Below are 142,581 nucleotides of genomic sequence, written 5' to 3'. Positions count from 1 at the left end.
AGGTTTAGTTTTCTCCCGGCCGCTTTTCCCAGAGCGTTTCTGTTTAGAACCGTGGCTTCTGAGCCGCGGATTCGACAATGGCGCCTAAAGATAGTGGCATTCTGAAGCCTGACCGTGTTAAGAAAATCATAGAGGTATCCTGAGTACTGATCCGTGTTAAGAAATAATATGAGTTAATGTTATGAGCATTCTCTCCATCCGTAATGACTGGCTAGTTGGTTGTGTGTTGGGGTTGTGTATCTGCAATTGCTCCTCCTCACTTCACTGTCCTAACATGACACGTTCCCTCATTCCCTTTTCTGACAAAGAGGGGCCAATATGGTCGTACAAATCCCTACAGCGACAGCGAGACGCAGATTCGTTAAATGACACCCTGATGGCTCGACGGGAAGTAATTTACGTAACCCAAGCAGCACGCCAATAATGGCCGGAACTTGTCGAATACCGTAGAAAATTGGCTCCAATAACATCCTATAACGGAGACTGACTGAGGCGCTCCTTAATCCAGTATTCGTGACAACGCACTCGATAGGCTTTCAATTCAGCAAGCAGTGATGGCATTCAAGCTTATTGATTGGCTTCATTGGCATTCCTTGGCTCTTCAGTATTAGGTCATCTAGGATTCCTAATTTTCTCATCCGTCACAGGCAGCCTACCCACCTCGCCGGTTATCCCATATTTCCCGCCAAAGCTTATTCACTGCTTGTTTATCATATTTATCCAGCCACATTCACTACCTTCCCAGTATTGTCCGTCCAAGCTAATCCACTGGTGATTCGCCACCGGCGTCCAGCCACTCTCACTGGAGAGCGAATACTTCGCAACAAAGCTTACCCGCTGGTTGTTCACCGCATGCATCCGGGCACACTGGATGCATGCGGTGAACTTAGCAGTCCAGCACACTCAGCAGTTGTATTACTCGTTCCCCAACATTCTGTGTTCATTATGCATTGAGTGCACTGTGCTGCCAAATCCATCTGTGGAAAATGCTTAATTTTGGCAACCATTTTCCATATAACGAGTTTGTAAATGCAACATTGTACAGTCACATGCACTGAAAAGGAGTAAACAAGGAAATGCATTGTTAGAACATTTATTGAAAATATAAAAAAGAGCCGCAGGTCTAGGCGGGCGTGTGGAGGCTGCGCAGAGGCGATTAATTAGTCCTGTCGGGTCTCATCAGGGCTCGACCGCTTCGCCGAATAGTCCGCTGCTGGAGGGAGGGCCTTGGTTCGAGGCAGCGGCTGCTGCATGGAGGGCAGGCCGTGTGCTGTCCCACCCAGCACCTCAGCCGTGCGCCTTTGCCGGCTTTTTCATCCCCCCCCCCCCGGTCACAAGCATTGCCTGCCCATGCATGCCTGAAAAATTTGCACTGCTGTCTTCTCCTTTCCTGTGAAGGTGTCTGCACATACAAACAGCAAAAGGAGACGTAATGTAGCAGAATAGCAGCTAGGATAGCTAGTACACGCACTAAGGATCAGAAATAAAAATATCACCGGTAGCTCCTCTGCCGAGCCTTCTGAAAGCATAGGCTCCTGGATGAACGTCAGCTGGAAGGGAAGGCCCATAATAGCGTTCGTAACACTGGCCGCAACCTCTGGCAGCTTGCGGCCCCCTAGCTGGACGAGATGCCGGCACTAAATCAAGACGCAAGTAATATTGAATGGTAATTTAAAAAACAAAACAAAAATAGAATGTCTTCTGTGACAGAACAAACTGCTTGGCTAGTTGGACCTGCATTTTGAGTCTTACAGTACAACGAGCAAAAAGAGTAAGCTTGATGAAGCACGGCGATCTCTGTCCTTCCTTGCGAAAGCTTCATATCTGCACATCTCACCAACCAGTTTCAATGAGCAGCCACTTTCTACCATGACCCAAAGACTACGTCCCCACAGAGAAACGCCCGGATGGAATTTTAAAAAAAATGTCATGCTCAATTAGCTAGGACTCAGTCATACGAGGCGTAGACTTGGTTAGAGAATCAGGCAACACAAGACAAACATGTTGTTAATGAATTCTAAAGATAATACCCATACCCTTAGTGGGCGCATCAACCCCAGAATTGGCGTCGGAAATCAGCATGTTGTAATATCCGACTCACAAAGGCGACTTTGAACAGGACTGTAGGAGAGCTCCGCTCCGTGTACACTAATGCAATTTGACACGTGTTCACGGAATGAAAGCGAAGGCCGATCCCTGCTGCTATGGGTCGCATTTTACCCACCTATCAAGAGGGGACCGATTTTGTCTCGAAATGTTCAGTTGAAAAAGAAAATTATTGATTGTGTCAGTCCATTCGTTTTTTTTTTTCATTCAAAATTCTACTGTGACTCTACGACCATTTCGGAAAGTGTCTCGCTCAAGGCATGCTCTGCTCCAACTTCGAGAAAATTGCGGGAAGGCCGCACAACGACCGCCGGTGCTCAATGAATCATCGGTTGGCTGCATTAAACAAAATCATGTGCAAAGTCAGGGATAAAATATAGAGATGAAAAATTCATATATACAGAATGTTTCACTTGAGTTTCTGCACTTTCTGCCCCTTTTTCAGTTTTAAGCGCTTTTCTCGGCATAGCATTGACTGTGTTGTAATGCATCACAGTACAGTTAAGGCATGCCAATTGGGAGGCTGGTTAACTAATATCGAGTACTTAAGTTTTTAGCTGTTACTGCTGTCTGCATAATTACTAAGAGGCATGCAGCACACTGTAATTGACCTACATATCAGTTTTCAAAATTTAGAATACCTTGTCACCCTCTGCGCTCTAGCCTAAAAAATTTGGCTACAGAGCGTTAACATATATGCGCTTTCGAGAAACTTGCAGGTAAACCAACATGTCCAGTCAAAATAGTAAAAATAACGAAAATTTGTTTGACCACAGTGCTGAGAGCAACTACTTTTTCGAAGCTCTTAAAACTTTTTGGATTATACTTAGAGTTGGTTACGCGTCTCTCAACAATTTAAGAGCCTAATAGTAAGATGTAAAAAGTTAATTATTCGATACTAGTTAACCAGCCTGCTGGTTAGCACATCTTAGCTATGTTCTGATGAGCTACATCAATGATAATGCTATGCCGGATAAAGCGCTCTTCTAACCCGAAAAGCCTTTTTGAAATAATTCCTGAAAGTGCCATGCAAAATCCTCTTTTTGATAACACATTTGTTAACTACCCTTGAGTGTTCCACTTCGTTCGTATCGATCTACACAATCTGCTAAACCTTGTCACACGGAAATTAAATAAACAGAAAGGCTAACTTATAACGACGTTTATTCCACACACTGCGTGTCGCTAGTTATATGTACGTGCGAATCAATACCTTCGACCATCTTGACGAGCACGGCGCGATAAAAGAACCCTCGCTTAAGCACCCCCGCCATTCACAGTGGCGCCACGCGACTTTTCTTCCCCAAAGGCGCGTACGTTTCCGGCTTTTCGGTTCTTGTGGGTGCGTACACATGTGTGCGCGTCTACGGCCCCATGTGCGTCTAGTTAAATTCCACTGTGCCCGCCTTGACTCATCGTGCCGAAGGAGTTACACGTGGCTGAAGTCTTCCTCCCTTTCTACATTTGTTTAGCTGTATTTTGTTCGCTCGTCTACGTCCACAACACGCGCATGCATCTCAAATCTCCATACACTTTACTCGCTGCTGCTGCCCTTGCGCTGCGACTGAAACCGCCGTCTCTTCTCTCCCGCCTCTCTATCTCTCTCCTTTTTCCCCAGTCTCTCTTTTCTCCCCACGATCGCAAATGTGGGTAGCGGGCGACAACGCCTCTTCTCCCCCTTCCAGTTCCGTTATTTTTTTCACTTTCAGTTTTATTGTATTTTTATTTTTTATATTGTTTTTTAGCCGTTCTCTCCCGCATCGTTTACTTGTTGTTTTGGTTCGTGGGTTCGACACCTGTACAGATGCCAACCCCTTACGAAGAGAAGCAAGAACCCTGTATCCTCAGTCTTGAAAAAGGACAGGCTCTGTCCGAAATTATCGACTAGCAATAAATATTTACTAAATAAACCGTTTTTCAATTTTGCATTTTACCTCTAGCAACCAAGTACGTTTATCTTTTTGTGCCATATATATATATATATATATATATATATATATATATATATATATGTATATATATAAATATATAGAGGTACAACATTATAACAAACGCGACTGTTCTTTTAAAGGGCAACTCCGGCGATTTTTCGATGTTCTTCGATCGAAATGAAATTTTAAGTCTGTATTCTTTATGGTATTCTGATGTCTCATGTTAAATTTCGCACCTGAAGGCGGCGTAGTTTTGTCGCAAGCGAATTTTTAAGACAAGTGCTCCTCGACGCGAGCTGACGCGAGCGGCACCCATTGATCGAGCAACTTTTACAGGCCACCCTGTACTGTGACGTCACTGGCGTGCTGGCGTGTCAAGCTGGTCGGGCGCGCGCTGGCACTGACAGTGCAGAGGAAAACTGAAAATTGGGTTTGAGGAAAGTAAGTGACGCAGTAACCGAACCGCGACGTAAGGGAGGAGTGAAAGAAGGAAGGAAGGAAGTGGTGCCGTAGGGGAGGTTTCCGGAATTATTTCGACCACCTGTGCAATTTCGCGCCATCTCAACGTGCCTGATGTGATGTGTACGCCTTAGTGATGGGTCACGGCAACTTCGGTGGTGCTGTGGGGTGCACATATTCTTCATCTGTGACAACGGGTGTGATCTACCATAGGTTTCCTAGCGATAAGAACCTTCTCGAGAAGTTGGTGAGAGCTGTCCGCCGTGTCAACTGGTCTTCGAGGAAGCATTCCCGCTTGTGCTCAGAACATTTCGCGCCAGATTGCTATGAAGACAGCGTGTGCTTCAAGGAGAGCTTTGGACTCGCTAAGGCTTCGTTCATCCAGCGCTTGAAGGCATATTCTGTGCCAACGTTATTCGAGTACAGCCGCCTACCACAGAGGCCATCTGAACGAAGCGCGGCCGTCAAGAGGAAGCGGTATGTTGGATTGTAGAACTGTAGCTGGCTTGAACTCACTTCCAAAAGCTCGCCGTCGAGACAAAGCTTCGTCGCAGAGAGGACTGTTGGTGATGCACGCCCCTGTAAGGACCTTGTGCACCGCGGCAACGTTCCGGCAGCAGATTCTTTCATCAGGCTGGGTTGGCCGGCACTGGCCACACGAACCCACGAACACATTAACTTTTGTTCTGACGACTGTGTCACAAATGCATGCACGAGAAATGACTCAAGTAATTAATTCTCCGAGTTCTCCATGCTACAGGTGACGCGGCCTGTGGTGTCACTCGGCTGGCTCGCGCGGCGGTGGATCATACCTGAAACGCGGCTCCTCCAGTTGAAAATCGTCCAATGAGTCGTCTTCTAAAGACTCGCTGGTCTCGGAAAAGCTGTTCTCCGCGCTTTCAGTCATGTCGACAGCGCAGCTCAGGGTAGTTGTGATATCTTCGGGAACTTCACAGCGCGGCGAACACGCTAGAGATGTCACATTCAATACCGCACGAAGGCACCTCCCAGGTTTCGGTTTCGCGGTTTCGAGTTTTGCGTTTTTTGCTGTTTGAAATTTATTTTACGGTTGCTTTTGAAAACCTTGTATCGTACACATTACAGGAGGTTCTTAGGAACACAAGACAGCCATTAACTTATAATGGCTGAAAAATCGTCGGAGTTGCCCTTTAAGGTTTATTTTGTCAACAGTTTTGGGAATGGTATTCCCTTTGTCACGCAGTCTTACAATGAATCGGTTTCGTCAATATAAGGACACAGAACAAGCGAGGACGTATAATGCCCGTCCTCGAAACAAACATGAGAATGAGGGCAAGGGACTGTACAGTAGACAGTACGACAGCTCTCACATCGGCCGCGGCTGAACAAGAACAACCAGAAAAACAAACGGGAAAGTGGAAATGGTAAAGTAGTAGCAAAGAACGAGTTTGAACAGCGATAGAAGGGGCATAAGAGTGTTAAGCCCGGCTCTCTGTGCTCACAGAGGCTGCAACCCCCCTCCCCACCCCCCACCCCGAACACTCGCACACACCCCCGCAGGACGCCGCCGAGTCCTAGCGGGCGTCCCGTTTCAGTTTCCTGAGAAGCTTGCGGGAAATGAGTCCGAGAGGCGGCCAATACTCAACCGCCGCAACGGCAACCTGCGAATGTGCCATCTGCGCATTTTGCCTCATTTCTCTGCTTCGCTATCCGGTCGGGCTTTTCTACCAGACATCCTGGCACCCTTCTTCCCATAAATATACTAGGCTCTCTCAGCCCATGTCCTGCTGTGCGCTTCCCGTGAAAAAGCAGCACCCGTCGCGTAAAATACTGAGCTAGTCCGAGCGCGTAATGGGAAGGCAAATATGAATTTGGGGGAATCACCTGGTAATATTTAACGTGCATTGACAACGCACAGTACGCGGGTCTCTGGAATATCGCCTCCATCGAAATTTCACCGCGTTGGCCGGGCTGTCCTTATATAGGCAAGCTCCGAGTCTGTTCGTCATACTCGCCAAGGCTGTCACGCACACAGCATCAGCTGCGCGATTGCCTTCTTCTCGCGCTGGGTGCGCGTCCCCATTGGTCAGGAGGCGAGGCTGGCTTCAAGATGCTCAGAGATCTTTCTTGTGCCACCGGCTCGTGACTGAAGAGAGAGAGAGCATCAGTTAACACACTCAAGGCTACGCCCTGTCTGTCAGCATTGAGTAGAAACAGCTCCGACATTCTGGAAGAATCGACCACATGCGCCAACGTAACCCCCCTTAACGACGCCTCAGAGAGTGATGGTTGAGAGGGCAGCAACACACACAAGACTAGGCGCCGTCCAGATTTTCTTTCTCTCCTGCTCTAAAGGCACGCGCTGGCGAGAAGGCTTCTGCGCGGCCGTGGTCTTTTCAGAAATGTGCTGAATTTTGTGACACCGAGTCAACGAATTCATGCGACAGAGCATTCGATTGAAGTGGTCTTCATTCGAACGCGCCGTACATGCGTCGAACGCGTCTCCTTGTCGCAACCTCTCTCCTGCGAATCAACTCAACCAGCAGGCCATTCTCCGCTCCCGCAGATGTTTACTTTGCACAGGTGAGGCAACGACCCCGCGACATCCAGGAAACTCGCGGGTGATGCTCCGAGTACTCTGCAACCGGTAGGGCCGCGTTTCGGGACAGCAAGGAGACGAGGGGTCGCTCGGCGTCATGTAGAGTGTTTGGGCCGCCGTGCACATGGCGCTCGTTTTGTTCGAGCTTGGGGGCGGCTCAACCAAACTGAACCCTGCGCACGACGATCGAGAGAACAAGAATTGAAGATTCTGTTCTGCGGAAATGCCACCACCGACGAAGCTGACTCAGAGCGGAGTGACTGGGGAAAGAGCGCAACCTCTAAAATAGTTAGTACTGAAAGACCCAAGTACATACGAAAAAGCGGCCTTATACCTGCCTAAAAGCTCGGCTGTACTAGGCACTGTTTACTTTGATAGCTCGCACAGTGTATGACTCTCGCTGATATTTCGACCGAACTGAAAGGTGCATTTCCAGCTGCTTTTTCTCTATCTCGGTTGATGAAACCGAAACCGCATGGAAGAATAAATTCTTTTCTAAATTATTTAGCGGCAGTAGCCGAATACCACACGGTGATTCATGCATTCTAATATCTATGGCGCCATTTGAAAGGAGAAAACACGCAATAAAACTGGGTGTATATAGGCATTTTAGTACCGATTGAGAATGCCTTCCTTTTCTTTGCGTCATTTCCCACAAATAGGCGAAATATTAGCGCGAGGACCCAACAATGTTGTGATGGTGGTTTTTGAGAAAAGGAAATGGCGCAGTCTGTCTCACTTCTTGATGGACCCCTGAACCGCGCCGTAAGAGAGGGAGGACGGTGGGGAAGAAAGAAAAAAGAGAAACAGGCGCAGTTGGGATGGGCTCCGGAATAATGTCTGGCAGCTGCTAATCCTCAAAGGGCAACTGCATAGGTTTTAGAAATCGACGAGCTGAAAAGGGTCAATTTTTGCAACTTCCAGGTAAAGTATGCGAAGTCCTTTTGGCCTAGCATTTGAAACGGTGACGTAATCACCAATTAAAATTGCGACGACCTTCAAGCTTCTCCGCAGCGCACAGCGCTAAGGGGGGACGCATGATGACGTCGTCGAAAGTATCCGCGCATTTGCAACGCATAAACACCTTTGAAAGAAAAAAAACCAACGCCACCGGAGTCAAAGCCCGCCGAACGTTTGGCAGCGTCCAACGAGGCACGGCAGGGCGTGGCTGACAGCAGCAGTAATTTGAAATCATACCTTCCGTGACATCACACTGAACTTCGCCGCACTCCACTGCTGCTTTGAGGAGAAGTGCAAAGTTTAATCGATGATTTAACAGAAGTTAAAGAGTGCATTGATGAAAGCGGCGCTCTCTCTTTCCAAAATGCTGCTTGTATCACGGTAGACAATTTTTTAGCCCTTTTACAATTTTATCTTAGTAGCACTTTTATCTCTTTTGACGAGCAACCTTACATGCAAAATAAAGGCATCTGCATCGGCTCTTGCATAGCCCCTGTACTTTGCAACATGTTTTTATCATTTGTCGATCGCTCTTTACACGATCGTTTTAACCATAATAACAATGACAAGGTCCTTAAAGTTTTTCGTTATGTGGACGACTTTTTATTGTTTTAAACAAGCAACCGACTCAGTCCACTGAGACAACGATGAATAGTATTTTAGATGATTCTAGAAAACTCGGTAAAGGGCTAACTTTTACTTTTGAACTACCTAATAACGGCATGTTTCAGTTTTTAGATTTACAGCTAAAGTTTTTAGATGGACACATTTGCTGGACTTATTCCCCTCGTGCTCAAAAGGGCCTCTTGACTTATAATTCTGCCCACTCAAAGATTGTGAAGAGAGGTATCGCAACCCTCTGCTTAGAGTCCTCACTCCGGAAATCGTGCGTTCATGAGATGCAAGCTATTTTTAATAATCAATTGGACAGGCTTGTTGAAGCCGGCTTCCCTGAGTCGGTCCTGCTCTCTGTGGCGGAAACGCTCCTGAAGAAGATGAAGGCTGGCGCTTGCAGAAATGAACCAGCGGGTAATGAGAGGCCTCTTGTGGTACCTTACATCCACAAAGTCACTCACGGCATGAATAAAGTGGCAAACCGGTTTAAAGTAGCGGTTGCATTCTCTGCCCCCCGCAAGCTTGCACAGCTGAGCCGTCGCATAACTTGGGAAAGCCAAAAGATCGGCTGCCAGAAGAGGCATGGCCAGCGTTTCGTGAAGTGTGCCACCAACGTTGTCTACGAAATTGCGTTGTCCTGCGGAAAATCCTATATTGGACAGACGCGGCGATACGTGAATGACCGACTTAGGGAACACGAAAAAGATATTGAAAATAATGAAGGCCAGCGACTTGTTGAGCACTGTAGGGCTTGCAACAATTGCAAACCACGGTTCTGCGGGGTGAGGATTTTGGGCAGAGGTAGACATCAGACGGCTCGTGAAATTCTGGAAGCCTTTCATATAAAAAATGCGGGTCTGAGCTGTGTTAGTGACACTTCTGTTTTTCTATATCAAGCTGAGCAAAAATTTTGTCGCGCCTACTGTGATAAGATTGATGCATGGTGTAGCTGGGTGCCTTGTACGCGTGCGCATGCGATGGGAGGGCTATATATTTCGTATGCTGTCGCCTGATTAAACAGTTGGAGTAAGCGCCCGTGTTGTCGTCTTTCTTGTGTTGTGTTTCCTTGTTGCGCTAAAAAGCCTTTATTATGTCTGAAAACCAACTAGCTCAGCATGTTAACCCTCTTAAAATATTTGCTGTTCTTAGTGTCTGGCACGACAGGCTTATGCTTTTTTAGCGTTTTTTTCGTAGAACGCTTGGGCGACTGAATACGTTGGGCCTTCACAACAATCTGCCTCGGCTATATCGGGTACAGGTGGGTGATGAGGGGTGGAGAGATGGGTGAAAGTTTTTGAATGTGCATTTTACCAGTGAATGCTCTGATGTACGCCCACCGGAGTGTGAATCAAGGATGGAGGCTGCACGCACGCAACGAAGTTATTTTTGGGAAAGCAGGCTATACTGCTAACGCAGTAAAATGAATAACTAAAAGAGTATGCATAGTCTGACCTCTGACTCCGAGCGCGATTCGTACTAATGGCGGCGCAACAGGAAACTTTGTTTACAGATGCTTAAGCTATTCGGCTATCTTGTAGGCTTTTTATGCGAAGCATGTTACTAGAGCTACACTACAGCCCGTCGAGCGCGGCGGCGGAGCTACCATTGACCTTGAGCGTGACCATGTGACACCACGTGACAACATGACGTCACAGCAGAGGAGAGATGGGCTGCCGGCTCGCGCGGTCGGCCGCGGCGGTGGAGGCTCCACATCAGAGGCGCTGCAGCTGACCACGTGACGCTACAGCAGCGGTATAAAGCTTAGCTTGCCTCGCTCTCCGGGCACATACGAGGCGGCCAGGTGTTGGGATGCCGCCCAGAAGCAGGGCTGATTTGAACGAGAAGCGAAAGCTTCAGCGTGTCACAGAGACCGATGAAGAGCGGGATGAACGTCTGGCTAAGCGGCGTGCTCAATATGCGGCTCGGCGACAACGCTCTACAACAACTGAAGAACAAAGCGAGGAACTTTACCAAGCCTAGCCATCAATATGCTTCGCATCTGACTAGGCTTAACCTTAGCTAAGCCTCAGCCATTTTTTTTTATGGTTGTTGCATGGAATATTTGGAACCTCTCTGACCGTCCTCGTGCCGTACTTGACCGCGTCCATTTCAGCGATCTCTGCATAAGGCATGCCACCATAACTCCCTGCCTCCGCCCGCACATGCTATGCATATGCGTACCACGCGACTAGCATGGCCAGCAAAGATTTCAGAATTATCTAATCGCTGTTGTCAGTTGATACGCGACCATGGTCAGTAGCTTCGCTTTTGACGATGCCCCCTCCTCCCCTCCCCCCCCTTTCTCACGCGCACCGCGCTTCTTCCATTCGGGATGCTTTGCCGAGGCGGCGAACGCGTAGGCAATGATTTCCATCGTTGGCCATCGACGCTGGTTTGGCCGGCGGTTACTTACTATTTGAATAGAAAATTACAGCATATCGTTACCGTGCCTTTTTTAGCGTTTACAGTGTCATCGGACGCCGGACTTAAAGGTTAGCCTGCGCACAGCAGTGCCGCCTTTTAATTCCATTTCTGGGTTGACATGTTCTTTCCGGGCCGGCGTCGTGAAGGTTGAGGGGCGGTATTTCTTTTGCGTCCTTAGCGGAAGGATGACCTCTACAACCTCGGGGTAGTTCACCACCTCCTCGTTCGCTATAACCGAGTGGTGTGGCCAGAGTTGTTCGCTGTATCTGCGACGAATTTCCGTTGCCCTTATGCCTATTTTCACAGTAGCACCACACCCGCTCGCAATAAGCGAACGTTCGTTATACCTGCGGCCATTAAAGTGGGCTCCACTGTACATCCACTGACTGCTTTAATACACCAGTATTAAGAAAATCTAGGTAAGGCTATGTGTATGGGTAGAGGAAGTAATGCCCGATCGCAACATTTGTCATCTGCCTTGTGGAGAGGCCGTGCAGGTAAGTAAAAGCGAAGAGTGAGAAAACCAAATGAATCAGCACTCGCGAGCATGTCCAGAAAAGACGGGCGAGCACTTAGTCACCTATTAAGCACAGCTGCCAGAAAGCGGTTGTTTGAGTTTTGAAAATAAATAGCTGAAACAAATTGGTGGGCAAATGGTGCACGCCAGATTAACCACTCTTTAACACTCTATCAAGTGCGCAAAAAATTCTGTTGAAGAAAAGGTTGCCTTTCATTGCGCCCCCAAAAAAGTCCCAAAAATTCTGACACAAACAAATTTCCTACTTTACTATAGTGAGAAACCCCGATTAGCTGAGGTTTTGAACCTACTGAGCTATAGGGGCTTGGGATATATAGCGTGAGTCAGAAAGGCGATGTCGAATAGGTTATTTAAATAAATTATGTTTGGTAAGTTCTGCATGTTAGGGAGAGCCAGTGCTCCCACGAGGCTCTCGTTGGGTGGGGGACGGTCGGTTTCGGGGTGACGGAGAGGTATCTGCCTGTATATGTATACGTGCCAACACATGAGAGTTTCGTTTCTCAGTAGTGCGCGGGAACGTAGAGGGCACGTACGGCGAAAATTTTGGTGCCCTGTAAGTACACTGCGTACGAGAAAGTACCAACTCACTAAAGCTTTAAGGAAGACCTATTACTCGCGCTACGGGGTCTCCCAAACTGCTCAAGCAGGACGGTCTTGTAGATGCAAAATCCATCGGCTTTTCGTCCTACACCTCAGAAGGTGGATTATAGCGTGTATGCATAGCCGATTTTGATTAATTTCGAGTTCATTTCTGTTTGCGGCTCTTGCCATAAAATTCGTCTTTTTGCTGCGGACAATAAATAAAATAGGTAAAGTGAGAACATCTCACATTAAACAATTTTTTCATGCTCAAGTAACGCAGTAAACACGCAAAAGGAAGACGGGAGACGACACGAGCGCAGAGTAACAACTGGTTATTTTATTCTGGGAAAAGTGTATAAAGGCGCAGGGCACAGGAAACAACCCCAAAAAGCAGAACAAAGGTTAAAACTAAAAAACCATGCTGCGCATGCACATCACATCCTGACGTCTTTTTAACGAAATTCGAAAAGTATCTTCCACAGCAGACGGCACTCCCATATATCCTGGACAACACCAAGAAAGCCTGACTCCTTATCGACCAAATTGATAGATGGTGAAGCAACACACTCATTGGCTTCCTTCCAGATCCCATTGGCCTCGACCAACTCCCGACATGTGCAAAGAGGGTTATTAAACAGGACACTTGCCTTATCTACTAGGGGAAGCAATCGTTGCACTCGCTGCAATGCAAAGCCAAATTGTACGACACCGCTACTTTTTTCACGCATCTGTGATGTTCGAACAATTGCTCATTGCTTCCCCAATTAGAAAGACAAGTCTCCTGTTTAATCACACTGGTGGAATTTGTAGGAAGATGGTTGTAAGGGTTCGGTAGCGTTCGCGGGGGTCATCGGGACGCGGCTGGGGGTGCTCAAAGCGAAGCGTCTCCTTTCATGGAACGCGGCCGCTCGCGAACGCGCCGGCAGGTATACGGGTGTCCCCCCACCCGCGGTACTGATTCGCACACGTGCTGGCACGAACGTCTATTTGTGTTTGTTTTTATTTTGTGGTGGAGAGGGTGGTTTTACCTTGTTGAAGCCGGAGGGCTGGCCATGCCCTTGAGAACCAATCATGTTGAGAGCACAACATGATTGGAAGCTACGAAATGTGGGCCGGGCCTTTAGGGCTTTAAAACCGGGCCCCGGAGCTGGAAGCGGGGTTCTGCGCTAAGGTGAGATGCTACGCATCTTCGGCAACGCCGAGTAGGGGCCTCCCCTAGTATTAGCCAGATCCACCCTTTTTGTTGTTTGGTTTGTCCTTTTTGGCGTTTAATTTGTCTCGAGTGCCTTAACTTGTATTTATTGTAAATACTGTACATAAAATTTGAAGTGTTCGCCTTACCCCTGCGTCTCAACTGAACACAAGACCGTCTCTGACGGGCACCCCTGGTGCGAAGAGCTTCAGTCTTCGAGTTGAAACCAACCCGTCTCTGCAGTACGCCAGATCAAGTGTAGTAAAACCGGCCTCACTGGTACGGTTAGATTGAGGAGAGGATATGCCCCTTGCGCAGGGCGCGGCCCGTGCTGGCGCGCCGGAGAGAGCGTGCCCTCGGGGGCGTCGTGTGGTCAGGGATTTGGACCCATCGAGGGCCGGCATGTGTTTGATCCTGGAGGGCACCAGCTGTTGAGTTCTTGCCCTGCTGTGGCACCAGCCTAATGAGTCGAGTGGCAGTTAGGCGTTAATTGTGTTGAGACGCGTAGTGGCTCGAACGCACACAAGGACGCTCGGTGCGACTAAGGAGGCTCACGTGGCCACTTACGGACGTCGTGCGAGTGCTACTGAACGCTCTAGTTGCGAGTGCCGGTGTGTGTGTCGAGCAGGACGCGGGTGTGCATGCTGGTGAACTGGGTGCAACGCACCAACTTGGACGCTGTGTTACGGCGCACGGCAGGCATGCCACTGTGTGTATTTAAGTGTGCATTTTGCGTGATGTTGTGTTGGTGCCCGTGTGCATTTTGTTGTTTTTGGTTTTGTTCGTGCCAGTGTTTGTGTAGCTGCGGTATGTCACCCACAGGGTGGTTTTGTGACCCGTACCGATCCCTTTGTTAGAATTCTAAAAGTGGCATTTGAGCCCTTTGTAGAATCTTGGGAAGGGCGTGTAAGGGTTCGGTAGCGTTCGCGGGGGTCATCGGGACGCGGCTGGGGGTGCTCAAAGCGAAGCGTCTCCTTTCATGGAACGCGGCCGCTCGCGAACGCGCCGGCAGGTATACGGGTGTTCCCCCACCCGCGGTACTGATTCGCACACGTGCTGGCACGAACGTCTATTTGTGTTTGTTTTTATTTTGTGGTGGAGAGGGTGGTTTTACCTTGTTGAAGCCGGAGGGCTGGCCATGCCTTTGAGAACCAATCATGTTGAGAGCACAACATGATTGGAAGCTACGAAATGTGGGCCGGGCCTTTAGGGCTTTAAAACCGGGCCCCGGAGCTGGAAGCGGGGTTCTGCGCTAAGGTGAGATGCTACGCATCTTCGGCAACGCCGAGTAGGGGCCTCCCCTAGTATTAGCCAGATCCACCGTTTTTGTTGTTTGGTTTGTCCTTTTTGGCGTTTAATTTGTCTCGAGTGCCTTAACTTGTATTTATTGTAAATACTGTACATAAAATTTGAAGTGTTCGCCTTACCCCTGCGTCTCAACTGAACACAAGACCGTCTCTGACGGGCACCCCTGGTGCGAAGAGCTTCAGTCTTCGAGTTGAAACCAACCCGTCTCTGGCGGGGCACCTCTGGTGCAAACAAGAAGAAGAAGAAGAACCTGATCTTTACTATGGTCTAGGCCTTTATGATCAGGAAGGAAGCAGATGAGCGTGTTGCTTCACCATACATCACTTTCGTTGATAAGGAGCCAGTGTCACCCAGACTTCGCGCACTTTTACGTGGGAAGCACCCAGACACCTTTAGAGCGTGTGGGGGTAGCGGTCTCGGACACGAAGGAGATGCCCTCGACTCAGCGTGGCAAACTCAGCGAAGACCAGCTACCAAGTGACAAGAGGTTTTTGAGCGTTCGGTGCCCAGCTTTCGCTGGTCGCAAGCCAGAGAATGGGTCGGAGCCAAAGGTTCACAAACAATAACAAAGTTTACACAGCAATTGAGACGATACAGAGGGTTTCACAACACTAGTACAAACACATACAAAGTGATTAACAGAACAATGCCACTCGTGCAATGTTAAACTCGAGAGAAGATTCAATACAAAGGCAATATTGCACCTAAAGTGCTCTAACACAAGAGAGAGAGAGATAAACAAACAAAACACAATTTGTTCACCGGGCACTGCGGCAGTCCGACGACCAGAGTTCCACGACGATGCCGTCCCGCAGACTGGCGAACGTTGCCTCGTTGGTCCGTGGCTGGCAGAGTGGTGTTTTCCCCGGGAGTCGAACGGGCGCGCTTCTCCGAAGCTTAAACGGCGGTCCGGACTGACTGATAGCTGTCAGCGTCCTTCTTTTATAGGCTCGCTCTCACGTCTGTTTGTTCTACGCGCGAAAGTAGGCGCGCACATACACGCAGCATCTCCAGTGCAGTTTCCCTTTCTCTCTCTCGCCGGCCGCGCGTCCCCATTGGTCAGAGTCAGGAGTCGTTTCGCGAAGGTTCCAGCGTGTTGTAGCGTGGCGCCGTCGTGGCGGCGTCGCCGACGTCCGAGTGCAGTGGAGGGGGACGTGACTTAGTGCACGCAAGGCTACGCCCTTTTCCTCCGGGCAGCAGAAGAACCGACTCGCATGTTCGAGAATCTTCGGCGTGGATGACTCATTCCTTCGGCGCACGCCGTGGCGATGGAGAGAGAGGCACGCGCTCGGCGGGGCTTTCCCTCTCTCCCGTTGGGCTCGCGCCGGCGAGACGCCGTGCGCGCGGCGGTTTTTCTTTGTTTGTTTCTAAAATGCGCCGAAGTTTGTGACACTGCCCCTTCCTTTAAGAATATTGTGTAACAATATTCACAAATCACAAAATTCGCGCGCACATGCATGCGCTCACAAAGTCAGTGGCGAATGCCAAAATACATACATCAATACCTTGATGCTTTCACATACATAACACAGTACACTAGACAGATTGCACTCCAAAACACGCCGCAGTTCGGCGGTACAATTCGCGCACACATGCATGCGCTCACAAACTATATGTGAAAATATATACATCAACACCATGATGTTTTCACATACACAACTCAATGCAGGGTTCACAATGCACATAAAAACACGCCGAGATTGGGCATTACATTAACATTGCAAACAGGAAGCACACAAGTATGAGGCATACTTTCGCCTATACTTCCAGGTTTGGCCTACAAAGTTGGTTCGGCGTAGGAATGTTTCGCTCAAGCTTTCGGCCGCACTCGTGGTTCTCTTACGCACGCGACTCTGACTTTTCTTCCTGTCGTGCGTTCTAGTCTTCTTCCGCCTCATGCTGAGGCTTCTCTTGCGAACGCTGTTGTAGCCCAGCTTCCTATTCGTGCTGCTCTCCGTGCATCGGTTCATGCTTCGAGCTCTTCCTCTTTTCCTGTGGCTAGCGCGTCTGTTGCGAACAAATTTTACGCCAGTTCGCTCATGACGGCTCCACTTCTCGTGCTTTCCTTCTTGGCGTGCGCCCGTTTCTTTGCGCTTTCGCCTCCAGACGGTGTCGTTGCTGAACGCTGGGCTTGCTCGTCTCAGCTTCTTTTTCACTTTGCTGCGATGTTCGCGCAGCTCATTTTGACTCGATTCAGCTGTCTTCAGCTTGGTTCTGTTTCTTCCCGTTTTCTTCCTGAATTTTCTATAGGGCATCTGCTTTTCGGCTTCACCTGCTTTGGTGGTGTCCGATTCATACCTTTTTCTTTTTTCCTTCTTCCAAGCTCTGCTATGGAGCACACCCAGTTCATTTTCACTTGCATCATCCAAGACGGCCTCTGAAACCGTTGGTTCAGTCCCTTTCTGTTCTTCATGGGCTGAAGTTTCTTCTCGGTTACGCGTTTTCTTCTTTTTCCTCTTCCTGACCTTGCTTCGTGCACAGTGCTCGAAACTCGGCTTAGGATTCTTTGGAGAGTTATTCTCCTCACTGATTCCTTCCATCAGTTGGTCACTTACTGTGCAGCCGTATAAAGGCTTTCCTTCGACTGCACCCACTCCTTCCTCATAGGCAAAAATTTCCTCGCCTTCCTCTTCGGGAAAGCCCTCCTCGCTGCTCGAGGGTTGACTCGGAACGGCTTCCGGGTCTTCACTGAGTGCGCTCTCCTCAGGTATTACTACGTATTGTGCGGAGGGACACATTTGGCAGAGCATTGTGCGAACTGCAGAGCGTGCGAGCCGCGGCTGAAAGAGATGAAGATACTTGGCAGAGGCGGTGATAAGACGGCACGTGAACTATTAGAAGCCTTTCACATCAGGAAGAGGGGGCATGACTGTGTGAGTGACACGTCTGTTAATCTTTTGCACGCAGAGTACAGGTATCTCGAGCACGCATTGTGAACTGACGATGTGTTTCTTTACTGCGCATGTCTACATTTATGTATATAATCTGCTCTCTTACCTGCGAATAAATCAGATGAAGTTAGCGCCTGTCCTGTGTCTTTCCTCTCTTGTGTGCGTGTTCTTGTGCGCTTGAATTCGTTTCAAAATAAGCTACGTATGAGCTTTCACACTCAGTGCCATTTAACCACTCTTTCTCGTGGTCATCACTGCCGGACTCAGAGGTGTTGCACTCGGACTCCTCCATAGAGACCCGAACTGCTTCATCGTCCTCAGGCGGCTGCCCTAGGATTCCCTCTGACTGAAGCGTCAGGTTGGCCTTTACTTCAGTGCCTACTACCTCAGCAGTAGCTACACAATCAGTTTCCTGAGGAAGGGACACTGGTCTGTTCTTCACTCTCTGAGGTTTCAGTTGCAGGAACAGGCTGTTCCACAACCACACTCTCACTAGTGGAGCTAGTTACAACCTCTTCCGTGGTTGTCAACAAATTAGACTCGTTAGTCTTCCACCCGGCCTCTACGGGGGTAAGCTCCACAGGCTTCCTGACGTCGTTCAAACGCCGAATTTCAGCAATCTTCCTCTGAATGATTGCCATTTCTATTTCAAAAGCCCTTTCGGCCTCTTCCTCTCTCCTTTTACGTTCTCTCTGTTCTTCTTCTCGTTTCTTTTGCCTCTCTTTCTCTCTCTCTACTCGAGCTCTCTCTCTTTCCTGGTCCACCCATTCTCGCAGTTCGGCTCCGGTCATCCCCATCTGGAGACCGGCCTCTACTAGCTCCTTTAGCTCCTTGAAGCTCATGTTTGGAGACCGAACTCTACATTCAAGGCAATGAATACCTCTCCTCGGTGAACCTCACTAACCGCTTGGGAGCGGCACCTCACTATATCGCTCTGCTGCTAAACACTCGTTTACGACTCATAAACTCCTTCCGACTCTTTCTCCGTTCTCTGTGCTTGCAAACACCAAACGTCCTGTCGCGGACGCCAGAATATATTGTCACCCAGACTTCGCGCACTTTTACGTGGGAAGCTCCCAGACACCCTTAGAGCGTGTGGGGGTAGCGGTCTCGGACTCAAAGGAGATGCCCTCGACTCAGCGTGGCAAACTCAGCGGAGACCAGCTACCAAGTGACAAGAGGTTTTTGGGCGTTCGGTGCCCAGCTTTCGCCGGTCGCAAGCCAGAGAATGGGTCGGAGCCAAAGGTTCACAAACAATAACAAAGTTTACACAGCAATTGAGAGGATAAAGAGGGTTTCACAACACTAGTACAAACACATACAAAGTGATTAACAGAACAATGCCACTCGTGCAATGTTAAACTCGAGAGAAGATGCAATACAAAGGCAATATTGCACCTAAAGTGCTCTAACACAAGAGAGAGAGGTAAACAAACAAAACACAATTTGTTCACCGGGCACTGCGGCAGTCCGACGACCAGAGTTCCACGACGATGCCGTCCCGCAGACTGGCGAACGTTGCCTCGTTGGTCCGTGGCTGGCCGAGTGGTGTTTTCCCTGGGAGTCGAACGGGCGCGCTTCTCCGAAGCTTAAACGGCGGTCCGGACTGACTGATAGCTGTCAGCGTCCTTCTTTTATAGGCTCGCTCTCACGTCTGTTCGTTCTACGCGCGAAAGTTGGCGCGCACATACACGCAGCATCTCCAGTGCAGTTTCCCTTTCTCTCTCTCGCCGGCCGCGCGTCCCCATTGGTCAGAGTCAGGAGTCGTTTCGCGAAGGTTCCAGCGTGTTCTAGCGTGGCGCCGTCGTGGCGGCGTCGCCGACGTCCGAGTGCAGTGGAGGGGGACGTGACTTAGTGCACGCAAGGCTACGCCCTTTTCCTCCGGTCAGCAGAAGAACCGACTCCCATGTTCGAGAATCTTCGGCGTGGATGACTCATTCCTTCGGCGCACGCCGTGGCGATGGAGAGAGAGGTACGCGCTCGGCGGGGCTTTCCCTCTCTCCCGTTGGGCTCGCGCCGGCGAGACGCCGTGCGCGCGGCGGTTTTTCTTTGTTTCTAAAATGCGCCGAAGTTTGTGACAGCCAGGCTTTCTTGGCAACTGTGTGAGCTCCAGGAGATAGGGGAGCGCCGTCTACTATAGAATATAGTCTTCGAATTTCGTTGAAAAAGTTGTCATTACTCGACTATGATCTGCATGTGCAGTATGTTTTTTTTTAGTTTTAATCTTTGCTCTTCTGTTTTTTGGATTGTTCACGGTGTCCTGCGCCTTCATATACTTTTCTGAGAATGTAATAACCAGTTGTTAGTCAGCGTCTGTGTAGTCTCCAGACTTCCTTTTGTCCTTTTTCATGAACCCTTACCAACTAGCCCAGTTTTATGTTCTTGTAAAAAAATCTTTGGATTTTTTATTTTGTACCGTGATGTGCAAGAAAAAAGAAAACGCATAGCAAGGTTGACTGAAACCCCTCGGCGTTATATTTTTTTTTTGTCCTGAGCCCGTTTGAACCGGTTCGAGACGGTCCGAACCGGTTCGAACCGGAACGGAATGGCCCTCTGGAGCCGAACCCGGAATTGAACCCGAAAGGCGTGAACCTGAACCCGAACCGAACCCGAAAAAATGCCGGTTCGACAACCTGGGAAAGACGTTTTTCTTCAAGTTGCACCCTGATACGTTGCCGGTGAAAACATGGATGGAGAAGGAATTGTTTGTACCAAGAAGTGCTGAGTGCTTGTTGTGTCACAAACCAGAGTCAGTAGAGCACGTCTTGATTAATTTCGGGGATACGCTTCTTTTTTGAGACGTGCTCCAGCGTACTTGACGCCGTATGGGACACAATTCCTGGACGTTGAGGCGGATCTTTATAAATGCGATTTAATTTACCTTCTTGGCCTGCACAGTATTAGGGGAAGCAGGATGGCTTTATGACATTGCGATGAAGATGCGCGGTCTGTCCGAGATTACTTTAAAGAAAGCATATTTAACGTGCGTGAAGTGCACAAGGAGCTATGTTTTGGAGATGAAGTTGTCGAGCTGATGTGAGAGAGTTGTGTTCCTTTTAACAGTTTTGATTTTATCCCGTGCGTTAAACACCAGTCCGTTCTTGATGTTCGAGAGTGCAGTGCAGAAGATATGTTCTCGACCTGCTGTAACCTGTCAAAGTAAGCAAGAAAGACAAAAAAAAGCACAAATTTTCGTTGCACAGTGGCAGCGTCCCTGTCTCCCACGCCGGCGGCCCGGGTTCGGTTTCCGCCCAGACTTCTGTTTTCTGTTCTTTTATGATTGAAAGTCCCAGCGGCCCCATGGTTGGTATGGTAGCAGTGGCCTTGCCATGCACCGCGAAATGCGCTTCTGCTAGCCTAATGCAGCTTTGGCTCCAAAAGTTTCCTTAAAATGTATACAGCGCCTACAGTCGCTAATTGCTCAAATACCGTGTTCGTGAATTAGTATGGTGCGAAGAAATTCGTTGCAGCGGAAGCATAGACCAAACAGCTTGCGTGCACGAGCACCGTGCTTGGAATCCTAGTACTGCCACAATTATCCACTTGATAAAAAATTCCACTCGATAAAATTGTCCACTCAATAAAATACAAACTTAGGACCACCCATGTATGAGAATACCAAATAGTTTCTCTTCGTGGCCGCATCTGTAATTGTATTTTGAATGCAATCATGTTTTCGTGTAAATGAAATGTACGGATGTTTTTGAGGATCCAGACCGCCGATTATGGGGAATTCTTCTGCAAAGTGACGCAAGTTGCCTAGTGCGCATGGCCTAATAGGAAGATGCAGTCTGTTTTGTTTGGACCTTTCATGTGTTCTTGATTCAAGCAATGCGTACGTCAACGTCGATGTGGAGATGGTTGCCAACGATGTCTTAGTGGTATACATATCTTCATTACTTGGGTAGCAGTCGGGGAGAAGTCGTCGCGAGAGAGTGGACAAGTGGGAGGCGGAAGAAAGGGAAGGGATCGAGAGAGATTATCATCGCCTTGTTATATGTGAAGTAGGTAGACACATACTTGACGCATTTTAAGGGGTAGTTATTATGTAACGCCAAATCTGTGCACGTACTGCGGGATTTCGTGAAGCCTGTGTATGAGCTTGCAAGGGAACGGCTGATACATTTTTGCAATGTGTCCAGGAATGTCGTTTGGTGGCAAGCGTCTTGGTTGAATTCGCCTACAAGAATGAATGGACGTTGGCGCAGTTCTGAAGGAAAGTTCCCAAGAACAAATTATGCCGCCTGAAACTCTTGTACGCTGAGGGCGATTTTTAAACACACCACAATGAGACAAAGCACACATTTTTCTGTGATCGCACCTTTTGAAGAGCTGTAATGGTTTTACTTAGTAATAAATCGTAGGGTACATTGCTACACAAGTAGCCAAATTGTTTGTTCTGCGAGCACCACACAGAAAAGTGTACCTGTTCATTTCTCAGCTGTCAGAAGGACCCATCCAAGTTTCCGTGAGCCAAAGCGGTGCGGCCTGGTTCATGTTCATGAAGGCTTCTGGCGGAATGACATTACTCTTCGTCTAGACAGCACGTTCAGCAGACTCGCGAAAGTTTGTCTCATCGATGGTTTAACAATTTTTGTACAATTCCTGAACGTCTGTATTGTGTTTGTACTTCTCGTGCAAAGTTGCCGTGTCGTTTTCTTTAAAGGTATTCATGAACTCTGTTCGCGTTTGAAGTTCGATTCATCATCTTCTGGGAAAAAGCGATATCGAAGTGCGGTGGTTCGCCTTCGTAGCGTCCCGTTCAGCGGCCTGTGTATTGCCAGGTATTCAGCAGACGTGATGTGCCGAAGGCTCTCGTCCCTCTCCTCACACCGCTCCAAGGTACACTGCTTGCACGGGTCGGTGCTGGCCTCGTGAATCACCTGAGCCATCATTGCATAGACTCGACCTTGCCCACGCTGCTCAGGCTACTGAGCGTTAGAAATGACATCAAGGCCCGTGTTGGACATTGAAAGCTCAAGCCGGAACCACGCAGCTTCCTGCGCCGACGTCTACATGGCGTTTATCATTTCAAAGACTATCTGGCGAAGACCTTCGTTGTAGTTACTTCAGACTGTTGGGATACCTGAATAATGTTTTAAATTTCTTTCTGAAAGTTTCACATTCCTCTGTTGGCCTCGTTCACATATTCGACGACATAATGCGCACACGCGTACAAGTCGAATACAAATTGAATATTCTTGCTTGAGTCCAAAATGGATTCAATCCATGGATTCAACTACTTCACTTTCGTCTGCATTGTGTGTCGTTTCAGCATAACGGACTCTCGCGGTAATCCTGGTCAAACTAGAGAGACGTATTCACCTTGACTATCGATGATATGATGAGCCGAGAATTCGTTAGTGTCTTCGTACACCGTTTCATCAAGCGCCTTGTGAATGACATCGTAGAGTGCTTTCAACTCTTTGTTACACTGAATGCTTGCTTTGGATGTGGATTGCGCCTGCAGAATAATTACAATTTCTTTCATCGGCCAGACGGACTCATTGAAGCGACATTTCCTGCTGCCATTTCTGCAGTATATGGGGATGTGAGCGTGCAGCTGGCATCGCGTTCTTTGCAGCAGCCTGATATCGACAGAGGCAACGTGTTAGGCCATCTTTGGCGCCTGGGGCATGTGTTCGCCTAAGGGATCGACGGGCCCCCGCTTAGCCAGAGCAGAATGTGAACGTGCGTGCTTCCGTGATGTCAAAAGTCCATTCCCTTGAAACGCTGCACAGCGTGGTAGGGCGGAAACTGCGACAGTATTATTGGCCAGAATGAACATGATGTTTTCAATGTGATCGAAGCACAGCACACATGTGATTGGGTCTTCACTGACAAGTTTGGCACGGCCATACAATACCAACTGCTCAAATGTGTTAATATTTGCGCGGTTGATATCGACGTTTAGTCTCTACAGCAACGTTATGAGTCCTTCGCAGTGCAATCGCAGAGAAAGGGATTCATAAATAGCGGACACTCCGAAGGGGCCCAGTGGCCCAATGGACTGCAGTGCACCAAGCGGCTGGGTGAGAGACTTCCTGTTTCGGTTTCAGGCACACGCAATTTGAATGCTTGCATGCGCTGCAGCCTACAGCGCCCTCGTAGCGCGTTATTACGTGACGGCGTATACAGCTCCTTTGGTCGAAAAACCGTCGGTGTGGTAGTTGTCGGCACCGCGCGACGGGAAAAAAATTGTATCATGCCAACCGTATCTGCAGAATTTTCCAGATGTTGTCATATGATTTAGCGTTTTGAGCACCATAGACCTGCTAGTTAGCTGAGGTAACTGATGGTACTGATTCCAACCGGCGACCTTTAAAGGGGGAAGAGGCGATCTAATCAGGAGCTGCGTTTCATGCGCAGTTCGGTTCTCCACCAAGACAAGTGAAAATGTTACTCCCCTATTTCCTTTCCTAAAAGAAAATTGCCCAGGTTTAACTCTTCCAACCGTAGTTAGACAAAGCAAGAGCTTTGGTTACACTTGGTGTTGCCTTTTGTTAGGCTCTTGTGCGTAGCATATTTTCACTCACCGTCGTTACGTCTTTGGCATGTCGCAGTCGTTCACATACCGAACATACGTTGCCAAACCGGTTGCCAGTAAATCCCTAGGAAATCAGCCAGTCGCCGATTCACACGGGGCTAACCTAATGGCGTGGTCGGTCAACCGTTCATTTGACGGCGGCTCCACTTCAACATGTAATGTGGTTGACGTTACAGCGGCTTCAGCCAGTCTTCTTCTGTCGCCGTTCCTGTTCGTTGCGTCGTCGTTTTGCGAGCCGTCCGGCCAGCTCTCCTTCGGTCCCAGACGCAAGCCTGTCGCGATCAGCATTCTGCTTCCTCTCCCAGTACGCGGCCCGCCGGGTGATATCAACGGGTTGGTCTGATGTCGCTCCCCGACGGTGTTGCAATGACCTCTGTGTGAGGTTGTGAGACGGCTTAGTATCGATGGGATCCATGGCGAAGCGCGCACTGCCTACACGAGTAACTTTCGATGAAAGCGCGCGCCATCTGGCAGCGCCCAGCGCACGGCCAACTATGTCGGTGAGGGGCGCGCGGCGGCGGTGGAACTACCGGGGCGAAGCGACGTTGTTAGTCCCGGGGTGGAGGGCAGGGTGGAGCTGCGGAGCGGCTCAAGGCCGTTGCCGCGCAGTCGGCTACACTTGCGGTGACCTGCTGTAGTAAAGCTCGGAAGTGTCTCCTGCGACCCGGTCGCAATAACGCAAGCGTTATTTTCACCCGTGACGTCGCATCCGGTTTGAAAAATGACGCCACGTCCGGCCATTTTTTTTGTTGTTTTGTCATGTTTGAGCCGAGCTACAGCCGAGCCGAGCATTGCTTGCAGTAGGAGAATGGCCGGACGGTGGGAGCTACGCGCGCTCGTGTTGCCCGTGAGCAATTTCTCTGTTCTTCCTGTCTTTTGGTATGTATGTACAGTATGTATTGAGTGATTGCCCGTTATATGGCATTCGGCATTTCATTTTGAACTTCCTTGCGCCCGAATATTTTGTGTTTGCAGATCACCCAGAGCTAGCACTGAGCCCGCTTGCCCGGCAGTGGACACAAAGGCCCTAAAGGTGAGACTCGTCTGTTTTATCCTGAGTTCTGCTCAAAAGCTCAGTGCAGTTCGACAGAAGAGAATATGCGCTGAGTATGTTTTTGTACCTTTTGTCAGCCCGGCCCAACGTAACTTTTGGTCATGTAAAACAGGCATGGTTAGCGTGCGCCCGAAAAAAAGGCGGGAAACTTTTGACAACAGTCCAGTTGAACTAACCGTTTATGCGGTGAGTTTTGTGCGCGGTCCGATTTTTTGTGCCCCCGCTAATAGGAAAGTGTATAGATTACTGATTTAATAGTTCATTTTACAATTGTGTTGCTGTGAATCCATACGAGCCGCTTTCAGAAACAGGGGCACTAATTGCGGCGAGATAAGCGATTACGCTTTGGTGTCTGCAGCGCGTAAACATGTTCTTTTAAATTTATTTTCATTTCAGAAAACGGCACTTGAAAACCCGATTCCTGCATCGAGTCCGGCATTCTCTTGCTGGCGCAGAGGCTGAACAAAATGGGACGATAGAATGCGGAAGCAGCAAAGGCTTTAAGGCGCCACTAGGTGAGCTCTCCACCTCCTGTGAATTTTAAAACTAGTGCTGTGCCACCTGCACTGAGCTTCGGTATTACACGGGGAAGGTGCTTGGACCCACGTAGCTAACTAGCATGGAGCGCATGAGGCAACTGGAAAAGCAAGCTTTCTTTCAAGGCCTCTAAGCTTAATACCTTATTACGGGTGATATTGCAAAGAGGCCTTAAGAAGGGGAACATTGTGGACAAAGTGCTTGATGTCCTTTTCATATTTTGGAAGCTTGTGAGGTGCATAAAGCTCACAAGGCACTGTTACAGTGTTTGACAGGTCATTGTGGTAATGATGATTATGTGGCCATTTGCTTTGCACGGGTGAGTGGCAGTTTTTCGCCCTGGCTGCCACATGGAAAGAAGAAACAAAAAGAAAGCTTGGAAACATTCACTTTTTAGATGGCTTTCACCTGCAGTTCACCCCAAGTGAACAAAGCCTGCCTGTATAAGTAACAAAGCAACTAGGCTCTTACGGATCTATCAAATTATAATTTTGAAAGTGGGCCTCCTGGTCTGAAACCGGGAACGTTTGTGCCCCTACAGACAAACAGAGGCGAGAAGCCATAGACGAAGGTAGGTAGGACAGGTAGCTGAAAGAGGGAGTAGTTCCCATATTTGAAGAACACATGGAAAGACAAGGACGAAGCGTTGTTTGTGTTGTTCCTTCTATGTTTGTCTCTTTTTCTTTTTTTTCCACAAGTTAAAAGTAGATATTTGTTGTAGTTTCACTTTTTGAGGCAGCTTAAAGATGGAGCAGAGGGATGACTCACTCAGCATTAGTGTTTGTGTTTCGTTCCTACTGTTTTGTGTACTTGCACCTCTTGACCCCAAATGGGGCATTAACATGATCTTATGGGGTGCTATGCTGATAAAAGGTGTGTGCGGCACACCTATGGGTGTGTGGCATTAAGATTCAAGCACCAACATAGGGCTTTCAGTGCAGTAGGAATTATGAGAGGGAAAAAAAGCCTCAAGGATGGGGATGGGCAGTTTAGCTCTTCAGTTTGCTTTTTGTGAAAAATTCTGTGGCAGGAGGTTACATGTCAGCCCACCCCTTATGTAATGCTGCCTTTGGGCCTTCGAGGTACAGATAAACTAATAAATAAAACAACAAAAAGTAGTGCCCGTTCAAACAGCATAATTTGCAGCATTGGTGGAAGATTTTCTGTGGCCCCTTCAGGGAGTGTTTATCCAGAAATTGTAGTTATTGCTTAATGCCTCTTGGTGCCAAGAACCAAACAGTTAATCAATTGCCCTCATGCCTCTTGATGAGGGAATCTGAGAGGTCGAAATGGTAATTTACCGTAGCTGTGAACAGTAATGGCTGGGTGTATCGCTGGAGAGAACCGAGGTCATCTACTGGACTGAGTGGTAAAAATTTCAGGTCGGTTAAAGCACAGATGGCTTAACATCGTCTTTCCAGATCTTGATTGATTGTTGCGGTGTGTGTGGCTAGTGAGCTGTCAACTTGGGGTGGGACAAAAGTTGTAAGCTCAGCCAGAAATGCCTGTGTTGTTTGAGCTCTGAACAAGAGCTTTGAGCGAGGCCACTGCACTATGTCCTTCTTGTACATTTGGCTTTCGTGGTGTTCCAACTTCCTTCTTGCCCCTCCTTTGCTGGGAATGTCGCCATGGGACTGAAAGTGGTGTGATGTAATTAGAGCAGTGGCATGGCCAAAAGATCCATCCGCACAGTACCACGTAAAAGTTCTTTGCTGGATTGGGCACTTCATTGGCACTGCGGTCAGAATTGAGGTGAGTTGTGAGTGGGTCACTGTGGAAAATGACATAGAGCAGCAGCAAACATGGCACCAATGGTGGAGACCTATAGTTCGAAGGGTAACTTTGATGTCTGTGTTGTCATTGTTGTCAAAGTTATCTGTGAGGCTATCAAGGGCAGCACCTGTTCTGAATGCATAGTAGATCAGAACTTCAGTTTTATGGTTTTGGTCATGGGCCTCACTTCTGGAGGTGCATGAATCGGTTCAGATTTCACATTGAGACGCATCAAATTCAGCAACCTTACTACTCTTGAGTACAGTGAAACCTCGTTAAGGCGTACCTCGTGGCACTGCGGAAAAACTATGATCAAGGCGGCAATATGCCCACACTGAAAGCAGCCGAAATATATCCACTTACCTGGTAAAAGATGATACCTGATGCATTATAAAAAATGTACACACGAAACCTTTTAACTGCATAGCGACCGTTCAGCCTCGAACGCAGCTTGGGCAGGGTATGTAATCCGAAGGCAAAATAACCGCTGCTCTTTAAGGGTTAACCCTTAAAGGCCGAGTCACACTGCGGGAACAGTTGGCGATCCTGTCACATCGCGTCAACACGTACAGTGGGTAAACACGTCGCTCTCTCCGGCCAGCCTGTGTTGGCCTCATGTGCGCCACTTGTTCAAAAGCACTCTGTCACACCAGAAAAACCACTTCAATCGCGTTCCCCGGCGCTTGCTCGCGCGCTCTCCTCCGTGCGTGTGCACAACCGCGAAAAGTGGAGACACCTTGCGCTGCCGTAGCTACTGGCGGTTTTGCAGAATATCGGACGAACTATGATCGTTCGCGGCGGCTGAGGTGCAGCCTTGCTCGATTCTGACTCGGACGACGAGCCGCCACCGCAGAGAAACCGCGCTGGATGATGGACTAGCTGCGAAAGGCGCCTGAGCGTTTGCGAAAGCGAGAGAATTAAACATGGGCTGCAGGCGTGTAGATTCTGTGCCCTATGTCTACTTCTACGCATTTTGTATTTTGCGCTGCTGTCCCACTATGCATTATCGACCCGGCCGGTCACTACAAATCACGACACAATCTTGGCAGATTCATCCAGTTTGTTCTACGCTGCCAAAGTACTAAAAAAAGTACAATGATACGCATCATTCCTCCAATGAAATGGAACCCAGTAAAGTTATTATGATTGCTATCTCAAAGAAAAAAAATGCAGCACTGCTTTCTTCTTCATCTCAAGTTCAAAAATAGCAGGACAGGTAACTGGTAACTTGCGCTCACCTGTGAAATACGGTCCCAACTAGTGATCAATTGAAACACAGATTCCTTCAAATCACACCGTTGATAGTTTGGGTCTGTTATATCCCATGGAAAACGCCTCTCTTCAATCATCGCGGTTAGGTCACTTTCCTGGCAGCACGAGAACGATGACGGCATGTTTACGCGAGCAACTGGCACGCTCGTATGCCAGCTCCTCCTTGGGTGGTTCTCGCGCACAAACCCGTCAAGAAACTGCTGGAGCTCGCGGCCGAGGCAGTCCCTGGAACAAGACATTCCCTTTGGCTCCCTACAGAGCCACGTTCGTCAGAAGTGTACGCTCACAAGAATGCGACGGGGATCGAACGTGCTTCTCCACGGCAGCCTTCCCGTCTCTATCACATGCCTGCAAGACGCCGTACCGCAGCAGAAAGCATTACCACGAAAGGAAATGCTCTTTTTTGCACTTTGCAAACGACGTTTCCGAGCACGAAAGGCACAAAAGCGGTGAATCACCGCAAAGTGCTTGGTTTGGTTGGTGCGGTGTCTCCAGGAAATTCGCCCATCCGGCGAACAGCGCCAACCGGGTCCACGAAGGCTGTTTATTTATTGTTCCGGTTCCCAGAAGCTGTCATACCGATGCAACACCCCAGCAACCTGTCTCATTTCTCTGCCGTTCGTGCAGTGTGACAAGAAGTTGTAGGACGAGTTGGTCAGGGGACTTGTTGACGGCTCGCTTGTGAACGTGCTTGGTCCATGTCGTCGTGTTTCCGCAGTGTGACTCGGGCTTAAGAGAAGGCAAGCATAGCAGGGGGCGGCAGAAAGTTAGGTGGGGAATCAGTTTGTGGGGATACAGCGGCCACAGCTGGCGAAGGACAGGGTTAATTGGAGAGACATGGGAAAGGCTTTTGCCCTGCAGGGGACGTAGTCAGGCTGATGATGGTGATGACAATGCCATCGTGCTGCAGAACATCTGCAAAGAGCCCTTCACAGGCAGTGTGGCTGTCAATACTAGAGCTTCGCCCTGGTGTGAGACACACTGCAGCTTATTTCATTTGGGAAGCATGCTATCCATGAAAACATTGCTAATATGGCAACACAGTGAGGTGGGGCTGGACCACAGCTGCACAGAGGTGCAGATCAGCCAGCAACGCAGCAGTGGTAGGTGCGGCACATGCAGGAAAACTGAAATCTGCTGCAGAGAGGCCAAGTCATGCGACAGCGATAAGCAGTAGCTATAGCAATGGGCACATCTGCATGGCTAGGGGCTGTGACTGCTCGTACACCAGCACCTGCAAACAGGTTGGTGACAGGGCCCGGGTGTGGTGGGGAGAGGCTGGCACCCCCCTTTCCTTGATGATGGGAGCGGAGAGTGCTCTCTTTCCATACGCATCAAGCAGCTGCAAGTAGGCTAGGCATGTCGGCAACATGTCTTATGTCAGTGTGGCGTATGCATTAAGAGCCCTCGTGAGCTTTCCTTTTAAATAATATGCATTAAAAAAAACGCTGCACTGTTAGTCTTGGTGCAGCCAGTAGTTTTTTAAACCTTGGCACAGTTAGCTTAACACGCTGCACATCCGTATCTTTACCTTCTCTCAGTGTTGGTCACCTGCTACAAATCTGGAAAACTGCTCCTAATGGAATTTTGGCTTGCGACAAAGACTGCTCCAAAATGTTCTTGGCCATTCCCTCTTCTGCACATGCTGTGTGGTGTGTAATATTCCTTTTTCTTGGGCATTGTCACATGTGGAAAACTGGGTGGTGTATCATCGTTTGCGTAAGAACTTAAGGACACTGAGAAGTTCCCTAGGCAGCCACTTGGCCACCCACTGATTTCAAGGTGATTGCACTCTGCTTTTCAATGAATGCAAAATCCTGACGCGAAAGTGTCTGCAAATGTTTTTGCCACATTCCCCCCCCCCCACCCTTTATTTTGTCTCCTTTTATTTTATTTCTTTTTTTCGTGGATGTTAAGAGTGCTGTGTTTTATGCAAGAAGCTCAAATTAGGAGCTTCGAAAAATTTGATTGCTGGTCTGCACACAATTTTCTCCTTGTCCAGGTTTTGCGCCATTTGCTAATCCCTGGCATTTATCGGCACTTTCACTTCATTAAAACATTTGTGTGTATGCGCTAATACAAATTTTGGAAAGTTCCTTTTCTAGCGCTTGGAAGTTCTTTCCAAGTTTTCCTTTTTCATGGGGCTGGAGCCTCATGGCACATCCAGTCCAACTATTCCTTGGCATTTTCAGATACTTTGTCCCGTTGCACTTGTGTAGTGTGGATGAGCCGCCGCTGCTCTTAAGATGCTTTGTCTCCTTGCTTTTGTGCATAGCCCTCTCCGCAGTGCTCAGGTGCATTTGGGCAAACTATCGAAAAATGACGACTAGCTTGGCTGGCATTTCCTCTTGGTCTCTGAATACATCATACCGTCAGAATTTGACGAAATTATGGACATGTACACCAGGGAATCATTTCAGGAAGTTATCCAGGATTTATATTGTAAAGAAAAATAGCGTAACACACATAATTTTTGGGTTTGTTATACGGCACATTACACGAACCAGGAACGGAACAGTAAGGTTCTACTGTATTCCTCTGAAGGGCTGTGATGGCTTTACAGGGTGTGTAGCAACCTTGAATCATCAGGGGAATTTTGTTTACCCGGAAAAATCAGGGTATTGTGAGGGATACGGTCAAGAAAGTGGCCAAGTTGGAAAAAAGGACTGACTGAAATTAACGCAGTCGTCTGCCGCAAGTTTTAACGGTACTTGCGGTCTGTTCACATTGGCGTGCCATATTTTTGCTTCTACGTGTATAAGGCATGGCAGCCTGTCTGTTTTGGGTGTCCTTTTCTTGTCATCTATGATGTGAGCATTGCATGTACTCGTTTGTTCTGTACAGGTTGCCACACTGCTCACTAAATTTGTGCTGCTGCATATGAATAGACATAGCTGCATTCAAAAATATTTTCTGTGGAATAAGCCATAGTCATAGTAATGTGCAGAATTCATGCACTTTCAGTGTACTCATGCGAAGTGCCGCGCCACCCTAGCGTGGCATCAAAATCAATCTGGAAATCTTGCTCTCGGGCCTCGTCAGTCTTGTAGGCCATTGCAGAAACAAAGAGAGGCTAGTTTCTTTGAGGTTCGAGCTGTGCTGGTGAGGTTATAAAAAGCTGTTACTTGTGGAAATCGCTTGGTCCTTGTCCCATGGCATTGCTGCTGTCAAAAGGGATGCCAGGTGAGCAAAGGGTGCCTTCATTGGAAAAGCAGGAAAAGACAGTGCATTTCACCAATCAACGAACCAACCTTTGAAATCCTGAAACAATCTCTGGCAGTACAAAGAGCGGTTTATGAATCCCCTGAATCATACGGAGTGGTTCGTTTAGATAATTTTCCAGCATTTCCTTAAAGTGGAGCTCATTGTTTCTTCTGTGAAAGCAGTTCTAATGTTGGCACATATGACCACCACTGTCATGACCCATTAAAAAGTGCAAAAAAATCTCTGCTTCTCCTGTAACAGAGAGTGGACTAAGCATGAAATGTTTACGGGCATAACACATTGGTTGTACTACAGATGGTACTAGTCGAAATCTTGAAATGAGTCTAGTGTTCACCACACCACACATACTGTGCACTGGTCCGTGTGGACGCAGTCGTTTCCTGTGAGTGTCTGGGGAATCTCTTCCGCCCTGCCTCGTCAGCTGTATCCGGTTTCTGTTTGCCTTTCATCTTTGTGATCATTGTTTTCATTCCTCGGTTATTTGTGAAATAGCAATTACGCGTCATCTCCATTGCTCGGCTTAAGCAGCTGTGACGGTGGCGGCATTGAAATGCAGGACGATGCAGAAGCGTATGCAGCGTGTTCGAATACTCCGCGAGCGTGTGTACGTCTGCCTGCCAAAGGGGGAAATGTCATGAGCTGAAGGCCCAGCGGCCGGTCTTTTACATGCGTGAGTGTGGGACCGCGGCGCCATCCTTGGGGACGGCGCGGAAGCAGTTTTTCCGCCCAAAGCCCTTCTCGCCCTGGAGCTCCCCTCTTGCTCTAAGCGGCCCTCTCTCAAAGCCCCTAGCAGATCACGTATGATAACGAAGTGTATCGTGGCATGTATGTGCTTTTTGATTGCGTTATCCGAAATTATAATTCGGCGCATTATCAAATGCACAGCTCGAGTGATATCTCGAACGCAAAACTAGAACCCCCCCATAGGACGTCTAGCCGCTTGAACCACAATCATAGCATCGCTCGCATGAACTGTCGCACGTTAGCACTCAGTTCTTCCTTTTTCCCGCACGCAATAGCTCTATGGAATGCCCTGCCAAACACCATTGTATCATGCACTAATCGCAAATCATTCCGTGAAATACTAAAGGACCATTTTTCGTAAGTGAAATCTTTTCAATTATATGTTGTGCTTGAGACAGACAAGTGTCCTTGCTTTTTTTCATTCCTTAGCCTTTGTTTACTCATGTGTTAAATTTTTTTTTACTTGTTACATATTGTATAACCTTTTCGACGCCCCTTACCTGTTGTACATCTCTATTCCTTTTCAATGTTATTTTTTTTTTCTTTCTTTGTAGTGTTCTTGTCTTGTTCGTACAAATCTTGAGTTTGCTCCCCCCTTATGTAATGCCCTCGGGCCTTTAAGGGAAAAATAAATGAAATGAAATGAAATGAAATTAAGAAGACATTGGAAGCAGTTATTTTTTGTAACTTGTTTGGAGAGCTACCGGCGCTTGTATGCCGGTCCTGTAGGAGGGCTTAGAGAGTCTGGTTAAATCTTTTTCAGTGCCCGGATGTTGGCTCTCGGTCTCGGCGTGACGTCACCACACTGCCGACAACGGGAGCTAAAAGCATTTCATGCTTAAAACTTGTGAGCATAATTTTAACAAACTTCCAAATCTAAGATCACCTGGCCACTTTTCGTCTTGTGAGAAGAAAAACACCTGCTGAAATTGTTGCACAGATTCCTAATTGAAATGTGCCAGCATCTGTGGGCCCGTTATGGCCGGGGATTCCAGTGTCGTGAGACCCATACGCAAAACTTAAGCTGGCCATGTCCAATCAAGAATGCTGCATCTGGGACAGCATTGCACGGTTCGAGCAGCCTCTAGGTGTCCCGAGGGAGTGTGGAAGAGGTAGTCTTGCGAAAGCTGTCACTCGTGTTGTAGTTTACGCTGCTGTTCATTCATTTTGTGTGTTGTCTTTTGTTCCTTGGCAATGTGCCACATCATGTTATACACCTTCTCAGTGTCTGAACTGTGACAAGAGCATATCCACTTGCCGAAATTGTTTGGCAGTTTCAAATTCAAGCTGTCACGTTTTTCTCTGAACACAGCTTTATATTGTACCACTCTACATGATCTCCCCTCATTCAGTGAGATGCTCAAAAAGCATTAGGATGTGATAAACCAAGAGGAGTAAAATATTTGAGTGGAATATTTCTTTTCATTGCTGCATTTTGTGGAAATAAGTTTTAATTGTAATTTTAACTATCTGTTTTATATTTGAACTACTCGAGAGTATTCAGTCGTATTTGCTGCGAACTTTGCTTACTATTATCTGCTTCAAAATGAAAATTTTTCATGTTGACACGCCTTTAGCAGAGAACAACACATGCTTGAAAGAAAAAAGAAAAGGATAGCCACCTATAATAAAGAGCTGGACTCCGTGAAAGCAGCTTTCTCGAACAGGCAAAGCATATCTGTTTTCTGTGCAGCTTTTGCAGCTTCATTAATTTGTTCTGTCAATAGATCATGTATGCTGTCGATTATTATCACCACTATGTTTCTCACTTCGGCCTTCCGAAATTCGAAATGAGTAGCTTGCCAGACACCCCGTTTTAATTGTCTTTGTTGAATACTTCAGCTCCCCTAGATAGCATATTTAATGGCTACGTTTTCGGCTCTTTTTGTCCGCAGATGTTTGTTATTCTGTCCACGCCGCAAGAAAACTCGACTATGTAAAGCACGCGGAAAGGTATTGGTTTGAGTGGGATTGGATTTGCCTTTTATGTGCAGTACGGGTAGCAGCAGTGCACCGCACTGAGAGTATTTCATCCAATGCAAGCAGATGCTGCTCCTTTGAGTTGGCATCCAAATCGCGAGGGCTTATGCAAAGTGCAACGTGAACAACAGCGTTGCTAAGAACTAGCTCTAATTTCGGACACATAGCAAAGCACAAGGAAAGCAAAGATTTGTTTTAAAAAAGCATTGTGCAAAACAAATTTTATCTGCTTATCTGCACAATATACTCGCGAGATCACCAAAAAGAGACTCCTGGAAAATGTTCCATCTTTCTATCCTTTTGGAATGGGCGAAGTGTTCCAAACCTAAAAACCAAAGCTAAATACAATAAAGAAATTGTGTATACCAACTGAAATCGTCCCAAGTGAGCTGCTTGGTTTCAGAACTTGATGTTGCCCCTTGCCCACTTATCTTTGCTCGGCATATCGCAGTACTGGAGCCCGTGTGACCAGGGTTGCTGCTCTTCCTTGAGAGTGACGTCATAGCACACCCTGGCACTCAGAAACTGCAACCGAAATCGTTCAGTATAAATAACGCGGTAATAAATTATTTATTGTGCATATATGAATTGTGCAGCATGTATCACGTGCCCTGGGGCAATCCGCAATGTTTGAAACAAAGACTGCAGCCGAAAATTTGGTGTCCCCCCCCATTTAAGGTTTTGAGTTTAGCATATTGAGCTTGTGACCCTTTGTGTGCCAGCGCTGGAAGCCGCTAAAGCGGCAATGTTGTGGGTTGATCAAGCTTAACTGCCAAGATTTGAAACTTGATAATTTCTCTTAATTAGTACTGGTCTGACTCAATGAAACCTTTTCATTGTTTGTCTTGACTATTTTTTATTAATTCTTGAGCTTGTCCTTGTATACACTTCTTTTTCTGTGGGGTTCTTCCGGCACATCTTGAACAATGTTGCTTTTATCCTTTTTTGAGGATCTTTCTAATTTTCATGCGCAACGCCACTGCAGGAGTGCGTAGGCTGCTGCGTTAGTCTGTTGGGAGATGTCGTTATCTTTTTTCTCTCTTGCATGCATTCCGTTTCTTTGTGGGTTTCTCTTAGTAGTTTATTAGTTGCATTTTATTGTTCTGAGCTTGCATACTTTTGTTTCTTCTTTCCATGATATCCGACCCTGCATACGACTGACAGTAGTGGAGGGAGACTGCAGCAACCCACTGTTGAGAACGGGCCACAACCCACCGCTGTAACCAGTGTTGGGAACGGGGCCACAAGCCCACCGCTGGAACCAGTGTTAAAGATGGGGCTTCTATCCCACCGCTGCCACCAGTGTTGAGAACGGGGCCACACAACCCACCGCTGGAACCAGTGTTAAAGATGGGGCTTCTATCCCACCGCTGGAACCAGAGTAGAAGACGGAGGGGTCCTGGAGATGACTAACTCGTTTAGCCTCGCAGGTACCGGCTCCGAATGACGATGTCGGACTGCGTTATCGAGGAAACTGTACAGAAGGGTTTATTCTACATATTTACAGATGAGAATCGAACCGAATGCAATGCAATGCAATGCTCCGATCACACAACATCCCGTTAAATACGGTTCGCGTTCCCCAAATCCCTGACTAGGGAACTTAGGTCGAATAACGTTGTCCAATCGGATGGGCCATTGATGACGTTGGCGGTACCACCCACGGCACGGGGCGGTGCCGAAGCTCTCGCTCTCTCACAGCTTGGGGGATGAGAAGGGGAAGACAGTCATCAAACACAGATGCGTCACCTTGACCACTGCCGCAAGTGTTCTGTGCGTTGCCTCCGTGGGAAAGCAGAATCCCGCAGTCTCCTCGCAGGTGGTTGAACCTTCTCGAACTCCCCCGCCGGATGGCCGAAGCACGAGACCCCTTCGACACAGCGTCTTTCAATTAGCAGCCTCGCTCAGCGTGACCTTGCGTAGCACCATCCAGTCCGGTGACCCGAAGGCCGACTCGGCCAACGTATACCGGTGCTTCTGCCGTGCTGCTGCTGTCGCAAGCTCCTCGCCGCATCTTTGCCTAACGACGACACTCGTCTGACAGTAATTCCTCCCAGGTCCGTGGGAGACAGCGTCCTTCGATCGGTTAGGAGGTTCGGTGATTTGGAGAGCAACAACCCCCGTCCGTCGTCGTCTATGCTTCTGCCGCCGGCGCCAGGTCTCGTTGTCCACTCTTAACACCACCTTGCATGGCGCGGCATTCTCTGGTCCAAGGCACCTATTCACCGTTCCAGGCTACTGGCTCAAGAACGTGGTCACAAGTCCGCACCTTGGCCTGCAAACGGAGTAGCAACAGAACTTCCGTGCCAAATAAAGTATTCCTACCCACATGGCTTGTCATTCATTAATAAAGCAAATTAATAATTAGTAACAACTTCATTTGCCCTATAGAAAAGCCAGGTTAGAAAACATTTTTTTTTGTTCTTTAAGGCAAGTGTTTGCCATTTGTCACATCATAGCCTGAAGCATTGCCTTAGAACCACATATCACTGTCTTGCTTATTCCATTGCCACAGAAAATACTCCAAAAAGGCACTGAACAAAGGAAATTACCAGTATGCTGCTATGAGACTACTGCTGGAAGGGTATTGAAGCCAATCATAATACTTGGAACTGCAGGCCAAACCAGGTAGTGAACAAGACAAGTGGGCACTGCGTGTCTACTTTTTAATGCACTGGAGGGGCCAATTTCAAGTACCTGCAGGTGGGCAGCACCTCTGGGACAATTCTATCCATACTGCCACTTCATCACCTTAGCACTGATAGTGCTAGGGAAGCACAGCCTGAATATTCTCGAATGGTGTTTGTAGGTATTTGAGGGCAAGACAACCATCCTAGTACTATTAGGATTCCAATCCCATGCCCATCGTGTGGCTAGTTTATCAATTGCCTTTAGGTTCAAGTTGTCTGCCAATTTCTATAGGGTAGCTTCAGCCTGCTGCCCTGGCAAAAATACATTTCTTTTGAAAGCACTTTTTTAGCAGCAACTGTGTTTACCTTAATTTTCATGAAGTATCCTTTGGGTGCACAAACCGGGTAAAGTCTGGGTTTACCTGTTCACAAAAGGCCCTAAATGATATTAGCTAGCATTTCTGATCAAGGAAATTTGATTTGTAGTCTTCTCTTGCTGTTTTTGACTTATCTATCCTCATGCAGGACAGTTGCCAGACATAGCTGGATGAATTAAAATCACATTACCGCAACGGTTAACGTGTGGTTAATTTTTGCGGGCACCATATCCCCACAAGCTTCTTAATCCCATCCGCCCACTAAACTTTCTGCCGCCCCCAACTATGCTTGCCTTCTCTTGGGATCCACTCCGTTACCTTTAAGGACCATCCTGCCTTCGCATTACATGCCCTGCCCGAGCCCATTTCTTCCTCTTGATTTCGACTAGGATGTCATTCACCAGCGTTTGTTCCCTCACCCACTAGGCCTGCTTCCGATCTCTTAACGTTACACCTATCATTTTTCTTTCCATAGCTCGCTGCGTTGTCCTTAACTTAAGCTGAACCCTCTTTGTTAGCCTCCACGTTTCTGCCCCATAGGTGAGTACCGGTAAGAGAGGCATGTAGGGTGTCTGTTGTATACACACTGGAATCTCACTTAATTCAAATCTGCGATACTTACAAACCGGTGCTTTGGTCCCATCAAAATCGCGTATTCAAAAGCTATCGGCAATATAAGCGTACGCAACCCCCCTGCAGTTTACCTGTTATAACCAATGAAGCATACGACAATGCCCCATGCTGCATACTGCCACTGTCTCCTAATACTCGCGAATGCGCCTGTCACACGGGCGTTTCGAAGGCACTCGAACCGATAGTTCATATTAACTCAAAGGCCATTATATGCACTATGCGCGCGTTGCCTAGCGTGGGTTGTGGCATTTGTGGCTGTTTCAATGCGTTTTTTACCCTCGCGACGTACGTGGGACCGGTGGAATCTATGAAGCGCCTCTCAAAATGCTGTAAGTGCCGAGCAGTTGCATAAGAGCGAAAATACCCATGAATGTGTCAATACCTTTCGAGGGGCTCCATTATTCCGAACTCATGAACCATTTTTCGGTCCCTTTTTCAAATCAAATTTCAAATCGGCATAATTTGAATAAATTTTTGGTCACTTCAGTATGAATTATTGAGATATCGAGATATGCCGGACTCTAATTGCTTGGCGCGTGGCCATGCTACGATATATCTCTTCCATGGCGCTCGCGCAATTTGTCCCTAAACCTAATGGCTGTTGCATATACTGCAATAAATCTTCCAAAGTCTTGTTGCAGATATCAAAAGTTTACTAGCAATTGGCATAAATATAAGACTGCACAAAAGAACACGGCTACAAAACCATGCACTACCACATGAAGATATGCGCGCGCCCACTGGTTTAAGACCAAAAGTTTGAACTATAAGCGAGCTCGAAGCAACCAGTTCACTCTGTGCGCATGTGTCTGAGACGGGTCATGCATAATATGTAAGAAACTACTAGCATATGCTGTACAGTGAAACGGTGAAATCCAGGTATACGAGGCTATGCGATACAAGTATGCGTTATATGCCTTCCCACACGTAGCACTTTTAGCCCTCGCAATGAAAAGTGGTAGGATTAAGTTCTCTCTGCAAAACAAACGTCGAGTGGGACCCCGCTGCTATGTTACCTTGAACTGCGTTTTCCCGATGCTACGTTTTCATGAGCCAGTCCAGAAGCGCATATACACAACTGAATCTCGATCGCCTACCTGTTGCATACTGCAATTGCGGTATCGTTCATCGTACGTCGCGAAAGTCACCTCGCGATGGTAGTTCACACCCTTCCGGCATGTGTTCAATGTGCGCGTGATGTCGACGGCGGCCAAACAAGGAGAAAAAAAAACGAGATATACTCTATCATTGACCTCCGGCGACCGTGTTAGTCGACTTCCGACAGGGAGCATCCACGCCAACGCCAGTACGCATATACTATGCGATTTTTTTATGTGGATGTGGGTGGAGGCACAGCTCACCGCTGTGATGCGAGCGCGAAATCTAAACTATGCTCCCACAGACGGCACACGAGCACAGCTGTACGAAAAGCGGTTGCATGGTTTGTCTCCGACGATTTTGTTTCTGCCATCCGCTTTTTTCTTGTCTCTTGCAGCTTAAAAAACACAATTTATAGATTCCTATATAGGCGATGACTATTTACGATTAATGCGGCCACAGCGAAGAAGCGCACGCGTATTGAAACTTCGCCCGCTCTAGTCATGATCCCTTTTCGCTGCTAAATCCCTTCCACAGACAGCTCCTCAGGCTAACCGAGACTCATCCCAGTGCCTTTATGACGTTTTGCGCATGCAGGACGGTCGCGAGATCCAGTGTAGCTAATTCCAGAGAAGCATACGGTTCATATGCCATAATAATGGAAAAAGTGCTGACAACGGAGCACAACTTTTTCATAGTTAACGTTCGGCTACTATGTTTTCTGCCTCTTACGCTTCTTTTTTTTTTTTGCGCTCCCATGAAAAGCGATTTTCTATTGCGTTCGACGCCGTGAGAGAGAGAGAGACTCTTTAATGAAGAGCAGAGAATTTAGCCGGCGTTTAAAAATCGCTGGCATGCTACTCGACGCCGTGCGGCATTTCATAACTAATATGAACACATGGTTTCGCATTGAATCCGACCATTGCGCAAAAAAAAAATTCAGCATATGAACCAACAAAAGTGCTCAGTGTCACTTTCATCTTCAAGAAGCACGCGGAGCAACAAACTTTTTACTTTGTCTACTCGCGCTAGAAAATGAAATCAACGAGGTGGTGTTATAGAAGCAAACTAGATGGCGCAGCTTGTCCATGAGGAGCACTGACGAATTTTAGAAGCGAACTAGATGGCGCAGCTTGTCCATGAGGAGCACTGACGAATTTTAGAAGCGAACTAGATGGCGCAGCTTGTCCATGAGGAGCACTGACGAATTTTAGAACTAAGTCAAGTGTGATGATTTTCAACAATGCAACTGTTCACGTACTTACAATACAAGGCCATGGGAAGTACACGGAGTGGCCGAATACAAATATCTCGGGGTATGGGTAAACGAACGCCTGAGACTGAACGATAACACGTAGGCAGCTAAGGTATTTAAATACTCATACCGAAACAACGTCGACTCAAAATGGCGGGAAAGAAGTAGGAAACTCACCACTAAGTATGCAGACCACCACGACGGAGGAAGAAAGAGCGTTTAATGAGGTAAAAAACGCGGAAGGTAAAAACTGGACTAATTCAATGCAAAAGAAGCATAGCGTTTAACTATATCGAAAGGAAAACTGAGGTTAGCTTTGTGGGACTCAGATCCGAGCCCATAGTACTGGGGGCAGAAGGGCGCCCCGGGGATCTGTCCTCTCCCCCGTACTTTTCAGTTAGTTTTGCAATGAAAGATCTCTCGACCCAGCTGAATACGATAGAAGGCATCAAAAATTTAGAGGGCACTTTGGCTCTCTAAGTGCTGCAAGGCGAAAGCGTTTCCTGACGCACTGTTTCTTTGTTTTTTTAATTTCTTTCAATTTTTGTATTCTTGTTTCTTTTCTTATTTTTGTTTCGTTTTAATTCATTTATGAAACCCATGCATTCACTAGACGCGCCTTTATTCATGCTCAAACCCTGAGCCTTCGTGGCGGAGTGGTATAGCGTCTCTACTTCAAATGCCAAAGCCCCTGGTTCGATTTCCAGCCTACACGCCGAAACGCGGACACATTTGCTAACATTCCTTGGTCACGACAGCATGAGGCATTAAAGGCTTTCGCCTTAACATAGCATCTATGCAGACATCACAATCTGGACCGAAGGAGGCTCCCGCGCCGATATTTCGCACAGGCTGCAGGATATATAGTTGAGAACTACGCCCTAAATAGAGGAGTATCTTGCTCTCCCCAGAAATATGAACTGTTTTTAATGTGCAGCAAAGCACAACTAACCCAAGAATCCCACCTACCGCACCTACACTAACCAGTGGAGGCATACGTGGGAGGGAGAAGGTTTGGTTTATTGGAGTTTAACGTCCCGAAGCAACTCAGGCTATGAGGGTCGACGTAGTGAAGGGCTCCGGAAATTTCGACCACCTGGGGTTCTTTAACGTGCACTGACATCGCACAGTACACGGGCCTCTAGAATTATCCCCACCCGCGTAAAGGTCTCTGAAAGCCGGAGGAGCGGCTTCTGCTTCGCCTGTACACTAATACTTTGCTGTGCCCGGCAGCTCTCAAACACTTCGACCCTTCTTTCTCGGGCAGCTGTCCGCACTGTGCGGAGAAGTCTTCGGACATTTACCACATGGTGTGGGCCTGCCCCTCAAACCCTGCTATCCCCCCTCACCCCAACCCAACCCGGGAGGACTGGCAGGCGATCCTGCTCTGCCGCTCTGACCTGCAGGCCCAACGGGCCTTGGTCGCGCGAGCCCGGGCGGCGGCCGACGCCACTGGGGTCCGAGCTAGGGACCTCCACCTAGTACTCGTAAGGGCTGGCCCCCTGTGGGTCAGCTCATACATAACCTCCGGAAGTGTATGTGTACATAAATGTTTTCCACCACCATCTAGAATTTCGCCTTCATCGAAATTCAGCCGCCGCGGCCGGGATCGAACCCGCGTCGTTCGGGTCAGCAGCCGAGCGCCGTAACCACTGAGCCACCGCTGCGGGGCGGGAGGGAGAAGGTATCGAGAGTCAGCACCATTAGGATCCTGGGCTATTTCCTACAGCAGAATAGAAAAATGCACCACCATCCTTAAATAGCTTCAGACTTACATCGACCAGCTGGTAACGGGGATATTCAGGCGAATATCCCTCAGTAACAAGGCCTCAGAGAACACTGCCCAATAAGGCTGGTTCGCGTCTTCAAATCAGCAGGATAGCTTATGCCATCCCCTTCCTCAATCCCAATCCTGCCGAAGCGGAGAAGTTCGAGATAATGATCTGAACGTCATAAAGAAGGGTTTTAGGCATCCCCCTCCCCCCCAAGCTTCTCTCTATGACAATGCTTAATACCTGGGAAGAGATTGCCAAAGCGGTCAGGGGGGCACAGATCTGGCGGCCCAACTCCACTGTGGCGGGCCGAAAAATACTACAAGGACGGCTTCCGTCAGGAGAGCCACCCTATGTCGCTGAACCCCTGGAGCTTGAGACGAGGAAACTATTCAAAATTGCACCGATTCCTAAGAATATGCACCCGATCCATGACAAGGAACGAAGGGGGCATAATGCAAAATTTATTCAAAGCAAACTAATGAAGGACCCTCCTGAGGAATCGGCCTAATGCTATGCTGCCTGCACTGTTAGCAAAAAAACACCCAAAAGGGAGTAAATGGCTTGTCCTCTAACGGACACCCAAAAGGAGGTTTTTTTGCTCCATATGTATAGTTTTTTATTTACTCCCTTATATAAGGGAGTTATTTTGGAGTATAAATGGAGTTATTGTGGAGTGAAAAGGGAGTAAACTTTTTTTTAGTACCTACAGAGATGGAGCCAAAAATGGCGTCATGTTTATTTATCCTCATTCAGGCTCATTCTTACCGCAGTGACAGCAGCGGAAACGGGCAGTAGCTCTGCGGGCCGCCGGCAACCCAACTTGGGAAACTGCGCTGCCCTAATGTGACCCCGCGTCACGCATTCTTTCCGCCATCCGTTAGCCTAGCGGCGGCGTACGCGGCAGGAGTCGTCTGCTTGTCGTCTCCTTTTGCTGTACGAGCTCGTTTCTTTAGCCATGTTCGTAGATAAAGGGATGTAGCATTATAATCAGCAGTTCAAAACTGAAAAGGAGACCAAATGTTTAGGGGAATCCCCCAAGGTGGAGTAGATTTGTAATAAGGGAGTAAATCCGTATGGCTGCGCTCAGGTGGACGTCAATGAGTAATTACTCCCTTATTGAAAAGGAGACGCTCGGTAGTTTTCACGGTCATGCACCACTCTATATTTGACTCAAAACCAGAGCAGAAAAGATGAAAATACACCTGATGATAGTTTGGAGTGGCAGTGTTTGCTTTCATATTCACTTCATTAAGGTTTGGATTTTAAACATGGCTGAGGGAAGATGTGGCCTCATGAGCTCAATCAAGAGCTCAGAATTGACACTATGTTCTATCACAGTTCCATGTTCATGCAACACATAATCTGCTGCAACACATTGCGAGAACCACACTGAAAAAAGCCTGTGAGAATTAGGCTTAAGCGGGGTCTGTAACAGGGTGGCGACAAAAAGGAAAGTCAGGTATCGTTAGAGCACTGGACGCTTCACAGGAGCAATTCAATTATGTAACGTACTGTAGCGGAAAACGGCGACAAGTCGATATCTTGTACCGCGGCAGGCGCCCGTGAAGGAGCAGAAGTCAGCAGAGATCCGGCGACGATGGTAACCAAGCGGTCGTCACTCACCGCCATTATCTGACAACTGACCAGAAGCAGACGAAACGCTAGGTGGCGGGGCGGATTGCACAAAATGGTTTTTTTACTCCATTCCAGCACTGGTAGAGTATTTGGCACAATTAACTCCCTTTCTAGACTGGAGTAAATGCTGGTAAATCTTCATTTTTACTCCCTTATTCCTCATGGGAGCAAAATGGAGGCCAGTCAACCTTTTTACTCCCCACTCATGGAGTAAATGTTTTCACAAATGGAGTACGAAGGGTGGCCGCCACCATTTTTACTCCCTTTTGGGTATATTTTTGTTTACAGTGTGCGGGCTAGAAGGGGCCGCCGTCATATCAGTGGTATATGGGAGCCACTCCCAGGTCTTTAGCAAAGTGGAGTTTTGGGCCAGTTGGTGAATGGAGTCGCCAGAGGGTCATTGGACTAGTTAACACGCGTAACACTTTAATAGCTGAAGAGGCTGCAAGAGCGCTAGAATGCACAGGTACTAGAACCAAAACTACTCCCTCAGACAACGCGGCTGTCAGGTACTTCGACAAAGGCCTAATTTCCAAGCAGGCGGCCAGTCTACCGAGGAAGCACCCGCTAAATCGGGAGGTTTCAATCATCTGGGCTCCAGCTCATGAGGGTCTAGCAGGCAATGAGGCTGCTCATCGCCTCGCTCAAGATGCTCATCCGAGCGGCCGTGAGACCCCTCTACCCGGAGACAGACACCCTCATCACCTACAAGGAGCTGTCTGAGACTACCAGACTAGGCAGGAAGGATCCATCCACCACCAGATATGTTCCTAACACGCTCGGAATGTAGGGCCTGGCGAACAATGCAGGCTAATCGCATCTTCCCTTACGTTACTCCGCTTAATGAGCTTGCAGGTGACCCAGAGGCTTGCAAATCTCTGCAACGTACCTCTGCCCGCGCGCGCCACCGACCATGGACTGTTGCCGTCTGCAAATGTGAGCGTTCGCCGTCCTAACTTTTAAGCACGAGATGCGTTTAGCTCCCATTGGCAGTGCACTGCGGGTGACCTTGGAGCCAGAACAGAGGGAAAACACTAAGAGAATGAAGTCTCCCTACGTGGTGCGCATGCGTAAGCGTTAAATGCTACTGTTGCGCTTCTGTTACGTGGTTTCGTGATCCTCGCATGTTAACCGTAGACGTGGCTGAGTAGTTTGGGCGTCCGCTTCGGCTGCGGTAGGTGGCTGGTTGGAAACTCACCACCAAGCATGTCCTTTTCTTGTACTTTTTATTCCGGTTCAGCGGACACATTTTGCTCACTCAAGATAAGCATGAGGCAAGTAATGCTTACACGTTTTTGTATAGACCAAGCAGTTCCGCTTCCCAAACAACTCTTGATGCTTAATATCTTTCTCTACCATACATTCTTCTGTCCATATCTTGTACAGTGGCGATCATTATGAAGGTGATCGCTCGAGCAGCGCCACGTTACGTCATCACCTTGCGTGGTGAGGGGAATATTATGCGTGGTGAAGAGAATATATCCCTTCTAGCAAGTCACAAATTGCGTTTTTTTTACGCGTCAGCAGACAGATACGCACGTGTCGTAATCTTGTGTATACTGTTAGACCGGACGCAATCAATTGGAAGTTAATCATGCGAGCGTCAACCTATGCTAGAAGAAGCCGCCTTGCGCGGCATTTTCATTGCAGTGCTTCAGTGCTTCATTGAACAGCCAAAGCGCGAGGGAAGCTCTTATAGTTCTGCATTTGTGTGGTAAAAATGTGCCACGGGAAGACGCTGTCTAAAAGATTCGTCACCCTTCGTGAGATAACCTTCAAATTCATTCCTATCATATTATCGGCCACGATATGAGGCAACGGCGTGGACACGATTTCCATGTTAGAAAACAAGCATGGAAAAAAGGCGGCGAGGTAGTCATAGGGGTGACGGCTGTAGCCCGGAAAAGCCTACAAGGGAAAGAAGGCAACGCAATCTTTATCGTCGCAGTTCCGATATCGGCCGCTATGCAGCTTAAAAGGCCCGCCGGTCGATGCTCGCGCGATCACCTTCAAATTGATCGCGACTGTACTAGATTTTGTACCAGTCGCTATTGAACTTGACCTTGTCTCTAAAGTTTTTGTAGTTGTTCATTTAGTGTGTTGTGTTCAGCGACATTGTGGTTTATTGCGTGCTGCTATTTGTGTGCTGTTATTTTGGTGACTTCTTTTTTAGTCTGAGAAAAATAAAACACTGCATTTGTGATAAATACCGCATTTCGCTTATAATTAATTTGCTTGCATGCCTGCATTGCTGCACTCCTTGCAATCTTGGAGCATTTGCTTTCCGTGGCACACGGCCTCCATGACGGTGCGCGCAGCACGGTGTTAGGTTGTTACAGCGTTGTCGCAAGCCCCGTGGGTAGAGTTGACCTGGCGGCCGGGGCCCAGCTTCCAGCATCAGGAGGTCCTGCAAAAGACGAGGCGCCGTTAACAACAACGTTTTCATGTAAGAGCGCCGACTCGGAGAGAACGGAGACACGCAGAAGCAGCAACTCGAGGACGAACTAGCAACCGACGAGGAGTGGAAAAATGGCAGTGGTTTAGCTCTGGTCATCTGATTAAACCCGATTGTGTTGCGAAAGCGACGGCTGCCTGGCTACGCTTAGGTTTTGCTTGTGGTTAGGCGTGGTTAGGCTGGCGAAGCGACCGCCGGCAGAGCCGCGAAGCGAGCGCCGGCGGCGCCATCTGGCGAAGCGCGGCCACGCTGCAGAGGCGAAACGATGAGCATAGTGTTGCGAGCAGAGGGCAGGGAGAGTGAGAACCTCCGAGCGAACGTGTCCGATCTCGCAGCTGCGAAGTAGGCTCCCTGGCGCCGAGAGCACCTCCTCGCCAGTGCTGGAGACTCTCTCTTTCTCCTTGGCGCCGCACTGAGAAGGCTGCGCACAAACACGACACACACACACACGACGACGCGTGGCGAGAACACGTCGAAACCCGCACGGCGCGTCGGCGAGGCTCTGATACTGCCAAAGTCTTGAGCTGCTTTTGTGTATTCGTATATTTTTCGCGTCCCCAGGGTGACCATTAGCAGGAAAGAAGTTGCGGCGTGCGTGACTGCCTTTCTGGTTGTGTTTTACTTTTTGCTGTTCCAAGGTCACCGAATCCAGAGTCGAAGCCTAGGGCTTCTTTTTAGTTGTCCGTTAATTTTTTCTCCTCCAAGATGGCGGCCATGCAGTGTCAAAGTGTAGGTGCCTACGTGCTCTTGTTGCGCTTTTTGGTGTTTTCTTTTTCGACGCCGACTCTGTGGCGCCGCGAGTGCTTCGTCCGCTAGAGCCCGAGGACTTTAAAAGGGGCTGTGTTGGCACGAAAATTGTGTGTATCTGATGCGATGTGTTTTTCCTGCATTTGTTTTGTGTAGGATGTACATTACGCCTCTGTAAAAGCTGTCGTATTCTTCAGTCGAAACTTTAAACGTTTGTTACCTCTTAACACGCCTGTCTCATTCACTGCGTTTGCTTAATGACTACGCCGGGCATCAAACGGCCACTCCCTCATTGTCATGACTCGGTGATGACCTCGCGTAGTCACCGAACCCGTGACATGAGAGCTTGATGGAGTTAAATTAAGATGACTACCACTTTAAATTGAGACGCCAAAGCGCGACAATTCAGTTTAAAAGGTAGCAGGGACAGTAAGTATTATCGATAGTGCTATCGATATTACTATCGATAGTTTTTTTGCCATCGATAGTTCGATAGTGACACAACTATCGATAGTACTATCGATAGTCTTGCATCACTTATGGCAGCGCCTTGCAGAGCGCCGTACGGCCAAAATGCCCGGTGCTTTCAACGCTGGCCGGGCGTCCGCCGCAGCATGTCGGAGACGAAACGTAACAACGGAAAGAACACGACGTACGCACCACCTAAGACATCATTTGCGGGAAAGAAATATAATATGTAGTTATTCTTGCCGAAAATTATTCAATATGCCTAAGGAATGTCACAAAAACAAATATTTTTCGCAACTTTTGGGCTACGCAAAAATTTCGCTTTTGGCGACGTCTGGGCTACTACGGAGGCCAATTTGGTTGCCTGAGGTCGGAGCGATTCTAATGAAAATTCTATTTGAGGAAAGTCAATTACGCAGTAACTGTCTCGCATCTCTCGGTGGACACCCATCATACGTTTGCAGAGGAAGGGAGGGAAAGAGAGCCCGTAGAGATGAAAATGAATTTGAGGAAAGGAAATTACAGAGGAGGTTGCGCGGAGGAGAGGCCACAGTTGGCACGATTGCAGCGCACGGACGGACACCGCGAGCATGAGCCATTAAAGGCTTTCGCCTTAATAAAATCAAACAAGAAGTTCGTTCCAACAACCGATCAGAAGCGCTTAAAGGCTGACCTCTATGTAGGCGAAAACTCACGCAAACGCGCAGGCGGCAAACGACCATGCAGCGGACCATTGCCCCCGAGTCAGACCCCCACTGGCCATTTCTGGTCACATAGCTCCCCCACCACCCCCTCTTCCTTCCGTCTTCGCGTCAACAAGCGCGTAGTCATCGCCGCCGCTGAGAAAATATTATGACCTCCGTCCAGCGAGGAAGCCGCAGGAGCGACGGGAGGCCATCTTGCGCGCGGCGCCGACCGCCGTGGACTTCGTAGGATTAACACCACCTTTTCAGCGCTCCTCGGCCAGCGATGAAGGCAAGCGAGCGGCGGGAGGCAACACTGCACTGTGCATACAGGCACAGCGAGGACTGTACGCAGGCAGAGCTCCCTGCAGGGACCGCTGCACCGTGTTCAGCTCGGACAGAAGCAGGGGAACCGCTAGAAGACAGCCGCGCTGGCGACCGCCGCCGCCCGCTTGCCGCAGGGAAGTGACGGCCGGCCAACTAGCAATACGCCGGGCGCAGAGTCAGATGCGGAGTGAATGGCTCCCTTCGCTGTTCGAATAAAACTCTTTTCCGATATTTGAAAACGACGAGTGCAACTGCATAACTGAGAGTTGCGAGCGAGCGCCCGGCGAAACTTAATAATGGCCGCCGTCCGGCGAGGCAGACCCCGGGAGGCCGGCGGCCATCTTGCGCGCGGTCCGCTCGCAAGTGCCAGCGCGCGGCGCCGACCGCTCTATCGCTGGGCTGCCGTGGACTTCGTAGGATTCACACCACCTTTTCAGCGCTCCTCGGTCAGCGATGAAGGCAAGCGAGCGGCGGGAGACAACACTGCACTGTGCAGATGCGGCACTACACAGGAGAAGACGATACACTTTTCACTTTTAATAGAAGCGAACACGCCGGCACCGCTGCACGGTGGTCATACACTCGGCCGCATTTGCTCATCAGCGAACTGGAGAACACACTTCTGCTTCCGCTATAAGGGGACGTTGCCGGCTTCATGCCGAGTAGAGATTTACGCTTGGAACTCTCTTCGTTGCGCTGTCTTCGTTCCAAGCATGAATCACCAATTAGCCCAGCAACATTTTTATTAGAGATTTAGCATACCGGAGACATATTACCGCAGACGTAGTACGTCCGTTTACCGGAAGCCGGCTGCCCGCGAGCAGCCATGTCTTCGCTCTCATTCGCCGCGGTGGCTCAGTGGCTATGGTGCTCGGCTGCTGTCCCGAAAGACGCGGGTTCGATCCCGGTCGCGGCGGTTGAATTTCTTTGGAGGAGAAATTCGAGGCCCGTGTACTGTGCGATGTCAGTGCACGTTAAAGAACCCCAGAAATTTCCGGAGCCCTCCAGTACGGCGTCTCTCATAGCCTTAGTCGCTTTGGGACGTTAAACCCCATAGACCAACCAACCATCATTCGCCGCAGCATTGAATTTCCCCGAACAAGCGTTCATCGCTGTCCGGCAGAGGTCGCCTTAATTCGTCAGTGGTGGGCCACTGCGCATGCGCAGCGTGACGTAACTGCACGCCGGGGCCCCGGGGCGGCCGGCGATTTGCCAGAAATTGTGTCAGTGCTCATACAAGTCTGGCATCGAGCAGTCGCAGTTCCAGTGGTCCGGGCGCTCCGTGTCCGTTGCAAGCGTTTGACGTTTACGTTCCATTCACTTTCACTTTTCCTAAACTAATTCCAGCTCGTGTGGTAACAATATTCTAGCGTTTGTTTTTTATTGCATATAAGCCCTATTTTGTAAGTGCGTAATCGTTGGTATACCTGCGTATTCCTGTTTTTGAAGTTTTTCATTTCGTGTGGTAATCATATTCTAGCGTTTGTTCGTTATTGCATTTAAGCCCTATTCTTGTTAGTGCGTAAACTTTCGCACACCTGCGTGTTTCCTGCTTTATAATGTGATATTTTTGATCGTTCGTCAAATTTTCATTCCTGCGTCTACCCACTGCAAAGGCACGTACCTCACCATGGCCCGTTTGCGTGTGCTTGTTGCCGGTGACTCAATGTTGAAAGACCATGCAGGGTCTTCCACATTAGGTGACCGTTGTTAAGAGTGGACAACGAGACCTGGCGCCGGCGGCAGAAGCATAGACGACGACGGACGGGGGTTGTTGCTCTCCAAATCACCGAACCTCCGAACCGATCGAAGGACGCTGTCTCCCACGGGCCTGGGAGAAATTACTGTCAAACGAGTGTCGTCGTTAGGCAACGATGCGGCGAGAACTTGTGACAGCAGCAACAACGCTGAAAGCAGAGATGCACATGAAGCACGGCGAAAGCAGCGGTATACGTTGGCCGAGTCGGCCTTCGGGTCACCGGACTGGATGATGCTACGCAAGGTCACGTTGAGCGAGGCTGCTAATTGAAAGACGCTGTGTCGAATGGGTCTCGTGCTTCGGCCATCCGGCGGGGGAGTTCGAGAAGGTTCAACCACCTGCGAGAAGACTGCGGGATTCTGCTTTCCCACGGAGGCAACGCACAGAACACTTGCGGCAGTGGTCAAGGTGACGCATCTGTGTTTGATGACTGTCTTCCCCTTCTCATCCCCCGAGCTGTGAGAGAGCGAGAGGGCATCGGCACCGCCCCGTGCGTGGGTGGTACCGCCAGCGTCATCAGTGGCCCATCCGATTGGACAACGTTATTCGAACTAAGTTCCCCAGTCAGGGATCTAGGGAACGCGAACCGTATTTAACGGGATGTTGTTGTGTGATTCGCTTTGCATTGCATTCGATTCGATTCTCATCTGTAAATATGTAGAATAAACCCTTCTGTACAGTTTCCTCGATAGCACAGTCCGACATCGTCATTCGGAGCCGGTACCTGCGGGGCTAAACGAGTTAGTCATCTCCAGGACCCCTCCGTCTTCAACACTGGTTCCAGCGGTGGGATAGAAGCCCCATCTTTAACACTGGTTCCAGCGGTGGGTTGTGTGGCCCCGTTCTCAACACTGGTGGCAGCGGTGGGATAGAAGCCCCATCTTTAACACTGGACTCAGCAGCGGGCATGTGTGGTCCCCCCGTTCCCAACACTGGTTGGCAGCAGCTGGGATGGACCGTGCGACTTCGTACTTTCTCCACGGGTGAGCGTTTTGGCTTTTGCTATGGGATTCGCCAGGCTGTAAGATTCAGAGAATAATCTTGACTGGGAATCAGGGCTTTGTCGTTTGAGAGGGGTTATTCTCAAGGCATTGTGGAGTTAGCAGAGCCAAAGCGGAGAAGGCGTTGTCATGGAACTAATGGAATTGTGGAGGTCGGACTTGCTGTTGATATGCGAGGAACTGTCTTTTGAAGTGCCTAGCAAAATAACCAAAATTGAACTGTGCGAATTCATTCGTGAACAGGTCAAGAATAACGATCAACTGCTGGTAGATACGTGGAATTTGGTACAGGGGGAAAAAGCCCGCAAAGAAAAACACGACCAAGAGGCTAAAGAGAAAGCCGAGCGGGAGAAAATAGCAGCTGATCGAGAGTGGGAAAAGGAGAAGGAACGGCAACGGCAACAGTGGAAGGTTGAAGATGAAATAAGGAAACTAAAGCGTATACAGCTTGAAAACGAACTGCGAAAAAAAGGCGGTATTGTGAGAGCCGGAAGTCCTGAAAGAGCAAGCGATGCTTATGAAATAGGTCCGCAGATAAGACCCGAAAAGTCTGTGACCGTAGCCGCGTTGGTAAATCGCGACACCACGAGGGAAGTGGCAGAGAACGCGTTCAACCGGTGCGGTAGTCCAAGGAATGCCGCAGAATCCGAGACCGTGTCCAGTGTAGTTGGACGTAATGCTAAGAAAGAGCATTCCGAGATAGCGTCTCAACGACACGAGTGCGAGGATTCTCCTCCAGGTGAGGTAGGAGTGGCAACGGACAACTTTGTCGGGACAGTTGCGAGCGCGACACTTTCAGTAGAATCGATACAGGCGTCAAACCGGCAGGACCGCGAAAAGGGAGTTTTTAATAGCGAGAAAGGTTGCGAAGTTGAAACAGCGGAAACCCCTTTTGAGAGCAACAACCGCGGTAAGAGCGAATTGGAATGTCCCAGTGGCTTCAGTGGCAAAGGCTCCGGAGAGGCTACCTTGGTAATACTGGCACAAGAAGAGTGCGAGGCTGCCGAGGAAAAGGATAGCCATAAGAGCCAGGCGGGCTCAGTTGTAGCTGAGCACTGCAGTAGAGAGAATGGCGCGCAAAGCGACAGCCAAGCGGGCTCAGTTGTAGCTGAGCACTGCAGTAGAGAGAATGGCGCGCAGAGCGACAGCCAAGCAGCGGGCTCAGTTGTAGCTGAGCACTGCAGTACAGAGAATGGCGCGCAGAGCGACAGCCAGGCGGGCTCAGTTGTAGCTGGGCACTGCAATGTAGAGAATGGCGCGCAGAGCGACAGCCAGGCTGGCTCAGTTGTGGCTGAGCATTGCAATGCAGAGAATAGAGCGCAAAGCGACAGGCACGCGGTAGAGGACAACTCCCTAAGGAATGAGCCAGGGATCTCAGGGGCAGTTTTCTGTCCGTCTGTCAGCTGCGTGGAGCTGGCACTCTGCTGCGAAGGCACAGAGGCCAGTTTGGAATTTCATGAAAATTTCCGAGGTGCGACGGAAAAACTAGAGATAGCTAGTTGTCATCAGGAGACGCACGCGACACAGTCTAGGCGCAGAAAAAGAACAAGGGCAAGAACCAAGAAAAAACGAATCAAATTCAAAGCCCTAAATTCGGTTGCGCGGACAGGTGCGAAAAAAAGAAATGCGGTGGAAGGAAAGGCGAAGCCTTCCCGCGTTGCGCCTCGTAAACTTGCAGCTGCAGTTGATGATCTCGCGACGCGTCCAGCTCGTTCGAAGGCTGACGGCAGTAATGAAAAGGGAAGAGCGCGTCTTCCAAGCAAAACTGGCGCGAAGTGCATAAAGGGGCATCGGCCTGCAAGAAAGACTAGACCGCGCCGTCCGGACAAAAAGCCAGTTAGGAAAAAGGCAAAGCGGCCCAAGAGATCAGCAACCGCAAGGTTGCGCGGCACTCAGCGCATGCGAACGCAGGCGTCGAACAACCGAGACGACACATGCAGGCGTGTTCGGCGGGCGCACTTGAAAAGGAAACGTCCTTCACTTTTGGCCCCGCATTCTATGAAGCGCGCATGGCGAATGAGTAGCCGAGCTTCCTGCTTGGGGCGAGAGAAAGAGGCACCTTCTCGCGCTGGTCACTGCTCGTTGTCCAGAGCCAGAGTCGGTTATCGACATTGTAGGAGCGACCAAGGTTTTCGGAAGGCCTCGAGGGGGCGCGGAAACGACAGGGAGAGTCGGGGATCGTTTTTTTCTGCAGCCTTTTGTCACGAGTTGACCGCAGTACAATCAGTCAAAGCGCGACCGCGGCGGGCGCGTCTGAAAGACTAATCCTTTCAACTCGGCGGCGGGGAGTCAGCTTTCCCCCCCGCGTGGCGATTCGAAGTAGCTGTTTCTTTTTTTATTCCTTTTTTTTTGTGTGTGTTTATGAAATCAGGCAGGGAAAGGCTACTTTTGAGTTAAAACGAGTTGATCGGAGGTTACTGTTTTTTTTCCCTTACCTTAGACAAGGGCTATGGTGTCACTGAGTTAGAAATCACAGGTGTCGATTTCCCATGCTACCAAGAGATAAGGGAACTCACAGGAGTGCAGCTCGAGTAGAACTACGCTTAACGTCGCGTAGACGGAGCGTAGATCCCTTGATTGACTGACACCTTACGAAAGGGAGCCTCACTGACATACACTGAAATGACCGAAGAGAAAACTCGTCTGAAGGAAGCGCTCGTGTCCCAACCTTTGCTTCAGGCCACTTATTTCAGTAAAGAAGTTCAGTGTGACGCCAGTGATAGAAGATGGGTGCTACTTTAGGTCAAGTTGGCGACGGCCACGAAGAGCACCATGTTCAGTACATCAGCCGCAGGCTGACATGTAGAGAAGCGTTAAGCGCTTTAGACAAAGCGCGCGCGTTTGGTTTAGACGGCACAGATGTTGTCGGGTTACCAGAGCTACTTGAACGGCGCAAAGTTCATATTTGAGACTGATCATCGTCTCAAACATGCTTATGACAGTTTTGTCCCCCCCAAAGATGGTCGCTTGCCTAGACGGAGTCCTGCTCTCCAAAAACAGAATTTCTCGATGCGTTTCAGGAACGGAAAACCGCACGGAAATGCTGATGGATTCAGCCGATTGTTGTAGACAGGAGTACTTGGTAGGACCACCTACTGTGTGTGGGTTTTTACTTTTAACCTTGGTCCAAGCAGTCCGTCTTTGGCGATTTCAATCGGGATATTTTGCGCTTTCTTGGCACCAAAATTACACCAAAATTCAGTAATGTTTTAGTAAACATTTATTGTCATTGTGGGAAGCCTGGTGGGTCTTTGGCAAATTCCGAGCGCTTGCTTGTGGGTCAGTGCCCTGTCTCGTGGAACAGTCCACTGATGCCATTCTTTGTTGAATGTTCGTGCTTGGATGCCATTTCTGGAAACCAGCCCTTCCACCCGACTCCGGCCTCATCTCTTCCTGCCCAGCGGTCGTGAACGCTGGCCATTCGAGATTTTTCGGGCCGCGGACGAGCTGTTAAGAGTGGACAACGAGACCTGGCGCCGGCGGCAGAAGCATAGACGACGACGGACGGGGGTTGTTGCTCTCCAAATCACCGAACCTCCGAACCGATCGAAGGACGCTGTCTCCCACGGGCCTGGGAGAAATTACTGTCAAACGAGTGTCGTCGTTAGGCAACGATGCGGCGAGAACTTGTGACAGCAGCAACAACGCTGAAAGCAGAGATGCACATGAAGCACGGCGAAAGCAGCGGTATACGTTGGCCGAGTCGGCCTTCGGGTCACCGGACTGGATGATGCTACGCAAGGTCACGTTGAGCGAGGCTGCTAATTGAAAGACGCTGTGTCGAATGGGTCTCGTGCTTCGGCCATCCGGCGGGGGAGTTCGAGAAGGTTCAACCACCTGCGAGAAGACTGCGGGATTCTGCTTTCCCACGGAGGCAACGCACAGAACACTTGCGGCAGTGGTCAAGGTGACGCATCTGTGTTTGATGACTGTCTTCCCCTTCTCATCCCCCGAGCTGTGAGAGAGCGAGAGGGCATCGGCACCGCCCCGTGCGTGGGTGGTACCGCCAGCGTCATCAGTGGCCCATCCGATTGGACAACGTTATTCGAACTAAGTTCCCCAGTCAGGGATCTAGGGAACGCGAACCGTATTTAACGGGATGTTGTTGTGTGATTCGCTTTGCATTGCATTCGATTCGATTCTCATCTGTAAATATGTAGAATAAACCCTTCTGTACAGTTTCCTCGATAGAGCAGTCCGACATCGTCATTCGGAGCCGGTACCTGCGGGGCTAAACGAGTTAGTCATCTCCAGGACCCCTCCGTCTCCAACACTGGTTCCAGCGGTGGGATAGAAGCCCCATCCTTAACACTGGTTCCAGCGGTGGGGCTGTGTGGCCCCGTTCTCAACACCGTGTAGATGTTGAGGTGCGTGCATTCAGCGGCGTGCAAATTGAAAGAATATTTCCCATGATTTCTGAGGCTGTACCAGGTGTGCATGCTTTAGTTCTACATGTTGGCACCAATAATCTCGGAGAGACGGCAATGACGCGAATTGCAAGGTTTCGGACTCTAATATCGAGGATTCTCAAAGCCAACCCTGCCGTACGTCTCGTAATATCGGCAATTCTGCCAAGACAGAAGAGCCTTTGCGAGCGGGGAAAGTGGGCACTGACAACCGAGGAACTAGAGAAGTGCAACGCAGATGCTCGCGAGACCAATTCAATGCTGCAGGAGCTGTGCCGAAAAGACGGCCACGTGTACCTGGATGGCACCAGACACACATGGTCGAACATGCTGAACGGCAGTGGAGTGCACCCAAACAAGCGTGGTGTCCTGGTGAGTATCCTCTTTGAGTACTCTAAGCATGCCAAAAATTACGCTCGGCATCTTAGTTTTTTTCTAGGCACACGCCGCCTAAGTAGTTTTCCGGCGCATTTCTACGAGTACGCGAGAAGTACACGGCGTACCACGTCGCGATTACCCTATCGGAAGGCCGCCGCAGCGTATCAGTGGTTATATGCTATAGCTACTATACAGTGTTTCACCTAAACTTTTACATAATCTTAAAAAAAAATAGGCTTTTTGAGTTATAAGAGCTCTTTTTTCGGCATAGCATTGTCAGCTGTGTTGTACACCAAAATAAAGGTAATACGTGCTAAACAGCTGGCTGGTTAACTAATTTTGAATAGTTCAACTTTTTAACTATTACTGATAGGCTCATTAAATAATATCCATATCAGTTTTTAGAATTTAGAAAATAGGGTTACCCCTCGGCGCTTGACCCAACAAATTTGGGCTATTTCGGCGAATTACGCGCTCTGGAGGAGCTGCTTTGTCTGCAGGCTTCTCTAAAGCGCATGTATTTTGGCGCGGTGTATATAATTTGATGGGCCACAGCGCCAAGGGTAACCGCGATTTCGAAATGGCAAAAAGTGATATTACTTACGGTGGGCTACATGCCTTCAAATAATTAAGGAGGCTAACAATAATAGTTAAGAAGTCAACTATTCATTATTAGCTAACCACTGTTGGGACTGGGTGTCCGAGCCAGGAAACTGTCGAGGCGAGGGTGAGTCAAATGACTTTTATGTTCAGTATGTACACGGGCTTTTACATGATACAAGGGCCAAGAGCACCACGGGCTAGCACAAAGAAGGGCGGCCCCGGCGGCGAGCGTAGCTCCGGCGTGATGGCTTTCTGCTGCCCGTCTGCTTCTCGGGCTCAGCGCGGCTCCGTTTTTAAAGCCGCCGGTGCCCGTTGCGGCAGCCAGCAGTTCAAATGCTCCAATTAGGTCACGGCACTGGCCACCGTTCAAATTACACCAATAGTCGAGAGGCGACGGCCGGCGAAACGTCGGAGTTCGCACCGACGGTGAGGAGGGGAGGAGGAAGGGCCGGCGAGGCGGGATGATTCACGCTACACGCCGCGACATGTCCGAGAGTCTGGGCCTGCTTTGAGCGACGGCGGGCGCGCAGCGCTGGCTTCCAGAGAGGCCAGCGAGCGAAATGTGGGCGCCGGCACAACACCATCCTACTAGTTAGCAGTCTTTTTTTTTCTGATAAACTACACCGCTGACAATGCTCTGCCGAAAAAAAAAAGCGTTCTTCCAACTCAAAAGCCTATTTTTACAAATTGTTTGAAGTCTTCGGTGGAACACCCTGCATATAACCGAGCGAGCACTATAGTGCTCGGCTGCTGGCCCGTAAGACGCAGGTCGATCTTAGAGAAATATATTTCTTGGGCGCTAGCGGGCGAGGCACCCGCGGCGCCACAGAGTCGGCGTCGAAAAAGAAAACACCAAAAAGCGCAACAAGAGCACGTAAGCACCTACACTTTGACACTGCATGGCCGCCATCTTGGAGGAGAAAAAATTAACGGACAACTAAAAAGAAGCCCTAGGCTTCGACTCTGGATTCGGTGACCTTGGAACAGCGAAAAAAGTAAAACAACCAAAAAGGCAGTCACGTACGCCGCAACTTTTTTCCTGCTAATGGTCAGCTCCAGACTTCGGCAGTATCGGGGCCGACCTTGAGCCGCCTCCGCTTTCGCAATGCGAGGGGGTTGTCTAAATAACAAAAAAAAACCGTGCATGCATTCTTGCTCTTCCCGAGACACAAAGAAACGCGGACGCATCAGTTTTATACAAACAAAAGTAATTTACAGGCTGCCGCCACTTCTGTGACAGCCTGAATACTGCGGAGTTGAGCATGGCAATTTCGTTCCATGAAAGTCTTTCGCGCACGCTGTGCAGCGATCGATTCGTCAAGACTTTCGTTCTTCCTTCCGGAGAACGTTGGAAGACTTGTCGTTAGCTGGGGCATTGTCGCGTTTTGGATATTGCAGTGTTGTCGTTAGCCTGTCGCGTGGCGTCGGCACTGCTGTTTGCTGCGTTGATCGGGTTTCCGGGCTCTCCAATTTGTCTTTCCAACAGTCGTGCCAACATTAGCATTCGCGAGAATTCTCAGTTTCATTCGAAGTATCGGTTCGTATGGTCGTGGGCGTTTCGCGGAATCGCACGGTTGCGGGCCTAGGCGTAAGTCCTGTTCAGTACCGTTCCGTTTTCTTTGTTGAGTGCTTCGGCTCGTGGTTAGCCATGCGGTTCTTCGCTCGTTGCGCGTCGGCCTTTGTCTTGGGGAAAAGGACGTTTTTCGCCGACACATAGGAGGCCGGGTACTTTCCGAAACGTTTTCGTCCAGCGAAACAGCGTCCAGCTTCGTGCAGTCCACGATGGCTTGATCGATATTACAAAAGAAACAAAATTTAATGACCATTAAACTGGACTACATTACGACTACATGACGGGGCTTCAGCCGTTGCGTTCTTTCGTCATGAACGCACCCCGATCTTGGCACTGTGATCAATACTGTATCTACACGATTCCAAGCCGACGCCTCCCCCCGCCCCCCCGCCCCCCTCCAATTAAGGTGAAAAAAAAAACGCACATTCCACAACCCAAGTTTATCAAAGACTGTTTTTTAAACAGTCTTTGATAAACTACTAGACCTCACTAGTGTTTATGCCGTCGCAGCTTCCGCGGACCCACAGCACGTAGTACGACGACATCGCGTGGAACAGCTGCGCATGCAAAAAAAAATTCCGCACACAGTTTTCAGGGACGTTCACTTCACACGTCTGTTTCGAAAGCTTTGTCTCGAGCCGGAAACCTTCCCGACTTCGCCCACGAAAACCGCGGCGCTTTGAGTCGCATACGAAAACTTAAGCACGCCGCAGTCGCAACTGCCGCATGCTTGCCAGGTTCGAAAGCAAACTCCCAGCCGTGCAAAATTGCAACGCTCGGCGGCGGCACACGAAAGCCACAAATACGGTTCGGTTTGTTGTGGTTTAACGTCTCAAAGTGACTCAGGCTATGAGGGACGCCGTAGTGGAGGGCTCCGGTAATTTCGACCCCCTGGGGTTCTTTAACGTGCACTGACATCGCACAGTACACGGGCCTCTAGAATTTCGCCTCCATCTAAATTCAGCCGCTGCGGCCGGAATCGAACCCGCGTCTTTTGGGTCAGGGATTGGATCCCAGCCGCGGCGGCTGAACTTCGGTGAACACGCTACCTCAAGTCACATGCCTTTGACAGCCACAAAAAGCTGGAGCTGGTGATAATGATGCCGATATGAATAACGGGAGCTCGCGGCGGAGGAAAAAATTGCCGACGATTACGTTACTTCCGAATGCGAAATTTCAGCGCAGCTGATCAGCTGTTCCAGCTTTTCGATAGATTGAGGCAAGGAATTCTCGACGGCGGTAATTAAGCTTCTTCTTAGGCGGCACGCACCTGTGGATTCCGGCGGCGACCGCGCTGGGCCTCTGCTCTGCAGGCAGCTCGTTTAGCAGCGGCGGCAGACGAAGGACTTCCACCGGTTGCCTCGCTCATGGCTCGGGGAGAACTGGCAGAGAATAAACTATTTATATAGGCAGGCGGTTCGCAGTGACAAACGGCGGCGGCTATGCGTTTCGGCTCGGGCGGGGCACATGACGTGACCTACCGCCAGCGATCCCGCGCTCTGAATGCCGCCACACTTTACACCGCACCAGGGTTGCCAGATGGTTCCGACCTCGGGTAGCCAAATTGGCCTCCTTAGTAGCCCAAACGTAGCCAAAAGCGAGATTTTTGCGTAGCCCAAAAGTAGCCAAAAATACTTGTTTTTGGGACGACATTTCTTAAGCATATTGATTTAATTTTCGGCAAGAATATTTACACATTAGATTTCTTTCGCGCACATAATGTATGAGGGGGTGCGCACGGCGTGTTCTTTCCGTTGTTACGTTTCGCACTTGTCATGCGCGCTAACCAGTGCGGCTAAGCAGGTGCGCTAACCAGGTCCTAAAGATGGGCCACAGTTCCACTTTGCAGGCGCGGCAGTAGGCCATATCACCTGAGGCGGGTGACGACAGCCAGTCTGCACGCGGAAAAGAACGGCGGCGCTATATAACGCGATCGCAGCTCTAGTTTAAGAATATTTCACCTTTTAAATGTTCGCGCGCAGATTAGACACATCGACAGTGAAAGTACCTTACTGCATGTTTACGCAGCCTCACATTTCAATTTTATGCTTTAAGAGAAAGGTTCTCACTGAGAGCGTCACCTCAAAGCATCTGGCATGCGCCTTCTTGATGCTACATTCTACGATATGCATGAGCTCAGAATAAATCAAGGATATAGGCCATTAAATGATATTCCGTGTCGATTTCATCTTCAGTCTAACAGCACGTTCACAATAATGAGAAAAACATATTACCCTTGAATTCCGGCACCTTTTCGCATTTCTTTTTGCAGTTCCCGAGGTACATCGCCCACTTGCCCATTCTGAAAGTTCTCGTAGCGACGGATCTAATGTCAAGTCATGCCAGTAACTTCCGCCGCCTTCGTGGGTTCCGCGCCGCGCCGAAGGATGGCTATATGGCTCCGCATGAGTGCATGCAGATTACGCAACGGACACGGCGCTCTCGCGTCGCTCGCAATGAATCTCGAGGGCTGCACGTGTGCCGCTTGAGGCTGCAGAAAAAGCGTAGGCTCTTGCGAGTGGCGCGCTTGCTGTGTCCACCACGAGAATAAGAAGAAACAGAAAAAACCTTATTAATTCGTAAGCATTACTTGCCTCGTGCGTATCTTGAGCAGAATGTGTCCGCAGAACCAGAATAAGCATTACAAGAAAACAGCATGCCTGGCGGTGGGTATCCAACCTGCCACCTACCGCAGCCGAAGCGGACGCACAAACCACTAGACCACGTAGCGAAACAGTAGCATGTAATGCTTACGCATTTGCACCACGTAGGGAGACTTAAGTTCTCTTAGTGTTTTCCTTCTATTCTGGCGCCAAGGTCACCCGTGGTGCACCGTCAATGGGAGAACGCTCGCATGTGCAGATGGCAACAGTCTATGTTCGTTGGCGCGCGCGCGCGGGTGGCGTTAGTTCGCGGATTAAGTGGAATGCTATAGGCCGTGAAGTGTTTCCGGGGGCAACTTTTACGTAGTGGCCACTTTTCATAAAATAAATCGAAAGGCCATGATCCTTGACCGTCTGAAACACATAAGTTTTTTCGAACACAGCGTTTACAAATTGTCATTTTGTTGCAGACGCGCTCAATTTCTTTAACCTGTTATAGCCTGCATTTTGATTCCATTATGCCTTTTATTTCTTTGGTTTGGTTTATGGGGTTTAACGTCCCAAAGCGACTAAGGCTATCAGAGACGCCGTAGTGGAGGGCTCCGGAAATTTCGACCACCTGGGGTTCTTTAACGTGCACTGACATCGCACAGTACACGGGCCTCTAGAATTTCTCCTCCAAAGAAATTCCAGCCGCCGCGGCCGGGATCGAACCCGCGTCTTTCGGGTCAGCAGCCGAGCACCATAGCCGCTGAGCCACCGCGGCTACTTTAACTTTTTTTTTTCACGCATGAAAAAGATGTAGCCCAAAAGTAGCCACATAGCCAAAACGAAATTTCTGACGCCAACTCGGGCAAAAAGTAGCCCAATTTGGCTATTAATAGCCCAATCTGGCAACCCTGCACCGCACAGAGGGTCATTGGAGGAGGAGCGGAGAGAGCAGTCAAGTTATCAAGAGAAAGCGGGAGATGGCGCCAGAATGATGCCGTGACGTCGCTTCTTTGGATGTTTAAATGCTTGGTTTGGAACGTTTGGAAGTAAACATAGTGGTGCCATCTAGTGACAGTAAGTCAAAGCGCGTCAACTCTGGCACAGCCAACTGGATCGGCGCGCGCGGCGCGTGATCGAGGCGGCCGTTACTCTGGGCTGGAGAAACTTATTTTCTGCACTTACTGATCAATATAATATTCGGAGGGAATTAGCAATCATTTTTTTTTTGCAAGATAACTGAACATATAGGTAAATGTTACAGCGGGGAAAAAGCTGAAGAACTGCATTGTTGTCATTGCCATTTCGGCTCTGTACACAATACAGCACTATATTCTCGACACATTGTTAAGCTTAACTGTTGAAAAAAATCCAAATTATCTCAAAAACACGGGAGTTGTTACTTAAACCTTGACCTATGAGTGAGAGTATGCGAATTAAGAGCGAATGCCTTCATTTATAGCGCCAAAGAATGAGGTGGCGGTGCTGTATTTGGTCCGAAGCGGCCATGCAGTGAGCTGCCGCGTTTCTTTCCGAGTGAATGCAAACTTGATGCGTTGCTAAAAGAGATAGTGTAAAGTGCTAGTGGTCCAGTAATGGCCACGCATGCGGTAAACCGTAAAGTAAACACTAACAATATGCTACAACTCCCTATTATAGGAATGCTTGAGGAAACTAGACGATAACAGTTGGCCGCTACAGTACTTAAATGCTTACACAGAACGAGCTTTGACTCACAATGGCAGAAAAGTAGGAAACTAACCAGTAAGCATGTAGGATACAAGGATGCAGAACTAAAGAGCCTTAAACAACAGGTAAAAAACCGCACAAGGTAAACAAAGAGGATTAGTCCAATGGAAAGGAAGCAGAGTATAGCACTATTGAAATTGGAGAAGGTAGATTAGGAAGGAATCTTTCTATGATAACTCAAGACGTAGTGCCCTACTCCTTGATGCTACATAAGGGTGTCTTATGACGAGCAGCTGCAAAAAAAAATATGACAAGGAGGTGACACATGTGCTGTGTTCAATGTGTTGAAAGAATTCAACACCTCATACTGAAATGTGATGGTATCCATCCGGCTGTCAATGTAGGCACAGTCACTCTCCCTAAGCTCTTAGAGGTGACATAAGGTTAGAAATGTAGGACCAAGCAGGTATTTAAAGAAAATGGTGAATTTATACACCAATTTATAACACTGTTACAGAAATATAAAGAAAAAAAAAGCCATGCATGCTGGCAACTGCCATCACCTCGTTTCAAAGGGGATGCTCCCATCAGTCTATCCATCCAAACCCATCTACCAACCCACCCACCAATCTGAAACAGGCCGACTGGTTTCGCTTCTCCTCGTGTGCGGTCCCTCTTGTGCTGGAGTGGTGATGAGAATGGCATTCTCGAAATTGAAAAACTGATACGAGATGGGCTGTGCGACCCTTTGAATAAATCAGGAACCTAGCAGTAATAGTTGAAACGTTAGCTAAGGAGAAAAAAAAGGCATTTGGCAACATTGGAGCATGGTCCGTAGCAACCTGTTGCAAAGGGAATAGTCGTCTTTTTTTGATGGAAAAATTCTGTGTGGCGGACCTTGTTATGGATGGATTTTTTGCAGACTTTAAGCTGTATCCAACTATAGTCTGGTTAACACGCCTTAACTTTATTCTGATGCACTTCACCACTGACAGTGCTGTTGGCCCCGCCTCTGCAACCACTGAATTTTTGACAGCCGCAGGCGGTGGCCGAGCGGCACCAGCGAGATGACGGTGTGTCTGAGGCAACTATTGATGTACAAATTGTTTTCAGTGCTGACTGACGTATAATGTTGCAAACTGCGGGATACTCAGAGGGGGTGTATTTACCACATATGCAGGTCATTCAGCGCATGCTGCGTAAGGCCATCCACCTTGTTGTTCGTGACTTGACAAGCAGAGACGACGACCTCGTGTTGAGGCAGCACCAAGAACAGGAGCAGTACGAAGCACTGCGACGCCAGCATGGAGACCAGGCTGATGCTCTGGCTGCACATTGGTTGGGTAAGGTGAATTTTCCCCCACTAAACAATGAAGGTAATGTTACTTCTACACTAAGTTCCGCAAAGACGTGGGCAGCAGTTGTGAGTGGCGGGCCAGGTGCCAAACAATGCACTGGTGCTTGTTTGCACTGTGCCTGTGCTGATGGTCTGGCTGAGCTTTATGTAGATGAAAGGAATTTCCCGGCACTTAACAATGAAGGTAATGTGCTGAATGCTACACTAAGTTCCTCAAAGACGTGGGCAGCAGCTGTGGGTGGTAGTGGGGAAAAAGCAGTGTCGCCACTGGCGACAAGTGGTGGGCTACGTGGCAAACCATCCACTGGTAGTGGTAAGCGGCGGAGGCCATCAGTGCAGACACATTGCACTCGTGCTCCAGCACTTGTCGGCGGTGTGCGGGTGTACCACAAACACTGCCGCATCATGTCCACTGGCGTATTGCAGCATCCCAGTCTTGTTCAGAATGATCGCTACAGGGACTCTGAACCAGGCAGCTCAGTGCAGTCATCAAGGCAGTGCAGCATGGCATGCCAGACAGCGAAGCTACATTCAGATGCTGAGAACTTCAAACAGAGTAGCAACGCGTTGGAGAGTAGCACCCCCAAAGTTAGTCTTGAAAGCTGTATGGAGAAGTATTGTCCAAGCACAGAAGGGCACTGTGCCCTCCCAAGAAATGAAGAGTCAGGCATAGTGGGGGCAGGGCATGCTTGCAGCAAGCAATTGAAGAAAATGTGCCGCGTACGTGCCCCTGCACTTGTTGGCGGTATCTGGATCAGTCAGACGGCACACAAAGGTGCTGCTCACTATTCCAAAAAACCAGCTACGGTTCCCCAGCGCAGCACTGGCACTGCAGCAGAGATACCCAGATCTATGGCTTGCATTTTGGGGAAGGAAAAGGAAATCGGTGATTGACATATTGCTGTCACTGGGGCCAGCAGCATGAAAGTAAACATCAGTATGGCTAAGAACAGTAATAAAAATGAAAAGGCCACAAAATGCAAGGCTGAACAAGCTGTGCTTGTTAAGGAAAAAGCGTCAGGACATGGCTCGGCATGCGGTTTTGCTGAGGCAGAGAGTGAGAAGCGCAGCATCAGCCGCCATCCAGAACAGAGTAGCCTGCCAGCAAGTTATAGCAAAAAAGAAACTAAAAAGTCTAGCACTGTGTCACTGGGCCGTATTGGAGGAGGAGGAGCAGGTGTAAACCTCACCGTAGGTACCAAATTTAAAACATACAGAGAATTCAAGGTCAGCTTTGAGCAATGGCAAAATAAAGGATTCCACCCAATGCGCATTTCAAAATCCGAGAAAAACCTATTTGATTTTGACAAAGATGAAAGTGAAGGAAAATTTTCATACATACGCATTACTTTCACTTGTTGTCACGCGGGTCAACCCAATATCAGGGGGAAGAGCATCCGGCGGAATCAACATTATTATGGATCAGGTTGCCAGGTAAAATTAAAACTTGCGCTTCGTCCTCCTCCGAACCCATTCTATGAAATTACAAGTATAGAAGAGGATCATAACCACAAAACAGGTCCTGAGGTTTGCATGTGGTACTCTAAAAACCGTGCGTTAACGTCTTCTGAAAAAAATGATATAGCAGATCTGGTTTCTTGCAATGCAAACCCAAAAGACATCAAGGAAGTTGTTTTCAGGAATAAAGGAAAACTGATAACATCTCAGGACATCAGAAACCTGAAGCACAGGGTAGGTCATAAAATAGAAAACACTGCACATCATGGTGAGCTTTTGTTGCAAGAATTAGAGAAGCTTCTTTCTAGTGAACTGGGTGGAAGATTCACGTTGAAAAAAGTACTAACGGCGATTTGTAGTTCATACTGCTCCAATCAAAGCTTATGAGCCAGTTAGCAGAAAAGTACCCAGAGATATTATTCTTTGATGGCACCTATAAAATAAATAGAGAAGGTTATGTCTTGCACTAAGTGCTTTGTGAGGATGGAAGAAGTCATGGGAGGCCCATATGTTACGCATTTGTTCAGCGAGAGACAACTGAAATCCTAAAATTATTCTTAGATACTTTTCTAGAGCTAAATCCAGTTATTAAGCAAAAATGCAAGGTTGCAGTAATGGATAAAGATTTCACTGAAATGAACATAATCACTGAAATCTTGCCTCAGTGCAGAATCTTGCTTTGCTCTTGGCATGTTTTGAAGTACCTGCATAATAAAATTGCCCAGCACAGTTCGAACACCTTGGATAAGAGTAATGTGAAAAGCATAATTAACAAATTAGTTTTCGCTCGAGATGTTGACATATATGAAGAAGAGCTGCTCAATCTGAAACCCGCGCTGAAAGATGACAAAACTCTTCTTGCATATTATTATAAAAACTGGCATAGCTGTAAGAGTATGTGGGTTCACGCCTATCGCAGTAATGTGTACACTTTAGGAAATAATACAAACAATAGGTTGGAGAGCCATAACCAAAAGTTGAAGAAATTTCTGAGGCGTGAAATGCATTTAGTGGAGGCAGTGAGAGGTCTGATAAAATACATAAAACACGATGCGCTGTCAGTCAGTCATGCTCAGTTCAAAGAAACTAAAGTTGGCATTGACACTCGCCACACTAACAAATTTCATTTGCAGGTGTCAGCAAAATGCACACAATATGCAAGGGAACAGGTGGTAAAACAATATGAACTATTCATTAAAGAACCTGGAAAGTGTATGATATCAAAAGACCAACAATTGATCCATATAAGTACTAAATGTTACACAGTTACTAACAGCATGACAGTGTGCACGTGCGCATTTAACAGACAGTATGGGCTGCCATGTAGGCACATTTTTGCAGTAAGAGCAAATCAAAATTTAGAGCTTTTTGATAAAAGATGTGTTTCACAGCGGTGGCTAAAATCGAACTTCATACAAACTGATGTCTCTTTCCCGCACCAAAACTTAGACATAACCTTCAGTGAGGCAACAAAGGCAGACCTAAAGCTTGATACCATAGAAGCTAGGTATAAATATGCCAGTCAACATTTCTCGTCATTTGCAAGTATGCTAGCAGAATGCAGTAAATGTGAATTTATGGAAAAGATGAGAGAATGTGACAAATGTTTTGACAATCTTATGTCTTACGCCAGAAATAAAGAAACGTTTTCAATGGCAGATGAAACACTACAAAACTGTGAGCAAGTAGAAAAGCATCAAAACACAGAGTGTGTTACGGAAGCATACACTGATATAGATAGTGACAGCAGCCAACTTCAAAGCTGGCAAGTCGTGGAACATGATGATTCTGAAGACACTACAATTCAAGGTCAAATAACTTCTGAAACTCATACAGCTGAGCGAAACATAACTCCTACGCCCGGGCATCCTTCAAAGGAGCCAGCAGTCTTGACTATTCCTCTTGTGAAGTCATTTCGTGGCCGAGCAAGTAACAAAAGAATCGCGCAGCAGAAAAAGCAGTAAAAAAAAAGATGTGCTTTGAGATCAGCATTCTTAGTAATGTGCAGCAACAGGCTCCAGCGTCTGACATGCAGCATAACAAACAAGAGTGGCAAGATGATGACACTGCTGTTTGTACTGAAGATGTTCTGAATCGCATGAGCTTAAATCCCTACAAAATAACCTCTATGGATGTAAAAGATTTGCAAGGCACAGGGTGGCTGTCAGACAATATCATAAATGCTGCACAATTTATAATTTCTAAGCAATTTCCAGAAAAATGTGGGTTTCAGGACACTCTTTGTGGGCAAAGACTGCAATTCAAGAAACTGAGCAGATTTATCCCAATTCTGCACATTCCAAATCCTGGGCATTGGGTCGCAGTGAGCAACTATGGAGCCCCTGCTGATACAGTTTTTATGTATGATTCACTAGATGAGGACATTCCACTAGGTGCAGTGCACCAGGTAATGAATATGATGGATCTCACTTCAAACCATCTAAATGTCCATGTAAAGGCAGCACAAAAACAAGAGAATAGCTCTGACTGTGGCCTATTCGCTATAGCAAATGCGTTAACTATAGCAGCTGGCTCTGATCCACTTTGCATTACATATGATAGACGCGTGATGCGCAGCCATTTAATAACTTGCCTAGCAGACCATGAGGTGCTACGTTTTCCATCTTCTCCATCTCCTGTGCCCAGAGTGAAGCCAAAATGGAGCCGTTTTGTTGCTCGAAAGTTGTTAAGTGTATAGAAAATATCATAAAGGGACCAACCATTAACCGAAACGTGTCATGAATTTACGGAGCAGTTGAAAAGAACATAGAACTTCCCTCACATTGGAAGGACAGAGTGGCCTTATATTCGAAGGGCAGAGTACTTCAATATTGATGAAACGAGGATGAGGACCTATAATTTTAATTTCAAACTGAAAATTGCATAAAAGTAACTCAGTGACATCTTATGCTCAAACCATGTCATTATCAGTGTATCCGTTAGTGACTGCGACATTGCAACTAGCGTAGAAAGCACAAGGACAGCGACAAAAGGAACTGACGGGACAGCACGCTAGACTTCAACTGACGTTTTAATGCACACTTAACAGATTTTTACACTTGTATTCGGCGCGTGCTCAGGAGACTGTACCCCCGCCCCCTTGCCTTTATCACGAAGCAGGTTGTCATAACAAAAAGTATAAACATTTAAACCAAGTTGACGCGCAAGTTTTTCGACAGATAGATTATCTCTTTTTTCGTGAGGGCTACTGAGGGTGTGCTCACGCACTTGTCCCCTGCCTTATCAATGCAAAAAGCTTCAAATATCTCCCTATCACCCTGCCTATGAAGCCGCCTCAGCACTCTCGTGTGGCTAAAGAGTGGAAAGAATTTTTCTTCATTACCACCTGTTGTTTTTACTTTGCTTCTGCGGCAATGTGCGGCCAAATGGCCCCCCGCCATCAGAGCTGCGCAGCTACTGTCGCACCTCTGATGGCGGGGGGCCATTTGGCCGCACATTGCCGCAAATGCAAAGTAAAAACAACAGGCGGTAATGAAGAAAAATGCATTCCGCTCTAGCCACACGAGAGTGCTGAGGCGGCTTCATAGGCAGGGTGATAGGGAGATATTTGAAGCTTTTTGCATTGATAAGGCAGGGGACAAGTGCGTGAGCACACCCTCAGTAGCCCTCACGAAAAAAGAGATAATCTATCTGTCGAAAAACTTGCGCATCAACTTGGTTTAAATGTTTATACTTTTTTTATGACAACCTGCTTCGTGATAAAGACAAGGGGGCGGGGGTACAGTCTGCTGAGCACGCGCCGAATACAAGTGTAAAAATCTGTTATGTGTGCATTAGAACGTCAGTTGAAGTCTAGCGTGCTGTCCCGTCAGTTCCTTTTGTCGCTGTCCCTGTGCTTTCCACGCTAGTTGCAATGTCGCAGTCACTAACGAATTCACACCAACTAGCCCAACTGTCTTCCATTATCAGTGTATCCTGCCACATGACCACATCTCTGTAGAATATTACCCACTCGTTTGTTTATTTATTAATACCCCTAATGCCCCAGAAAAAGAGCTATTACATGAGGGATAGGCTGAGTGCGCTAGTAAAGAGGTTCAATGGCAGCCTTAGGGTGAAGTGGATTGGAGTGGTACACAGTGTCAACGGGCAGGATGTTCCAGTCCCCAACTGTTTTCACTAAGAATAAGTGAATACGTGCAGTAGTCTGTGTTGGGGCAGGATAGATTTAGAATGGCTGGTGCAGCTTGATTGGCAATGAGCCAGTAAAATGATTGAAATATGAAGTGGTGTGTGAAAAAGGCACAGCCTAAAGATGCGATGTCTCGATTTGAGATTAGCAAGCTTAACGTCAGGCGTAAGTGGGGTGACATTACAGTAACATTATAAAATGAATAATCTGGCTGCGCAATATTGAACCAATTCTAGGGTGTTGGAAATGTTATATTTGTCCAGGTACTAAAGTGAGCATGCGTATTGTAATTTAGGGCAGGCAAATGTTAGATAAAGTTGTTTTTACTGAGGAAGGGGAGAGTTAAAAGTTCTGATGGAAGTAACCAACAGTACAATTAGCTTCGTTAGTAATGTTCATTACATGCGCAGACCACTGAGAGTACTAGAAAGGGAATGCCGCGGTATTGATGTGAATTAACAGAGGATATTTCAGAGCTGCATATGGCATAATTTAAATGTGTAGTGTTTTCCCTTTCAGGAGTGTTCACCATACGTTACTTCCGTTTATATTTCTCCAGTGCTCTTCAGTTAAAAGCAATGCTCCCTTGATACTGTCAATGAAGTACTTTTTAGCTTTTGTCACTAGGTGGTGCCACAGTGTTTTGCATTTCGTGGATGAAGTGGTAACTATGACCCACCAAAACTTGCACCGACAAGTTGTATGTCACTGTACAGAGCAGCTCTAGGCATGGAAGCTCAAATGGACGTTGCTCTCTGTGTTAAATCTGTCTAATAACTGTCTGGCAGGTGAGATTCATATTAGTTGTTGTTGTGTCAATTTTGTATTCACTTATTTTAGTTTCCAGCATTGGGACACAAAAACTGGGACGTCTACTGATAGAAAAATGCTTGGGAATGTTTTCTACAGCGTTTCTATCAAAAACGTGCGGAATAGCACCGTACAGAGTAAGCTTTCCGTTGCACCAAAAATCTTGGGTGCTTAAAAGGGTGCTTAAAAGGCCTTAAGTTTCATATCTGGGAATAATTATACAATAAAAGGTGGTGTACACATATTGCACAAACAATGCGCTATTTTTAATGCCACTCCTGCTTTAACAGCTTAATAGTGCTGATCTGTACAGGCAGAATAAATAGCCCTTAACCTGCCATCAGTCATAAAAAAAGAATTGTTAATGCCACTCTTTCGTACTGTGAAAAATGCATGATTGAGGAATGTACTATCACTGAGTGCATGTTTGCTTGATGTCAGAGAACTATGTCATTAACATTATATTAAATTTTACAGGCTTCCCTGGACTCCATCTTCAGACTGTATGTTGCTTTTCTCAGTGACACAGTGCGTTTTGCTAGTGTTTGGAAGGAGGTCTATGTGGCTTGTGAAAATTTATTATGTCATGATTTAGCAAGGCACAGTTACTTTAGCTAGGTCTGCACTGATCTGGAATGATCTGTAAAAAAAACCGAGAGGTATGGTATTACTTTGTGCCCATATTTTCAGTAAATGTTTACATGAGAAGACAAACAATGCTTAAAATGAGATGACTTTCAGAACCGCACAACTTATGTAGGGGATACAGCCATTGTAAAATAGTTTCAGTGCAAGGGCCACTGCATGTTAAACACAAGCAATATGCTGCTAGTGAGATTTATGTTACTGCTTGAGAAAAATGTTTTCAGCCTACAGTAGAACCAAGCTATAGTAAAATCGGATATAGGTCCCATTTTGCCTTTCACAGACTAATGTGCACTTTTTCTTTTGTGGTAAAGATTTCTTTAATAAATTCCCAGTTAAAGAGCGTCTGGCCGTCGTGGCATAGTTCTCGCGGAATGATCAAACCGCAGCGCATACCGAAGACTGTAAATAGGCGGTCATTGAGGTGGCCTCACCAACAAGGCACTGAGCTGCAAGGGGAGCCAAACTTTTTGAAGGCTTCGGGGCTGTGATGCAAAGCACGCGGTGCACTCGGAAAAAAAAAGTGACACTGGCTATTAGCATAGAAAGAAGATGGCATGTCTCCATCAAGAAAGGAGACAGAGGAGTAGGGAAGAAAATAAACAGGTGAACGTATGCAGGACAGGGCAGCATCAGCAAAAAAGTGGTGGTGCAGAGACACTGTGTGGACGCGTTTGACATGCTTGAAAGCACGGGACGCATTTTGCTTAAATAGCACTGAAGTCACGGATGATGCTGTGTTCACAAAAATTTAGGTTTTCATACACAATCAAACTCTTCTTATATTTCTGCAAATCCAGTGCATCTATAAGACAAACGAAATCGAAAATGTCGTAACATAAAGTGTGACAACTAAAAACAAAAACAGCTACCGCATAAAGGGAGAATAACAGCAGGATAGAAGGTATTCCTGAGTGTTTGTTTCATAAATCAATACTCTGTTCAATAAGTAATAAGTAATCAATTAATTACCAGACAGCATCATCAGAGCAATGCCATCAACAAGTGATTTGCTGGTCCGAGTGACTTTACTACAGACTGGTTCTACTGTATCTCCTATTGTGCTGCTACAAAAAAGAACATTTTAAGGGCTGAATACCTTATCAGGCTCTTTAGACATACTTTAGGATGGGCTAAGAAAAAGGAATAAAAGTTGCCCTGACCAAACTGCCTACAAGTGATAAGTAATACAGCTTTTTGATCATCTTGTTGTGATCTCCTCTATAAACTATGTGAACATGATGGCATGGTGGACATAAAACATTCTCCATGTGAGACATGGATTCTTTAGAAGTCTTTTCAATGAGGAATCGCGCTTTAACTTGGAACGAAATGTAAGTTAAATCCACTGCAGTTGCTTCCAAGTGTGTGTTCTTTAGGAGGCCACTGTCTTTATTGTGAAGTAAAAAAAATTGCAAAGTTGGCACTCTAAGGTACTCATATTATGATCTTTTCGGGAAGTTAAAAAAATAAATGCAGAGGCAAATTTTTAAATTACTTAGAATTAAATGAGCTTCCAACAAGAAGCAGTTTGATTTCATGGAGAAATTTTTATACCACCAGGTGCACTTGTTTTCTAGTTGAGCAATTTGCGTCTGGAACAGATAATACCCATGTTCAAGAAGTATACATCAAGCGTCACAATTTAAAATGACAGAAAGCAATTTATGGTAATGTGTTTGAGAGTTCTAGTTCAGACTGACTTTTCAGTTAGGTATAAAATCTCTACCTCCTCAAAATACAGTCTCGGCATCTAAGGTAGCTGCGTACTTTTGAACCTGGCTAGTTTTGTAGTCTAGAATAATTTTGCAATTGCAATGCTGCATACAGTACAATTTCATAACAGCACAGCCTACAGTTTAAGTAAAAGCGTCAATAAAGAAATGAACATGCGTTTGCAATTTTAAAGGACTAGTGATAGGAATCTAGATGCAACAGAGTGTGCAGAATGTGGTCAACCTTAAACGTGACTGTTATCTCTGAATACAGGTTTTGCTGCCTGATGTGTTTACTGCAGGTTCACTGCATTTGTTTTTTACTTTTGTGCCAAGTGAAATTAACAAAAAGTGTTTATTTGCAAACCTGTTGTAAATGTATGTAACGGTATTACTCCCTGTGCACATTTTCTAAATGATGCAGCAATGTCTGCTCTTCGGTGAAATGAAAGCTGATGCAGGCAGAAAAAGGCAGTTCAAGACTTCTTTTTGTGTGAATGCATTTTAAATTAAAGAATATATTTTTCACTACCTGGCCGTAAGGAACCGATTAGGTCATATGGTGATGAACAAATTGTTCGCTTTCAATATGGAACAAATTGATTAGTAACCACAATTTTCAAGTACCTGCATTGCTTTCATATCACTGCAAGACTCTCGGCGGAGCCTGACCGCTAGAGAGCGCGTTCTCGGGTGGCGGATAGAGAAACGCTCCATGATGTGAAGTTGCACCAACGCACTTCATTACATGGAGTAGGCATTTATGCCCGCGGACCAACAGGTACATAAGAATAGCTTACAGCAATGTGCACTTCTGTGTATTGTATTGCCACCATCAATGCAGCAGTGTGTCTTTGTATCAGTAGCGTTTTACCTAGATAATAATCATGACCTGGGCTGTTGCCTTTTCATCCATTAAAGGCTTATGATGACCTCAGCTCATCACGAGCGATCGGCACTTTTTTGCTTATGAAGAGCTGAGGTCGTCATGGGTGTTCTCTTCCCCAATCACTGGAGCTCTTTGAGGCTTAGTTTGATGATGAAGTGCTTGGCGTTATTGTTGTGGAGACAAACCCAATACGCCTCTCAACTGTTAAATTCAAGTGAGCTGGGCTAGCACTCTCGCTTCAGAAAATTGTTTCCAGTTACGCGAGAAAAATTACTACGTGTTTCTCTTAGCCTCTTTTTGCTGCAAGGCGTTGTACAGAAACCAGCTGAAAGGACGTGCTAGTCAAGAAACCTGCTGTTCGAGACTCCTGCATTGGCAAGGTAATGCCTAGAAACTGGTTTCAATTCATTATTAGAATGCTGCACTTCGTTGACAACGCGACCAATGAGAGAACTTGGAAGGGCAGCCACAACTTCATCTTCGAAAAATATTGCCAGTGTATCAGGAGCTTCTGAGTTAATACCGCATGTTGTACATGGCATTGTTTGGAACACTACCAGACGGATGGTGGTCTCATCTTTTGAAGGCAACTGCGAAGCAATAGGGCATTTTTTGCATGGCAATTCTAAGCCAAGCCTTACTTTCAAGAATTTTTTGTTTCTACATAAGCCTCAAAAGGCCTTCAGACTATTACACGAGGGGGCAAGTAATGATCAATAAAAGATTATTATCTGCCGTAAATTGTTTCTAAATATTTTATGCTTTAAACATCTTACTGGAGCATTTCATGTCATAAAAAATTTGGCAGTTTTGGAATATAATTTTTTATTTAACTGGCCCTTAAAGGGGTTAAGATCTGTAATAGATTTTTGTCTAGTGGAGTTACACAACACTCTAAGGGATGCCTCACTGCTGTATTCCACAAGCTAGAATTCTGACATGCATGAAACGGAGTCTTAGTATACAAACTTTTCATAATTCTTAGTGAAATGACGCTGATTCAGTGAGCTTCATCAGCTGCAATGTGGTCACTGAAGATTCTAAGCATTGTTTTTTGAATATGAGCAGATTTGGGCCTTGTCCTTTCTTGTTGCAATTCAAGCCATGACTTTTGAAATTATCTCGTTAAGAGCATGTGCTCTGTAATCAGTTTGATTTAATCTGGGTCTCAGTTCTCTAGCACTTATATTACGTAGGAGGGCAGAATGTCAGTGTTAGCACATAACCCTATTGCCTCCTGTACTACAAAAAATCTGCTACAACAGAGCAAATTGCAGCTAGCAGGCATACTTCTATGCATGGCAGTGTGTGAAGCTGAAATTAAACAAGTGGTCAAAAGTTAGCGACTAGAACAGAAATGCGGTGATTTTGGTCAATTTATTTGTCTGCAACAGTTCAAGTGCTACACTGCTACTAAATATATCTGACTACGTGGCTGCTCGGACAGTGAAACCGGTACTGATCGTCTCACAGATGGAATTACAAGTTTTGTGCTGTGGTGTCTCAAAATAAAATCAGTTGGGGCTATTGAAGCAACTGCAACAGCCGCACACCTAAACATGCCTGCATAGCGTGAAGGTCGGCGTTTCATTTGGTCCTTACATCAAAGATTAACTGCTTCTCAGTGCTTGCGACAAGTGGCGCTAACTACTTGAACTGTAGTAGCAGGTTTTAATGGCGCAAGGGCAGCTTTGGTCAAAGAGCGCCACGGCACAGACTGTGTTTTTGTTTACCGCAGGTGGGCTCGAAGACCCATTTCCCAAGAATGTCTCTAAAGATGCCCAGTACCAAGCCAGGAGAAAGCTTGTCTTTATTGTATCATGGGCGAGTACACAGTGGCAGTGATTGAGTGCTGCACCTCCTGCATAGAAATGCTGAAATTATTAGGCCACTGCTACGGTCCAACTGTGGTAGCTTTGAATAGAAAGACTTTTACACTTCTTTCAGTGCTCTTTTCTCTTTTGCTTCTGCGAACAGGATGAAGTGAACAGCCTGACTGGTGCCAGCCTACCAATATTGCTTCAAGACTGACGAAACTTATGCTGTACCTGCACTTTTTCTAGCTTTGCATGCTAATTGGACTTTTTCATGTAGTTCTCTGTGACTGCTGGTTCAAATAAAAATATCAAAATAATGACTGCCCCCATATCTTTCAGTATGGGGGCATGAACATAGTTGTCTGGTTAGCACAATAAAATGTTTCTGCCCTGATTTCATGACCAAGTGTAAATTGGGGACTATGCTCAAACACTTTTTACCTACCATGTGAGTGGAGTCCACTCACACTCATAGACGTGAGGTGATATGAGTGGACTCATCAGTGAGTGTGAGTGTGCCAACCTATGATGTGGCTTTGTCATTATCTACAGGGTGTTTCACCTAAGATGTTCTGCAATTTTTAAACATGGGCTTTTTGAGTTACAGCAACACTTTTTTCAGCATAGCATTGTCAGTGGTGTAGTACATTAGAATACTGCTAAGACATTCTAACTAGCAGGCTGGTGAAGTAATATAGATCAGTCAACTCTTACTGTTCTACTTATTTATTGGGAGGCGTGTAGCAGACCGTAAGTAATATCCATAAGAATAGAGTTTCGAGAACACAGTTATTATCAGTGCTGTGTCCCAACAAATTTTGCCCACATAACATAAAAATACATGCGCTTTCCAAACCCTTGCAGGCAAAGCAACCCCTTCAGTGCATGTAAATTGCCGAAATAGACAAAATTTGTTGGCCCACACGGTTTAGGATAACTTCATTCTAACAATTCTAAAAGCAGATATGAATATTATTTACAGTGGGCTACAAGCTCCTCAGTAAACAAGGAGAGTAACAGCAACAGTTAAAAAGCTGATTATTCAATATTAGTTAACCAGTCTGCTAGTTATAAGATCTTAGCTGTATTGTGATACACTACACTGCTGAGAATGCTATGCTGAAAAAAGTGCTCTTTTTTCTAATGGGAAAAGCGTATTTGCAAGAATTGCACAGGATCTTAGCTATATAGAAGAGGAAAGTAATTTTACATGTGAAGGCTAGTATTTGCTTGGCACTGAGGCGACTGCCCTGCAGAGGCAAAATTACTTCGTTGCAATAGCTCTGGCTCTGGAATCATTAAAAGTTGGCTTGAGGGAAGTGGATGGTTTTATCATGCTTCAACTGTTTTAAAGTACAAGATGACATCCTGCAAGAACTAGAGTGTAACAAAAGTTTTGGCAAAGAAAGGGTCCTTTTGAGGCAGAAACGTCGGCAAATTGCATCAAGACGATAGCTCTATCAAGAGAGCCTGGCGCTGTGCTTTTGTCGCATCGATGAAATGAGAAGGAGCCTGCGTCAAGGGTGACCAGTACTCATCTGATATGCAATACATGGTGCCAAGAATGTAACACGCACAAAAAAATGCACGCTTGAATCAGCATTCATGAGCAGAGTTTGTGACCAAAGCATGAATTTCAAGGACTTGCCTAGCATCTAAGTTATAAAGACACAACACATGGCACTTCTTGTGTTAGCCTAATTTCATATATTAAAGGGGCTCTTCTCAAAGGGCTCCCAATAAAGCTTCGGTATGCTTGGGATGTTAAAGGACGGTGCTTAACAAATATCCCTGAGCAAGAATTTTTTAAATGAGTTTGTAAGAAGCAAAGTTATCAGAGTAAAGTTTTGAATTTCACCGTCTTCGCGCATTTACTGCTCCTTTTGTCACTTCTTGGATATTTAAAGGTTGCCCCACCACTGAAGCGCATGCGGGATATCCCGGGTTGGAGGGGGGGGGGTGACAGCAGCAATCCCCCCCTGACTGCTGAACTGCCAGAGTGACACTGCTACCATGGCCACGGTAGCTGCATGACACCTGAGAGAATCTAAATATTAGCTGCCTCTGAACAGAATAACACAGAGGCGTGCAATGGAGGATGGCACAAGCATGAAAAAGTTACAGCAAAGAACTCGGCAAATGGGCTCTTTGTTCCACGTAGAAGTGGCTGAGGTGTTCGTGACGACACAACGCAGTGACTGAGCGAGAACGTGCATGAAATGGAATGGACATGAAATTACCAACACGTCCACAAATGATATACATCTTGCTGCTTGTACAAAGAGCTGAACTAGATTAGAGAACTGGACTACAACTTACCGTTAGTGCATTGAAATCTTCGGATGGACATGTTGGCTGAATGGGGTATGTAGGAAACCGATAGCATGCCCACTGTACGAGTCCACCATACAGGCCAAGTGTAAATGTTTAAATGCCTGGATTCGAGTTGCATCAGCCTGCAAAGAAAAGGGTTAAGGTAAACGATTTCGGCTTCACTCCTTTCTTTGCCAAGTCATAAGGCCTCGAAATTTTTATTCCAGCTTACAATGGTAAAAATCGAATACATATGGAGGCTGATTTCTGGCTTTGACTGTTAACAGTGCAACCTAATAACAATAATAATAGGCCTCCAACATGACAGTAATTCTACACGTGGAAAAGTACCAGGTGAGAAGCGCATGCGTAGGCAGAATTTGATTTTTAATGCATCATTTTCACATCACAAACAGATATATATCTTTTTCTTGCTGTGCAAAAAGTAAGCCCGAAGTATTACAGAAAGGAAAAAATGAGGAGTATTCTGCGAGTTTTGCCTTCCTGGCTGCAGCTCTTTTTTCAAAATTAGGTGACACTACAAAGAGATGTTGGATTAAAATGAGGTCAGTCATTATGACTCGCATACCTCACAAACACCTTGAGTAATGAAGCTTTTAGATGTTCCTAAAAATGATAGTCTATAAAAAGCCACCAGTAAATGAAGAGGTTATTGATGCTGTGTGCCACCAATGTCATCGACAGGTGTCCATATTCATCTGAGAATGCAGACTATTTGGAGTGCAGTGCAGGCTAGAGCATGAGACGACAACTTGCAGTCTAGTGAGGTTGGATCACGAGCGTGTGAGAGCGTCAAAATTGCGGAGGATGTTGCCTCGTGCTCGTAGCATCCACTCCACTGCAAACGCTTGTGAAATGAGGTATAGTGCAGCAGTGGCGGAAGTACACTACCACAGGTTGGGATTGTACTGAAGACTGATGGCTCCTGGGAAAATGGACATTTCAATGTTTGATTTCAATGTTACATTGATCTGCTGAATGAAGCGGTTAGTGAAATAGCAGTAAAAACAGTTATTGTTTCACGTAGGTGTGGAAGTTTTTTTAGGCTTGAAAGCTGACCACAGCTTAAAATGTTGCCAAATTAAATTTATCAGAATGACAAAACGCTTCACAATTGAATTTCAGACTGGTAACCAGTTTACTTTTACCCAGTATCAGCTTTCATAGATATACTTTTTCTAATAAAATGGAATCCACTGAGTGAAAACATGATCGCCTAGATATTTGTCACTAGTTTGGCATTTCACATGCTGTTTGTTATAGTGTGTGTGATGAAGTGCCATAACAAGGAATGTTGTATTTGATGCCTGAATGTGTCGATAAATCCATCTTCAAGGTAATTTGTAATTTTTTGCCTTGTTGAAAAAGGCCCCGACAACTAAACAATGAAGCCTGGCTCAGGACAGCCTCGCTTAGAGCAGGATTACAGCTGGCAACAGTGAGCAGACATGGCTATAGTACGAAAAGCACAAGCTGAGGCCGACACTACATTTCACATTTCATTCCTTGACTCTTGCGTGAAACTGAAAAATTATTGCAACTTTTGTGAACTGTTTCATTATGAGAAACCATTTTGAATCGGCAAAAATGTGTTCTAGAATTCCTTTGGGGAAATAAATAATATGCAATGGTCATTGTGCACTTTCCTTGGGTTCACTGATTTATACTTCCATACACTACAAATCACTTTAACAACATGGGTTCAAAGTTCACTGGCACTAGTCGGGTAGGTTCCTACAGCTGATTAAGTATCACATGCACATTACTAGACATCTGGCTTAGGAAAAGGTGAACTGGTAACAGAGCACCAAGTGACCCATCTGCTGAAAGGAATAATGAAGCATCAGGTGACATGTGCGTAAGCGACACATCAGTTGTATAACTGTGAAAAGAAATTCCTGGAGCGCGCCTTATCATGTCGTTCTTGATCTTTAGGTGACCCTCCTGCGCATGTGACGACAAGCTTTATAAGTATGTTTCATGCATGCCATAAAATCAGTTGGAAGTTGGCGCTTCGTCCTTTTACCTTCCTATGTGTCTTGTCTGTTTTTTGCGCCTAAAAACTATTTAATTATGAAAAGTAAAGGCATGCTGCACAAGGCAGCTACCCTGGATAACTTTTCACGAAACAGATGGCAGGCCGATATAGACTGCGCCATTTTACAAAGTATTCACTACGCAAAATAGAGGGAGAGTGACATGAGACAGTTATTCCCTCTGTCAAAATGTGCAAGGTGTGTGGCATCTGCTCTTCATGGACTTTAGGCCCTCAGTGACTACAAAGAGGGTCACGCATAGACACCTTCGTGGCAGTAAACAAATACAAACGGAATGAATTTCTCAAAAGCTGCACACTGCTCTGCAGTGGCGAAAATTCAATTTTCTGAATCACCAATTGCCAAATGCCACAAAAAGAAGTATTCCGAGATTGGTATCGAAATACATTGAAGGGAACGATGGATGCTTAATAAAGGGTCTCCCCATGTGAAGCAGGAAGCTTTAAACTCCAAATGAGTTGTGGAATGAACACCGACGTCAGCAAGTAAATTTTAGGACCACTTTGACTTCGCATCATTCATGAAGACAGTTGCGAAGTGAGTGCTGAGGTGCTGAGGCACGAAAACCACCACAGTACGCTCACGTCACACACGATCCTGCCCAACGTTACAGCATGAGTGTCTTCTCTGACCAGGTCGAAATAAGCCAAACAAACAAGCAAATCATGCAAAAACGGTGGCCCAAATCACATCTGACAACAATAAACGAAGCCAAGGCAATAAATGGGTGAAAATAACGCTTTGGGCTGGCTTTACGATCGGGTCACAATAACGATTTGGCTTGGATTTCCGTTATTGCGACACGGTCGCAATAATGCCGGCTGTTCCATCGTCGCTGTGACGCTAGTGTGAACAACACTGAAGCGCAAAAACGAAACTAGGCCACGGCAGACGGCACAAATAGCGCTGTACGAGATACAGTTGAGCAGGTTGTCGCCGACGGTTTTGTTTCTGCCATCCGCTTTATTCTTGTCACCTGCACCTTAAGATACACAATTTTGAGTAACCAATAGCCGATGATTCTACAGAATTAATGCGACCACTGTGATAGCAGCGAAGAACAGCATGCATACCGCAGCTTCGCACACTCTAGGCATGCTCCCTCTTAACTGCTAAAACCCTTCCACAGACAGCTGCTCAGAAGTAGAATCGACCTTTGAGCTAGTTGGTATAGCATCACAGAAAAAATAGCGCACTCAGTAAGCGGTTGTGTTGTTTGGTCTTTCTTGTCCGTTGTTCTGAGTGCACTATTTTTTCTATGACAACTGCTCAGGCTAACCGAGACTCATCGCAGAGCGTTTCTGAAGTTTTGCGCATGAAGAATGATCGTGAGAACCACACAGCCTTGCTAATTCCGGAGAAGGACATTGCGCACACGTCATAATAACAAAAAAAAACTGCAGGCAACAGTGCACAATTTTTTTCACGCTAAGCACTGAGCTACTACACTTCCTGGCTGTTACTTTTTTTTTGTTCGCGATTCTATGAAAATCTCTGCCGCATTGTTCTGCTGCATTCGATGCTCTGGTGCATTTAACAACTATATGTGGACACATGAGTGCACACTCAACTCTCACTTTATATTGTACATGCATATGTGTCGCCCAAAAGTTTAACTTCATATTGTCTCTGGCACTTTAAACAAAATAAGTGAGGTTTTGCTGTATATAACGAGATCAAATCATCTTTAGAACACCAAATTGCACCTTTGTGATTCAGCACATTAGCATACCAAAAAATCATATATGTATATATACATATATCAGACTTCACCCCCCTTCCTGTCAGCTAATTGGCAACAGCACCTGCTGTGAAATGGCGGGAGAAGGAGGTGTACATGGCCCATATAGGGGCATTCTCTCCCAGACGCACACAAATCTCATACATCACCACCTGGATGACATGATCACAGACGTCATGCATACTCAGGAATGCTGATTTTACGTCTGCAGCTAAGGTTTTCAGCCAGAAGCATGCGTAAAAGGGCGAGCTGGTACAGGTTGACCGCTTGCAACAGATAAGTAATCACTAGCAAAGTGCATCGCAGTATGTGCACTGACAATTGCAGCGGAACTTTTTATGCAGTGTGAAATGTGTAGTAGTCACTGAAAAAGAAGATAAGTGAGGCGTGTATTGCACAGAACAAAAAAAAAATTAATTCAGCAGGTGAATGTGACAGTTTTCAATTGCAAAGTATATATGTATGCCGATCCTAATTTATCTCCGAGAAAGTACTCTACAAACTATAATCACTCCAAAATTGATGGTCTACAGAGTGCTTCACAGAAGATGTGGCAATTTTTTAAATAGATTTTTCTGTGTTAGAGTCCATAAAAATAGAGCTGAGATGTTTTATTTAACCCACAGGCTGGTAAACTAATACACAATATTTAACTATTTACCAGTTATATTAATGCACCTAATTTATTGAGATGTTGATTAAAGCTGACCGTAACATCCTCATCAGTTTAAATTTAGATTTTTCAAAAAGTGATTCTCATCGGGGCTTAAGCACACTAAGTCTGGGGTAGCCAAATGGGCGAAACTGCACAGGCCAGGAGCACTTGCAGCCATACCTACGAGTGCATACCCAGCTCTCTCCTCAAGCAGTTTCCACCATGATTACTAAAGTATATTATACTTTATTCCCTACTATTGTTTTTCAAGTTCACCCAGTGTAAAAGAGCATCTCATTAAGAGCTGTTCCTTATAAAAGAACTAATCCCAGCTAGAATATATCTCGCACAGAAAGATTACAGCAGAAGCCTTAATGCAGCTGCAATACCTGCAAGCTTTTGACTGGTATCAATTGAAAATGTAGACAGTTTAATCTGACATATCCCAACTGATCCCTGCTGGGACCACTCACAACCCTGTGGTTTCCATAGCTGGTGACCACTCAAAATCTGCCATGCTTGTGACGTTGACCTGCTGTTGGTCTAAGACAAATATTTAGCTTTTATTACGTCATTAACTGGAACGATTTTCAACGATTTTTCAGGTGCACCTGAGGTTTGATTGCAGTTTCACTTGGGTCCAGCTGGAACAATGAAGCTGCTTTGCAAGAGATGTGGCATCACATATAAGTAAACAGCTATGATTCTTTGTTTGAAACTGTGGCCAACAGATTTCTGGTTAGACCGGGTGATCTTAGTTCACATGAGCTGCAACTATGCCAAATTCTCAGTTTAGGATATTTCCGTTGCACATATGTAAATCCAGATGGCAGTTACCCAGTTATATTTCACCTGAACAGTAGAAAAAAATAGGTTTAAAGCTCCTTCAAGTAAGTGCTGTAGTAATACAAGACCCACTTCATTTTCACTGAAAGGTATGGCATATTGGTCAAGCAGAGAGATACAGTAGGCATTAGAACTGCAATGTGGGACATAGGTCATATGATTACCTGGGCATCACAAAGCTGAACTTTTCTTACTAAACAGAAGTAGAAATAATTTGTTGTTAAGATGTCAGGTTCAAAGCTCTTGACATTAGTAGTTATCAAAGCTGCTGAGGCAAGAAAACTATGTAAAGCACATATTGTACCCCATTAGAGGCGAAGCATCTAAAAATACACTATCAGGTGAACCTGTGCTCACCGAAAAAAAAGATACAGACAGCACAATAAGTGCCAACAGCCCCTGTAGAAGAATTTAAATGCCTAAATTGCAGTAGAAATCAATCATAAATCAATATGTTCAGCACAATGCTTGAAAGTTTCAAATCAGGTCATTTATTGAGCAGAACATATAATATGTACTGCACTCATTCTGTCTATACATTTTTGAAAAGGCACGAATGCCTGACAATGTACGAGACCTCTTTCCTGTTCGTCTTCCATTCACACAATACTAAATTAAAGAATAAAAACTCTGCCTCTCCCGTAACCGAGAGTAGAGTAAGCATGAAATGTTTACGGGCCTAATGTCATCTCGGTGGACACCCGAACCGCACCGTACAGGAAGGGAGGAACGCCACCACCCGTTCAGCGCGATGCCTTGTCATTTGAACGCAAGGTTTTTTGAGGAAAGGAAATGGCGCAGTAATTCTCTGCCATCTCGGTGGACACCCGAACCGCACCGTAAAGGAAGGGAGGAACGCCACCACCCGTTCGGCACGATGCCTTGCCCTTTGAACGCAGCGCTTCTCCCCCGGATCACGTACGACAACGAAGTGCAACATGCAATTTATGTGGTTTTTGCACGCGTTATTAGAAATCGGAAATTATAATTCCGTGCGTTATCAAACCCACAGCTCCACTGATATCTTGATAAACATTGAGAAGGCACTAGCAGCAGTTATTTTTTGTCTCGTTTGGAGACCAACCAGCGCTTGCATGCCGGTCGCGTAGGAGGGCTTACGGAGTCTCGTTAAATCTCGCTAAGTCTCGTACGGTGCCCGGATGTTCTCGTTTCAGAGCCCGGATGACTGGAATTCAGTGCCCGGATGAGTGGATTTCAGTGCCCGGATGAGTGGATTTCAGTGCCCGGATGACTGGAATTCAGTGCCCGGATGACTGGATTTCAGTGCCCGGATGACTGGATTTCAGTGCCCGGATATCTGGATTTCAGTGCCCGGATGACTGGATTTCAGTGCCCGGATGATGGCTCTCGGTCTCGGCGTGACGTCACCACACTGCCGACAACGGGGGCTAAAAGCATTTCATGCTTAAAAACAGCCTGTTAATTGTAGATACCTAAGGGCAAACTATATAATTACTCCTAGAGGAAGCAAAAGAAGCAAAAGCTACAAGAAGCAATTATTGCAGGCACAACAAATACAGATTTTTTTTCTTTTTGAAACGTTACAGTCATACTGATCCTAGTGTACTGATAATCAGATTGTGATTTTGTAAGAAGTGTGCTATCAAGTAGAATTGCTTTTCATGACATGGATTCTATTGTGCCGTGATTACACATTACTAGCCTCAACTTATTTATGTCCTTTCCTAAGATGCCATCTCAGAAGGCACTTTCATTTAACTTGCACGCACACACATACATCTTTTTCACTGCCAGAAGACTGCATGTGGTAACGCAGCAAAACACTGAAGATTAATACAGCAATTTCAGCTGCCCCTTCAGGCTGTCCATCGATGGCACAGTAAAGAGCTCATTGTGTGATCCATCAAACTTGTCAGGGACAAGTATGCCAGCACTCTGCCTTCCTGTACCTAGTCAAATTTTGTGGTTTCGCAACTTTAGATGGGAAGTAGATTTTATTGAAAAGTTTGATTTCTAAAAGTGCTGATGAGTAAATGTTTGTAAAAAAGACAATGGGAAGACCTAGAAACAGGAAAATGCGAACACTTGGCGACATACGACAGCTATTAAAATCATATTTCAAACATTCTTCAAGCTATATTGGCCAGATGGCAAACGTGAAGCAGTTGAAACAAATATTGTAATACCTTATCTAAGTGTATTATATTTGAGTTTTTATATTGTTTTCTTTCACTGGTACTAGAGCCGAGGATTTCAAATTAAAGAGCGACCACGGAATCTCCCGTAATGTGACGTAAACACACCATAATTAGCTACTACTATACTATAAGAGAATATGCTAGGATATTTGATTCAATTTACATAATCTATTGGTTTACAGCTGCAGGAGAAAGAACCACAGTTAAGTATAAATGCCACTCTATCTATTAGCCTCTGAAATATTCCTGAAAGATCATTTTTTTTGTGCCTTAGCTAAAATTCTATAGTCAGAAAACTATTTAATCATATAATTTATGTTTTCCTACAACTCATGCATAGCTGTCTGAAAGTGTGTGTGATCTCCGAGCAGAACTGCGCTGTCCATGCACTGGAAGACCAAGCACCTGAAGTTATCGAGCTGAAGCCATTAAAGATTGAATTTTTTCAAAGAGTATGGAAGATGAAATAGAATCCAGCTGCTTACTAGCCTCTATATATTGGAAGTTTACCACCAGGTTCAGTTTGATTATTTAATTTAATAATGAATGACCATGCAAAAAATTCTCAAGGATAACGAAAAAGGGAGCCCAAAAGCCAAGTAGGTACAGTTTGCTTGGTAAAATCCTATGGTTCACCTCATCAAAGATTTTCTGAACACTGAGAAAGAAAGCGCAGTTAAACAATTTGTCAAATGACGAATGCAGCTCATCTGTATATTTGCAAAGAATTAATGCAATGCCCCTTCCTGCAATATAACCTTATTGAATATTTGAAAAAACAGAGAATGTTAAAAAATTGTCATGCATTCAAATAGGAATTTTTCTGGTATTTGTGATGGAATGAATAACAGGTAAACTGGTCAGTAGTTATCCCTGCATTTTTTGCCTTCCATTTAATAGTGGCCTATACTAAAGCTTTTCAAATCATGTTACAGCATTTTCCTGAAACTGATCAATCAAAAAGAACAGAATGTTAGGAAGAGCAGAATGATGCCGTGGTAACAGTGAAGTGGGCTTACTTCGCCTGAGAGTGCACTAACTAGGAAATATCCCCCTTCGAGAGCCTCAGAAGATATGTTAAAGCGGGTAAAGGTTTTTGTAGTGCACAAATGGTGTACTGTTGAGTTACTGCCATTTCTGTTGCACGACTGAAATATAGATTAAATAATCAACTTCTATGCAGGATCATTCAGCAAACCATTGATGCAAGGCGAGACCTTATCGCTTCTGTGAAGGGGGTTAATCTGTGAAATCTTTGGCGGGATTTTTTTTCCCAATTACTAATAACAGTAATAATGATAATGCTTTATTAAAGCAACTCTATGTCTAAGAAAGGCTTCTAAAATATTTCAGATGCAACTCAGCACAAGTACCCACATTCGCATGAAGACGGTATAAAATAATCTTTTTGTGACAACATGAGAGGATCTCTTTTGTAGGCTTCCTGTTCCTGACAAAGCTCTCACCACCCCCCAACTTTGTATTCTTCAGTGCATCCTTTTTAAGATACACCTCTCACCTTTGGCCATTTTTTCGTCTACCCCCTGCATGCCCCATTTGATGCGAACCCTATGCTAATCTGGAACGTACCCTCTTCTCCTACCCTGTTGCCTTTCAATTACAGGATTACCCATAGGCTCGCACAAGCTGATATGGACCAGGTGACTTTGGTGACCCTGGAACAGCATATCCATGGCTCTTCATGTTGTGTCATAATAAAGCTGTTTCTCTCGCTCTCTCGAAAACATGCGGCTGCTGCAGTATCCGTGCATGTGTCTTCCTCAAACTGAATATGGGTGTCTGCGCTCAAGCTACGTCTCAAGTGTCAAACTTGCCTGAAACCTCATTTTCCTCTCAATATATTTTGTTTACTGGTGATTAGATTGGAGAGCCTGTCTATTCTTTGGCTTGGTAGGTGCCATATATCAAACTTTCTTCCCTTTGTATAAATTAAATGGATGATTGGTTGCTTCGTCTCACATCGTTAAATAATGCTGCTCATTCACCTACTTCTTTTTTGTTCTGTATATAGGACAGTTGATTACTTGCTTTTGTTCTGCTGTTCAGTATGTAGTAATGAGTATGAGTGTGCAGTTAATGACCAAGCTGAATGAGCCCATACTTGTCTGTGGTTTGGTTTAAGCAGGTTTATCGTCCCAAAGTGACTCAGGCTAAGAGGGACGCCGTGTGGTGGGCTGCGGATACTTTCGACCACCTGGGGTTGTTTAACGTTGTGATGTGCACACCACACTGTCGAGGGACTTTTGGAACACGGCAGTGGTGCGTCGGAGAGCGGAGCGCCGTGCGTGCCAGCCCCCCGTTGCGCGTGTGCGCGTGCGAGTGGTGTGCGCGAGGCAGGCACGAGGAGCGTAAGGCTACGTGTCAGGAAACCGAGGTGTAAAGGAAGACACCGCACCACAAGTCTAGTCGTTCAAGCGTGGAAGTGGCAGCGGTCGGACGTTGGGTTCGAGCTGCCAATAACTTCCCTTGGATCATCGACACAAGACCATTAAGCCTGATTCAAGCGTGGAGGTGGCAGCCGTCAGACTTCGGGTCTGTGCTGCCGTGGACCTCCCTTGAATCAGCGACGCAGGCCTACTGCGATCGCCACTTTTGCCAAGGCTTCCTGGGATAGGCTGCACAAGCCTACAGTGTCTGCGGAACGACCTCGACAGGACCTGGCTACAGGTTTCCTGCTACAGCTGCCCAGTTCTTGGGGGCGGCTGACACGAGTTCGTCAGCGTCTCCCGTACCCATCTCCGTTCCTCATCTCCTGGCTCTCTACCATCATCTTCCTGAACGCAACGCCAGCAACGCATCGCAACTCGCCAACCCACGTCTGTGCTACCTGCGAGGCATTCCCACACCACCTGGGACGCTTTGTAGCCGGTGAACTCTCTCCTTTTTATCTGGTGTGTTTTACGTGTACCTAGTGTGTGTTTTCCTTGGTGTTGTCGCTTCTTCTATTGGCTCTCTTTCCTTTAAATTATAAACACGGCTTTGTTTTGTTCTGTTTGATTTCTTTGTTCCTTTCTCCAAACCTGCACACGAAAGCGTTCACCTTCAGCAGTCAGGGACGCGTCACACCCGATTCGCGACAAACGTGCACCGACATCGCACAGTACAAAAGGCCTCTAGCAATTCGCCTTCACTGAAATGAGGCCAACAGGGCTGGGATCAGACCAGCGTTTTTTGGGTCAGCAGCTGAGCACCGCAACCACTAAGCCACCGCGGTGGCTTGCCCATGCTTTTCACTCAGTGTTTCGGTACATACCCTGCATTTGTCATCACCTGTTGGGTCACCTTGTCAAGCCACTGACAGCAGCAGCTTTTCGTGGCTGCTCCCTCTTTGCATGAAAAGAAAATTCAATTTGAAATTGAAAAATTATGCAACAAAATATTTTGTTTCATCACCTTACTTATTTACTCTCAAGGCTCAAGGGCATTATTTAGAGAAATGGGTGAACAGAACAATTAACAGTACAAATCAGTTCCAGCTTTTTTAAGGCGATGTTATTCGAAATCGCAGTAACGAAGGCAAAAAGGTGGTTCTAATCATTATTAGTGTGAGGAAAAAATGAATGTATGACATGAGAGAACACAGACTTTAACCATGTGGTCATTACGTGATGAAATGTAGGGCTCATTGCAGTGCTCATGAAAAGCTCAACATCAGTGCACCAGCGGAAATAAATAAAAGTTGTAAAAGAGAAAATAAGACTGTCTGTAGAGTTGAAATTGAATGGTAAAAAAAGACAAAAATCAATTGCAAAGCAAAATAAATATCAATATTGAGTCGTAACAAATTTGGCGTCAAACAAAGCGCATTTGAAATGGTAAAAACATCTTGGCATCCTAATAACACTCCCATATTTTAACAAGAATTGCGGACAATTTTAGAATGTGTGGTAAAATAATCATTTTGATTCAAATTTAACACTCTCCTTTGCTCCTCTGCCAATGCCAAAACCGAGATAATTTTTCTTAAAACTTATAATACCTAGAAGCACAATTTAAAGGGGCCCTGCAACAAAAACTGAGTGCATTGCTTTGCTTCCTTGTTGAGTTATGGCGACGCTATTACCACAGCTCATAACATGCATATTTCTGTATTTAATATTTTAATTTGCTCGAGAACCAAAATCATGGCACTGACGGTGTCGGCACACAGCGGTGGTCTTTTGCAGCGGATATGACTTCAGCTGGTGGGCGATTATGATTGGATGAACAACTAATAACAAGCTAATTGTGTTCGTTAGCAAAAATATTTTATGTTGTGTTGTGTCCTTTTATATTAAATTGAAAAAAACCAGCATCTTTTCTTAAGCAAAAGCATTTCAAAGCTTGTTAGAAAAAAAAGACCCAGCAGAGACGCTGGCTATTACTTTGCATCAAAGAACTTCGCGACCCCCTGCTGCGCCGCTCTGCCCAAGCTCCACCCACAACCGGTGTCGCACTTCGCCGCCGTGCAGCAGTGCCTGAGCGCTGCTTGGCTTGGTATAGTACAAATATCGCAAGGAAAGACAAGATCGCCTTGTTATCAGAAAGACTGCTCGAGCAGCGACAAAGCATGCCTGCTTATGTTGCGAGCTTTCGGCAACGGCACCGCTCGCGGCGCTCCGGGCGACGAGCTCTGCTGCTGCCTGTCTGCCGTGGTCGTCGCTAGGCCTATAGCCTGTTTCGCTTCGAAGTCGCAGGGGCCGGCGCTTCAGAAGTCGCCTGAGCTATAATAAAAAGGCCTACTGTTCACACCGCTTTGCTGTCAACAGCATCATCTCACAATAAAATAATAGTGTGGTCAATTTCCGTTACGTCTTCAGCAGCGGAGCTAGCGGGCGCCGGTCGAGCCGGAACCCGCCGGGCCAGCGGCAGCTGCGAGGCGGTTCTCGCAACAAATTCACTCGTGCTACAGTAGTCACTTTTACCAGCAACTCGGTATTGGCCAGTGACCCAGGAAATGATATATTTCTCATTTTCCTATCCCAGGCTTTATTATTTACGTCAAGAAAACTCTTTAGCTCGTTTTTATGACGATCTCGTCTGCCGGTGTCCAGGCTGGCCGGCCGGCAGGCTCGGCTTACTTCACGTTCGCACAAGAAAATACAAAAACAACCATGCTACCTGAAAGAATGCTTTCTAGATTCGAGCAACGACAGCATGCCTGTACTAGAGTGGAGCTTTCGGCTCCTTCGCTCTGTCTCAGTATTTCACGCTTCAACTCTGACAAATCTGGGAAGGCCATTCCTCAGCGTTCCACAACTTCTGTGTTGCTGCTGTTTGTTGACACGAGTCGAGCGTCCACGTGCTTGTAACCATGTAAACGACGCCGTCAGCGAAAACGTGCTACAGCGACCAGGAAACCATGAGAAGCTATCTTCCGAGACGTTGTGGTGACGTGCTCGTGTACGCTGTTTCGATTGGTCCCACCATGTGTCGTCATTGGGTGAGTGAAGCAATAAAGCGAAGACCGGGAAAATTTGAGCTGAGGGCAATTTTTGTTTGCTTGTATTTTGAAAATTCGAGCGTCCACGTGCTTGTAACCATGTAAACGACGCCGTCAGCGAAAACGTGCTACAGCGACCAGGGTTGCCAGATGGCTCCGACCTCAGGTAGCCAAATTGGCCTCCGCTGTAGCCCAAACGTAGCCAAAAGCGAAATTTTTGCGTAGCCCAAAAGTAGCCAAAAAAATTTGTTTTTGTGACGACATTTCTTAAGCATATTGAATTAATTTTCGGCTAGAATATTTACGTATTGGTTGGTTTGGTTTGGTTTTATGGGGTTTAACGTCCCAAAGCGACAAAGGCTATGAGAGACGCCGTAGTGGAGGGCTCCGGAAACTTCGACCACCTGGGGTTCTTTAACGTGCACTGACATCGCATAGTACACGGGCCTCGAATTTATCCTCCAAAGAAATTCAGCCGCCGCGGCCGGGATCGAACCCGCGTGTTTCGGGCCAGCAGCCGAGCACCATAGCCACTCAGCCACCGCGGCGGCTATTTACATATCAGATTTCTTTCCTGCACATGATGTCTGAGGGGGTGAGCACGGCGTGTTCTTTCCGTTGTTACATTTCCCATCCGTCATGCGCGCTAACCAGTGCGGCTAACCAGGTGCGCTAACCAGGTTCTAAAGATGGGGCCGCAGTTCCACTTTGCAGGTGCGGCAGTAGGCCATATCACCTGAGGCAGGTGACGACAGCCAGTCTGCACGCGGAAAAGAACGGCGGCGCTATATAACGTAATCACAGCTCTAGTTTAGGAATATTTCACCTTTTAAATGTTCGCGCGCAGATTAGACACATCGACAGTGAAAATACTTTACTGTATAATTACGCAGCCTCACATTTCAATTTTATGCTTTAAGAGAAAGGTTCTCACTGAGAGCGTCACCTCAAAGCATCCAGCATGCGCCTTCTTGAAGCTACATTCTACGATATGCATGAGCTCAGAATAAATCAAGGATATATGCCATTAGATGGTAATCTGTGTCGATTTTATCTTCAGTCTAACAGCACGTTCACAATAATGAGAAAAACATATTGCCCTTGAATTCCGGCTCTTTTTTCCATTCCTTTTGGAGTTCCGGATGTACATCGCCCACGCCCATTCTGATTAAAGTTCTCGTAGCGACGGATCTCGTAGCGACGTAGCAGATTACGCAACGGACACGGCGCTCTCGCGTCGCTCGCAATGGATCTCGAGGGCTGCACGTGTGCCGCTTGAGGCTGCAGAAAAAGCGTAGGCTCTTGCGAGTGGCGCGCTTGCTGTGTCCTCCACTAGAATAGGAAGAAACAGGAAGACCTTATTAATGCATAAGCATTACTTGCCTCATGCGTATCTTGAGCAGAATGTGTCCGCAGAACCAGAATAAACAATACAAGAAAAGAACATGCCTGGCGGTGGGTTTCCAACCAGCCACCTACCGCAGCCGAAGCGGATGCCCCAAACCACTAGGCCACGTCTACGATTAACGGTTAACATGTGAGGATCACGAAACCAGGCAACAGAAGTGAAACAGTAGCATTTAATGCTTACGCATTCGCACCACGTTAGAAGACTTAAGTTCTCTTAGTGTTTTCCCTCTATTCTGGTACCATGGTCACCCGTGGTGCACCGTCGATGGGAGAACGCTCACATGTGAAGACAGCAACAATTTATTTTCGGTGGCGCGCGCGCGCGGGTGGCGTTAGTTCGCGGATTAAGTGGAATCTATAGGCCGTGACGTGTTTCCCGGGGGCAACTTTCACGTAGTGTCCACTCTTTATAAAAGAAATCGAAAGGCCATGATCCTTGACCGCCTGAAACACATAAGTTTCCTAAAACACAGCGTTTACAAATTGTCATTTTGTAGCAGACGCGCTCAATTTCTTTAGCCTGCATTTTGATTCCAGCATTCCTTTTACTTCGGTCACTCTATAATTGTAACAGAGCACATTATAACTACTTTAACTGTTTTTTTCACGCATGAAAAAGATGTAGCCCAAAAGTAGCCACATAGCCAAAACGAAATTTTTGACGCCAACTCGGACAAAAAGTAGCCCAATTTGGCTATTAATAGCCCAATCTGGCAACCCTGTCAGCGACCAGGAAACCATGAGAAGCTATCTTCCGAGACGTTGTGGTGACGTGCTCGTGTACGCTGTTTCGATTGGTCCCACCATGTGTCGTCATTGGGTGAGTGAAGCAATAAAGCGAAGACCGGGAAAATTTGAGCTGAGGGCAATTTTTGTTTGCTTGTATTTTGAAAATTCATTCCTTAATAACTCCCTTTCTAGCGCACCAATTCCAGTAATTCTTTTTTATTCGGTATCTGCGTGTCATGAAAAAATCATCTAAAGCATATGGAAAAGCGTTGCTGGGCCCCTTTGAAACACTTTCTGTATAACGTGTCCATACCACTAGATTGTAAAGTTTAGATTTCGGAGCATGGTCAAAGGTGTCTACCATTCATATTGTTCCGGAGACGGAGAAGAGGGCAGTGGAGCGGGAAGGAGCGCTCGCGCTAGGTATGCAGCCATTAAATCACATTATCATCTGCCATCATGTCGTCCTTTTCGTAGGCTTGCCACCTCGTGACATTTGCATGCAGCCATTAAATCATATTATTATCAGTCATCATGTCGACCTTTTCGTAGGCTTGCCACCTCATAACAAATGTTACGAGGTGGCAAGCCTACGAAAAGGATGACATGATGACAGATAATATGATTTAAAGGTGCACTGAAGAGGATTCTGAACATGTCTTTTTGCCGCGGGAACTTGATGTACACGTTCCCAGCATTCTTAGGAGCTGCGACTTATTGCCCTGTGTGGCCGATTTCCTCAATTAAATCTAATTAACGTCCGGCTCCCGCCTTTTTTTTTGAATTTGGCCTCATACGATGGGCGGAGTCTACCAACGCGTCGAGTGCCTTTCAGCCAGTTCCGTGGAGGCTTGCCGCTCCGTCATCGGCGGAGTAATACGTAGTAATACGCGGAGTGACTTTTTGAAAATGCGCACGTTGTTGGCCGAACTACGTTCAGCCATTTGTGTTTTTGTAAGCCGATGAGATGGACATCGACGATCTCACAGAGCTTGAAAGAGAGATTCTTCGGCGGACGGCAGATTTAGGCGCCATCTCTTACGATAGTACGCCTTTGCGCGATACGGCCGAAGATAGCAGCAGTGGCCATCCGTCCGGCCGTACCACGGACGAAGACTCGGACGCCGATGGCTCCGAGGACGGCTGGCAACGAGTGGGAAACGTGGACTGGTGAGTGATATGAACTCTATTATGCTCGTGGCACGCATCGCTGACATCCGTTTTCTGCGAAGGTGCCAGTGCGACGGCTGCGCTGCCATGCCGACAGCCATCGAGAACGTCTGCTGCCGGGAATGCCCGGCCGCCGTTAAAAAGCAGCCGGGACACAACTGCATCACAGCGCACCCCGAGTTCGGGTATCTTTGCCTGGACGAGGGTGTGCTGCAGCTTGCATATTTAAACATGCGGCATTACCGGCAGCCAGGCATGGGCGACACCGCGAACGAGTAAGTACAACTGCAAGCTTCACGGATTGCGTAATAACGCTACCGGTGCTAGCTCTTGCAACTACGTTTATTGACCACAGTGCGATCTAAAGCGCATACGCATGCGGTGCTGTTCTATTTAAAAAAAACGACAGAGAATGCCTAAAACTTCGTATACAGTGCGGAATCACGGTGTGCTATGGCCATAACCACTGCAAAAGACTGCAGCTGTCCACTGCGCAAACAAAAGGGATCAGGATAGTTTGCACTGACAAAGCCCATTACTGTGCAGGAGACAGACTCATTCTCCTTTCAGGAATTAGATTACGAGCTATATAGCATAAAAAGCATGGAACCTTTTTTTACCTTACATGCTGTCATTTTCAGAAAAAGGAACCTTATTTACAGTTTCAGGAACGGCTGAAAATAAGGCAGACCTTATTGACTGCTAGTCTAATACATGTCCGGGTTCAGGTACGTCGGGATTTTGGCTGGTTTAAATTTATCTTTATTGCAGTTGGCAGCAACTGCTGAGCCAATTCGAAATTTCAAAGGAGATTGTCCTATCAGAAGTGGGCTTCTGGCACCTATATATATAAATTTCCTTAGTTGCAGTGATAACATAAATACTAGTAAGTGTGATGAAAAGTGTGCTTTTGGAGCATTTAGCAGAGTTGTAGAACTTGGTTCCCATATATGGAATTGTACATAGTGTATATTGCCGCCCAACACCTATCCTTTCTTACTATCGCTCCCCCCTTTCTTTCCCTCTCCCTGTCCTTTTATTCTCGCTAGCCGCAGCTCAGGTTTGGATGGCAGATGCCGCGGCTAGCAACATCGTTAGCTTCCATTGTTATTTTTTTTATTATCAATAAAGAGCCACTAGCAACAACAAGGGAGGTCAGCTTGAGACATCTAGAAAAGAGTGAACATTGGGCCTCAACCTTGGTGTGCATGCTTACTCAAGTCACCATTGTTTAGTGTAGTTACAGGAATGATTGTTTTTGGTTCAAATGAGTAAATATGCAGAACAGGCACTCTTCTGGCTGAATTAAAAAAATTAGGAGGCGGCTAGGGGTCAGAACATTCTGTCCCCTCCCGACTTGGATGCGCATCTGATCAACTTCATCCTGTGTACTGCTTGCTACATCTAATCATTGGCATTGTTTCAGGCACTACCGGTTTGCTGCCTACAGGCAGTGTGTGCTCTGGCTGTGGGGGCGGCTTGGGCGCCACAACAGAAGGCCCCTGCCCGCCTGCATGGTGAAGGCAATAAGGGCAAAATATCCTGGTGAAAACCATGTAGGTTTTCAGCTTGCAACTCCTTAAAGCGGGTAGACGACGACGACGACCAAGAGCGTGGGAAGAGTAGAAGACGACAACGAAGTTCGGACTGTGTTCTCGGTGCCGCTAGCAGCTGTTCTTTCCTATTTGTAAATATATTCTTTCCCGCAACATATTTGGTGGAGGTGCGGCTTTCCCCTACGTCTACCAACGACGGAGCTCCGCAGCGGCCGCCAGTTGCCTTCCCTCATCATGACCCAAGACGCCTCCCAGCAAACCTCAGCCCCGGCCATGACATCACTCGTTCTTTCTTCCCCTTGTGACCCTGGGACATTTTCTGGTACCGACAACACTGACGTCGACGACTGGATCAACATGTACGAGCGAGTGAGTACCTACAACCGCTGGGATCCGACCCTTATGCTCGCAAATGTAATATTCTACCTAAAAGACACTGCCCGGGTCTGGTATGAGACCCACGAAGACCATCTAACCAGCTGGGACGTGTGCAAAGAGAAACTCCGCGAATTGTTTGGACCGCCGCTCGGCCGAACACTTGCTGCTAAGAAGGACCTCGCCTCCCGAGCTCAAACATCTACGGAGTCCTATGTGTCGTACATTCAAGATTTGCTGGCCATCTGTCACAAAGTTGACGCCAACATGCCCGAGTCTGACAAAGTCGGCCACGTGTTGAAGGGAATCGCCGACGATGCCTTCAACTTGCTCGTATACAAGAACTGCACTACAGTCGACGGAATTATTAAGGAATGTCGACGCTTCGAGGAAGCCAAAAGCAGGCGTATTAGCCAGTCGTACACACGCCTCCCCAACACGGCTGCGACTTCTTCATGTGAAGACCTGCGACACAGGGAAACTTCAGCGCCCCCAGAAAATGTGACCCGCATCATCCGACGCGAGCTCGAAGCTATGTCCCCTGCCCCCCTGCATCTACATGATGGCGACAACCGCTTGCCTACCATCTCTCTGGTACAAGCTGTCGTCCGCCAAGAGTTTGCAAACCTTGGTTTCCAGCCCGTCACCCCTGTACGGTCTTCACCACCACCCGAAATCACTGCGATTGCTCCTGAACGACCTTCATACTTCACTCCACGTCGCCGAAACCCTAACGACTGGCGGACAACCGACGACAGGCCCATTTGTTTCCATTGCCACCGCATTGGCCACATCTCCCGCCACTGTCGAAATTATTGGTCCCGTCGCAGCACATACCGTCCTCTCAGCTCCCATCGCGACGACGAACAGCCCAGCCACTACACGCCCCCTCAAGCCCAGCACGGTGCTACAGTCGACGGCCAGATTCCCCGCTCCAGCCGCTCCCCGTCCCCCCTGCGTCGACAGTCTCGTTCGCCCCAATGCCGTCGCTCCTCTCCTGGCCCCTACGGACGCTCGCAAGCGGAAAACTAGACGCTGCAGTGTCTGGAGGTTATGCTGCAGTACAGCCCCAGTCCCAAAATCCTCGATTAGCCCTTCGTGCACACCATAATTTGCTCGCCATTCATGTCGATGGAGTGCCTGTGAGAGCCCTGATCGATACAGGCGCGCACGTATCCGTCATGAGTTCAGCCCTACGACGCCGCCTCCGAAAAGTACTGACCCCTGCACCCAAAGCCGTTCTCCGCGTTGCCGACGGCGGAACGCCTCATGTTGTTGGACTATGCACAGCCCGTGTGACCATATCCGGCCGCCATACATCCATTCTGTTCTCTGTTCTAGACCAGTGCCCTCATGAAGTCATTCTTGGCCTCGACTTCCTGTCTGAGCATTCAGCCCTCATTGACTGCGCCACTAATGTTGTTCAGCTTGACCTTCCTCTTTCTGCTGAGTCGCCGTCCCCAGTTATACAGTCTTTGTGCTGTCGACTTTGTTCGTCTACCGCCTCAAGCCGCAACTTACATTTCTTTCTCATCTGTTCCCCTGTACCTGATGGTCACTACGTAGTCACTGCGGAACTTGACGTCGCCCTGACGCGCAGCATTGCGCTTCCACACATTGTATTTACATTGTCGGCCAACCGCGCGTACCTTCCTGTCCTGAACTTCGGTTCATCCATCCAACCGCTCCCGCAAGGCATCTCACTCGCCACGCTGTGCCCTGCTGCCGAATGTGTGATATCAGTGGTGGACAGCTGCTTACCTTCCACTCAGCAATGCCGGTTGCCTGCGGCCCCATCAACAGTGAACCCAACGGACGACTACCCTGACATGATCGCTTCTGACCTACCGCCGATGCAAGCTCGCGATATTAGGTGCCTCTTATCATCTTTCCGCGACATCTTCGACTTTGATAGCCGTGTTTTGGCTCGGACCTCTGTGGTGACGCATCACATAAACACCGGTGATTCCGCTCCTCTCCGCAGACGTACGTACCGAGTGTCCAGCGCCGAACGCACCGTCATAAATCAAGAGGTGGACAAGATGCTCGCAAAAGACATCATCGAGCCCTCGTCAAGTCCTTGGGCTTCACCAGTCGTCCTGGTGAAAAAGGACGGCAGCTGGCGCTTCTGCGTTGATTATCGGCACCTCAACCGCATCACAAAAAAAGACGTATATCCACTCCCAAGGATCGATGATGCCTTAGATTGCCTCCACGGCGCCAAATATTTCTCTTCAATTGATCTTCGATCGGGGTACTGGCAAATTGCCGTTGATGAAAAGGACCGCGAGAAGACCGCCTTCGTGATGCCTGATGGCTTATACCAGTTTAAAGTCATGCCGCTCGGCCTCTGTAACGCCCCGGCTACCTTCGAACGAATGATGGACTCCCTTCTTCATGGCTTTAAATGGTCCACCTGCCTCTGTTACCTAGACGATGTTGTGGTTTTCTCGCCTACTTTTTCCACGCACCTCGAGCGCCTCTCCAATATTCTGACAGTGTTTCGTAACGCCAGACTTCAGCTGAACTCATCGAAATGCAAGTTCGGTTGTCGCCAACTCACTATTCTCGGACACCTCGTTGACGCTTCTGGTGTACGCCCAGATCCCATCAAAATTCAAGCTGTGAAGGACTTTCCTCTTCCAAGGTCGTCGAAAGATGTGCGCAGCTTTGTCGGCTTGTGCTCGTATTTTCACCATTTTATCAAAGATTTCGCCGGCATCGCTCGTCCCCTCACCGATCTTCTGAAGAACGACACCCCCTTTACCTGGGGCCCTGCTCAAGAGAACTCATTTTCATCCCTCGTCCATTTGCTGACCACTCCGCCCATCTTAGCACATTTTGACCCGTCGTCTCCCACAGAGGTTCGCACCGACGCCTCCGGATATGGCATCGGCGCCGTCCTAGCCCAACGTCAACAGGGTCAAGATCGAGTCATCGCTTATGCCAGCCGCCTACTTTCAGCCGCAGAGCAAAATTACACCATTACTGAGCGTGAGTGTCTTGCCCTTGTCTGGGCAGTAGCTAAATTCAGACCCTACCTGTTCGGCCCTTCATTCGCTGTTGTCACTGATCGCCATGCTCTCTGTTGGCTGTCTTCACTAAAAGATCCCACCGGTCGCCTTGGTCGCTGGCATTGCGCCTCCAAGAATACTCATACTCCGTCGTGTACAAGTCAGGGCGCCATCACCAGGCCGCTGAATGTTTATCCCGATACCCTGTGGAACCACCTGACCTAGAGGACGCAGAGACCCTGCCCTGCCTCTTAGCTATCTCTGATCTTGCCGATATTGCCAACGAACAGCGCCACGACTCATCTTTACGACCTATCTTTGATGGCATCCGTTCTGCAAACCGATCTCCGTCTCTGAACCTTTATGTGCTCCAGAACGGCATTTTGTATCGCCGAAACCTACGCTCCGATGGCCCTCCGCTCCTGCTCGTGATACCCCAACGTCTACGCTCTTCTGTCCTGGAAGAACTGCACGATCTGCCGACAGCCGGTCACCTTGGCGTGTCCCACACGTACGCTCGGGTGCGGCATCGCTTCTTTTGGCCTGCTCTCTATCGTTCCGTCAAGCGTTACGTGGCCACTTGCGACCTGTGTCAACGTCGGAAAAGGCCCTCCACTTTGCCTGCCGGTCTTCTGCAACCCATCGACATACCTCCGGAACCTTTTCACCGTGTTGGCCTCGACCTTCTTGGCCCTTTTCCAACACGTCCCTCTCCGGCAACAAGTGGATCGCTGTCGCAACTGATTATACGACTCGGTACGCCATCACGCGTGCTTTGCCGTCCAGCTGCGCTACCGATGTCACCGATTTTCTTCTGCAAGACGTCACCCTTCACCACGGCGCCCCTCGTCAACTGCTCACCGACCGCGGTCATTTTCTATCCAGAGTAGTTCACGACATTCTTCGTTCGTGTGACACGCAGCACCAGCTCGCGACAGCTTACCAATGGGCTTACGGAAAGGTTCAACCGCACGCTCACCGACATGTTAGCCATGTACATATCGCCAGACCACCGAGATTGGGACGCAGCCTTGCCTTATGTGACATTTACATATAACTCTTCCCTTCATGACAGAACAGGCTATTCTCCTTTCTACCTTTTGTTTGGTAGGCATCCCACCTTGCCTTTGGACACACTCATGCCGCCTTCTTCAGCCCCCACCACTGCTTACAATCGGGACGCCATCTCCCAGGCCACGCTGGCGCGCCAAATAGCACGTAGTAGGCTCCAAGCCTCTCAAGTTTCCCAGAAGTCAGCCTACGACCGCCGTCACCAGGCCGTCGAATTTACCCCAGGATCACTCGTCCTTCTCTGGACGCCCTCTCGCAGCGTCGGTCTCTCCGAGAAGCTCCTTTCGCACTACCGTGGCCCTTACCGTGTCGTGTGCCGTGTTACCGACGTGAACTATGAAATTGCTCCCCTTGAAACCTCGCCATCGTCCACGTCTGTCGCCTTAAACCTTATCACGACGCTCACACGTCGCCGCCCTAACGCCGAGACGGCGTTTCAGCAGCCGGGGGTCCTGAAGTGGGTAGACGACGACCAAGAGCGTGGGAAGAGTAGAAGACGACAACGAAGTTCGGACTGTGTTCTCGGTGCCGCTCGCAGCTGTTCTTCCCTATTTGTAAATATATTGAACCATTGAAATATATTGAAAAATAGTGAACCATTTCGCACCTCATTTTTGCTTCCAATGCGTCACAGCATTTACAGATTGCATGCAGACCATTTTTGGGATTGTGCTTAGTTTATTCAGTGTCTGTGTAGTAGTATAGACAAAGTCTCTGCCTGACAGGCAAGGACAAGCTCGTCCTTGTCATACCTCAGCACCATGAGAGGTTGCTCAACTACACTCACACTCACGGCCACTTGCACTCACTTACACTCATGTCCACTCGCATTCACAAGCACTCATTCACGTCGTCTCACACACTCGCACTAATGTTCACTCACATTCACAACCCGTCACCCAAACTCATGACCACTCACTCAACCGCACAAGCTTCGCTTGTGTGGTTGAAGAGCTAGGCCAAGTAGATCAGGCTCATTGCATGGGTCTGGCCCAATAAAAAAAAATTATGGCCCGAGCAGAGCTCTACAGTGCACACGGCCGGCCATAGAAAAAAAAAACGAAGCTGTAACCAGCCGGAGGGACGACGCTTACAGCAGCATGGTCAGTGCAAGAATGAACCACTGTTTATTGAAGGCACAGCTTTTATAGGCACGAGCAAGAGCGCTGTACCGGAGGGCCGACGCTTGCCGGCGTTCTGGGCCAGCCGAGTGGGACGCGCGCCGGCGTTCTGGGCGAGCCGAGCGGGACGCGCGCCGGCGTTCTGGGCGAGCCGAGCGGGACGCTGGCGCGATGCAATCACTGATGCGCGGCACTGATACGAACACGACACGTGTCCGTTACATCCTCCCTCGGGAAAGAACAAAATGAGACACTTCAATATAACAGTCACAGTTAGGGCACTTGATTAAAGTGTTCGTCATAGCGTAGCCTCTGTGGGGGCCGGGAGGTCCGAGTTGATCTTCTCACGGTGGGCGACGATGGGATGCTCGACGGAGAATTGTATCCACTTGCTGGTCGAGAAGATTCCTCACCGTTTGTAGCAGAGGCCACTCTAGAGGATTGTGCACCTGATTCAGCTGGTGTCGTAGGTTGCTGTGTACGGGGCTGAGAACCCGAACAAGTGTCGTCGTCGCTTTCACTGGTGTACTGCTCCGCCGTCCTAAGCAGATGCCGGCGGTTCCGCCGCAGCATACGTTGATGTTTGGTTTGTACCAAGTAGGATCTTGGAGCGCTTTCAGCAACGACCTTCGCTTTACGCGACCAACCAGCAGCATCCTGAAGTCGCACCGTTGAGCCTCTGTGTAGTGCTGCCAAAGGCTGTCCAGCCCTGGCTTGGTGGCGTTTCCTTACTGTAGTACGAGTCACCCTGCCGAAGTCGGGAAGGTTAGAACGAAGTCGCCTTCGCTGAAGAAGCTCACCCGGAGAATGCCCATCTTCCAGCGGTGTAGAGCGATATGCAAGAAGACCAAGCCAGAAGTCCTCCCGGGCGTCGAGGGTCTTTTTCAGGATCCTCTTCACGATCTGCACTCCTTTTTCCGCCAAGCCGTTCGACTGCGGATAACGGGGGCTCGATGTTATATGATGAAAGTCATATGCTCTGGCAAACGTGGCAAATTCATGGCTCGAGAACTGGGGTCCGTTATCCGTGCATACTTCCACTGGTATACCATACCGGGCGAACATGGCGCTAAGGGCTGCGATCGTGGTTTCCGCAGTTGTGTTGTCGAGCGTGGCGACCTCGGGAAAATTTGAAAATGCATCATACGCAACCACGTACGACTTGCCCGCATAGGAAAAGATATCTACTCCAACCCTGTACCAAGCACATTTTGGAACGGGTCGCATTAGCAAGGGTTCTTCTGGCTGCCTGTACGCGTATTTTCTGCACGTTGCACAGCTTTCCACACGGGCAGTGATGTCGCCATTCAGACCAGGCCAAAAAATAAGTTTCCGAGCCCTCTCCTTACATTTTTGCATCCCAAGGTGGCCCGCATGAATTCTTTCCAACATGATTCGTCGCATACTTTTCGGTATGACGACTTTAGTGCCTTTCAGCACTACTCCATTAACGACAGAGAGTTCGTGCGAAAATGGCTTGAGTTCACCTGTCACTGGCTGCCCGTCCACCAAGCATGCTATCACAGTCTGGAGGTAGCAGTCCCGTGCAGTTTCCAGCTGTAGCGACCGCAGCGTTTCGGAGGTGACCATGTAGCCCAAGGACTGGACGGCGTGAACCTCAACGTCGTGTGTTGTGCCACCTTTTTCTTCGACCTGATCCTTTGTTGACCGTGACAACATGTCAGCGAGAACGAGATGTTTTCCTGGAATGTACTGCAAGACAAAGTCGTACTTTAGCAAACGCAAAAAGAATCGTTGCACTCGTGGTGGCATGTCAGCAATTTCTTTTCGTGCTATCGCTACCAGCGGTTTGTGGTCCGTTTCGATAAGCACGTTTCTACCGTACACGAACTCGTGAAACCTTTCGCAGCCAAAACATATCCCAAGTGCTTCCTTCTCAATTTGGGCATAATTCTTCTCGGCTTGCGTTAAAACACGAGATGCGTATGCTACGGGCCTCCACTCACCACTGTAGTCTTGCAGTAATGCTGCACCAACGCCGTCTTTTGATGCGTCACAGGTAATCTTGGATTTTCGTTGCGGATCAAAGATTGCAAGAAGGGGGGCGGTGGTCAGTATTTGTGTGTTTTTTCCACTCCTGCGCATGGTTATCTGTCCATTGGAATTCTGAGCGCGTCTTGATAAGCTCACGTAGAAGCGTTGTTCGCTCGGACAGTCGTGGGACAAATTTACCAAAGTAATTAAGTACACCCAGCATTCGCTGAACGTCACTCTTGGACGTTGGTGTTGGTATATTCACCAAGTTTTTTGATCAGCTTGGGGTCAGGCGATATGCCCGTTCGGCCTATGATATCGCCAAGGAATCTGACTTCTTTCACCCTAAACTTGCACTTCTGGATGTTGAAAGTCAAGCCGGCTTTCTCGGCGGCTTTTAGCGCTGCTATCAACCGCTCATCGTGTTCTTGTCTACTGGAACCCCATACTAAAATATCGTCAATATATACCAGTACGCCGGGTAGGCCATCAAAGACTTGGCTCATACTCTGTTGAAATACCTCTGGTGCGGAAGAAATGCCAAAGGGCAGCCGGAGAAAACGGTATCTCCCGAACGGCGAAGAAAAAGTGCAGATCCTCGAAGTCCGCTCATCAAGCGGTATCTGATGATAGCCCGAATTTGCATCAAGGCAGCTGAAGTACTGGGCATTTGTTAAACGGGCTTCCAAATCTTCTCGCCTAGGAAGCGGGAAATGCTGCCTCTTTATGTAATTGTTTATAGCCCTGGGATCCATACACACCCTTAGCGTGCCATCTTTCTTCTTTGCCAAAACTAGGGGGCTGACCCAGTCGGTAGGTTCGTTCACCCTCACAATGATGCCAGCACGTACCATTCGGTCAAGTTCTTTTTTAAGGGGTTCTTCTAGCGCCACCGGAACTCGTCGCGCTGGTTGCACTACTGGTATCGCTTCAGGTGACAAGACCATACTGTACGCCTGCTGCAAACACCCGAGGCCCTGGAATATGTGCCCGAAATTTTTCAGAAGGTCATCAGTTGCGGTCTTGTCTACGGCACATACCCTACGCTGGACTAGCCCCAGAGCTTCACTCGCTTCTAGCCCAAGTATGGCTTGACGCCCATTTTTCACCACAAAGAACTTCACTGTGGCAGAAGTGTTCCCAAGACGGACTTCAAGCGTACACGTTCCAAAACACGTTATGATGCCTCCGTTATACGCCCGCAGGATCGAATTAGTCGGCTTCAGTTCTTCTGCTCCCCGCAGTTTTTGGTAAATCGACATAGGAAACAAGCTTGCTTGCGATCCGGTGTCCACTTTAAAACGGATCGCACAGTTACGAACTTGAGCCTTGACCATCCAATCCCTCTCGCGCTTTGCCGTGGTGACTTCTAGGATGTCAAAGTCCGCGTCTTGCTGTTCTCGCACTTCACTGACCCCGGCTGACGCGCAGCAATTTGCGAAATGGTTCAGCTTGTGACACAAACGACACTTCTTTCCAAAAGCTGGGCATTGCTTAGGTTTGTGCCAGCGGTTGCACTTACGACAACGAAACTGTTTTTTTGCTTCGTTCCCCTCTTTCGAGGGAGCCGCGCGCCTCGAAATCGCGTCGACACTGTCGTCCCCTCTGTGCCAAACTACATTCCGCTGTGCTAGCGTCTCTGCTGCTCTGCACATTTCCTCTGCCTTTTTCAACGTCAGCTGGTTGTCCCGCAGCATCTTCTCACGTAGTCGAGGATTACACGTGCCAAATACAATCTGGTCCCTTATCATCGATTCTTGCAGCGTGCCAAAGTTGCACTGTGCCGCTTGCTTTTTCAAGTCACGAACAAATTTTTCAAAAGGTTCTCCCTCCGCTTGCTTTCTTGAACGGAATACGTATCTTTCATGTACTTCATTGCTAACTTCGGCACAATAAGCATCAAACTTGCTCACCAAGGTGCTGTAGTTCGTCTTGTCTTCATTGTCGCCAAACTGGAAGTTGTTGAAGACGTCCAAAGCGTCGTCGCCAGCGATGCTCAACAGGAGTGCCGCCTTGGATGCATCCGATCTGGGCTGGTCCTTAGTCTCCGTCACCTGCAGAAATAACTCGAATTTCTGCTTAAAACGCTTCCAGTTTTCTGTTACGTTACCAGTCAGCCGCAATGGCTCTGGTGTCTTCAGCAGGTCCATCGCACGCCGGACGCAGGGTCGATTTCCATAGGCCTCAAAGGGCCACTTCTGACACCATGTAACCAGCCGGAGGGACGACGCTTACAGCAGCATGGTCAGTGCAAGAATGAACCACTGTTTATTGAAGGCACAGCTTTTATAGGCACGAGCAAGAGCGCTGTACCGGAGGGCCGACGCTTGCCGGCGTTCTGGGCCAGCCGAGTGGGACGCGCGCCGGCGTTCTGGGCGAGCCGAGCGGGACGCGCGCCGGCGTTCTGGGCGAGCCGAGCGGGACGCTGGCGCGATGCAATCACTGATGCGCGGCACTGATACGAACACGACACGTGTCCGTTACAGAAGCGTCCACTGCAGTACTCGAGATCCCACCTTACGCTAGTTATTGCTGAGAAGTTGACAGTCGTGGTTTCAGCAACAAGCATTGGAACTCTGTGTACAGAGCTCGAGCCGTGTAGGAGGCATGTCAACAGACATCTGCCTTTCTAGCTGTGGTAATGCGAAATTCGATAAAAGGATCGGACACAACTCGTATCGGTTCACTGCACCCGCGAACCTGCGCCTATGCCAACGGTGAACTAGTAAGGTGAACAACAACGAAATATTTCCATTCTCGCGCCAGCGTAATCCTCTGCGTCATTCGTAAATAGACACCGGTATGGTGCCTTATGCTACCTCGAGCGCCTTCGGCAGTGAATATGTAATTCCCTCAGCTATCAACAGAAAAAAAATAAGCACATGCAACAAACTTCACTGTCACGCGGCATTTGCCTCCAATCATGACCACTCATGCTCACAGACGCGAGTGAGGTGATAAGAGTGCACTCACGAGTGAGTGTGCCGACCCACAGTCCTTGTAAATCGTCCAAAGGTAGGCATCCTACGCACCCGAACATGGGATTTCAGCTTTCCACTGGCAGGATAAAGAACTGGATCACCTCATACCACATTTTTGCTTGCAGTGCATCAGAGCTTTTGCACATTGTAATTCATCCAGACCACTTTTTTTTTGGAATGTACTAAGCTTATTCAGTCTCCGTGTAGCAAAGACTTATTTGTAATTCAACTGCTCTATAAGAGTTGGTTTAAAAGGCTTACAGAACTGTGGTGGTGGACCAAAACTTTCAGACTTCTACTAACCTGCTGATACATGAACCAACAAGGTGTGAACCTTCCACATCTTCACAAAATTTTGTTCTGCAGCTCATCAAACTGCCATACACAACTGAATCGCAGGAAATGTATTTGCCTAGCAGCGTTTCAAAATCAGTAAGTTAGGTGGCTCCATTGCTCTTTTGCAGCATAATGTATAGCTCTGTATTTCAGCCATGCGGTAAAGTACGAAAAGATGCACAAAGCCACTCAGAATAGCAGTTGTAAAATAGTTTATTGACTTGCTTAGATGTATCTGCAGAATCCTTCCGGCACTTGGTAGGTGGCCGGGATCCTGCTCAAATCTGTATGCCTGTTGGTCCGCGGGTGCAAGCACCACTCTTATCACACTTGCCTCAATTGCTCCTCTGCCAGTCAAGGGGAATGTAACTGCAGGTGCACTGAATCAAAGTTTATTCCTGCTAACAGTGTCTTGCAAGTGACTGCACAAATTGCAGAGGAGAACGGCCAGACTGTGATAAGAGCATCCCTATCCGCCAACTGGGATACGCGCTCTCTAGCAGGCAGGTTCTGCCGAGAGAAAAATCTGTGTGATCTGGCTGAACCAGTCATTTTTCTGCAAAAGATGTTGGTTGCCAAGGTGACCATTCAACAAAGGATACGTGTCTTGGCATGTCCATACAATCTGGGGCCGGGTAGACAGGAACCTGGGAATCTGTAGCTGGTTGGACCTGCATGCAAGAAACTTGTAAAAGTATGTGCTGACAAGACGTTCATGTCGACCTCCGTTACAGTAAAGGGGAAACGCACATCTTGCTGCTCGTCAGACAGTTCAGACTTTCAAACACGCTGGATGTTGTCCCCCTCACCTTGGCGAAAGCCGATCGTTGGTGCTGGGAAAGCACTTATGCTGGCTTCTGATGCATCAGAGAAGGATCGCTGACTCTTGGCGCTGCTCATAACTTCCTTCTCAAACTTTCAGGTGCGCTCTGGAAAGGAAATTGGCGCATGATATTGTTCGAAAATACGCCCCGAATGTCATTCATGCAGAAGTTACACATGTTACTCACTGAAAGTTGGAAGTGTTTGCATGGGACACAGTGTGAGTGATGTCATTGGCAGCCATTGGTCCTCATTACACTTGCAAAGTAGGATTCCGAGCCCTGCCACGAAGATGCTATGTCGGCCTCTGGTGCAGCAGAAGGGGGAACACACATCTTGCAGCTCGTCAGACAGTTCAGACTTTCAAACACGCTGGATGTTGTCGCCCTCACCTTGTTTGGTCTAGCCTCACTGGGGACCCAGGCTGAAGCGGGACCTCCTTGCTTCCACAAGGTCCTGAAGAGAAGGCCTTGTGAAGGCCGAGGTCATTGGTGCTGGGAAAGTACTTGTGTTGGCCTCTGATGCATCAGAGAGAGATTGCCAGAGCTCGCTGCTGGTGATAACTTCTTTTACAAGCTTTCCGACATACTCTGGAAATGAAATCTTCACATTACTTCATTCCAAAAGGCTCCCCTCAAGTCACTCATTTGGGATGAAGCATAATACTTACTGTAAGTGGTAGCTGTTTTGATGGGGCACACTGTGTGATGGCCTTTTCGCGCCTTGGTAGTCTTCATCATCCAGCGTGAATTGCCTTCCTTTGTCTTCGCCTGGGACCGGTCTGCATTTTCATTGAAGTGGAGGATGGCAAGCTGCGTCCTGTAAGTTGAGGATATCGCATCGGATGGCAATGCTGCCTAATGATCTGGAGTAAACCAACTCTTGGAATAACTCTTGGAATAAACCAACTGCCTCTAGACAGAGGGCAGAACTACAATATAATATTACCTTGCGAGCATCCCAGCTGGAGAAAATGCCATAGACTTTGGCGCGAAGTCAATCAAGATGCTGTGGAATGCCTCCAGAGCAAACGTTTGGCCATGGGGGGACATCTGTGTGATATCTTTGAGGAGACGCTTGTCCTCAGTGATGTGCTTGAATTGCTCGTATGCCTGGGACTCTTGAGGAAAAGGTATGCTTTAAAACAAGTTCTTTAGACAAGGGCAAAAACAACTCACTGGGGTCCATCCAAACTCTTGTCTCCTCTGGCATGTCGCTGTGGAGACACCTTGGGTACAGTCCACCATGTCCAGAGTGCTGGTTGATGACGTGATTTTTCATACTCCGCCAGACGTCGACGACCAGCTCTGCATTGCCCCCTCCAGCGCGGGCTGCCCAGTACATGTGGTTGGTAGTTGACTGAATCCAGAAGTCCAGCTCCTTGCATCCAGCCCGCTTGCTTGCCGCAGCTAGCTTTTTCTTGACACCTTAATTTTAAAAAGGCATATCAGGGAAGCCTGCAGCACATTCTGTGCAAGCAAGCATCTTTTCAATCATGCTCTCAACTTTCTTACCTTTTGAGATGTGCCAAATGTCAAAGTAGTGCTTGATCTTCGGTTCACGGGTCTGCATGTGCTTTCGTATGGCAGGGTGACGGTCAGTTGTGAGAGACCGGATCTTGATACCTGTGTTATGCATTGTCGGTGGGATAACGATAAATTGTCTACCATATAAACCTTTGTGGCATGCCATACATTTCTCCTTGAAGAATTCCAGCTGCTTGATTAGGCCTTCCTTCTCCATGTTCACGCTGGCCATTGCCTGCTCCGACTGCATGAAGACGGGTTTCAAACATTACATTCCTGTATTTCCACTCTACTTACCAACGGCTTACATAAATATTTATCACTGAATTACTGCAACAACTTTCCACAGACGTGTCTACTGACCTCCCCCAGCTGGACCTGGACCGAGTGAAGAATTCTGTTGATCTGCTCAAAATGCGTGGTGTATGTCAGGAACTTGGCAGAAAACCCAGGGGAGTCAAATCGTCCATCACCGGTGACATCAACCTCTTGGTTGTTCAACTGGTCCATGAGTTCAGCTTGTTCTTGTAGCCAGATCTGTTCAAATGTTATTCCATTTCTTGACTAGCCCAGTGTAAAATTACAACTTAGTTTGATTGTGCACTACCGCAGCGGTAGTTACTACAAAACAACAAAAAAGTGATGTCAGGAGAAGTGTGTTCGTTTAATATGAACTTCATTTCTGCCTTCTGGCTAACGAGAATTGAACTTTTTTGAAAACATCTGGTCAAGCTGGGGTAAATATATCAGTATGGTTTGTTGGTCACCTTTTCTATCGCAGGAAAAAGGAGGGCATCCTGATAGTTGTAGAAGGTCCGGTCACTTGGGACCTGCACATTCATGTGGCGCAGCATCCTCAGTGTGGAAGCTACATTTGCTCCTGAAAAGAGGAGGTGGCTGGACAGCAGAAGGTTTCCTGCTGCCCTTCCATTGATGACAGGCTGGCTGTTCCACGTCCGGACATGCTCCAGAGGACAGATGCTGATGACATTGATGAGGCTGCCTTTGGTGGTAATGGTGGTTTCACAAGGCCTCGAGCACTCTGGGCATGTCTGGAACAGCTCCCTCAGACAGCTCTCAAAGACCAAGAACTGCCGTTCTTCTTCTGGGGGGGCCGGTGTACTCTCTGCGGATGACTCACTGGAATCAGAATAGTGCCAACTGTTAGGCCCAAAACCCATGCAGCTGTGAAGAGCCCACCTTTCGGTATCGTCATGGTAGGTTGGAGAGTAGCTGGAGTCAGAGTCTAGCCTGTCACCCTGTGGAGATGTGCAGTCAAGTGGATCACTGCTGCATGTGGCCGGGACGAAGGGTGGAAGCAGCAAGGGCTCCTCTGTGACACGGCCAGGAGAAGTCGCAGCTGGCGTCACTGTAGGGAAACAAATATTCATCCACACAGAATGGACGAAATGCAATAAGGACTTACAGACAGCTTCAGATCTAGTGCTGTGTTCGACAGAACCATTGTCCTGGTACGGACCACTGCTGGCTGCAGCTGTTGAAAGCCTTGCCTCAGAGGGATCTGGTTGAAGATCCTTGCTCTGAAAGATGGTTGTACAAAGGCCGATCAGTCACTTCGGTTTACAAAGCTGGAGGTGGTGCAACATAGCATTTCAGGATTGCTCTACATTCCATGCCTTCACTATAAATACACCGATTTGGGAACTTGATTAGTTTCTATCGGGTGCACGGCATCGTGAATCACAGCATTTACAACCAAACGCCATGTCTGCGCGAAATTTGAGCGCGAACAATGCACCGTTTTAGCCGGCGGAAGCATTGTACGGCGCGCGTAAAATTGCCGAACAAGCTGTATATCAAAGTTTCTAAGCTTATTTAGCCGACCCCACACTTACGAACGCGAAGCACGGAACACTGTTACTTCTTTCGCTTCTGCAAATGATGACCATTCGCGTCATGATACAGCCACGTAACTTTTAGAACAAACTATATCTTCAGCCTGACGCATGTTCGAGTCAGCGATCCTACAGAACGACACTGTCGAGCCATGCTAAGAAAATTAATTCATAGAAATACTTACCAGTACTCTTTGGCGCTTCGGGGCTTGTTGCTCGGTTCCATCGACGACGGGAAGTCGAAGCGTGGGCATAGCGTTCCAACGCAGGCGAGAGTGACTCACGTCGGGCCGATGGAAAGCGCTTATCTCGAAGTGTTCAGAGCAGAAGCGGACACACTTTGGTAGCGTCTCGGTGTTATCGAGCCCCGCGCAACGTAGCCATGCACTACGTCGCGGTTCGTCCTTCGGCAAGGCGAACAAACGTAGGCCCTTGTGCCAATTTTTCTTAGTCCGATGAGGGCACAACCTCACCGCACAAACGTCCGGCATCGCGAAAATATCACTCGCGAACCGAACAACACTCGCAACAAAACGCGATGGCGTCCCACAGATCACACGAAAAAGTGTAGATCCAAGGATGTCGCAGGATAGCAAAAGTAGGAAGTGGGGCACACAGGACCTTCTGGGAGTAAGGACCGCGTGCACCAACAACCGACAAGTAAAAGAAGCGGAGCAGGCCGAAGCCACCGCGGTAGGGCGCATCACTCCTATGGCAGCAGACGAGGAGAAAACATAGTCCGGCTGCTTCGGGCTTGTTTTTTTTTAGTGATACGCTCTATGAACCACAACTATGTCGCGGATTTATCAAATTATTGTATCCTGCGTGTCCAGAAAGAGTAATAGAAATTAGTTCGATTATTTTCGCGGTTTTCATTTCACTTCAGTCAAGTCATTGGCGAAAGCAAATAGTCCGCGCGTAATTTTATTTCTGTTGGCTTATTTTGCGGCTATATTATCTACGAATGCAACTACTTATTCACGGAAACTTAAAAAACAAAATAAAGCCAAAGCAAAGCCTCCACAGAGCTGACTGAAAGGCACTCGACGCGTTGGTAGACTCCGCCCATCGTATGAGGCCGAATTAAAAAAAAAAGGCGGGAGCCGGACGTTAATTAGATTTAATTGAGGAAATCGGCCACACAGGGCAATAAGTCGCAGCTCCTAAGAATGCTGGGAACGTGTACATCAAGTTCCCGCGGCAAAAAGACATGTTAAGAATCCTCTTCAGTGCACCTTTAATGGCTGCATGACTAGCGTGAGTGCTCTGTCCCGCGCCACTGCCCTCTTCTTCGTCTCCGGAACATGACCCGGGTCCTCCGAGCGATCGTCCCGATCGATGCCTTGAATTTTGAATGGTGAGGTGGCGATGACCATGATCAGAAAGAATAGAAGAAGATGAAAGGCTTGCCGCCAAGATGAACGAGATGATCTGATGAACGGTTGTCCCTGGGCCTTCAGGTCCAGCAGTCGGTCGCCCACAGCCGAAGGTTAAGGTTAAAGGACTCGCCGGACAGCTTGGGCGGGGGTGCCGTCTTGGTTCAGGTCGTCGTCGGGTCATACTGCGTCTGGTCCTGGTTGTCGTGTCTTGTGGTCGGGGCTGGGGACGGGGCGGGGGAAGGCGGCTGGTCGGTCCTGCTCAGGTCGAGCTGGGGTTGAGCCGGCGGCGGAGTCCAGGTCCCCCCGGCCAACGACGAAGGCGAGCAGAAGGCGGCGATGCTCCAGGGACCAAGACGACGATGAGGAACCTGCACCTCCACCAAATGGTACGTGGTGGCCAGCCGAAGAATGAGGCACGGTGAACGATGGACAAGAGATGATTTAATGGCCGCTGGCCTAGTGCGAGCGCTCCGCCCCGTGCCACTGCCAGCTACGTCTTCTTCGTAACATTATTAATAAGACAGCAATAGCTGCATTACCTCTATCCAACATTGCAATGATCATTAAATTGCAAGATCAAATGACTCCAGTTCAAGGACTCATTGTGCTTCCGCAAGTTCCAGTGGTTCTCATTAAGCTGGTCCCAACAAGACATGAACCCAGCTCTCTAAACAGCATTCAACAAACCCTGTTAACAGAAGGAAAAAGTTGGCAGTGTACAAAGTGCCATGAAATTGCTGCAGACCATGCGCACGTCGAGGGCCTCATTCCAACAGCAACTAACATACACAAATATCTTATTACGAACAAAAGGTTTTCCTTGCTTCTAACCAACCTGCCGATCTTGAGTCTCTTTGTGACACTTACGGCCAAATGAAACGTGCCTTGAGAATTACTTCTGCTTATATGCATTGCTTACAAGGCGACTTATTATTGAGAAAGTTGGCTTAGAACTGAAGAAAGCTTATCAGTTTGAGTAGTTAAGACACACAAACAAGGAATGAAAACATGAAAAATAAGCTACAGCCAATTTATTTACTGGTTGAAGCACTGTACAAAGAAAGAAATTAATCATTATTAGGATGGCTTGAATGCAAAGCAATACTGCAATTAAATTAAAAATTCAAAAGACAAGCCAGTTATGAAAGATGTTCACGTGCCATCATGTCTATGCTATTATAACCAGTACCCTAGTCTCTTAAAAGATGTTCAATCTCACAGACAAGTGAATGTGACTTAAAGGGGGGGTACACTCCATTTCCAGGCCATCTAGCACTGACAGGCCACCGATAGAATTAAGTATTCCCACAGAATACCACTGCAGTACGCCAATTCTCTAGAATGTCTTTTCTGCCACCCATGCTTTATGCCAACACGAAAAATGTGTGGATTCAGGCAAGACAGCTTAACAGAAGTAAAAACAATTAGGGATTCCGAACCTGCTGGCCACTTTTTTGATGTTAACTGTGGAATATATTGTGGAGGGCACAACTGCTGTTAGCTTCGGCGCATAGGGCACACTTTGTCATGGAGTTTCCATTTTACATTAATAGTAGAATGAAACTTTGGTAACTGACCATGTCAAACACGTTGATTGACATTTCAGAACCTTAACAGGTTCCTTGTTCACAATGAAGGACCGGTCATGAAAGAAGCAGCTCCTTCACTAAGTGAATCACCATAATGACTGCATAGGCCTGGTGAAGGTTTCCCTTTGTTCTGTTCACTGTCTTCAGCATCATCTATATTATAAAGGATTCCAGGTGCAGCCACGCTTACAAATTTCTTTCAGTGGCAAAAGTTTCCACGCTCTCCCATGCAATTTCACACCGTTTGTGCATGTTCTGCCACAACACCTGAGGCTGTTGGATTCTTGCCGACATCGTCACCTTGGTACATTTCTAGCTGTCTCCCCCTACGTAGACTGAATTAATCGTCGCAGGGTAAACGATTCCGGGGAACTTCGAACGAAGCAGAGCATCTTTAACAGTTGCAAGATCCCCGCGCAATTTTCTAGTTAGCACGTGGGCAATATTCACCTGGTGCGTTCTGAAAACTTCTGCCCTTTTTCTGGAATGTACAGGGTCGTCCACTCTTAGTACGAATACGCGAGTGCACGGTTGTGCTCTTTGGAGGGCCACTGCGTCTGACACGGCCGCGCATCGAAGCGAAGTGGCAGATGACGCGAAGCACCACGTCCAGGTCCAACTTCTCCTGCGTCACTTGGCTGCGATGAGCGGCCGTGTCGGACGCTGTGGCCCTCCAAATAGTGTGGCCATGCACTTTGCACATACGGAACCGCTGTTCGCTTCAAGAGACGAATGCCTCGGGGACTGCAAAACCGCCGTGCCTGGATCGTATTTCTGACCCTGGCCCCACGCTGTAATGAGTTCACAGTACTGACTTCCATATCCTCTGCGCAAACAGGATGAATGCTCGAAACGGATGAGCGCACATATGCCCACTCACCCAACCAATAAATTACGCGAAATGAAAGCGCATTTTCATACGGTCGATTAATTATGACAAGGTTTTCCGGAGAAAGCTGGAGCGTCTTCGAAGGCACTGCACAAGCGCGAGCACACAAACAACGCAAGCACACAACAGTCCTTTCACAACGAATCAAGCGATCACAATGCGCCATGCAAAAGCCAAGGTCACATATACACGGTGAGAATGATGCAAAACGCCTGCATGACTTTACCACACCGCCTAAAATCCGAGCGCAACCCCGAAATCACACGTCCACGCGTTGACAGAGGCTGATCAAACAAGCAAACGATGCAAAAACGGCGGCTCAAATCCCGTCCGACAACAATAAACGAAGCCAAGGCAATCCATGGGTGACAATAACGCTTTGGGCCGGCTTTTCGTTATTTCCACCGGGTAGCAATAACGCTTTGGCTTGGATTTCCGTTATTCTCACCCGGTCGCAATAACGCCGGCCGTAAAGCTCTTCCTTTAAAGCCAATATTCGATTTTTACAACGGGCGAGGCGTCGCACCGAACGGGCGATGGCGTCCCGTAGACTCCTGGCAGCCCTGCCAGACGCGGTCACATAGGCGAAGCCTAAACGTTCTGCAATTTTTTTCCTGTTCAGTATTGTCTACAGTTATCAATTTATATTAGGTCCTGAAAGATCCAAAATTACATTCCGGCCGCTCTACGCCTACCATCACCGGGGCTGCACCACGGCTTTTGTCGTACTGTGCCAATCCAGAAAAAACACCAGGTTCCTTGTTAAACGGCCTTCGTCGAACTGTGCCAATCTAGAAAACACACCAGGTTCCTTGTGAAATTCACATTTATTTTGAGGCACATAAACCAAGCAGCGATAAAGTAGCCGTCGCCAATTGGCACATCGCCAAGCTTATTTTGCGCTTATTTTGCATCCTTTGTTACTGCAACACTGCTCACAGCCGTGGTTTTTTAATACAACGGGGCACTGTAAGCTGAAAAATGTAAATTTCGAGCACATGTAGTTCTGATAAACATTACACAAGAAACTGTGCCAACAAGCGAAGAGCGTGAAGGCGGCGAAATTAACAACAAGGAAAACACGCGTTTAAGAATGTCGCATGCGGAACATTGATGCTCCACACAATACTACAAGATACCTCTCAATAATTTACAAGCATCCCACCGTTCCCTGACGTTATTCTCTGCCACCTAAACTTCAATACTTCTTTTGCCTCGAGCTGTGTGTTTTGTTTGGGAAATATCTGGCACTGGGACAGATACAACACGGGCTCCCAACCAGTTGCTCAGTGTTTTGGAGCACTGAGAAGAAATGCGCCGATGAATTGCGCGGGTGAAATTTGCATGACTGGTAGGCGCAGAAGGCAACTTTCAGCCCACCAGCTTCAGGTCTTGGAGCTTTTAGAAAAGCATACGAGTTTACTTTATTCTCCGGTTGTTTTAAAAAGCGCACTCCCTTGTTGTCACTACGCTGGAGCAATGCACGTTTCCACTGGAGCAGACGACGGAGTCTGTGATGCACAAGTTTGCGGGCTTTGAGCTTTTCATGTGCTACCGTTTGTTCCTAGAGGTGTTGAAAACTACATGCATCCCAACTAAGAACGCAAAAATGCTCATTTTTGAAACGTTTCCCAATGTTTCTCCTTGACCGCATACTTCACCCGAACGTCAAGAAATATCACTGCATAGAAGTTGTTCATTGATAAACACAGCCTCGCAGTAAAACTCAACGCGCAAGCATGCGAAACTAACCGCAAGGGGAAACGCACAAGGCATGAGCACTCCTTTCGTTAACTGTGCACCGACCGGCGCCATGGTTGACGCCATCCCGCGAGCAGGTAGGCGTGCCTTTCACAGCTCCACAATATTTTGCCGGCCTGCGTGCTCACCGAAACCGCATGTAATGAAGCGTACTTTGGCAAAAATAAACGTTTCTTACCTGGCCACTATCACAGAGAGCAAGAGTGACATGAACCGTGCCAGAACAGCCAACCGGCCACAAAGCGTGCACGGCTCTTCACGAACTGCGCAATTCAAGGCACCGTCCGGCACGTTCAGCGTAAGCTGTACATATAGAGTACTAGTTGGCAAAAAAAAACACTTCTAACTATGCTGTCATCAGAATCCGCATGACTTCCACGTAAAAGACCAAGAAAGACGCAAAAACACAAAGTGTGCGCTCTAACAAATACGCCGCGCGCTCGCAAGCACAGTAGCGCTGACGACAGTCGCATGGTTCCACGCGAGTTTGCCGCCCACACGCGCGCTAACGCCGCTGCTACCACTCAGCAGAGGAGATATCAGCTACTCCGTTACGTATTTCTTGGGGCCAGATTTCGCCCAGTGTCAGCTCTTTATAAAAATTTGCTTCTTTATCGTGAAATTCTACACCTGAAACGGTGGGGAGCACAGAAGGTTTGCCAAGTTGTGACATTGTAAAAACGTCTTGTTTGGGTGGATGTTAGTACGTGACCGTGTTCGGAATTCCGGCCATGTACGCCTTGACCAGCTCTTTCGGCGAAGTCCTAAGCCTTCTAGCTGACCCGAGTCACATTTCCAGCCTTGCGGTTATATCGAAACACCGTGGCCATAGATCTCGCGACCCGATGGGCGCATGGCTTCCATTGCAATGTAGGGTACAGGCGCCCACACATCTAACATGAATAATGGAATGCGTAGCTCACAGTGCCGCCAGCACCGCAACCCGATAGTCTTCGCGTGCCAGATAATGCTCTCGGTAAGATTACGGCGGCTGACAATATCTGGCGCTTTGATATCTTTTTCACCTTGCCTGATCTCCGTGTAGCCAGCACGCTGGTTAGGTGAGCGCTTTTTACGCTTCTTGCTCTCGGATGGAGCCACACATGCACGGGCAGCACGCTGCAGTGTTCTTAGCGCGGGAACTCAAAATTGCGTGCTAAGCTGAAAAAGCTCTCGCACCTGGTGAGTTTCTCTTTAAAGGCTGCCAATCTGAAAAAAAAAAAAATATATGAGCAGCGCAGAGCGCTGCCTCAAATTTCGGCTCATATGGGTGAGCCGCGCAATTTCGAGTTCCCGTGGTCACAAAGCTGCAACGCGTTTTCCGGGTGCACGATGCCGCATCGGAGAGCCAAACTCTGAGAAATGCCCTGGTAACGAGCGAACACTCTACGCGCGATCGGACGCAGGCGAAAAAGCAGTCAAAGTGAGCTGCGCACCAGCTATCGTCAGCCACTGTACACGCACCGAGAGCATTATCTTGTTCTGATGACTGTCGTTTTGTAGCAGCTGGTGGCAGTCCCAACTATGCTTTTTGTCATTCCTTTAAGTCAATGGGCGCCTGTACGTAACAAGGTGTAGCAGACAGCGCATCTCTCTGCCTCTGCACTTGCTCGGAACTATGATCAATGGCGATGGCTTGATTTTACAGGCTTGTCCTACGTATTTTTGCGGAAACGATCACTTCCGCTTCTTTATCAAAGATTGTGCTGAGGCTTGAGTCTCCTACCTGGAGGTGAGCTTCTGATGTTCATGGACAACTACCGTCTGGTGCCCGAGGGACATGGCCTTGGCAATATTCAAAGGTTCGTGAATGTCATCGAGGTCCTCGGAGAGGTGTTATCTTCGGTAGGGTGGTTGAGGTTATTGCAGATAGCAGTGATTGCCTCCGTGTCGATCCTGAATGTGTAGAAATTGTGCAGCACGCCTTGGACAAGAAACTGAAGCCGCGTGATAAGGGCTCCTTTAACGGCTATAACTTGAACGTAGGGTGCATTGTAAGTTAGTAAGCGTTCGAAGTCCACGTGGATTGCCTGGTCGTTCTCGAAGTTGTTTTGAAGCATCCCCCCGGCACCGGCGACATCGACCGACACGTTCACCATTGGACCACTCATTGGCAACTGGTCGTAAGTATGGTTTAGCAGCCTGCGAATCTGCGTCAACAGGTCACATTCAGAAATCAACTTTTCGCTAATGAGGTTCAAACCGGCCACATGAGCCGGCCTCTCGCGTAGATGTGTCCGTTCACAGTTGCAATGTTCGGAAGCATGCTGTTACGATGGGATGCTAGGCATTGAAGACCTGACTTTGATTGAGGCCACGTTCTGGTCGGGTAATGTTAAAGGAGCAGTAGGTGCGATACCTTAGTAATCAGTATCCTATTATCCGCAAACCACAGTCTGTCGTGCACACTGTATGCACTGCCCAGCTGATCCTGAGCGAACGCCTCGAGGAAACGATTTGTAGCTGCGATGAAGGACTCACAACTTAACTCACGTCTAGCCTCGACCTCTTGCTGCCGCTCTAGTCTATTAGCTTAAAGTAGGCAGGATCTTCTCGTTGCTGGTACTTCTCGCCCCGGGCTCGCTCTTGGCGTTTGGCCTCCGCCTCCCGTTGCCGGTATTCTTCGTAGAGTGATTCTTTAGACAAGTTGGTGCTTCATGCTATGGCAGAAGTGGCGCGGCAAGACGTTGACGAAATAAATAAATGACGCACACAATCTCGAAATGGAGGTGAAATCTGGGAGTGTAAGCAAAATTCAAGTGCAAGTGCTCGACATTCGACGCCGGCAGTCAAGGAAGCCAGTTCACAGGGATCTAAAGATTCAAGAGAAAAACGCCCCGATGTACTGAAAATGGGGTTCAGCAGCGTAAAAGTTTGGGCATGTTTGTGCGACACGGCGACACACGAGCGCAAACCGGATGTAAAATCTTGGAGCCCCGAGCAAAATTTTCTTTTTCTTCAGCAGGCATTTTGCATTTAGCCTCTGTTTCCCATTGACAGTATTCCTCGACGTCGTCTCGCTTTTGCCGACAATGTCGAACTGGAGGTAAAATCTGGGAGTGTAAGGAAAATTCAAGTGCACGTGCTCGACACTCGACGTCGGCAACCAAGGAAGCCAGTTCGCAGGGATCTAAAAGTCAAGAGAAAAACATCCCGATGTACTAAAAATAGGGTTGAGCAGCGTAAAAGTTTTGCCAAGTTAGTGCGACACGGCGACACACGAGCGCAAACCGGAGGTAAAACCTTGGAGTGCGCGCAAAATTTACTTTGTCTTCAGCAGGCATTTTTCTTTAGCCTCCGTTTCCCATTGACGGTACTCCTCCACGTCGTCTCGCTTTTGCCGCGTTTCCTTGGCTAACTGTGCAGAACGTTGATTATGTCGTTCGATCGGAGACAACGAGTTCGCTTTTTTAGGAGCGAGCGCTGCTCTTTTGGCACGTCTGGCTGCATTCTTGCGTTTGTGCGCTTCTCTACGTCGTCGCGGCGACAGTGCAGAGTCGAAGCACTTGTAAGGACGACCCCATGCAGCCCATTGCACCTGCACAAGCACCCGCTATAGCTTTCTGCAGACTAGTAACATTGCAGAGGGATTGTGCGTTCTCTTGTAGAAAGCGTGAGCCACTTCCGCACAGGCTAACTGCTGTTACGGTTCGAGGTAGCGTGGCCAGTTCTTGCATCACCAGGGGGGCTCTTTCGGGATGAGGAAACGGTCTTAAGCTTCGAAGGTTTGGGATACGAAAAGAAGCAGGTTTAATCGCACTTTTTTTAGACACTTATTTACATAATGAAGAAAAAGAGCAAAAAAACAAAAATTAAGTGTTCATGATGTCGAGCGACTGGATGAGCCTTTTACCCAGGGCCTAGAGCGTTCGTGCTCACTTTGAGCGCAGGTTAAACAGCCCAAGGCTCCGCCCTTTCACGAGGCGGCAATTCGTCGCGACACAAAGATTGGCACTACACAGCACAGCAAACGAAGACACCTGTTGTAGAGTCCACCCATGGGAACTGGCGAGAAGGAAACGTAAGTCTGCCGCACTTTCGCACTGCGATGCAACAATACTGTTAGCAGCTAGTGTCCATCGAACACAGGTGTGGCATGATGGCGCCGAGGCCGCAGCTGCGCTGGCTTCCTCTGATTCTCTACGGTTCCTCTCAGACGAGGTGAACCCTTCCTTCCCTTGTCGTATCGTCGGTCGCTTCTAGAAGCGAAGGTGTTGGCACCGAGCCGAGCGTGGGAAGAGCTCCGTCGACCACTTCTCAGCTAGTCATCCTTTTTGGTGGGGTCATTTTGGGGTCAAACGACCTTTCGAATTTTCCGCTGTTGAATCCGCCACCGTTATCATCGCGGGTCTCAAGTTGGGTCGTAACACTGCTGAAACCTCAGCTGAAGCCGTAACTCCATACGCTATCCGTTGTGAACGTAACTACAGGAGGAATTGTCGCTAACGTCTGTAGAAAATAAGATCTAGCCGCAAGTTAGTTCTGAGAGGAGAAAAGGTTTCTGGCTATTTTCCCACTCTCTAATTTTTTTTGAATTTCTGACCCGAGCGTCCGTTGCAACCGCCACGCATCCCTTGCGTGTTTCGCTAACTGCGTCGGTAGCATTATCTAGGGTGCTGTCACCTCCTTTGCTGTGCCGCTCACAGAGACTTTGGCGTCATGTTCTTGTATGTCTTAATGACGTCGGTTCTGTGCAACTGTGGTGGCGTTTGGTTTTGTGCTCGTGACCTTCGAAACTGTGTAGAGTGCAGGAGACCCCACAGGTACTATGGGAACCGCTCCCTGCGCTCGTTTTCTCGGGAGCCACAGGTCATTTCGGCGCCGTAGATTGTGAACAATGGTTTAGTCACTGCCGCTGCCGAGGCAGTCATCGGGTTTGGTCTGCAAATAATCGTTATGCAAGTACCTGCGATTGCCCCACGGCGGTGGCTCAGTGGTTGCGGCACTCGGCTGCGGGCCCGAGAGACGCAGATTTGATTGGGCCGCGGGTCCCGAATTTCAATGGAGGTGAAATTGTAGAGACCCGTGTACTGTTCGATGTCAGTGTACATTAAAGAACCCCAGGTGGTCAAAATTTCCAGAGCACTTCACTAAGGAGTCCCTCATAGCCTGAGTCACTTTACTTTGGGACGTTAAGCCCCAATAAACCAATAAACCAATTACCTCCGATTGTCACGATCACCGTGCCTCTATTAAACTGGTCCTGTCGCTGTGCACTGACTGATCGTTCTTTATTGCGTGCTGGAATCATCGTACATGAATGACGAACGAAATCATAGACTGAAAATGTCAGCTGCACTGTTTGACATAAACGTAGCACCTCTAGTCCTTCGACACTTTATCTGTATTGTAGAGAATGCTGTAACGCGCACATATATTGTAGTTTGAGAAATATCTCTTCTTGACTGAAAGTAATGGTAATGATATATGTGTCAGTAAAACCATTACAAAATATTCTCTGTTCTCCATGCATTGGCCCAGCTCTGTGATTACCACAGTTGACCAGCAGCACAACCAATTTTAACTTCCCACAACACAAAAAAGGCGTGTGAAAACCGAAGCAATTAAAGCACAGGGCGCGGCAGCGCGCAGCAGGTGGAGAACGATACATCCGCCAAACTCCCCTAGTGGGCCCGATTCCGCACCAGTCCACACGTGTGGCAGATGACATGGAAACATCCTCTGTGCCCGCGTGCTTCCGTAGTTCGTTTTCATAAAGAAAACTCGTACACTATTCGCTATGAACAACTCTAGGAGGAATTGGTACGGCACTGGATCGTGGTTACTGGGGGAGTTTCACCCCCTTCCCGGTATAAAGCTCGCCGACAACTTCATCTCTGCTGCACTAAGAAAACCGCCTATCAACTGATGCCTCGCTTGCGTGATTGCAACAAAATGCCCCCCCCCCCCCCCTGCGCCACGAACGGCTTTTCTGCTTCAGCGTGCCCAAATCTGTCGTCATCAATCACTACTGCGCCCCCACCCAGCTCTCCTATAATAGGAAATCCATGTGCCCACCTGCGCCCGGTGGTGCCTCGGCTAGGGGAGCCGGTTACCCTGGCCGTTCCGCTCAACCGCGCCGAGGCCTGACATCAGCAATCACTCCTCTGCTGGGCTGCCGCTCCCCATGCTGTGGCGGCGATATCGGTGATGAACTCATCTTTTCACCGAGTGTTGACAGCTCCACCACCAAGAGACGGAGTTTCAGCCAATGGTGCTAGTAATGCTTTCATGTTAAAATTGTTCATGGAATTCAGTAACAAGTCATGGGCTGCTGCCTGATTCTGGTGACAGCCGACTTTTCTCCTCATCCCCTGAACAGTATTTAGGAGTCTTCGTGTTGTAATTCACCATGACCTCCTCTATTCGTGTGTGGTGGTGGCGGCAGCCCGTCCGTCCGTCAAGACTGCGGTGCGACTGGCGCCAACAAAAAAAAAACGGAACACCAAGGCGATAACGAATTGCGTGCTGGGGCGGTATCCCAGGGGCAGAATTATCGCCGCTGTCGGCTGCTGTAAACTTATAGTTGTCTAAGAGCTTTTGACATCAGGCACCAAATTGCAGCTACAAAACTTTTGAACAACGTGGTTAACATACAAGTACGTTCGTTAAACGTTACTCTTGCATTGCGCCTTCCCAACGGGACATAAAGTGGCCTCTCGCGATGCAACTTTCTGACCTGTTCCAAGTCTTCTTCACTTTTTTAGGCTATCGGTACTGTCCTCTGAGGACCAATCGCCCAGCTTATATCCCCCAGAGCAGTAACCGTACTGTGCTGCATAATCACTTCAAGGAGGGTGCGCGTATGCCTTATTAGCAGGTTGAGATTGGGGTCTTTTGCTGGCTTTGTCGGACAGAGTATTCTCGGCCTACCGGCTGCAGTATCTGCCTCCTATGCACAGGTGGGCTTTGATCTCCAATGAGCCTGTCACTAGTACTGATAAAATGGGTGCAAGCAAACACTGGCCAGTCATCGGCTTTCTATGGTGGAGTCTCATTTCATCTAGACTAGGCTACGATAGGGCTGTGGCATCATGGCTCTCCTTCATTGGAGGATCTTCATCCATTCACCGGAAGAAAACTGACCTTCAATTGTTTCGTTTTTCATTCGCATTAAGAGTTGAATACTATCTTTGTACAGCTGCTGTATAAGCGTATCCCGGCGATAAAACAGCGTGGAAAGGACGGTGTTGAGGAGCAGGTCAGGCAGCCCAATGTGAAACATCCTGGCAGCGCACGTATTGGTCTACCGTTCGGGATACCTGTCTAGGGCTCGGTGTGGTCGCAGTGCCTCAGAAGAGATGCCATGCAGTGCGATATCCCTGTATGCGCGAATTCGAAGGACGTGTCCGGCCCCACAGTAGTGAAGGTACAGTAGACGGTTGTTGGGAGCTTCCCAAGCCTCGCATCTCATTTTGCTTCATCGTTGGTATGGTGGTGCGGCAATCTGGCATCTGGCGGTCTCCCGTTAATTGCTCAACTGGTGGGAGGGCCTTTTCGAATCGCGGCGGCGTATATGTCAGGACTTGATGCTCTTGGTATGGATTCATTGCATGGGCAACCTCCAATGCTTCTGTGGACTTCATCACGAATGAGATCCATTTGCGCTGCTACCTGCAGCTGCATTGCCAGTGGAAAAATTCGCGCAAGTTCTACGCAATCAGCTTCATAAGCACGTGTTTTTCTATGAATTGCATCTGCCCTTCCTCTGCCTTCGTTGCTTGTGTGCCATGGCTCCGAAGAATTAGGCGCGATACATTTATATGACGGCCGTCATGTAGATGAAGCTGTGTCTCGTCAACGGGCTCCCGGTACTAACATCATGGTGGCACAGACAACGGCATGCCGCGGTAATAAAATCCCTGCGCTTGTGCTGTGGTAATATGCATCCATATTCGAAAATTTAAAGAGTGCATGTTGGTGGGTCAACATAAGTTGGTGTTAGCTGGCGTAATTTCCAGACTCCCTTCAACGTGCACACGACCCGGAGCATGGAAAGAACATTGTGGGGAGAGGTCATAGACACAACCATGTTTTGCCCTGATATACTTTCGTAGCCTATACAGGCCGTCGACAATTCCTGTGCCCACGGAACCGAAAGTAAAAAAATTGCTCGCGACGGATTCTGTAGAGTTTCGCGGCGGTCCTAATCTCTTTTATATCTATCTTGGCACTTTTTCACTTGCAGGTTACAGAAGGGGCACTAAGGGCTCGGCAACCCGTCGATCCGGACGTGGCTGCCCTTGAAGCTCTACTGAGACTGCCTGTGGGCGAACATCACCCAATCGAGAACTGGGCCTACGACCGTCCGCAATAAAGGGCTGTTTAAAACAAAACGATGGAATCGTTCACCCCATTGGTACTGGTCCCCGACCGCTGAAGGTTTTCGAACGCTGCCTAATAAACTCATGCAAATTGGTGGATTCATGGCGCGCGGTTATTCATTTTCATGAATTGCTTACAAGAAATCAGACAGGTGAGGACAGTGGCCAGGACAGCGAACTTCTCGCTGAAAAATATTCTAGCAAGTAAGTTTGCCTGCCATTTTGCTGGCGAATGAGATAAAAATCTAGACCCTTACAGTCGAATTATTTAAGCACCAGAAAAGGGCATGTGATTTTACCGAAATAGTCACTGGCACACTTGGGTACCCTGTCGGAAGTTTTTCATATTTGCTTGTGTTAATATTAGAGACGTAATATGACCTGTTTTATATAGCAAGGGCTTCCAATGAACTGAGACACGTGGCCGGTAAATGATGGCCACTTCTTTACTCTGGGCGCATGTTTTTGAAGTCGGCACAGTTGCAGTGGCACTAAAGTTGGCAACATGCCTTCAGCACGGCAGTCCAGTGTGGTTAAGTAATTGGGGCGGTAGAGTCCATCGAAAATATTATAGCTGAACAGAAGAACAGGCATGAAAGCTTAGTGTTTGTGACGCTCACCTGCTGAGAAGAAAGTTATGGTTTGGAATTTTTGCCGCAGTAGTGCAGTGAATTGCAGGAAAAATGGGAATAAATTCTGGTTGCTTATCTCATTCCCCGTCAGAAAAATTTCCTCTTCATCAAATTATTCAGGGGTGCTAACTGTTGAAAGCACAATGAGATGAATTCAATTTTTTACTTCAGAGAACAGAAAGAATTGATTCGGAACCATTAAAAACGTTTCTGAAGTGCCTGAAACAGATATTGCGTCCGTCCTCAATAACGCACCATTTGTTGTTGCTCTGAATTTTTGTTTGAAGCCTCTCGCCTGCAGTAAGGTTAGGAAACCTGGGAGCAAGTTTTTCCACCCTCATAGCATATGCTATGTTGGTGTAAAGGGAGCGTGTCACTGCTCACACGACAGATGTCAGGTGACATAGCCATTGTAAATGAGGTAAGTTTTTCCGCTTGAGATAGAATGGCGCTCTCATAACGCCGTGGCCCCCATTGCTGCTTACAACCTTCTGAATCCGTCGCCAAACGACTTGCTCGGCCTTATTTAGCGATTGATGGGGAGGGGAGTAAGCTAGTCGGGAACCCCGGTAGTGAAGCGCGACTTCATGGTACGTCATCATGCGTTCCCTAGCCCTGCGGAACGAGGGGAAGCCGTCCACCGCCCGGTCGACGAGTCCTCGGGTTCAGACAGACACTTTACGAACCCTTACCAGTATTCCCTCATGCACCCAGAGGAGTATCATCCATCCTGCAAATTATGCCAGCACCCTATGGCGGATATTTATCACATACTTAGGGTTCGCCCTAATACTCCAACTCCCCCTTTTCTGAGACTCGACGACCAGGAGAGATGGGAGGCCGTGCTGCGCAGCTCACAGCCGGAGGTTCAGCTCCGTATGGTGACCTGGGCCACAGAGGTCGCCAGAGCCCATGGGCTCCTGGCCACCTAGCTCGACCGCGAGGGCCCACCTGTTCCTGCAACCCCCTTATCCTTATCCCCACCCGCACTTGCTTCCTTTTAAGGGTTGCTTAATAAAAGTTTTTTCCTCCTCCTCTTCACAACCTTCTGCTTATGTAGCAGAGTTGAGATGATCACCAACCATCTGTTTATTAACGGCAAAACGCGCACTGCTGTTAACCCTGAATGGAAGGACTTCTAGAATAAATAGAGAGGTGAGATGCACATGATGTGCCCAAAAAATGCCGAGCTCATCCACAGCAAAACCAGCCTACAAACATCTTTTCATTGTTTAAACTCGAGGCCTGTCCTGGCGCTATCATCTATTACTTGAGTAAATGTCTTGTAAGCAACGAACGGTAATCTCATCATTATGTAATTTATCAAGTCCTTAACGTCTCCTTTCGATTAATACAATGTTAGCGCTCTTACAAGTTTCTGTTACGCGCCAGTTCATAAGGCATTGCGTATATAGGGAGCGTAGCTTTTCTAGCACAATCTCTCCTTCGTCCTTCAAGAAACCAGTTGATACTTGAGCCTTATTAGCGGCTTTCATCTTTCCAATAGATCCTAAGGCTCTTTTACTGTTTCTTTCCATACAGGCGGGATTACCTCTTCCTGTGTGTTACTGCCTCTCATTAACGTTCTGATTACTTCTGCTACTGTATGTATTTGTGAAGAACTATCCGGCTGGTTTAACTATCTGACCCATATTTGTTATGACATTGCCCTCGTTTTCTCTTAACACCTACATATGGTTTATCCAATGCTTAGTTTCCTCTTCACCAATCTTAGGCTACATCCGTTTTTTTTAAATATCCGAATATCTCCATGTTCAACTGGCTTATTTCGGCTAGCTTGCGTTTTGTAACTAGCTTGATTACTCTTCCAGTTATACTCTGTCTGTAGGGTTAGTCCATTTCATGCTTTGGCATTTCTTGATCACATCTTTCTTCTCCTGAGATAGCTTGCCAGTGTCCTGTTAATCATCCTACCGCCTACTTCTACTGCTCAATCTGTAATGATAGTCGGTGAGAGTATCATTTAATGTTTGAGCTTTAAGATCGCCTCCCTCAGTTAAAGTCAATATATGCTTCTAAAATGTGTTCATGAGCTGTACCTGGAGGCGAAAAGTGTTACTCAAGCGCATTCCTCTTGTATAAAAATTGTGATGAAATTGTGATTGATTGATTGCCTGAATATTTGTGCCATCAGCAAACTAAAGAATGAGTGTAAGAAAATGACTTCCTTTTAATCGGCTCCCTTTTAATTCAGTGGATATAAATAAAAATAAAGTTGAGCTTCTACTGTGTATCGATGGCGCCTTTGTACCTGCCACTGCAGAAAATACAGATTCACTCAGCCAGTTGTACTAGTGATTCTACATGCACGATGACGATCAGCTAACACATTCGAAGCTATTGTATTGTATCGTATCGTGTTGTGTTTAATGGTGCATAAGCTGCTAAGGCTATCATGCGCCAAGCTCAAGGTATAGGACATTTCTTTCATGCAGATTTTTGCTAATATGTGAAAAATGGTGTAAAGGGTGTAAAGTTTGTTGTGCCGAGTAATAAGAGAGGGAAGAAATTTTAGAAGTATCTACAAGTAAAAGCTTTTAAGGAGGCCAGGTAACCTCATCAGCGGTCCTTGGCTGAGCAAGGAAATTGAGGTTCCAGCCAATTAAACAAAGACCTCAGACTTCTTCTCGAGGATGAGAACAAGGCTGAAGTGCATTATATATAAAGCGAAGCAGTTGATTAAAATTTACAGTTTATCAAAAACACCTGCTTCTTTTAAAAAGCTAAAAACACAAGACGAGTAAACAATGGCATTTTCACCTAATAGCAACGCAGGGGTGTAAAGGAATGCATTCATTATAAAACTTAATAAAGTGTTTCTTTGTTTTCCGAGGTATGAACATGACAGTAAAATATGGTTTATTGTGAGCTCGGCTCCACATCTTTCACAAGGAGGTTTGTCTTGTTCCGTTAGTAAGAAATTGTAAGAAATTATGTGTAATGTGTGTGTGTCCAATGCAGAGGCGACATAAAATTATTTCCATAAAGCGTTCCTGGTGCCTGCAGGTCTTTCATTCACCCAAGAAGGGCTTTAACAAGTGCAGCATGTTGTTAACTTCGTTTTCCCATGAAGCCTGCCATTTTCCTCCAAGTTTATTTTGAACAAACCTCATGCAGTCCCTATGTGGTATGTTTTCCTGTTTTACCTCACGACTGCGAGCAAGTGCGGGACATGCATCAGCGCTCTCGTTTCCGCTGATTCCCACGTGTCTAGGAACCCAGCAGAACTTTATTGTACGACCTTCTGTCTCAGCTTTTATCAAATTATGTATTATGTTTCCTATTGTGGTTTCTACTGCATTCTTGCGGTTTATAGCTGTAATTACACTAAGCGTCGCAGTAGACAGCTGTTCTTTATGTTCTTCTTCATTATTTTATCTATAACTACAACAATGGCGAAGCATTCTGCTGTGAAATTGAAGCGCACTGGGGCAGCCTGACTACTTTCTCACATTTACCTTGTACTATGGAACTCCCTACGCGGTTGTTGCGGTTGTTGCGACGCGCGTCTTTACTCTCTCTTTTACTCTGTCTTCTTACCTTTCAACGCTCTTTTATCTGCACGTGGCAGCGGTGGCGGCTCGGCTCGAGCCTGTTGGCAGGCCTGTTCACTTTTCCTTTTCATCCTTCTCTCCGTCGCAACCAACCAACCAACCCTACATATAGTGCTGTTTTTAGAACAGTCCATGTAGAAATCGGCATAATTCTTGTATTTTTCTCGTACTGCACAAAACTCTCGCTGTATGTATTCCTGTGGGGTTTGCCTTTTGTGAATTTTTGTTAGTGCGAAATTGCACACATCAGGAAACGTGTACCAAGGTGGCAACGGATCAGGTCTCCGTGCAACATCGGGAAGTGCGTCTATAGTATGTTTATTTCTTGACATTTTTCCTCAAAGCGGAAGAGGAGTGATCTGACAGCTCGAGGTTTGTTGGTAAAGAGTATTCTGGACGGGAATTTAGTAACTATTTTCACTACATTGCACAGGTAAGCATTGTTCTCCTGTTGTTTAGAGGTGGCTCATTTGCTTCTACGTGAAGACTTTTTACAGGGGATGTTCTGTACGCCCCAATTGCGAGGGACAAACCAAGGTTCTGTACTCGATCTAGCTTTTTAAGGTACGATGGCCTCGCAGACCTGTATATTATACATCCATAGTCTAAGGAAGAACGCACTACTGACCTATAGATGCGCAATAGCCACATCCTATCGGACCCCCAGCGTTTTCGTGACAGGACGTTTAGTATATTCAGGGATTGGGTTGTTTCTTTTTTTTGAGTGTTCATGTGTGGTAGGAACGTGAGCTTTTTGTTAAATGTTAGGCCTAAAAATTTGTGTCCTAGTTTTACCGGAACTACGGCTCCATGTAAGCGGAGGGTGGAATCAATCTGCAGTCCTCTTTGGAGCGAGAAAAGAACGGCAACTGTTTTTTGCGGGGATTACCTAAAACCATTTCTGTCTGCCCAGATTGCTAATTTACTTATCGCAAGCTTTAATTCTCTCACAAGTTGATAAGCTAGAAGATATGCATGAAATCTGGACGTCATGGACTTAGACTGAGTATATAATGGACTGCGGAAATATTTTGTCTCAGGAATTCATTTTTTACTATGAAAAATGTAGTACTTAAAATGCATTCCTGAGGCACACCATTCTCCTGGATGAAATTCTTCAAGAGGGTAGCGCCGAGGCGGATTTGGAATGAACGGTTCAACACAAAGTCGCTTAAACATTTTAGCATCCTCCCGCGGATGCCAAGCTCTGCGAAGTCACAAAGAATCCCGAACCTCCATGATGTATCGTATGCCTTCTCCATATCGAAGAAGACAGCAAGGCACTGTTGTCTGTGTATAAACGCCTCTCGGACCGTGTTTTGAAGGCGGACGAGATGGTCAACTGTGGAGCATGCTTTTTGAAAACCACACTGGTGGACATCAAGAAGCTCACGGGATTCTAAAATAAACATTAAGCTAATATTGAGAACACTTTCTGATGATTTGGCTAGACAGCTTGTAAGCGTTATAGGCCTGTAACTGCCAGGGGAGGTTGGTGGTTTTCCTGATTTTAGGAATGGAACAAAAATTGCTTTTTTCCAAGCTGATGGTATTTTTCCTTCCAGCCATATTTTGTTAAAAAATTGTAGCAGAACTTCTACAGAGGGCCCAGATAGATGAGACAGCATTTCATAATGAATTTCATCGGGACATGGTGCAGTTTGTTTACCTTATAGACAGTACTTTCTGAATTTCCTCAAATGTTATCAAATTGTTTGTGTGTTGGGGTTTATGACACATAGGCAACTGAGACCATCATGCGCCAAGCTCGGGGTATGAGGGAATTGTCCTGTGCAGAATTTCATGGGAATATTAAAATAATCTCCGTTGTAGAGTGCCTATAACATTGGTATGTGTTATTTAGTGACGACAGAGGAAAAAAATTTATATATGGCTAGTGATAAAAGGTTTAAATAGGTAAGGTAGGCTCCGCAGCCATCCTTGGCTGGGCAAGGATGTTGAGCCTCCCAACCAACCAAATAAAAACCTCAGTCCCTTTCTCAGGAGTGAGAAGGTGGCTGAAGTGCATCTTAAAGTAAAGTGAGGCAGTGGATGAAAATCTAGAGACTGTTGACCAGACCTGCTTCTCTTAAAAAACCGAACACGCAAGCTGTGTTAACAATTGCATCTTCTCCTAGCAAGGGGTGCAAAGGAATGTAGTAGTTATAAAACTGTGCAAAATACTTTTTCCTAAGTTTTTCTACTTCTGTACATGAGAGTAAAATGTGATTTACTGTAAATTCTTCGCATTTTACATGAGAGTAAAATGTGATTTACTGCAAAATCTTCTTCACACTTCTCACAAAGAGGTCTTGCTTGTTTTCTGAATAGAAGGTTATGAGTAAGATGTGTATGTCCTATACGAAGCCGGCAGAGAATTACTTCCTTAAAACGTTCCTGGTGTGTGCAAGACTTCCATTCATCTAAAACTGGCTTTATCAAATGTAGTTTGTTATTTACTTCATTGTTCCAAGTTAACTGCCATTTTTTTTCGTCAATTTACGGTGTACTAAGTGCATGCAATCATTAAAGGGTATGCTTACTTTGTTTATTTGCTTGCAACAGGCTTTAGCAGCACACAAGTCTGCTCTCCCATTCCCCTGAATTCGAATGTGACTTCGTACCCAGCAGAGTTTTATGTTCTGTCCTTGTGCTAAGTTGTAGTTATGTTGTGTATGAGGTCACCAAGTAGTGGACTGATTGCATTTCTTGAGTGGAGGGGTCTAAGTACACTTAGTGAGTCTGTGTATATAACACTGTTTGCGAGGTTCTCATTTACTATTTTTATGGCTAGAGAGATGGTGTGACATTCGGATGTGAAGATGGATGCACACTGTGGAAGCCTTACTATTTGATTCCAATCCCCATGTACCACTGCGCTTGCAACATATAGATCTGTTTTTGAACCATCTGTGTAAAATGCTGTGAAAGTACTGTACTTTTCCTCAAGTGCAAGAAATTCTTGTAATATTTGGTGTTGTTGAGTTTGTTTTTTATGGAACTGAGTAAGGGTGAAATCGCAGACTGCAGGGAAATTGCACCATGGGGCAGTGGATTTGGTCTTTGCGCAATACCAGGCAATGTGTTTAGTACGCCGAGATCCTGGCACATCTCTTCAAATCACAGTAGTAGTGGTCTGGTAGCTTGCGGGTTTTTGTTAAAGTGTATTCTAGATGAGCACTTTGTGGCTACTGGATAACATAGATGTTTCTGCAGTGACCGGATTTTTAGGATGTACAAGCATGTGAGCATGGCTCTTCTGTGTGTAAGTGATGGTTCGTTAGTTTCTACTTGCAGACTGTTAATGGGCGATGTCCTGTATGCACCAGTGGAGAGACGCAAACCTAAGTCGTATATTGGATCCAGATGGTCTCACTGACCCGTACACTCTACAACCATAATGTAAGGTAGAGCGCTGTACAGAGCGATAAATTTGTATAAGACAGGTCCTATTGGAACCCCTGTGTTTTCGAGTGAGTACCTTAAGTATGTTTAAGGATCGAGAGGCTTTCTTTTTGAGACCGTTAATATGAGGTAGGAAAGTTAGTTTTTTGTCAAAAGTAATCCCTAGAAATTTTGTTTCATTCTTTATAGGTAGTTCGGTATTGTTCAGATGTAATGTGGGGTTGGATTTTAGGCCTCGTTTTAGTGAGAACAGGACACCCACTGTTTTCTGTGTGGAGAATTGGAATCCATTTTTGTCTGCCCATGTTGCCAGTTTATTTATTGTTAGCTGTATTTGTCTCTCACTGGTTGCTACGTTGGAGGACGTGGAGGCTATTTGGAGATCATCGACATAGACAGAATACATAATGGACTTCGGGATTATTTGGCTTATGGAATTCATTTTTACAAAAAAGAGAGTTGTGCTTGAAACACACCCCTGAGGAACCCCGTTCTCTTGAATGAGGTTCCTGGAAAGGGTTGCTGCTAGGCGTACTTGAAATTTGAGGTTAGACAGGAAATCATTTAGGCAGTTTATTTTCCTACCGCGAATGTCAAGTTCTGCAAGATCGCGAAGAATCCGAAACCTCCATGTTGTGTCGTATGCTTTTTCCAGATCGAAAAATACGGCTAGGCAGTCTTGTTTATGTATAAAAACTTCGCGCACAGTATTTTGAAGGCGAACCAGATGGTCGGTCGTTGAGAATCCTTTTTATGACCACATTCCTGGATATCAAGGAGTTCACGCGATTCAAGGACAAAATTCAATCTTTTTTATTAAGCACACTTTCGAAGGATTTGGCTAAGCAACTCGTAACGGCTATTGGTCTATAACTCCTTGGGGAGGTTGGTGGCTTTTAAGGTTTAAGAAGCGGTACAATTACAGCTTTCTTATAGCCAGCATTGAATAGTGTATTTCGTCAGGCCCCGGAGCAGTTAGTTTTCCGGAAGACAGCACTATGTTTATTTCTGAGAGTGTGAAGAGACTATTGTATTGTTCACTTGTGCCGCCACTAGTTGGTAGTCTTTGCTTTGCAGCTATATTTTTGTAATTTAGAAATGACTGCGTGTAATGTGACAAACTAGAAACGGCAGCGAAGTGCTCCCCTAATATGTCTGCCTGTTCTTTTATACTTGTTTGTGTACCGCGTGTTCTCAAAAGAGGAATTGTGATTAGTGAGAAGCTGCCATTAAATTTTCGAACCTGCTCCCATATTTTTTTCGATGTGACCGGGCTGTTTATGGATGAGATGTAACTTTGCCATTATGCTTTCTCGGCACTGCGACGGATATACCGAGCTTTAGCTCTGGCTTTTCTAAAACTTATGAGGTTTTCCTGTGTCGAGTACCTTCGAAATGTACCCCACGCTTTGTTTGGTCGTTTTTTCGCTTCCTTGCACTCTCCACCATAGTTTGTGGTTCGGTCGCACCACTGCAGAAGACCGAGGAATAGCTAAGTGTGCGGCAGCTTCTGTTCTAAAAAGTTCCCGGTGTGCTAAATGAAGTTTCCAACGTCGCGGTTTTGTTGGGATGATTTCTGTTGGAGACGTTAGTAATGGAAAGTGATCACTGCCATATGGGTTGTCAATGACATCCTATTTAAAATCGTTAAAAACAGACTGTGAGCTATAAGACAAATCTAAACAACTCAGTTTGCCCGAGGTTGGGGAGCAATATGTACTTTTGCCCGAGTTTACAAACAACTACTACTGCTAAGAATAAAATCATCTATAATTTGGCCTCTGCTATCTGTTTTTTCACTTGCCCAGAAGGAGGAATGTTCATTAAAATAGCCAACTACCTTATAAGGCTCTGGTAGTTGAGCTAAAAAGTTTTCTAGCTGTATATGTTTGTGACTTTAAGGTGTGGTTCCAGGTATACAGAGCACACTGTAATAGTTTTGTATGTAAGTAGAGTGGCTGCTACAGCCTATAATTAAGTTTTAAGTTTCACCTCACGGGCTGCTATTCCACTTCGCAAGATGATGGCTACCCCTCCCGATAACCTGTTTGCATGCTCTCGGTCACGCCGGAATAGCTTATATTTTTTTAGTAGATTTTTATGCTGCGGACCTAGGTTAGTTTCCTGCAGGCATAACGTAACAGGGGAGAATGAAGTTAGGATGTCCTTTATGTCGATTAAATTATTTAAATGTCCCTACAGTTCCAATGAATTATGAATGCCGTCCTGTGAATGGAGGGTGGGAACTGGGTTTAAGTTGGCCCCATGATTCGGGGTTTGTCCCTTTTTTTCCGATCCAGGGAGTTCCGCCGAAGCTGGGACGTCAACGGCATGGAGCTACCCTGGCTTGGGTCCATCACCTCTTCAGAGGCGCTGGACGATCGTGCAGAGTGCATGCGGCTCTTTGTGACATACCTCGCCTCGTGGGCAGAGGTCTTGAGGTCCGTTGCCTCGAGAGGCACCATGACCTGCTTCGGAGCTACTTCCACCTGGGGCGAGGATGGCTCCGCCGCAGCCTCACTGCGTGAGGTCTGGGCAGGTGCCAGAGGCCGGTGTGATGGGTCGCCCCGTCGCACCACATCGGCAAAGCTTGTATGTACAGTGAGTGAAAAATTGCTTGCCATTCTGATACGTGTTCTTGCTTCTTTAAATGAAATGTTCTCTTTCGTTTTCAGTGTGATGATTTCTTTTTCCGTCTTGCACGATGGGCAAGACCTAGGCCTTCGCAGTTAGCGCAGCGGAATGCAACTTCGCAGTTTTCTGAGGCGTGTTATTTTGAAGCACATTTCGCGCACGTTTTGCGGCCACGGCAGCTCTGGGATCCATGGCCAAATCTTTGGCAATTTAAACAATGTCTGGGGTGGGGACTGTAAGGTCTCACGGCCATCTTTGTGTACCCCACTTCGATGGAGTCAGGGAGTGTACAAGTGAAAGTAAGTACAATATGCTTCGTTGGGATTTCTTTGTTTTCTTTTCTTATTTTGATTCGTTGAACTTTGATAACATTTTGATCGGTTAGGCCATCCAGCATTTCCTCTTCGGTGATATCCAGTAAGTCGATCTCAGAGATCACTCCACAGACAGTGTTTAGTGACCTGTGGGGTGTGACAGAGACACGTATGTCCCCAAATGTAAATGTTTGAGAGTTTAGAAACTTGAACTTTGTCACGTATTTCTAGGAGGAAGTCTCCGCTAGCTAGTTTCGTCACCTTGCAACCGGGGCCCAAGGCTTCTTTGAGACTCTTCGCAACCATAAATGGTGATATTTTCCTTGCTGGTTTTTCAGGATCTTCACTGTGGACTACGCGATATTTCGGGAAGACTTCATTCGTATTCTGTACAAACTGCTTCGTTACTTCGGTCCGCCTTCTCTTCAGAGGGCGATCGTTTGATGAGGGAGGGGGAGCCATAGGATACGTGTATTGTTCGGCTGCGGTGCCGGCCACCCACGAATGAGCCCAACAAGGGGACGGGACAGGTACTTGGAAGCAAGTCCTACCCACGCCATTGTACACCCCAACTATAGCCAAATATGACGCAACTCAGGGTAGTTGGCCACACAGTGTTAACCCTCACCGCCGGGAGAAAGGAAAAAACCAAGAAGTGAGTAGAAGACAGGAGAGTTGTGAGAAAGGAATATGAAAGTGAAAGTTAGAGGGGAGGACAGGAAAAGGCGACTGCCGATTTCCCCCGGTCGGATCAGGCCGGAGGGGCCGTCTACAGGAAGCTGGGGCCAAAGTGGTATGTTGCCTCCGCCGAGGAGCCTTAAGGGTCCAAACGCTCGGTATTGGCTCAACCACCAGGATCCCCTTTTCCTCGGACACGGCGATGCCACGCACAGCTATGCGCGGATGCTCGGGTTCATGGTGGCGCACTGCTCACCATCATCACCCTGCGGGGATGTCCCTGCGGATGCTCGGGATAACCCGATGTGTCGCCATGCACCAACGTCTGCATGATGCAGACGCCCCGCTGCGGGGAGGAATAAAAGTGACCATGTGCATCAGCTTCTAGTATATCCGATGATACCTAGGGCTTTTTAAGCGCATGATTTATATTTGATGCCGCTTTTAAGCTCTGTGCCCCATACAACAGTGGGTATCTTGACCGTCAACGTCCGAAGAAGATACTGCTGCTACCACCAACCAGGGACGTTCCTTACGGGCGTAAAATCACAAATTAAGAATTCGCTTAGTGCTACGCAAGCGTGCCCAGTTTAATCACGCATTTCCCTGTTATAGCAGTACAGACGCAATTCGGTTCCTGAACACTATGCCTTAAACACAGGACTCAAGGTTTGTATGAGCATTGTTTTTTTAACCAAAGCTCTACATCGCGCCCAAAGCTGTGAAAGTTGGGTCATCGCTGAAGGCGTAATCTTGACATTGAATAAATCAATCAAGTATTGCTGCGACTGCGATTCAAATCCGCGGTGGCGCGAACAGATCAGCTTCGCTTGCCACTGCACGAGAACACTGTCATCGCCGCAGCTGGCCAGGTCTCGTGCTAAACTACAACACACATTTGCGCTATGCATTGCACACCGTCGCCTTTATGAACTTTCATCTTAACCTCGATTCGATCGGAACTTGAGCCTGATATCGTTGCCAGATGTAGCCGACCAACCATGAGTCATCGTTCTTTATATATGCACCAGATATTGTTGCGAAACCATGAGCTAATTAGGATAAACAGATGCTGTGGCAAATATTTTCATAAAAGCCTGCCATCTTGTTCTTATATCAAATTGCAGTGTGAAGTGCTAATAAATGGAAAGGTAAATTGATATTTTATCTCTCATTCTGTGTTTGTCATGACCACGCATTTTTGTGTGTTCTTACGAGTTCTCAGACATAAATATTGGCGGAAACGTAGCAAGCACCTACTGCTGGTCCCAGTTACAAAGGCGTTCCGAGCCCACCACGAGGGGGGCTTTTCTTTAGTGAAAGAAAGTAAGCGAACGCGTGATATGCACGTTTGATGAAATGATTCAGAACGTAATGATATGGTCGTCCAGCATATTGAATAGTGTATTCAGGAAGGTAATATTCGATATTAATATTTCACTTCCGAGGTTTCAGTGGCCTGGACGCATTCTTTACTGCGAGGTAAGGGATTTGAGTTCAGACTGCGAAGGTCCTTTGACCAACTGCGATTACCATGTTGAAGTTCTTTATTGAAATCATGAACAGACACCGGCCACAGCGTCATCTACAATGCCGTCTCTCATAACCTGCTCAGATACTCTACGAACAGTGCTCGCACTTCTACTGGTGATTGTCGCTTGGCGTTTAGCCACCATGACTGCTAATGACATATGGCAGATTCGTCAAAAGAAGTCATGGACTTCGGTGCAGCACAGCAATAGTTCCTGCTCTACAAATTAATGCGGGCGATGGCGAGAATTTTGAGGAACCCTCTTCTGGTCAACATAACTCCATGTGACTGGCTACTACAAGGAACTCCTTCACATTTCACGCGCTACTTTGAACCTATCTGAGCACACGAAGCATTTAACGGAATTTAAAACTTCCTGCACATTACAGGTCGATTTGGTGTTTTCCGCAGTCGTTATTCCTGAGCTCGACGTTTTCACATGTGGGTTAGAAAAATCCATCGTGAGAAAAACTTGATTCATTACGCTGCCAGTAAGATTGAATGGTTAAGAAGATATTCAGCTCACCGAGAGAATCTCCGCAACCACGAAGAGGAATGCTACCGCCAGGCACCTGTCGACGGTACGGGCTGAGCACAGCTGTCGTCCCTGTCGGAAATGAAATAAAACGAATGCACGGCATATTTTCAAATATGCCGCGCCCCCTCGTATTGGTTTTGGGGCTCTGGAAAACAGATGTGGTGCATTTCCTTTGCTCAAAAACCAATTCACAAGTTTTACCCTTTGCTTTCCAAGCTCCCCGTCTACTGGTTTTGAAGCTTTTCAGGAAAAATACGGCGCATTTTATTTCCTCAAAAACCAAATTCAAATTTTACCCTCAGCTTTCCAAGCAAGCGGGTATTGGTTTCGGGGCTGTGGAAAACAGATACGGTGCGTTTCCTTTCCTCAAAAACGAGTCATATATTTTACCCTCTGCTTTCCGTGCCCCGCGTATTGGTTTCGGAGCTGTGGAAAACAAATACAGTGTAATGTGGAAACTCGCACAGTTAGCGTGGACGGGCGCAGTTCTTGTCCCAGCGGTGCCGCTCAGCAGGCCAGCGTTCGCAAGCGCAAAACCCGAACTTCGTCGGCTTCGCCTATCTTCTTCCTCGCCTTCGTCGGCGCTAGCTGCTGGGGCATCGAACTCCAACTCTCTTCCTTACAATACCCCCGGGGTGAAGAGGCGCCATCCTGGCGGCCTAAGGGCACGAGACGATGGCTGGGTCGTAGTAGGGCTTCAGGCGGTCTAAGTGCACAATTTCACGACCGCGGCGGCGATGGTCAGACGAAGGCGTGATGGGCTCGACCAGATAATTAACTGGGGAGACCTGCTGAATAACGCGATAGGGGCCCTGGTATTTGCTGAGCAGTTTTGTAGACTGTCCGGGGCTGGAGGAGGGCACCCACAGCCAAACGAAGGATTCAGGCAGATATGACGGCGGCAGACCGGAAGAAGCGGCGCGGGCGCTTTTCTGACGGTGCTGATCGTGAGAAGTAAAGGAACGGGCGAGTTGACGGCATTCTTCGGCATGCGCAGCGGCTTGAGAGACGGTTGTAAAGTCGGACGAATCGGGGCGGTAAGGGAGTATGGTGTCCATGATGGAGGAAGGCTCGCGTCCGTAGAGAAGAAAATACGGGGAAAAACCAGTAGTGGCTTGCGTTGCAGAGTTGTAAGCGTATGTAACGAAAGGTAGAACGCGGTCCCAGTCGGAGTGATCGGTAGAAACGTACTTGGCCATCATGTCGCCGAGAGTCCGGTTAAAGCGTTCGGTCATGCCGTTCGTCTGTGGATGGTATGAAGACGTCGTGCGATGAACGATATCACACTCCCGAAGAAGGGCTTCCACTACGCCGGACAAGAAGACGCGACCCCGATCGCTGAGCAATTCCTGAGGCGCACCGTGACGAAGAATGATATTCTGTAGTATGAAACCGGCTACGTCAGAGGCCGTCGCAGCTGGCAACGGGGCAGTTTCCGCATAGCGCGTGAGATGGTCGATGGCGACGATGATCCAGCGGTTCCCGGCGGCAGTGCTGGGAAGAGGGCCATAAAGGTCGATTCCAACACGGTCGAATGGTGGGCCGGACACGGTAACGGTTGCAGAGGAGCAGGTGAGTGCGGTGGTGGGTTTTTACGGCGCTGACATTCCAGACAAGAGCGTACGTACTGGCGGACAAAACGGTACATACCCCGCCAATAATACCGAATACGCAGGCGGGTAAAAGTTTTCAGCACACCGGCATGAGCACATTGCGGGTCGTCGTGATAACTGGCACAAATGGCGGAGCGGAGATGCCTGGGGATCACGAGCAGCCATTTGCGACCGTCGGGGAGGTAATTCCGACGGTAAAGCAGCTGGTCACGCACGACAAAGTGATGGGCTTGACGACGGAGCGCTCGAGAAGGGAGGCGCGCTGATTGGTTGTCTAAGAAATCCAGAAGAGAAGTAATCCAAGGATCCTTGCGCTGCTCAGAAGCCATATCAATAGTGTCAAGAGAAGGTGTCAGGCCGGAAATAGATGGCGGGTCAGGCTCAGAGGCCACAGGGGAGCGCGAGAGAGCGTCGGCGTCGGAGTGTTTACGACCGGAACGATAAATGACCCGAATGTCGTAATCTTGTAAACGCAGAGCCCAACGAGCGAGGCGGCCAGATGGATCTTTGAGTGACGACAGCCAACAAAGGGCATGGTGATCTGTAATGACATCGAACTAGCGCCCATATAAGTAAGGACGAAATTTTGCGATCGCCCAAATAATCGCCAAACATTCTTTTTCTGTGACGGAATAGTTAGTCTCCGCTTTTGTGAGCGCACGGCTGGCGTAGGCAACGACGTACTCATTGAAACCAGGTTTCCGCTGAGCTAGAACGGCACCGAGACCAATGCCGCTGGCCTCTGTGTGCAGTTCTGTAGGCGCGGAAGGGTCGAAATGGCGCAAGATCGGAGGAGAGGTGAGGAGCTGGCGCAGCGTTGCAAAAGCTTCGTCACATGCAGGGGACCAAGCCGACAGGTCGTGGCTACCAGCGAGAAGTTGCGTCAGCGGGGCGATAACGGCAGCAAAATTCTTGACGAACCGGCGAAAGTAAGAACAAAGGCCAAGAAAGCTTCTGAGTTCTTTCAGGGATGTGGGCTTCGGGAAATCAGCAACTGCACGGAGCTTGGCAGGGTCCGGGAGTACACCATCCTTGGACACGACGTGGCCTAGGATAGTCAGCTGTCGAGCGCCGAAGCGACACTTTTTCAAGTTCAGCTGCAGGCCAGCGTCACTGAGGCAGCGAAGAACACTCTCCAGGCGAAGAAGATGAGACGGAAAATTCTGGGAGAAGATGACAACATCGTCCAAGTAGCAGAGGCATGTCTGCCATTTAAGCCCACGGAGGATGTTGTCCATCATACGCTCAAAAGTGGCAGGCGCGTTGCACAGACCGAAGGGCATCACATTAAATTCATACAGCCCATCAGGCGTGATGAAAGCTGTTTTCGGGCGATCGACGTCGGCCATCGGCACCTGCCAGTACCCAGAGCGCAGATCCAACGAAGAAAAGTACTCCGCTCCCTGCAGGCAATCCAGGGCGTCATCTATACGAGGCAGTGGGTAGACGTCCTTCCGAGTAATTTTGTTTAGCCGGCGGTAGTCTACGCAGAATCGAATGGAGCCGTCCTTTTTCTTGACGAGCACGACTGGAGAAGCCCACGGGCTGTGAGAGGGCTGGATCACGCCGCGGTTCAGCATGTCGGTCACCTGTTCATCAATGATGCGGCGCTCGGCGGAGGAGACGCGATAGGGGCGTTGGCGCAGGGGTCCATGGGTGCCAGTGTCGATATGGTGGCGAACCGCGGTTGCACGACCCAACGGTGCTTGAGGAGAGTCGAAGGATGCGCGGAACCGCTGCAGCAAAGCGATGAGCTGGGCGCGTTGGTGACGTGGTAGAGCGGCATCGACAGAATGGGAAAACATATCCGGGGAGGACGGGTCGGCGACGTCGGCGGGAGGGGTGAGGGCGTTGATGTCATGGGTGTCAGGGTCATCAAGGACAGGAGAAGCGTCGTCGAGATCGATGACATCAACCGTGCCGAGCGATTCTCCCCGATGTAAAGTGGTGGGGAAAGGCAACGGGTTCGCGACGTACAGAGCGCCACAACCACCAGAAAGGGTGAGCACGGCATGAGGGAGCAAAACAGACTTGCGGTGCGCACAAAGAGGAGAGGGTGAATAAAGAACAGTATCGTCGGAGAGGGCAGCACAAGTCAGCGGCACAAGAACAGAAGAGAAAGCTGGCAAGTCGACGTCGTCAGCGGTGAGAATAGGCGCGGCGGTAACAGGGGAGGCGTCCACAACAGCATCACACAGCGGCGACAAATCAATTTGAGCACGTGCACAGTCAATGATGGCGCGATGCGCGGACAGAAAGTCCCACCCGAGGATGATTTCATGAGAGGAGCGGGCGAGAACGAAGAACTCAATGGTGTAGGAGAGACCTTGAATGACGAGGCGGGCAGTGCACGCTGCGAGAGGGCGAATGGGGTCAGCGCTGGCGGTCCGAAGCGAAAGGTCAGAAAGCGGCGTCATCACTTTTTTTAATTTGCGGCACAAGTTGCGACTAATGATGGACACGGCAGCACCAGTGTCAATAAGCGCGTCAACAGGGATACCTTCAACGATCACTTCAATAACGTTCATAGGAGCGGCGAGAGGGCTTGAGACGGTCGTTGACGGCGCAGTTCTTGCCTCCGGAACTGCGGCGCCTAGTTTTCCGCTTGAAGTGGTGGGGACCGGCGGCGCATAGGAGAGGGCGAACGGCGTCGAGGAGAGGGTGACCGATGGCTTCGGTTGTAGGAGTCGGAGCGAGGCAGAGAGGGATTCGGAGGCGGCAGAGGAGAAGAGACAGGGACGGAGGGCAATGGAGCGTCGTACGTTGGCGAGCGCCCGTAGTCGTAAGGACCGGAGCCGCGCGTGCGGCACCAGCGGGCCACATGACCAGCGAGACCGCAGGTGTAGCATATCGGCCGG

At 47.7% G+C, this 142,581-nt stretch overlaps 5 protein-coding genes and 3 long non-coding RNA genes across 17 annotated transcripts; 4 read left to right on the top strand and 4 right to left on the bottom strand.

Annotated features, from left to right (window-relative positions):
* Positions 1-24,792: 24,792 nt before the first annotated feature.
* On the top strand, positions 24,793-35,135 carry LOC149338135 (uncharacterized). Of its 2 annotated transcripts, none has more exons than XR_016283386.1 (4): positions 24,793-25,010; positions 25,107-25,164; positions 25,582-25,700; positions 33,500-35,135. It is a non-coding gene; the product is annotated as an uncharacterized LOC149338135 (long non-coding RNA). The 2 variants fall into 2 exon arrangements; XR_016283385.1 differs by lacking the exon at positions 33,500-35,135 and adding an exon at positions 30,309-31,473 and having other exon boundaries at positions 24,795-25,010.
* Positions 35,136-45,326: 10,191 nt separating this feature from the next.
* On the bottom strand, positions 45,327-89,514 carry LOC149338132 (uncharacterized). Of its 8 annotated transcripts, none has more exons than XR_016283380.1 (6): positions 88,731-89,514; positions 77,963-78,099; positions 66,275-66,318; positions 63,969-64,127; positions 59,790-59,901; positions 45,327-46,526 (listed from the first exon to the last, which is right to left on the bottom strand). XR_016283380.1 is itself a non-coding variant. In XM_089547505.1 (5 exons), the coding sequence occupies exons 1-4, from the start codon at positions 88,742-88,744 to the stop codon at positions 63,981-63,983; spliced, it is 342 nt and encodes a 113-aa protein (XP_089403631.1). In that variant the 5' UTR covers positions 88,745-89,514; the 3' UTR covers positions 45,327-46,526; positions 63,969-63,980. The 8 variants fall into 8 exon arrangements, 3 of the variants coding, with proteins under 3 accessions (XP_089403631.1, XP_089403632.1, XP_089403633.1); XR_016283381.1 differs by lacking the exon at positions 45,327-46,526 and adding an exon at positions 58,075-58,732; XR_016283382.1 differs by lacking the exon at positions 66,275-66,318.
* LOC149338134 (uncharacterized) lies at positions 50,430-63,922 on the top strand. The gene is made up of 4 exons (XM_089549977.1): positions 50,430-50,505; positions 51,381-51,386; positions 55,919-56,337; positions 63,836-63,922. Exons 1-4 carry the CDS (start codon positions 50,430-50,432, stop codon positions 63,920-63,922), a joined length of 588 nt encoding a protein of 195 aa, XP_089406103.1.
* Positions 66,860-68,429, top strand: LOC149338133 (uncharacterized). Its single transcript, XM_089547504.1, has one exon. The coding sequence runs from the start codon at positions 67,587-67,589 to the stop codon at positions 68,310-68,312; it is 726 nt and encodes a 241-aa protein (XP_089403630.1). The 5' UTR covers positions 66,860-67,586; the 3' UTR covers positions 68,313-68,429.
* Positions 89,515-93,849: 4,335 nt separating the features above from the next.
* Positions 93,850-96,365, top strand: LOC149338131 (uncharacterized). Its single transcript, XM_089547502.1, has 3 exons — positions 93,850-94,208; positions 94,271-94,483; positions 95,635-96,365. Exons 1-3 carry the CDS (start codon positions 94,006-94,008, stop codon positions 95,789-95,791), a joined length of 573 nt encoding a protein of 190 aa, XP_089403628.1. The 5' UTR covers positions 93,850-94,005; the 3' UTR covers positions 95,792-96,365.
* Positions 96,366-106,852: 10,487 nt separating this feature from the next.
* On the bottom strand, positions 106,853-107,580 carry LOC149338130 (uncharacterized). Of its 2 annotated transcripts, none has more exons than XR_016283709.1 (2): positions 107,408-107,580; positions 106,853-107,328 (listed from the first exon to the last, which is right to left on the bottom strand). It is a non-coding gene; the product is annotated as an uncharacterized LOC149338130 (long non-coding RNA). The 2 variants fall into 2 exon arrangements; XR_016283710.1 differs by having other exon boundaries at positions 107,467-107,580.
* A 29-nt stretch (positions 107,581-107,609) lies between these two features.
* Positions 107,610-108,337, bottom strand: LOC149338129 (uncharacterized). The gene is made up of 3 exons (XR_016283708.1): positions 108,150-108,337; positions 107,872-108,069; positions 107,610-107,786 (listed from the first exon to the last, which is right to left on the bottom strand). It is a non-coding gene; the product is annotated as an uncharacterized LOC149338129 (long non-coding RNA).
* Positions 108,338-108,898: 561 nt separating this feature from the next.
* LOC149338128 (uncharacterized) lies at positions 108,899-111,526 on the bottom strand. Its single transcript, XM_089547503.1, has 7 exons — positions 111,047-111,526; positions 110,432-110,546; positions 110,206-110,374; positions 109,773-110,145; positions 109,369-109,542; positions 109,174-109,249; positions 108,899-109,104 (listed from the first exon to the last, which is right to left on the bottom strand). Exons 1-7 carry the CDS (start codon positions 111,350-111,352, stop codon positions 108,914-108,916), a joined length of 1,404 nt encoding a protein of 467 aa, XP_089403629.1. The 5' UTR covers positions 111,353-111,526; the 3' UTR covers positions 108,899-108,913.
* Positions 111,527-142,581: the final 31,055 nt, after the last annotated feature.

Source organism: Amblyomma mixtum, chromosome 6 (genome assembly GCF_055824585.1).
Source record: "Amblyomma mixtum isolate Tamu chromosome 6, ASM5582458v1, whole genome shotgun sequence".
In the NCBI taxonomy this organism is placed as follows: domain Eukaryota; kingdom Metazoa; phylum Arthropoda; class Arachnida; order Ixodida; family Ixodidae; genus Amblyomma; species Amblyomma mixtum.
This window is presented reverse-complemented; position numbering and strand designations above follow the sequence as displayed.

Coding starts and splice junctions, on each gene's coding strand:
- LOC149338134 (XM_089549977.1), top strand. CDS start 50,430: ATGGCCCGTTTGCGTGTGCTTGTTGCCGGTGACTCAATGTTGAAAGAC. Junction 56,338..63,835: donor CAAACAAGCGTGGTGTCCTG/GTGAGTATCCTC, acceptor AATTTTTGACAG/CCGCAGGCGGTGGCCGAGCG.
- LOC149338133 (XM_089547504.1), top strand. CDS start 67,587: ATGTGCTTTGAGATCAGCATTCTTAGTAATGTGCAGCAACAGGCTCCA.
- LOC149338132 (XM_089547505.1), bottom strand. Junction 66,319..77,962: donor AAGATTTCAATGCACTAACG/GTAAGTTGTAGT, acceptor TTTATTATGCAG/GTACTTCAAAACATGCCAAG. Junction 64,128..66,274: donor AAGCAAGATTCTGCACTGAG/GCAAGATTTCAG, acceptor ACCAATGTGCAG/CCAGAGCATCAGCCTGGTCT.
- LOC149338131 (XM_089547502.1), top strand. CDS start 94,006: ATGGACATCGACGATCTCACAGAGCTTGAAAGAGAGATTCTTCGGCGG. Junction 94,209..94,270: donor CGAGTGGGAAACGTGGACTG/GTGAGTGATATG, acceptor TTTTCTGCGAAG/GTGCCAGTGCGACGGCTGCG. Junction 94,484..95,634: donor ATGGGCGACACCGCGAACGA/GTAAGTACAACT, acceptor GCATTGTTTCAG/GCACTACCGGTTTGCTGCCT.
- LOC149338128 (XM_089547503.1), bottom strand. CDS start 111,352: ATGCCGGACGTTTGTGCGGTGAGGTTGTGCCCTCATCGGACTAAGAAA. Junction 110,146..110,205: donor TACCATGACGATACCGAAAG/GTGGGCTCTTCA, acceptor TTCTGATTCCAG/TGAGTCATCCGCAGAGAGTA. Junction 109,250..109,368: donor TCCAGGTCCAGCTGGGGGAG/GTCAGTAGACAC, acceptor GTCTTCATGCAG/TCGGAGCAGGCAATGGCCAG.